We start from the raw sequence: 141,999 nt of genomic DNA on the forward strand, positions 1-141,999 counted from the left end.
ATAGACTAGTGGCCCTTTCCCTCCACAGTGCCGCTGTAGAGGCTGTGGCTGCTGCTGGAATGACAGAGAGCAATGGAACAGAGGAATTTGCAAATGGATCATAAAAATCTAGAATCCAAGTTCACAGTTAATAGGGAAGGCAAATGGGGTGCTGGTCTTTATTTCAAAGGTAATAGAATACATAAGTAAGGAGGTTTTACTCAAACTATACAAGGTATGAGTCAGACCACTGCTGGAATACTGCAAACCGTTTGGGACTTCTCAAGGAAAGATATGCAGACATGGGAAGCAGTCCAGAGAAGGTTCGCGAGGCTGATACCACGTACAGAGGGGTTGTCTAATGAGCAGAGATGGAGCCGGTTGTGTCTGTAACTCATTGGAAATGAGAAGAATGATCATAAATCTCCTTTGGGGACTCAACAGGGTAGATGTGGAAATCTTGTTTCCTGAGTTTTGAGAAGATTAGTAGCTCAGGTTGAAGTTCTGGATGTAGGTTTGCTCACTGAACTGGAAGGTTCATTTTCAGACGTTTCGTCATCATGCTAGTTAACATCACCAGCGAGCCTCCTGATGAAGTACTGGTGGCATATTGACACTGGTGGCATAACTCTATCAACAAACACATTGACTTGGATTCCATTTACCACTCCCTGAGAAAAAGAACAGGAAATGACATCACCACAGGAAATGGCTTCAGCACAGAAAATGATATCACTGACCCCAGGAAACCTAAATATATAAAAAGAAAGCAGGCTATGTAGCCGGTGCTTCATCCGGAGGCTCACTGATGATGTTACCTAGTACACTGATGAAACATCTGAAAACAAACCTTCCAGCTCAGCGAACAAACCTACATCCAGAATCTTGCTTCCCCTTATGGGAGAGTCAGGGCCAGAGGTCATAACTTCCGAATAAGTGCTTTTCCATTTTAAATAGAGGTGAAAAGGAATTTCTTCTCAGAGTGGAGTGAATTTGTGGAATTCTTTACTACAAAGGCTGGTTATTAAGTATATCTGAGAGCAAGATAGACATATTTTTAGTAAGTAAAGCAATCAAGAATTATGGGGAAAAAAGGAGGTGAATGGAATTGAGGATTAACAGATCAGTTGTGATCTCATTGAATGATAGAGCAGATTTAATGTGCTGAATGGCCTATTTCTGTTCCCTTGTCTTCTATGGTCTTTTGGATTGAGGATCAAAGAGTGACCCAGACCACAAGCAGATAATGACTGGAATCTTTCAGTGAGACGGGGTTAGCAGGGGTGGGAGCATATGGCAAAGCCAGGGTGGGGGTGGTTCACTCTCAGTGGGCTCCCAATGTTGAGTTCTTAGTCAGACATTGTGTATTTTCGATTGAGGTGATGGGCTGACCACACAGTTTTATCTGACATGCACATCACATATTGACCGGCCTTCCTGCAGCTGGGTTAATATCAGCGGTGGTGGGATGGGTCCTTAGCAGTTAAAGGCCTCAATCAGCAGCAGAGCAGAAAGGTTTGAGCATGGGACTTCCCTCCCAAAACCTAATTCTGACAGATGTGGAAAGCTTGTAGGATTCAGTTACGTGACTATTGCGCCAAATTAAATACCCTTCCTGTCCATCGACCCCCCAAACATCTTTGCAGGATAGAACAGAAACTTTAACCCTGTATCTTGTGGCATGTGGATCCATCATTGATTGAAGAATGAAAGTGATTAGCAAAAAAATTAATGGGGAAATGAGGAGAATCTATTTGACACAGAGAGCTCTCAGGATAGTGAAAACAAATGATTTAAGAAACTGCAAAAAAGAAGTACTTGATGATGATTAATTGTCAGGTCACGGGACCTGAAATGTTAACTCTGACTTCTCCCCACAGATGCTGCCAAACCTGCTGAGCTTTTCCAGCAATTTCTGGTTTTGATACTAATTTTCAGGGCTGGAGGGGCTAAAATGCTCCCCTAGTTGGAGTCATACCTGACACATAGGAAGATGAGCGTGGTTGTTGGAAGTCAGTCATCTCAACTCCAGGACATCTCTGCAGGAGTTCCTCAGGGTAATGTCCTAGACCCAACCATCTTCAGCTGCTTCCGTCCATAGTAAGGTCAGAAGTGGGGTTGTTCACTGATGATTACACAATGTTCAACACCAGTCATGACTCCTCAGGCACTGAAGCAGTTCACGTTCAAATGCAACAAGATCTGGACATTATCCAGGCTTGGGCTGAGAAGTGGCCAATAGCATTCATGCCATAGAAATTCCAGGCTATGACCATCACCAACAAGAGACAATCTAACCACCACCCCTTGACATTCAATGGCATCGCTATCACTGAATTCCCCCATGATCAATATCCTGGAAGTCATCATTGATGAGAAACTCAACTGGACTCACCACATAAATGCAGTGGCTACAAGAGCAGGTCAGAGGCTAGGAATACTGCAGTGAGTCTTCCTCATGGTCACCATTCCTGAAATGTTAACTCTAGTTTCTCTTCACACATGCAGTCAGACCTGCTGAGCTTTTTCCAGCAACTTGTTTTTGTTTCCATTCTAAGGTCCTTTGAATATGTTATCAACAAGGAGAATTGCTAACCCTCCCTGACCTGGATGAAGCTTACACAAGACAAAACTCCAATTTTTCAATACATGTTCAGGTTTATTCAGCAAAGAAGGATGATTGGGAACCAGTGTTCTAGTGAAAAGGATAAATAGGGTGGTCACTAGCACTTTAAACTAGTGAATCGGGGGAAGGGAAGGGGAAAATGACAGGAAGTACGATGGTACATAGAAAGGAAGGCCGCAGGTTAGTATGTGTGCAGGAGAGTATAATAACGTGGCAGACTATGAAAGAAGTTAAAAGGAAGGATAAATTAGTAGATATTACTAATGAAGATGTTAGAATTCATAAAGAGAGTAGACAAGCTAGCATAAAGGCACTTTACCTGAATGCTTGTAGCATTCAAAACAAGATAGACGAGATAACGGCACAATCATCGAGAATGAGTATGATTTAGTAGCCATTACAGAGACACGGTTACAGGATGGTCACAACTGGGAGTTAAATATCCAGGGGTATCCAGTCCCAACCTTCCAATTCGGCACCGCCCTCTTGACCTGTCCTACCTGTCCATCGTCCTTCCCACCTATCTGTTCCACTATCCTCTCTGACCTATGACCGTCACTCCCACTTTCATCTACCTATCGCATTCCAAGCTACCTTCCCACCAGACCCACACCCCTCCCATTTATCTCTCGGCCCCTCTTACCCACAAGTCTCATTCCTGATGAAGGGCTTATGCCTGAAACATGGATTCTCCTGCTCCTTGGATGCTGCCTAACCGGCTGTGGTTTTCCACCACCACACCCTTTGTATCAGACTATTCAGAAGGTCAGACAGGGAGGTAAGGGAGGTAGTGTAGCTCTGATATTTAATGATGACATCAGGATGGTAGTGAGAGATGATATAGGTTCTAAGGAGAATAAAGTTGAATCCATTTGGGTGGAAATTAACAATTCTAAGAAGAAAAGTCACTGATAGGCCATCAAATAATAATATGTTGGTATGGGTAATAAACAAAGATATTACTATTGCCTGAAAAAGGAATGGCTATTATTTTGGAGGATTTCAATCTACATGTTGGTTGGATGAACCAGGTCGGTCAGGGTAGCCACAAGGAGGAATTTGTTGAGTATATCCATGATAGTTTTCTTGAATAATATGTAGTGGAACTGACAAGGATCTGGTCCTATGTATTAAGATGGGAATAATTAATGATCTCATAGCTAGGGATCCTCTTGGAAGGAGCGATCACAGTGTGGTTGAATTTAGAATACAGATGGATAGTGTGAAGATAAAATCCAATATCAGGATCCTGTGCTTAAACAAGAGAGACTACAATAGGATGAGGGACGAGTTGGCTAAAGTAGACTGGAAGCAATGACTTTATGGTGCAACAATTGATGATCAATGGAGGACTTTCAAAGCAATTTTTTTAAAGTCTCAGCAAAAGTATACAGTATACCAGTGAAAAGGAAGGACTGTAGGAAAAGAGTAATCTGCCATGGGTGTCTTAGAAAGTAAGGGAGACTCTCAAATTAAAAGAGAAGAAATATAAAGTGGCTGAGATCAGCAGGAAACTAGAAGATTGGAAAAACTTTCAAAGTCATCAGAAAGTCACAAAAAGAGTTATAAGGAAAAGTAAGATAGATTATGAGAGTAAATTAGCTCAGAATATAAAGACAGATAGCAAAAGTTTCTACAATTACATAAAACGAAAAAGAGTGGCTGAAGTAAACATCAGTACGTTAGAGGATGAGAAGGGGCATTTAGTCATGGGATATGAGGAAATGGCGGAGGCATTGAACAGGTAATTTGCATCGGTTTTCACAGTGGAGCATACTAATAACATGCCAGTAAGTGACGAAGAGACTAAGATAGGTGAGGACCTGGAAACAACCATTACCACAAAAGAGATAGTGTTGGGCAAGCTAATGGACATAAGGTAGACAGGTCTCCTGGCCCTGTTGGAATGCATCCCAGGGTGCTAAAAGAGATGGTGGGAAAAATAGCCAATGCACTTGCAATTTTCCAAATTTCATTGGACTCTGGGGCATTTCCACCAGGTTATAGAATAGCAAATGGGATGCCACTGTTTAAAAAAAGGAGGTAGACAAAAGATGGGGAATTATAGGCAAGTTAGCTTAACTTCTGTATTGGGGAAAATGCGTAAATATATTATCAAGGAAGAAATAGCAAGACATCTAGATAGAAATTGTCCCATTGTGCAGACATAGCATAAGATCATGAAAGGCAGGTCATGCTTAACTAATGTGGGTGGCACGGTGACACAGTGGTTAGCACTGCTGCCTCACAGCGTGAGGGACCTGGGTTCAATTCCCGCCTCAGGTAACTGTCTGTGTGGAGTTTGCACATTCTCCCCGTGTCTGTGTGGGTTTCCTCCGGGTGCTCTGGTTTCCTCCCACGCTCCAAAACTGTGCAGGTCAGGTGAATTGGCCATGCTAAATTGCCCGTAGTGTTAGGTGAAGGGGTAAATGTAGGGGAATGGGTCCAGGTGGGTTGCTCTTCGGAGGGTCGGTGTGGACTTGTTGGGCCGAAGGGCCTGTTTCCGCACTGTAAATAATCTAATCTAATCTACTGGAATTCTATCAAGATATTATGAGCACAATGGACAATGGGGACCCAGTAGATGTGATATATCTAGATTTCCAAAAGGCATTTGACAAGATTCCACACAAAAAGCTGCTGCATAAGGTAAAAGTGCAAGGCATGCAAGCATGGATAGAGGATTGGTCAACTAACAGAAAACAAAGAGTGGGGATGCTTTTCTGGTTGGTGATCAGTGACTAGTGGTGTCCCTCAGGCATCAGTGTTGGGACCGTAATTATTCACAATTTACATAGATGATTTGGAATTGGGGACCACATGTAGTGCATTAAAGTTTTTGGATTACACTAAGATGACTGGTAGAGCAAAGTGAAAAGAGGATTGTGAAACTTGGCAGAGGGATATAGATAGTTTAAATAATGGCCAAATGTCTGGCAGATGGAATACAATGTTAATAAATGTGAAGTCATTCATTTTGGTTGGAGTAATAGTAAAAAGGACTATTACTTGAATGGTAAAAAGTTGCAGCATGTTGCTGTGCAGAGGGACCTGGGTGTCCTTGTGCATAAATCACAGAGGGTTTGTCTGCAGGTACAACAAGTAATTAGGAAGGCAAATGGAATTTTGTTGAGAGTGTGGTGCTGGAAAAGCACAGCAGGTCAGGCAGTATCCAAGGAGCAGGAGAGTCGACGTTTTGGACAAAAACCCTTCATCAGGAATGAGGCTTGGAGCCGACGGGGTGGAGAGATAAAGGGGGGAGGGTGGGGCTGGGGTGTGGTGGTAGCTGAGAGTGTGATAGGTAGATGGAGGTGGGATAGGTCGGGGGGGTGGAGCGGATAATTGGGAAGGAAGATGGACATATATGACAGGTCATGAGGACGGTGCTGATCTGGAAGGTTGGATCTGGGATAAGGTGGGGGAAGAGAAAATGAGGAAACTGGTGGAATCCAAATTGATGCCATGGGGTTGGAGGATCCCGAGGCAGAAGATGAGAACAGGGCTTCCGTAATGAATGTTTTTAAAGCTAAGATAGATAATTTTTTGAACAGTAACATAATTAAGGGTTATGGTGAGAGGGCAGGTAAGTAGAGCTGAGGCCATGAAAAGATCAACCATGATCTTATTGAAGGGCGGAGCAGGCTCGAGGGGCCAGATGGTCTACTCCTGCTCCTAGTTCTTATGTTCTTAAAATTTTGAAATTATAGGTATTTATTTCTATGTATGTACATAATGTATCAACATTTCAATTTGATTGACAATTAATTCAAACCCAACAAAGTTATCTAATCTTAAATTGCAAAAAGTCAATATGAAACTCATTAATCAATTACAAAAGGATATTTTCACAATTGGCAGCATTCCCAATATGATTCATGACCGATTAAAGGCTAGACAAATGGCTAAAGCATTCAATCGCATTTCAATTAGAGTCATAGAGTCAGAGAGATGTACGGCAAAGAAACAGACCCTTTGGTCCAACCCGTCCATGCTGACCAGATATCCCAACCCAATCTATTCTCACCTGCCAGCACCCGGCCCATACCCCTCCAAACCCTTCCATAAAGCCATAAAATAACAAGGCAATAGCATCAGACGTGGGCTATTCAGCCCATTGAGTGTGTTCTGCCAAATCAATGAGATCATACTGATCTGCTAATCCTGAACTCCACTTTCCTGCCTTTTCTCCATAGGCAGGAAAGTGGAGTTCAGGATTAGCAGATCCATGATTTCCTTACTGATTAAATATTTGTCTATCCCAGCTTTGAAAGTATAATAATTTAAGACAGAGGAGGAGAATTCCTTAAACTACAACTACAGGATGCGTGTTTATTCTTGCATCGGTGGATAGTAATGAAATTCTCTCCCAGTTTCTATTCAAGTAGAGCCACTGTTGGTCAGTTTCCAGAGTGGTCGGATTACCAGCTATTGATCCATTTTACCAAGTCACTGAAGTTATTTATGACTTTCATTGACTGATGAAAAACCTAGAACTTGGGGAGATATTTTATATTTGTTCATGGGATGTGGGCATCCCTGGCTAGACTAGCATATCATGCCCAACTTAACCAGCTAAAGGGCACTTAAGAGTCAACCATGTCACTGTCAGTCTGGAGTCACGTATAGTCCAGACCAGGTAAGGACGGTCGATTTCCCTCTCTGAAGGACATTAAAGCTGAATGTTGACCAGTTGTTGGAATCACTCCACAGGTCAGATATCTTAGATAGAGAGAGGATAAATATTAATGCTTACCAGAACATCAGTGCTGCAGCTAAGTATATGTTGGGTTTGGTATTGATATGTTCAGTCAGAGGGGGAAAAAAATAAACTCTTTAAGCCATTATTCAAACTGTAAGGTTTCCTGCCATTTTATCTGACCAAAGGACCACCAGATATAGGAGCAGAGTTAGACCATTCAGCCCATTGAATCTGCTCCACTATTCGATTATGGCTGCCAGGTTTCTCAACCTGCCTTCACCCCATAACCCTTGATCCCTTTACTAATCAAGAACCTATCTATCGCTGTCTTAAAGACACTCAATGTCTTGGCCTCCATAGCCCTCTGCAGCAATGAGTTCCACAGAGTCACCACCCTCTGGCTGAAGGGTCATCCCTTCACTCTGAGGCTGTGCCCTCAGGTCTTAGTCTCTCGTACTAGTAGAAACATCTTCTCCACCTCCACGTATTCAGGCCTCTCATTATTCTGTAATGCAGACCCAGAATCCTCAACTGCACTTCATATGACAAGTCTTTCATCCCTGACATCATTGTTGTAAACTTCTTCTAGAACGCCTCCAGTGCTGGCATATCCTTCCTTAGATATAGGGCACAAAAACTGCTCATAATATTCTAAATGATGTGTGACCACAACCTTATACAGCCTCAGCCATACATTTCTGTTCTGATATTTTAGCCTTCTTGCAATAAATGCCAACATTACATTGGCTCCCTAACCTTTAAGAGAACCCTGAACTAAGACTTCCAATTCCCTTGGAGCATGAGATTTTGAAAATCCTTTCCCATTTAGAAAATAGAGTATGCTCTATTCTTCCTATCAATGTGTATAAGCTCACACTTTCCCACATTGTATTCTATCTGCCATTTCCTTTGCCTATTCTCCTAGCCTGTCCAAGTCCTTCTCTAGCCTCCTAGCTTTCTCAACACTACTTGTCCCTCTACCTATCTTTGCGTCATCCACAAACATAGCAATGATGCCCTCAGTGACTGAAATAATGCACTGACATCGGTATCCTGTCACTAAGTCACCCTTTATTTACATCAGCACAGTACATAGACTCTGACCAGCCAGGTCACAGCCAGTCCTTAGAATGAGGAGACTGTCAGAATCCCCTGTTCATATCTGGCAGCCAGGGCTCCCTGATTGGTCGAGGTTAATAACCCCAATGAAAGATCTCACACTCAATGATATCCACCCGGCTTTAAATCCAATCAGTACAGTTACTTTGTCCAGATCGTTAATATGTATGAATTGTTGTGGTCCTAACATTGACTCCTGTAGAACTCCACTTGTCACCTGCTTCCATCCTGGAAAAGATCCCTTTAAACCCATTCTGCCTTCTGCCAGTCAGTCTATCCTCTATCCATGCCAATACCTTTTCCCTTATCAACCAGCCTCCTGTGCGGTCCCCATTGTCAAAGGCCTTCTGGAAATCTCAGTAAATTACGTCTACTGCCTCTCCTTTGTCTAATTTGCTCATTACTTCCTCAAAGAATTCTCATAGGTTAGTCAAGCATGACCTCCCCATGTTGAAACTTCGTAGAGGTTTCCCAGTTTTGGCAGTGACTGTGGCTTTCTAATAACATTTCCAATATTAGTGGGAGCAAAGTCCATTGCATGTAACAGGAGGATTAATTTCTTCATCTTTCAGTGTTCTTCATATTCAAAATTGGATTGGGAACATTAACAAGGAAAGAAGTTAAGGTAGTCTTTTTATTTTATCAGTCTAACAGCCAAAGCAGAGAGACTAGGACAAACACGGCTCTGAATTTTCACTTAAATGATTGGAAACAAGAGTTGAGACTTTGTCTCGGTTCAGGGGAGGTGAGCAAGGGGTTAGTGGTGCAACAGTTCCTGAACTGAGCTTTGCATGATGCTAGCCCTAGAATTGTCATCCTAGAAAGGCAGAAAAAAAGTAATACTTCGGACTGAATGTTTGGGTTTCAATGGACTTCATTTTGAAGTACAATCTGCATTCGATGTGTCATTCGTGAGATTACTGTATGTTTTTTTCTTCAAGGATAGAGACTATCCCCTGGTTCTATTAAAGCTGACAGACTTCCTCACACAAAAGACCCTTCCAGCTACAGAGGATAGGCTGCAGGAAAGGGTAGGTACCTGACAGGGTACAATAATGTAGAGATGCCCTCACCATCCTCACTGGGCTAACCATGCAACCACACTGGCTACAACAGCAAGTCAGAGGCTAGGAATACTGTGGTAAGTAACTCATCTGCTGACTCCACACACTCTATCCACCTTCTACAAAACACAATTCAGGAGTGTGATGGGATAGTCCCCACTTGCCTGGATGGCTGCATCTCCAACAATACTCAAGAAACTTGATATCATCCTGGACAAAGCAGCCCCCTTGTTTGGCATCACATCCACAAGCATCACTCCCCATACCACTAATGCTCATAAAACATAGAACAATATAGCGCAGAACAGGCCCTTCAGCCCTCAATGTTGTGCCGACCTGCGAACTATTCTCAGCTCGTCCCCCTACACTACCCCATCACATCATCCATGTGCTTATCCAAGCTTTGTTTAAATCTCCCAAATGTGGCTGAGTAGGGCATTCCACATCCTTACCACTCTCTGCATAAAGAACCTGCCTCTGACATCTGTCTTAAATCTATCATCCCAAAATTTGTAGCTATGCCCCCTCATACAAGCTGACATCATCATCCTAGGAAAAAGACTTTCACTGTCTACCCTATCTAATTCTCTTGTATGTCTCTATCAAATCCTGTCTCAGCCTTCTTCTTTCTAATGAGAACAGACTTAAGCCTCTCAGCCTTTCATCATAAGACCTTTCCTCCAGACCAGGCAACATACTGGTAAATCTCCTCTGCACCTTTTCCAATGCTTCCATATTCCTGCTGAAATATGGTGACCAGAACTGTACACAATATTCCAAGTGCAGCTGCACTAGTGTTTTGTAAAGCTCCTGAACATAATCCCTCTACCAATAAAACCCAACACACCACATGCCTTCTTAACAGCACTATCCACCTGGGTGACAACTTTCAGGGATCTATGTACATGGACTCCAAGATCCCTCTGCACATCCTCACTACCAAGAATCTTTCCATTGACCCAATACTCTGCCTTCCTGTTATTCTTCCCAAAGTGAATCACCTAATATTTAGCTGCATTGAACTCCATTTGCGACCTTTCAGTTCAATTCTGCAGTTTATGCAACCTGTAACATTCTTCCACACTGTCCACTACTCCACCGATGTTAGTGTCACCCGCAAATTTATTAATCCTTCCAACTATGCCTGTGTCTAACTCAGTTATAAAAATTATAAGCACAAAACAGATCCTTGTGGCACACCACTAGTAACCGGACTCCAGGCTGAATATTTTCCATCAACCACCACTCGCTGCCTTCTTTCAGAAAGCTAGTTTCTAATCCAAACTGCTAAATAACCCTCAATCCCATGCCTCTGCATTTTCTCCAACAGCCTACCATGTGGAACCTTACTAAAGGCTTTACTGAAGTCCATGTATACCACGTCAACTGCCGTACCCTCATCTACATGCTTGGCCTCCTTCTCACAAAACTCAATGAGGTTTGTGAGACATGACCTGCCCTTGACAAAACCATGTTGACTATCTGCAATCAAATTGTTGCTTGCTAAATGATTATAAATTCTATCTCTTATAATCCTTTCCAAAACTTTTCCTACAACAGAAGCAAGGTTCACTGGTCTATAATTACCTGGGTCATTCTACTGCCCTTCTTGAACAAGGGCACAATATTTGCAATCCTCCAGTCCTCTGGTACCAAACCTGTAGACAATGGCGATTCAAAGATCAAAGCCAAAGGCTCCAGTACCTCCTTCCTAGCATCCCAGAGAATCCTCGGATAAATCCCATCCGGCCTGGGGGACTTGTCTACTTTCACTCCTTCTAGAATTGATTACACCTGTTCGTAACTAACCTCGATCCTTTCTAGTCTAATATCTCGTCCCTCATTCTTCTCCTTGACAATATTCTCCTTTTCCTGAGTGAAAACCAATGAGAAATGTTCGTTTAGCAACTCTCCAATCTCCACAGGGTCCACACTCAACTTCCCACTTCTGTCTTTGACTGGCCCTATTCCTACCCTAATCATCCTTTTATTCCTCACATACCTATAGAAAGCTTTAGGGTTCTCCTTTATTCTATTTGCTAAAGACTGTTCATGTCCTCTCTTTGCTCTTCTTAACTCTCTCTTTAAATCCTTCCTAGCTGATCTGTAACTCCCCATTGCCTCATCCACTCCACCCTCTCCTCCCTGACCTATCACCTTCATCCCCTCCCCCACTCACCTATTGTACTCTATGCTACTTTCTCCCCACCCCCACCCTCCTCTAGCTTATCTCTCCACACTTCAGGCTCTCTGCCTTTATTCCTGATGAAGCGCTTTTGTCTGAAACGTCGATTTCGCTGCACCTCAGATGCTGCCTGAACTGCTGTGCTCTTCCAGCACCACTAATCCAGAACCAGATCCAATATGGCCTCCTCTCTAGTTGGCCTATCTACATATTCAGTCAGAAACCCTTCCTGGACACATCTGACAAAAATTAGTCCATTCAAACTATTTGAACTAAGGAGGTTCCATTCAATATTAGGAAAATTAACGTTACCAATGGCACTGTTTCTGTCTGCACCTTTCCAAAATCTGTCTCCCGATCTGTTCCTCCGTATCTCTGTTGCTATTTGGTGGTCTGTAGAAAACTCCCAATAAGGTGACTGCTCTTTTCCCATTTCTGACTTCCACCCATACTGACTCAGTAGACAAACCCTCCTCAATAAACTTCTTTTCTGCAACTGTGATTCTAACCCTGATTAGCTATGCCCCTCCCCCATCTCTTTTAACACCTTCCCTATTCCTTTTGAAACATTAAACCCTGAAACATCCAACAACCATTCCTGCCCTCATAATATCTAAATCTCCGTAATGGCCACAACATCACTGTTCCAAGGACTGATCCATGCTCTACGTTCATCACCCTTATTCCTGATACTTCTTGCGTTGAAATAGACTGCACCTTTGCCCTGTCAACTGTCTATCACTCCTCACAGACTCTCTGCACACTATTTCTGGCTGTTCATAAGCTACTCCACCCTCTGATCCAGTTCCTACCCCCTGCCAGTCCAGTTTAAATCCTCCTGAAGAGCTCTAGCAAACCTCCTGCCCAGGATATTGGTTGTCCTCCAGTTCAGGTGCAACCCATCCTCAGAAGATAGACTCCACCACTTCACATCAGATATCTAGATGCTGACTGGGTTTTTGCACTCAGTCTATGGCAACGTCCTTAACAAGATCTTAATGAGCCGAGTTGGCTGCCAAGCTCTTGGGTCAGCCATCCTGTTGAAGCCCTGAATCTATTTTGGCCAAAGTGACTGACACCAGGAGAGAGATTGGGAGGCTGGCTTATGAGCTGAGGCCTCCTCCATTTCTCAGTGGAGCTTACTAACCCCAGAGGGAAAAATAATCAGTAAACAAAAACATTAACATGGTGGCTCAGTGGTTAGCACTGCTGCCTCACAGCGCCAGGGACCTGGGTTCAATTCCCGCCTCGGGCAACTGTCTGTGTGGAGTTTGCACATTCTCCCCATGTCTGTGTGGGTTTCCTCCGGGTGCTCCAGTTTCCTCCCACAGTCCAAAGATGTGCAGGTTAGGTGAATTGGCCATGCTAAATTGCCCATCGTGTTAGGTGTAGGGGAATGAGTCTGGGTGGGTTGCTCTTCGGAGGGTTGGTATGGACTTGTTAGGCCAAAGGGCCTGTTTCCACACTGTAGGGAATCTAATCTAAAAAAAAAACCAAGAATAATATTTGGAAATAAACATATTGGTCATACTGGTGGATGTTTCTATCGTGTTCAAGAATGCATCATTCACAAGCTTTACTGGTTTTATCATCCTGAGTTTCTGGAGTTGGTCAGCTGATCTTTCAATTATCAATGTGGATATTTCTCAGCAGCCTTCCTTCTCTATCATCCATGAGAGGTGCTCCTGGTCCCAACTGTCTACCCAATAGACTCTTGCTCATCAGTTTCCTAATAATCAGCTATTAACTAGCCTCAGGGTTCAGGGGCAATAAGTGGGTTCCATTTGGCAGCATCTTATTATCCTTGCTAATGTAGTTGGGGACAGGGACCTCAAAAAATTGTTTGATTGGCTGCACCATCTCCTTCCCACTCACCTCTAACCTGTGTCCCATATTACAGTGTGCAGGATTTGGGCTAGTCAGTCTGCCTGGTCTTAGGCCTGTTGAATCTTTACAGTGGCCAGTTTAGGGTCAGGATGAAGGGCTATTCACCATTTTCAATACAGCTGGAAACAGGGAGATGGTAGTGCCAATGGAATCTGATGCTTGTCATCAAAACTATGACATATTTGCAAATAAATCCAAGAGTCTGGTTGAAGGGAGTGGTGAAAATGTGGGAGTAACTGTTACAGTGAGTGCTTGAGGTGAATATAGAATAAATGGATCTAATCTGAAGTTAGGTAAACATATGAGAGAAAGAATAGAAGGTTATGTTGATATTACTGGAAGAGGAGAAGTCTGAGGAAATTAGTATGAAATCTATACAGATAATGTGGAGCTAGTGTGATTAATGGCTTCATTGTTGTGTATCAATAAAATTCTACATAAACCATTTCCCACCAATGATCTAGTGCAAAGCTGGAACAGCAGAGCAGAACATCACTCGTTGCAAACTCAAAGTTGTAACATCTTGTGGGAGTAGCAATTCCTGGGCCATGTTGGCACTTATTGGCACTATGAATCAGCACATTCAAAGTGAAAAGGTTGGGGAAAATGGACGTGAGTGTGTTAATGGCTACAATGCCTCTTGCCACATCAGAGCTGAGTCACTCACATTGTGTAAGTGAGTTAATGATTCAAAATCACCATAAAGCATTACACCTTTACCCTTGCCAGATGAAGAAATCCCTATAAAGCAAGGCAGCAATCTGGAGAAGGCTTTCCCATCCTGTTGGGTTACACAGAGAAATATTGCCCACAATGGCCTTCAATGGACGTTATGAGCTGCAGAGTCAGGACAAGTTTGCAGAGTTTATGAAAGCTATTGGTGAGTGCAAAGATTTTCAATGTGTTTATGTGTTTCAAATCATGACATAAAATTTGAAGATATTTATACGGCACCTAAGGTCAACCTAAGTGTGTTCAGTTGGCAAGCTGACCTCAAAGCAAATGATGCATAATCAGCTTCAATTGTTAATACCATAAAGACTGAGGTTTGACTGTTTCAACTGACCGCAAAATGTTTTGATTAAAATTGGTTTCCTACACGGGGAGAGTGAGGTAGTTCCTGATCTTGTGTGATGGCTGTGAATCGTCAGTCCGTTTGCCTTCTCTCTGAATTTGTAGGCAATGGCAAAGAAAACATCAGGACTGATGTGGGGCAGGGAGGTGATTCTGTGTCACCCATAATAGTGACCGATGCAAGATCAATCCCAGCAGCTCCAGATCAAGCAACTCAAAAGCACTACCTTTATGTCGATGGGTCAGTCAGTTACAGACAAGTTTGGCTGTAAAGCCTGTTTCCATGTTGCAAACCTCAAAGACTCTATGACTCTGTCCACATTAAAGAGTTCTGACCATGTACAAATAGAGTTAAAAGCATTTTCTCACAGTATACAGTTTAATATACAGCCTTTCCATTCTTCATTCATTGTCGATCTCGCATATGTTTAGATAAATATACGGAGCACTCCAGCTGAAAAATTACACCTCTTGCACTGTTAAATAAGCAATTCAGCTACTGAGCTGAAATGTTTACTTTCATCATATTCTGTCAGTCTGTCACTGTAGCTACTGATGCAATGCTTTTAAATATATCAACCAACAGTCACCTATTTATTTTGATATTGTATTTAGAGCCCTCAAGCCTGTACATTTGTACCTCCACCTTCTATTTATTTTGTGTAAATAGTGCAATTTCAAGGCTTGTCAACCGATTGGTCAACTTCCAAAATAAGGCAAGGTGACTGCTAAAACCAAAGTGGCACTTTGGGAGGTCTAATCTGAGATGCATGATTTAAATCTAAGAGGAAACCGTTAGATAGAATAATCTGAATTATGAAGGCTCTCCCTCAACCAGACCTGATGGGCCACCATAGTTGCAACTAACATTGAATGGAACCAAAATGTTGCTTTCAGTTTAGGTAACAGTCTTTGGTCATTCTGTAACCCTGTCACCACTGAGTTAAAGTTAATGGTAAAGAAGGGCACTGCTGAAGGAATGCTGCACAGTCGGAGGCATTCCTTCAGTAATCCTCTCTTCCTTCAGGTGAGTGCATTACACTGTTAAAACATTTTATATAGTGACTTGCACAACTACCAGATACCTCATGATGCTTTACTGTCTGATAGAGTCATTGAGTCATAGAGATGTACAGCACGGAAACAGACCTTCTGTCCAACTCAACCGTGCTGACCAGATATCTTCAATTAATCTAGTCCTATTTGCCAACATATCCCTCCAAACCCTTCCTATTCATATACCCATCCAGATGTCTTTTAAATGCTGTAATTGTACCAGCCTCCACCACTTCCTCTGGCAACTCATTCAATACACACACCACCCTCTGTGTGAAAAAGTTGACCCTTAGGTCCCTTTTAATTTTTTCCCCTCTCACCCTCAACTTATAGCCTCTAGTTCTGGACTCTCCCAGCCCAGGGAAAAGACCTGGTCTATTTATCCTATCCATGCCCCTCATGATTTCATAAACTTCTATCAGGTCATCCTTCAGTCTCTGACACTCCAGGGAAAATAGCCCCAGCCTAATCAGCCTTTCCCTATAGCTCAAATCCTCCTTCTGATAGGAGGGAGACCAGAATTGCACACAATATTCCAAAGGCCTAAGTAATGTCCTGTACAGCTGCGACCTGATCTCCCAACTTTTATACTCAATGCACTGACCAATAAAGGAAAGCATACCTAATGTTGGTTTCACTGCCCTATCTACCTGCGACTCTATTTTCAATGAACTATGAACATGCGCTCCAAGCTCTCTTTGCTCAGCAACACTCCCCAGGACCTTACCATTAAGTATACTTTGAAGGGTGGTGTTCTTGTACATGAATCACGGAAAGCTAATTTGCAGGGACAGCAGATAATAAGGAAGGCAAATAGAATTTTGACATTTACTGCTAAAAGAATAGAATATAAAAGTAGGGAAGTGTTGTTGCAACGAGGCAGTAGTGAGATCACACCTGGAGCACTGTGTACAATTTTGTGTCTTACTTGAAGAGGGATGTAATTGTATTGGAGACAGTTCAGAAGAGGCTCACTAAATTAATTCCAGAAATGAGTAAATTGTTTTATGAAGAGAGGGTTGAGCAGTTTAGACCTCTACTCTTGAGAGTTCAGAAGAATAAGGGTTGATCTAATGGATGTATGTAACAGGTTAAAGGGGATTGAAAAAGTAGGCATTGAAAGGATGTTTCTCCTTGTGGTGCATTGTTTCCAAATTGTGCCATGGGATCATTCACATCCCTCCAAACAAGTAGATGGGGCCTTGGTTCAAATTCTTATCAAAGGGCAGCACTCTGACAGTGCAGCACTCCCTCAGTATGATCCTGGTATGCGAACTAACATCTTTGTACTCAAGATCTGGAGGGGTACTTAAACCAGAAACTGCATGGCTCAGAGATGACAGAACCACAGCTCAGAGCTGACTACTCTTTGAAAGTGCTTCATTGATTGTAAATATCGTGAGTAAGTCAACGCATTCGTCTTTTAGAGACTGATATATCTTGTAATGTTATGACTGCCATAATGCCCATTATAAAGCTTACATTAAAATCTAATTAACAAACTAGCAAAAATAAAGAATCAGTTTCCAAAAATCCTGAATAAGTTAATTACACTCATTCGGCAGCGCAGATCTTAAATATTGGTGAGCAAAGCTGTTCATCTTGTACCCCTCAGGAAATTTCACAAGAGTACAAATTTAAAATGAGAACTGACATTTATGTTGTATCAGAGGGGAATGATGAGTGGTTGTCAAGTGGACTCTGATTGGCAGAGGTATAGCCAAGGGGAATGCAGTCATTAATGCCGAATGACAATTAACAGTCCAAGGTTAAATTTTAAAACCAGACAATTTGACTTTTATTGGAATTCACCTCTGAAACGGACAAGCTAATGGCTGTCACCTACTTTGTTGATTTGAAACAGGTGCAGTGTGTCCAAGAGCAGGCATGTTCGCTCTGTCTGCAAAAAAAAGGTTCCTGTCTATTAATATGTGTAGCTTCCAGTATGTTTGACTAATGTCCTTTAGAAAAGGAATCTACCATCCTTACCTGGTCGGGCCTACATGTGACTCCAGACCCACTGCAATGTGGTTAATTCTTAACTGCCGTCTGGGATGGGCAATCAATACTGGCGTAGCTAACAATGCCCTCATCCTATGAATGAATAAAAAACATGTGCAACACATTGTGAGCCTGACTGACACTCCTCAATTAGTTGTCAGTGTAATTCTCTCCACATTCCAGAATATCCAGCAAATGTTGGCCAATTGTAGAATCACATCTTATTTTGGATACAGTATTGTAAGTTTTACAAGTATGTGTTTTCTAGGTAAGGCTAGTACCTCACTTGGTGCAAACAACCAAATAAATATCATCTACCAGTTTTTGGGATACTTGGCCAACCTTCCTGGGATCAGACTGGCACTGAAGTTCTTAAATCACATTGCTCAACTGTGTGACTTCTTTCATTTTTCAATTTCATTCATTTCTCTTCTGAGTTCAAACACTGGAAGGGGACTTTAAGGCCTGATTTCTCTCCATATCCTTTGATCCCTTTAGGGCGAAGAACTATATCTTCATCTTTCTTGAATGTCTTCTATGTTTTAGCATCAACAGTTTCCTCTGGCAGAGAACTCCACAGGCTCACCAGTCTTTGGGTGAAGAAATCTCCTCCTCACTTCTGCCCTATATGGCCTACCTCTTACCTTTGCACTGTGACCTCTGGTTTTGGACTCCCAGGTCATCAACAACATTCTTCCCACATCTCTGCACTGTCTTATCCTATAGAATTTTATTGATTTCTCTGAGAACACTGCTTCATTCTTCTAAACTCGAGTCAATATAGTTCTAACTGATCCAGTCCCTATCTCTACATCAGTCCCGCCATCCCAGGAATCGCTCTGGTAAAGGGTGAGGCAGGTAGTCTTTCTTTACTGCATTTGCTTCCAAGATCTCTCAGGCTATCATCCAATCTTGAACCCATTCTGCCTTTGGTTTGACAATCTTTCAGGCCCTTTCTAATCTTCTGTTCACTTCCATCTCACCCATTGTGAAATCCTTGGTTCAAATACTATCAATAATCCTGTTGGTCTTGTGCAATTTCTAGGACTCTCAGACGATTTGATCGAAAAAGGGAAGGATCAAAAGAGCACTTCAGAAATTGTCGAAACTGGAGACCACTTTAAGATCACTGTCACAACAGGCAGTAAAGTGCTGGTGAATGAATTTACAATTGGGGAGGAGACTGAAATAGAATCTCCTACAGGAGACAAAATTAAGGTAATCCTTCCCTCCATTTCCAATGACTATGAAGGGTGCACATTCATCTCATTTTTCAGGCTGTAAACTGTATTTGAAGGTGCAATTCTGCGGCTTTATTTTACCTGTTTATATAGGTTCAAACTGAAATAACGAAATCATCGACTTATACAGCATAGAAAGAGATTTCTCAGCACATGTTACTGTGCCGGTATTTTGAAAGACCTATCAAATTAGTCTCACTCTCTAACTCTTTCACCATAACGCTACAACCTTTCTGCTCTGACTGCACATTCAGTTTCTTTTGTGCATATTCCAATTGCAATGAAGAATCACAAAATGGTTTCAGCACAACAGGAGTCTATGCAGCCATTCAGGAAGCTTGCATACTTTCGAAAAGAGCAATTGAGATGCTCCACCTCCCACCATTCTCCTTCACTGTAACCTTCTAATTTTTTTTCTTCCTCCAAATACTTTTCCAATCCCCTTTGGAAAGCTCCACTTGAATCAACCTCTACTGTACTATCTGAAATGCATTCTATGCCCTAATCGCTTGACAGATAACAATAACTTTTCCTCATATTGCCTTTGGTTCTTTTGCTAATTGTCATTTTAACCTGCAAGACTCCTGTAACAATGTTTCTGTGAACTGCATGGGATTCTCTCACGTTTATTTGATTGAAAAGCATTAATTCCAGTTCCTGTATGGAACAGCCTGATTAGCGAACAGGCATTTATATGAATTTGCAAACTGAAAATCACAGATTAAATCCAAAGTGTAATGAGGGAGTGCCTCACTGGGGTGATAAGGCTGGTCAGATAAGCAAGACGTCAGTGTTTATTTACTTTGTAACTTGTTATTTATCGCAGTTGCTGCTCTCAATTCTCTCTCTCAGGGAAACCAACTGCAGATTGAGCCCTCAGTCTGTCTGCAGGATCCCAATCTCCTGATCACTTGCCATTTCAAAATCCCATCCTGCTCTCAGGCTCACATCTCTGCAGTTACAGTGAAGCCCACTGCAAACTGAACAAACAGCACCTTATTTTCTGTTCAGGCACTTCACAACCTTCATTGAGTTCAAAGTTAAAAACACACACCACCAGGTTATAGTCCGACAGGTTTATTCGGAAGCATTAGCTTTTGAGGTGATAACTCTTCATCAGGTGGTCGTAGAACATGACTATATAACAGAATTTATAGCAAAAGGAGTTGTAATGATATATTTAGTTAAAAAGTTCATTGAGTTCAACAACTTCACACTACTAAGATCAGAACTCCTTTTTTAAATACAGCACCCCCTTCCCTTAATGTCAGCTTTTCACGTCAGAGCTCATCTTTACCCTGTCATTTTAACCTACTCTGGATTTGTGTCCTTCCTTTGCATAACCAGCTATCGACCGCCAGGGGGCTCCCACTGACAAGAAATTGAACTGGACTAGCCGCATAAACACAATGGCTACAAGAGCAGGTCAGAGGCTAGGATTCCTGTGGCGAGGAACTCCCCTCCTGACTTCCCAAAGCCTGTCCAACTTGGAACTGTGATGGAATGCTGCTCATTTAGAGTCATAGAATTGTACAACACAGAAACAGACCTTTCAGTTCAACTCATTCATGCCGACCAGATATCCGAAATTAATCTCGTACCATTTGCCAGCACCTGGCCCATTTCTAAACCCTACCTATTCATATACCATCCAGGTGCCTTTTAAATATTGGAATTATATCAACTCCACCATATCTTTTGGCACTCATTCCACCGACACCATGCAACTTCTTGCGAGCTTCCTGTGGCAGATCTAACTCTAACATCTCTCATAACCATTCCACGCTCTTCCAAGTTTATTACCTCTGAGCTGTATGTCCTTGCTTACCATGAGTTGCAGTACTGCTCGTAAACAAAGCTTTTCCCTGTACTAGAGTAGACATAACAATTAATTAATCAATAGATCAATCACCCTCTACATAAAAAAAGTTGCCCCTTGACTCCCTTTTAAATCTTTCCCCTCTCACCTTAAACCTGTGACCTCCAGTTTTGGACTCCCCTACCCCGGAGAAAAGACCTTGGCTATTCACCCTATCCATCCACCGCATGATTTTATAAACCTCTATAAGGTCACCATTCGCCTCTGATGCTCCAGGGAAAATAGTCGCAGCCTGTTCAGCCTCTCCCTTTAGCTCAAACCCTCTGAACCCTGGCAACATCTTTGTAAATCTTTTCTGCACCCTTTCAAGTTTAACATCTTTCGTATAGAAGGAAGACCAGAATTGAACACAGTATTCCAATAGCGACCTAACTAATGTCCTGTACAGCCTCAAAATGACATCCCAACTTCTGTACTCAATGAACTGTACAATAAAGGCAAGCATACTGAATGCCTTCTTCTCGACCCCTTTCACCTTCAAGAAACAATGAACCACACTCCAATATCTCTTTGTTCAACACCATTCCCCTGCCCTGATTTGCCTTACCAAAATGCAACACCTCATATTTATCAATATAAATTTTGGCATCATCTGCAAACTTCCTAACCATACCTCCTGCATTTACACCCAAATCATTTATATAAATGACAAAAAGCAGTCAACCCTGTAAATCCTTGTGGCGCAACACTAGGCCTCCAGTCCAAAAAACAACCCTCCACCACCATCTGTCCCCTACCTTCATGCCAATTTTGTGTCCAAGTGGCTAGTTCTCCCTGGATTCCATGAGTGGGCGGCACGGTGGCACAGTGGTTAGCACTGCTGCCTCACAGCGCCTGAGACCCGGGTTCAATTCCCGACTCAGGCGACTGACTGTGTGGAGTTTGCACGTTCTCCCCGTGTCTGCGTGGGTTTCCTCCGGGTGCTCCGGTTTCCTCCCACAGTCCAAAGATGTGCAGGGTCAGGTGAATTGGCCATACTAAATTGCCCGTAGTGCTAGGTAAGGGGTAAATGTAGGGGTATGGATGGGTTTCGCTTTGGCGGGTCGGTGTGGACTTGTTGGGCCAAAGGGCCTGTTTCCATACTGTAATGTAATCTAATCTAATCTAAAAAGATCTAACATTGCTAACCAGTCTACCATGCAGAACCATGTCAAAAACTTTGATGAAGTCCAAAGAGACAACAGCCACCACTCTGCCTTCATAAATCTTTGTTGTCGCTTCTTCAAAAAACTCAATCAAGTTAGTAAGACCCGATTTCCCATGCGTAAATCTAGGCTGACTACTCCTAATCAGCCCTTGCCTTTTCAAATACACGGAAATCCTGCCTGTCAAAATCTCCGCCAACAACGTAACTGCTGACGTAAGGCTCACCAGTCTATAGTTCCTAGGCTTTTCCTTACCACCTTTCTTAATTAATGGCATCACATTAGCCACCCTCCAGTCTTCCAGTACCTCACCCGTGACTGTCAATGATACAAATATCTCAGCAAGGGGCCTAGCGATCACTTCCCTAGCTTCCCTCAAAGTTCTAGGATACACCTGATCAGACCTGAGGATTTATCCACCTTTATGCATTTTAAGACATCCAGTGCCTCCTCCTCTGTAATATGGACCCTTTTTAAGATATCACAATTTATTTCTCCAAGTTCTCTACCATCCATAACCTTCTCACGATAAAAACTGACACAAAATACTTGTTCAGCATATCATCCATTTCCTGTGGTTCTAAATATAAGACAGCCTTGTTGATCTTTAAAGGACCCTAGTCTCTCCCTAGATACACTTCTGCCCTTAATGTGTTTATTGAAACTCTTTGGATTCTCCTTAGCTGTATTTGCCAAAATTATCTTCTGTCCTCTCTTTGCCTCTTGACTTCCCTCTTAGGCATACTCCTACTGCCCTGAAAAGCCTCAAGGGATTCAATTGTCCCTACTGGCTATCCCCAACATATGCCTCTTTCTTTATCTTGACCAGAGCCTCAATTTCTCTAGTCATCCAGCATTCCCTCCACCTACCAGCCTTACACTCGTACTAACAGGAACATACTGCCTCTGGACTCTCGTTATCTCATTTTTGAAGCCCTCCTGCTTTCCAACCATCCCTTTACCTGTGAATACCTTCTTCCAATCAACTTTTGAAAGTTCTTGTCTAATACTGTCAAAATTGGCTTTACTCCAATTTAGAAATTTAATTTTTAAATCAGGTGTATCCTTTTCCATATCAATTTAAAACAAATAGAATTATGGTTTCTGGCCCCATAGTACTCCCCCACTGACACCTCAGTCACCTGCCCTGCCTTATTTCCCAAGAGTAGGTCAAGTTTTGCACCTTCTCCAGTAGGTACATCCACATACTGAATCAGAACATTTTCTTGTGCAGACTTAACAAATTCCTTTCCACCCAAGTCCTTAACACTGTAGCAGTCCCAGTCTATATTTGGAAAATTAAAATCCCCTACTATAACTACCTTATTATTCTTACAGATAACTGCGATCTCCTTATAAATTTGTTTCTCAATTTCCCGCTGACTTTTGGGAAGCCTATAGTACAATCCCAGTAAGGTGATCAGCCCTTTCTTATTTCTCAGTTCCACTCAAATTACTTCAATGGATGTACTCCCAGAAATATTCTCCAGAAGTTATCCCTAATCAAAAATGCCATCCTCCCACCCTCCCAACCTCTCTTGCCCCCGTTTCTATCCATCCTATAGCATCTATGTCCTGGAACATTAAACTGCCTGTCCTGCTCTTCCCTGAGCCACACTTCTGTTATTGCTATGACACCCCAGTCCCATGTTCCCAACCATGCCCTCAATTCATCTGACTTACCTGTCAGACCTCTTGAATTGAAATAAATGCAGTTTAATTTACCAGTCTTACCTATTTGTCTGTGCCGCTCCTGCCTGCCTCAACTACTTGACTTGCTCCTCTTCTCAATTTTATCAGTCTCAGACTTCACTCTTTTTCTCTCCAACTCTTTGAGTATCCCTACCCCCACCCTCCACCTTCACTGATTTAAAGCCTCCTGAGGAGCACAAGCAAATCTCCCCACCAGGATATTGGCCCCCTTCCAACTCAGGTGCACGTCGTCCTGCTTAGTGTCACTTCAAAAGAGATTCCAAGATCCAAAATGTTAATCCCTGTCCCCTTCTCCAGTCCACAGCCATGCATTCATCTGCTTTATCCTCCTATTCCTACTCTCACTAACTCGTAGCACTGGGAGTAATCCAGATATTACTATCCTTGAGGACCTACTTTTTAACCTCCTGACTAATTTCCTATATTGTGTCCTTGGCCTTCCTTTTATTTTCCTATGTCGTTAGGTCCACTGTGTACAATGACCTCCTGCTGATCCCTCTCTCCTTTAAGAGTATTCTGCAATCTCTCTGAGATATCCTTGATCCTGGCACCAGGGAGGCAACACACCCATTCTGATTTCTCTCTGCCGGCCATAGAAATATCTGTCTGTGCCTCTGAATAGAGAGTCCCTGTCACAATTGATTGTTTGGAAACTGACATAACCCTCATTACAGTAAAGCCAGTCAAGGTGCCAGAAATTTGGCTGTTCATGCTACATTCCCATGAGAGTTCATCACCCCTGATGAAAACAGTCTACTTGTTTGATATGGGGAAAGTCAAAGGAAACTCCTGTACTACCTGACTACCCCTCCTACCTTTCCTGGAGGTAACCCATCTATCTGACTGCGTTTGCAGTTTAACTCCCTCCTTGAAACTGCCATCCATCACACCCCCCTAGCTAATGTAAATTCCTCACTGCCTCTAACTGCCAACCAATCCATGTAATCCGCTAGGATAAACAACCAAACACACTTCCTGCAAACACAGTCATCAGTAACATGGAAACTCTCCCTAATCTCCCACATCCATCAGGAAGAGCACGTCACTCTACTGAAGGCCACCTTTGTGCCTTAAGAATCGATAGAACCAGAAAATAGCACAGTCTTACTGCTCTAAAAACACTGCTCCAGAATAACATAATACTTACGTTTTATGTTAAAAAAATTTAATTAAGAGACAGATGTCAGTAAAACATTTTCAAAAAATCTAACCTTACTCACTATCATAGATTGACAAAAACATACAGATTAAGGTTTAAACTTTTATCAAGCTTAAAAGCAAACATTTAACTGCTTCAGGCTCTGAAATCCGGACACTCCCAGCTGCAGTTCTGATAATAAGGTCCCTCGAAGGTCACCTGTAAAATTTGGGTGTAGCTCCAACAACACTCAAGAAGTTTGACACATCGAGGATAAAGCAGCCTGTCTTGTTGGTACCACATCCACAAGCATTGAATTCCTCTACCACTGGTGCACAGCAGCAGCATTGTGTACCATCTACAAGATGCACTGCTCTTCACCGCAGGTCCTTAGAAAAAAATACCTTCCAAACTCACAAGAGCAGCAGATACATGGAAACACCACTACCTGCAAGTTCCCCTCCAGACCACTCACCATCCTGACTTGGAAATATATTGTTGTCTTTTTCAGTGTTACTGGGTCCAAACCCTGGAATTCTCTCCCTAATGCTATTGTGACTCTACCTACAACATGTGGACTGCAGCATTTCGAGAAAACAAGACAAGCCTTCTCAAGGGCAGCTATTGATGGGAATAAATACTGCCCTGGCCAGCGATACCTATATTTAATGAATTTTTTTTTAAAACTCAGAATCATGGAGTCATAGAGATGGAAACAGAACCTTCAGTCCAACTCGAATATGCTGACCAGATATCCTAACCTAATCTAGTCCCATATGCCAGCATTTGGTCCATATCCCTCCAAACTCTTCCTATTCATATACCCATCAACATGCATTTTAAATGCTGTAATTGTACCAGCCTCCACCACTTCCTCTGGCAGCTCATTCTATGCACATACCACCCTCTGTGTGAAAACATTGCCCTTCAGATCCCTTTTAAATCTTTCCCCTCTCACCTTAAATCCATGAGCTGTAGTTTTAGATTCCTCCAACCCAGGGAAAAGACCATGTCTATTTACCCTATCCATGCCCCTCATGATTTTATAAACTTCAAGAAGTCACCCCTCAGCCTCTGACACTCCAGAGAAAACAGCACCAGCCTCTCCCTATAGCTCAAACACTCCAACCCTGGCAACATCCTTGCAAATTCTTTCTGAACCCTTTGTCATTTTCTCCATGATACCTTGGATGTGCAATGCCAGTTAATGTTTCCTGATTGTTCCTTTTATTCCACTTGCTTCTCCTCCCTCTTTTTAACAGCATGAAACACATAGTATTTCCACATGTCTCCACATCTCTGAAGAACAGTGACAGTGGACTCCAAACGTTAACTCTGTTTCTCCCTGCACAGATGCTGCCAGACCTGCAGAGTTTCTGCAGCAACCTCTGATTTTCTTTTCGGATCTCCAGCACTTGCGGTATTTTGCTTCAGTGTTGGAAGCTCTCTGCCCTGTCACATATTCAATTCAGCCTCTTCATGATTCCTCACAACTGGAAACCCAGATCTGACAGGCATGGGGCTGACAAAATCTGAGGATAATTAAGGCTTGTTATAAATCTGTCTTTCGGCTAAACTTCGTGAAGCTTGGAGCAATATTGTGTCAACTTTGGTTAGAAAGTTAACCTCACAATGGCTAAAGGAGTGAAAATCCAAATATCTGGATGGATACTGACTGGAAACTTGGGTTATTGAGGAACCATGACTATAATATTAAGTTATATTGGTGTCAGGCAAAACCTAAATTAGATGCATTTCGAAACCTCATATTTAATGTCTCATTTCTTAATTACCTAGGCCATAGTTAATCGTGATGGGAACAATAAACTTGTCGCCAAGATACAAAATATTACTTCAGTTACAGAGATCAACGGAGACCAACTAACAAATGTAAGTTGCCATTAGTTCTGTTTTGATGTTCCTTATAGTTCTCAGTTTGGAATTGTTTAGCTGAACCAGCCATGAGCATCTTGAAAGCACTGATCACCTCTCACTGACTGTGTGATGTTGATCTAAATAAGTTGACAAGGCTACAGGATTTGAACTTCAAATTCAAGAGCAACATTTAAGTGACATCTTGACAGATGTATGAATAAGAGGGAATTGAAGGATACAGACAGCGTAGATGTGAAAGGTATTTAGTTTAGAAAGGCACCATGTGTTGGTGCTGGCTTGGTAGGTCAAAAGGCCTGTTCCTGACCTGCACTGTTCTTTGATTTGTGTGTTTATTTAGGGGGAAAAATGGCCAGGTCTTGAATGTTGCCTCTTGCCCAACAATCCTTGCTTTCCTTGTCTCTTACACCTAACTGCGGGGTGCAGGAGTTTTGGATAAGAAGACTAATTTGTTTGAGATTACTGTCACTCACTATCAAGGGATACGCTTCTGTGGTGACCAGAAGTTGTGAAAAGTCAATGGAATGATACACAATCCTAGAGAATAATAGAAAAAGAACAAAACTCAGACCAGAGGATATCAGAATAAAGCGGTACCAATTTAAGGCTGAGATACCACATGGCAGGTTAGTTGGCAAATTAGAAATGTTTGGGACTGATGGGTCTTTGGCAGCATGATTTAGGAGTTTTTAGATATTATGAAACAGAAGATAGGCATTTCTCAGATTGGAAATTTGAAAGTGGGATCAGTGTTGGAATCCTTGCTTTTAGTCTGATTTGGAGATGGGAGGTGAGGGAAAAATCTCAATTCTGAACAATTTTAACAGGGTAAAGAAGGATATTCTGTTTCCACTAACAGTTACATCAGTATCTAGAGGTCACAATTTCAAAATTTCCAGCAAGAGAGCTTGGAGTGGGATAAGGAGAAACTTTCTTTCCTCAGATTTGTTTGGATTTGGAATGAAGTACCTGGGAGAGTGGTGAAGGTGGGTTTCATAGGAGGTTTCAAAGGAGAGCTGGATATGTATTTGAAAGTGATGACTTTAGAGGACTATGGAAATAAGGCTAGAGAATGGTGCTGGCTGGAAAACTCTTTTGTGAGCTGGTACAGCCATGATGGATTGAGTGCCTTCTTCTGTACTGTAAAATTCCATGACACTAAGATGAGGAAGAATTTTTTTTCTCAGATGTTGTGGGTCTTTGGAACTCCTTGCCATTGAGAAATGTGGGGCCAGTGTGCTCATGTATACTAAGGTTGAAATGGAGAGATTCTCCATCGCTTGGAGAATCAAGGGTTACAGGGAAAGAGCAGGAAAGTAAAATGAGAAATGTCAGATCAGCCATAATCCTATTGAATGGATAAAAACGCTCAAGGGGCTGAATGGCCGACTCCTGTTACTATTTCTCATGGTCTTTATGTACTTAATGTAAAAGGTCATAGAAAAAAAGAATGGAATTCAAGCCCCATTGTGGATGGTTCTTGAGGCATTCATAAGTATTCAATTATTTTTGCAATATAATCTCATACACATCAATTTAATAAATGGTCAGTATTATGATCCCAGCCATTGGTCAAGCCCAATCCTAAAATGAAATCTGGGTAAATCTCCATAGATTTATAAAAGGTTTTACTTAATATCTTTCTCATAGTCATAAAATGCTACAGATGTTCTTTAAAACTAAACAAAAGGTTATGACACAAAAAATGCAAACAAAATATAGCCAATCATGCTGTCTTAACAAAGTACACATGCAGAAAATCTTCAATCACTCAGCAAAACAAAGTTTTATCCTATTCCCCCATCACCAACATCTTACAGAGATTCAAATCCAGAGAAATTACACCTTTAAATCAAATATGTGATTATATCAAATATGTAAGTTCTGATTCTCCTCCAATCTTTCCTGTGAACTATGAAATATTCTTCCATGAATGTTCACAAAACTGAGAGCTTAGACTTTCTCAGCCTCTAATAGCCTGCACATTTCTAATCAATTACTTCTGGTTTAGAAGTTGCACAAAGTAAACTTTTCTGCTGAGGTCACTGTATTTTCCCTTAACTATTCAACACTCCTATCTAGGAAAGAAACTATATGTGATCCCAGTCAGGTCCACTCTGAAAGGCCTTAAATTTTCAATCTCTGGGTTTCTTTGGTTAAAATCAATGAATGATTGTCATGAATCAGCTTAATAGGCTCCAATGCTTATAATCCCTGTCATAAACTAGCACAATGAAGACAATTTTATATTATATACTCATGGGATGTGGGCATTGCTGGCCGGCCAGCATTTATTGCCTGTAACCAGTCACCTTGAGAATGTGATGGTGAGTTGCCTTGCTGTACTGTTGCAGCCCACATACTGTTGACTGACCCACAATGCCCTTCAGGAGGGAATTCCAGGATTTTGGAGAGTGACTTGGAGGGGACTTGCAGGTGGCAGTATATTTTGCATTAATATTCCAGGCAGCTCCTTGTTCTCTGTATTGGATAAAGTCACAGTATCAGAAGGACTGTCTGACCAACTTATTTTTTAAACACTTCACAAAAGTAACCATTTCCATTTTCCAATATTTATCATCCAAACTCTTAAACAATTTTAATTAATTAATTATATAAAGCAGACACCTTTTATCACACTACTTAATCAGGCTTTGGTGATATTGACTGAGGAAACAATCGTTTTCCTTGAACAATGCTTTAGGGTGATTATCATCCATCTGGAACCCAGAGGAACAGACAGACTGGGCTCTCATCTTCAGACTCAGTGTTTTACAATCCTCTGGATTTAATATTGAATTCAACACCTTCAGATTGTGAACCCACTCCTATTCCTTCCCTTTACTTTAGCTTTACTTGTTGTATTCTCTGTCACTTTGTCCTCTCTGCCCTGAACCCCCTCCACCCCTACGTTCTGTTCTTTCTAGTCTGGCGGTTAGACACACCATTGTTCTGCCTTTCTCACATTACAATCACTTCATCTGTTTTATCAACATCCTTTCTCCCCCAGCACTCCACACCATACCTCACTCCGCTCCATTACATAAATGCTGTCCTGTCCACACTTCACACCAGTTCTGATGAAGAGTCATAGAGATGTACATCATGGAAACAGACCTTTCGGTCCAACCCGTCCATGCCGACCAGATATCCCAACCCAATCTAGTTCCAACTGCCAGCACCCGGCCCATATCCCTCCAAACCCTTCCAGTCATATACCCATTCAAATGCCTCTTAAATGTTGCAATTGTACCAGCCTCCACCACATCCTCTGGCAGCTCATTCCATACACGTACCACCCTCTGCATGAAAAGGTTGCCCCTTAGGTCTCTTTTATATCTTTCCCCTCTCACCCTAAACCTATGCCCTCTAGTTCTGGACTCCCCGACCCCAGGGAAAAGACTTTGTCTATTTATCTTATCAATGTCCCTCATAATTTTGTAAACCTCAGCCTCCGACGCTCCAGGGATAACAGCCCCAGCCTATTCAGCTTCTCCCTGTAGCTCAGATCCTCCAACCCTGGAAACATCCTTGTAAATCTTTTCTGAACACTTTCAAGTTTCACAATATCTTTCCGATAGGAAGGAGACCAGAATTGCACGCAATATTCCAACAGTGGCGTAACCAATATCCAGTACAGCCGCAACATGACCTCCCAACTCCTGTACTCAATACTCTGACCAATAAAGGAAAGCATACCAAACGCATTCTTCACTATACTATCTACCTGTGATTCCACTTTCAAGGAGCTATGAACCTGCACTCCAAGGTCTCTTTGTTCAGCAACACTCCCTGGAACCTTACCATTAAGTGTATAAGTCCTGCTAAGATTTGCTTTCCCAAAATGCAGCACCTCGCATTTATCTGAATTAAACTCCATCTGCCACTTCTCAGCCCATTGGCCCATCTGGTCCAGATCCTGTTGTACTCTGAGGTATCCCTCTTCGCTGTCCACTACACCTCCAATTTTGGTGTCATCTGCAAACTTACTAACTGTACCTCTTATGCTTGCATCCAAATCATTTATGTAAATGACAAAAAATAGAGGAACCAGCACCGATCCTTGTGGCACTCCACTGGTCACACGCCTCCAGTCTGAAAAACAATCCTCCACCATCACCCTCTGTCTTCTACCTTTGAGCCAGTTCTGTATCTAAATGGCTAGTTCTCCCTGTATTTCGTGAGATCTAACCTTGCTAACCAGTCTCCCATGGGAAACCTTGTCAAGCGCCTTACTGAAGTCCACATAGATCACATCTACTTCTCTGCCCTCATCAATCTTCTTTGTTACTTCTTCAAAAACCTCAATCAAGTTTGTGAGACATGATTTCCCATGCACAATGCCATGTTGACTATCCCTAATCAGTCCTTGCCTTTCCAAATACATGTACATCCTGTCCCTCAGGATTCCCTCCAACAACTTGCCCACACCGAGGTCAGGCTCACCGATCTATAGTTCCCTGGCTTGTCTTTACCGCACTTCTTAAACAGGGGCACCATATTTGCCAACCTCCAGTATTCCGGCACCTCACTTGTGACTATCAATGATACAAATATCTCAGCAAGAAGCCCAGCAATCACTTCTCTAGCTTCCCACAGAGTTCTCGGGTACACTTGATCAGGTCCTGGGGATTTATCCACCCTTTACCATTTCAAGACATCCAGCGCTTCCTACTCTGGACATTTTGCAAGATGTCACCATCTATTTCCCTACAGTCTGTATCTTCCATATCCTTTTCCACAGTAAATGCTGATGCAAAATATTCATTTAGTATCTCCCCCATTTTCTGTGGCTCCACACAAAGGCCACCTTGCTGATCTTTGAGGGGCCCTATTCTCTCCCTAGTTACCCTTTTGTCCTTAATATATTTGTAACAACCCTTTGGATTCTCCTTAATTCTATTTGCCAATGCTATCTCATGTCCCCGTTTTGCCCTCCTGATTTTCCTCTTAAGTATACTCCTACTTTCTTTATACTCTTCTAAGGATTCACTCGATCTATCCTGTTTATACCTGACATATGCTTCCTTCTTTTTCTTAACCAAACCCTCAATTTCTTTAGTCATCCAGCATTCCCTATACCTATCAGCCTTCCCTTTCACCCTGACAGGAATATACTTTCTCTGGATTTTTGTTATCTCATTTCTGAAGGCTTCCCATTTTCCAGCCGTCCCTTTACCTGCGAACATCTGCCTCCAATCAGCTTTTGAAAATTCTTGCCTAATACTGTCAAAATTGGCTTTCTTCAACTTTTAGATCTGGTCTCTCCTTTTCCATCACTATTTTAACATGAATAGAATTATGGTCACTGGCCCCAAAGTGCTCCCCCAATGACAACTCAGTCACCTGCCCTGCCTTATTTCCCAAGAGTAGGTCACGTTTTGCACCTTCTCTAGTAGGTACATCCACATACTGAATCAGAAAATTGTCTTGTACACACTTAAGAAATTCCTCTCCATCTAAACTTTTAACACTATGGCAGTCCCAGTCTGTGTTTGGAAAGTTAAAATCCCCGACCATAACTACCCTATTATTCTTACAGATAGCTGAGATCTCCTTACAAGTTTGTTTCTCAATTTCCCTCTGACTGTTGGGAGGTCTATAATACAATCCTAATAAGGTGATCATCCCTTTCTTATTTCTCAGTTCCACTCAAATAACTTCCCTGGAATATTTCCAGGAATATCCTCCCTCAGCACAGCTGTTATGCCATCCCTTATCAAAAATGCCACTCACCCTCCTCTCTTGCCTCCCTTTCTATCCTTCCTGTAGCATTTGTATCCTGGAACATTAAGCTGCCCATCCCTGAGCCATGTTTCCATAATTGCTATGATAACCCCAATGTGATTTCTAGCATTTTTTTATTTTCAGTACAGATTCCAGCATCTGCAGTAATTTGCTCCTTCATCATCCTCCCAATATCTATACCTTAATCAACATCGCAAAGACAGACTAGCTATCCATTAATATTTTGCAGGTTAAGTGAACTTACTATGTTGAATTGAATTGAATTGAATTTATTGTCCTGTGTACCGAGGCACAGTGAAAAGCTTTGTCTTGTGAGCAATACAGGCAGATCACAGAGTTAAGTAGCATAGATAAGTAAATAATAGGTAAACAGCAGCAAAAACAAAAACACAGGTATAGGTGAATGTTAAGAGTTTGTGAGTCCATTCAGCATTCTAACAGTAGGGTAGAAACTGTTACAAAACCGGCTGGTGCATGTGTTCAGGCTTCTGTACCTTCTCCCCGATGGTAGAGGTTGTAGAAAAGCATTGCCATGTTGGGATGGATATTTGAGAATGCTGGCGGCCTTTCCTTGACAGCGGGCCTGGTAGATGGATTCTCTAGATGGGAGGTTGGCCTTTGTGGTTGTCTGGGATGAGTTCACCACTCTCTGTAACCGTCTCTGACCTTGAATGGCACGGTTGCCATACCAGCTGGTGATACATCCAGTCAGAATGCTTACGATGGCGCACCTATAAATGTTGGCAAGGGTATTCGCCGCCATGACAAATTTCCTCAGCTGCCTGAGGAAGAAGAGATGTTGTTGGGCCTTTGTAACCAGTGTGTCCACATGAAGAGTCCAAGAAAGCTTGTTGTGGATGACCACTCCCAGGAGCTGAAACTCTCCACTCGTTCCACTTTGGTGCTGTTAATGTGTAGGGGGCATGAGTAACATCCTGCCGAAAGTCAATCATGAGTTCCTTGGTTTTGCCGGCATTGAGAGCTAGGTTGTTCTCAGTGCTCCATTTATCCACATCTTACACCTCTCACCTATAGTCTGTTCCATCGCCATCTGAGATTTGGCCTACTATGGTGGTGTCATCAACAAACTTGTAAATGGCATTCGTCTAGTATTTGGCGACGCAGTCATGGGTATACAATTAATACAGTAGGGGGCTGAGTGGGCACCGCTGGGGGTCTCCAAGTGTTGAGTATTAGTGAGGATGAAATATCATCTCCAATCTTCACTGTCCTGTGGGTCAGGAAACTGAGGATCCAATTGCAGACAGTGGGGCTTAGGCTGTGATCTCTAAGTTTAGTAATCAGTCTCGAGGGGATAATAGTGTTGAAGGTTGAACTGTAGTCAATGAGTAGGCTTCTTACATAGCTGTTCTTGGTGTCAAGATGTAATTGGCTTCTGGCTTTCAAACATTATACCAACGGTTACATTTCAAAAATGTATTTCATTCGCTGTAACACACTTCAAGATGTCCTGAGGTGCTATACAACTTATTTTTTTTCTTCCTTTTGAAATGAATTGTTAGTTTAAAGTGGAGGCACACTATGAAACTGCGACTCATTGAGGAATATGCAATCAACCAAGCAAAGCTGTAATCAGTGTCAGAGTTATACAGTTTCCCTTGATTAAATGAAACTAATTCAATTTTATTCTCTCATTTCAGACCATGACTATTGGCGACATTGCCTACAAACGAATCAGCAAGAGAATCAGTTGAAACCATTGCAGAACAAAAACGTAGTGAATTGTATCACATTGTAAAGTATCAAAATAAAACCAGTGCCACTGTCCACTGACTTGTCTAAATTTAATTTACCCTTTTGTGACAGGTATCACAAATTGTATTAATCATACTTGACTATTGAGGGTGGATATAATTATTTTCAAGTAAACGTTCCTCTTAGTGGAGGGATAAGTGACCAGGTGCAAAAATTTAAGATAAGGTTCAGAGGGGCTGCGGGGAAACATTTTTTCACCCAGAGAGTTTTGGAAAACACTGCCTTTAAGAGTGGTAGAGGCTAAAACTCTCATTGAAGAAGTAATCAGATGTGTACTTGTGATGCCAAGTTCCGGAAAATGGGATTGCAATAGTTAAGTGCTTATTTTGGATCAGCACAGACTCGATGAGTTGAAGGATCTGTTTCTATGCTGTAGACCTCTATAGCTGTAAGGCAAGAAAGATCCTGATGGCAACTAAGATTAGATTACTTACAGTGTGGAAACAGGCCCTTTGGCCCAACAAGACCACACTAACCCATTCCCCTACACCTAACACTACGGGCAATTTAGCATGGCCAATTCACCTAACCTGCACATCTTTGGACTGTGGGAGGAAACCAGAGCACCCGGAGGAAACCCATGCAGACACAGGGAGAATGTACAAACTCCACACAGTCAGTCGCCTGAGGCAGGAATTGAACCTGGGTTTCTGGCGCTATGAGGCAGCAGTGCTAACCACTCTGCCACCGTGTCACCCACTAACCATATGAACATCAATGCAGGTCAGGTTTCTGATGGGATCAATGAAGATCACTGTAGAACCCTTCTTATACACTGTGGTGCACTCCATGTCACAGAAAAATTTGTAAGCAATGCCAGGATTTAATATCCACCTCCACGTAACTCAGGAAAATGTGAGTGTAGTTTGCTGAGTTTTGCTTTCAAAGCGTGGAACAATCCTGCATTCTTGTCAGACTATTGGGATAATCCATGTCACTCACCATCTCAAATATTTACATTTTGAGATCATAGGGCAGGTTAGGAATGTCACCCATCGACCTTCCCATCCAGAACCCGATTGATGAGGGGGCTTGAATGGGCGGGTATCTTTCTGGCATGAACCTGCCCTACCTGCCACCTACTCTGACACTTGTAGGGAAAGGTATATTCTGCAGGTATAATGTCAAAGGAACACATGCCTCAATGCTAAATGGAAAGATCAGATAGAGAGGATACTTACTATATAGTCTACGCAGTTTTCATAAAGGACTAATTACTTACTGAACTTTTAATGACACCAAAGTTATTTCCAATCAATGAATAGCAGCAACAATCTGGATCAATATAGGACAAAGGAATGGAAGTCGTCTCTTCAGCCCATCCAGCCTGTTCCACTATTCAATGATATCATGGCTGATCTGATACTTCTCAATTTCATTTCCACATACAGCCTATTTCCCTGAATGATTAAAAATCTCTGTCTCAGATACAGTTATACTTCACGGTCCACTCTTGACAGTGAATTCCACAGATTCACCAGCTTCTGAGAGATGAATTTCATTCTCATCTTAACTGGGAGTGACTGCTTATGTTGAGATTATCTGCTCAAATCCTAGATTCTCCCACTTAGTGGAAACAACCTCTCTACACCCAGTGCCAATAGATCTTCTTTCAGATATAGGGGCCAAAACTGCCCTCTGTATTCTATGTATGGCCCGAAGAGTGCCCTATATAGATTTGGCAAAACCGGGGCATTTTTATACTCCATTCCCTTTGAAATAAAGACCAAAATTCCATTTGCCTTTACAAATACCTGCTGAACTTGGATGTTAGCTATTCATGATTCTTGCAGAAGGACTCCTAAATCCCTCAGTACTTCAGATTTCTGCAATCTTTCACCATTTAAATAATATTCAAAAAAAGCATGCAAACAAGGAGAAAGATTAGGCTACTAACCCTTCGAGCCTGCTCCACCACTCAATAATGTTATGGCTGATCTGATTCAGCCCAACATTCCTGCATATCCCCAATAATCTTACACCTGTCTGGTTCATAGAACCCCTATAGTGGTGAAACAGGCCATTCAGCCCACCCATGTCCTTCCTATCCCCCTAACCCTGCATTTCCCATGGCTATCCCACCTAATCTGCACATCTTTGGACTGTGGGAGGAAACCCATGCAGACAAGGGGTGAATGTACAAACCCCACACAGACAATCGTCTGAGAGTGGAATCAAACCCAGATCCCTGATACTGTGAAGCAACAGTGCTAACCACTGAGTCACAATGCTAATCAAGAATCTATCTATCTCTGACTTAAATATACTTAAACACACTTCATTCGCTGCTTCTTGGGGAATGGAATTTTAAAGCCTCACAGGCGTAGAATCATAAAATCTCTACAGTGGGGAAGCAGGCTATTTGGTAAAAGTAAGGACTGCAGATGCTGGAAACCAGATTCTAGATTAGAGTGGTGCTGGAAAAGCACAGCAAGTCAGGCAGCATCCGAGGAGCAGGAAAATCGACATTTCGGGCAAAAGCCCTTCATCAGGAATACAGGCAGAGTGCCTGAAGGGTGGTGAATAAATGAGAGAAGGGTGGGGGTGGGGAGAAAGCAGCATAGATGAAGGAGCTGCCGTCCAACAGCTTGTACTTTCTAATAAACCTATTCTAATAACCTGCTGTTGTGTGATTTTTAACTTGATGTAAAGGAAATTGCATTCTGAGCAGTGAATGCAATGGCCCAGATTGAAAGAAACGCAAGTAACCAACATTTTCCAAACCCCATTAGTTCCAAAAAAAAGTCACCTCAGACTTGAAGCATTAACTTCTCTCCACAGATGCTGCTGGATCTGCTGAGTTTCTCCAACATTTTCTGCATATGTTTCAGATGTTCAATATTCACAGATTTTTGCTTTTGTTTTGCAGGGGATATGGGATGTGTAAAATGGTGTCAATCAACTGCGATCATCTTGAATAGCAGAATGGCTTAGTGGGCTGAATGGCTTCCTTCTCTTATGAGGATTAACTCTTTCCTTGGAAGTACCTGGTACTTTAAGCAAGTGAAGTTAAAAAGTCTAAAGGAGGACAGGCATGAAACAGAGTTGACAAATGAGTAGCATGGGTTTGTTTTAAATCAAACTATTTAGGCATGTTATGATGTATATCTGGGGTTGGTGGGAGTTGAACCCAGATATTTTGACCTGAAGGGAGGGATAATACCACTGCACTGCAAGAAACCTTTGACTAGCAGCAATTTTCTAATCAGAGATGTAATGGCACACCTCTCGAGCAGGGGGATCTTGAACCTATGCTTCAAGTAGCAACACATTTACTACATGACAAAAGCTCTCCTACTACACCTGCTACTCCCAGGAAGTCTCCCATCCAAGACCTAAGCAGGCCTGGGTCTGCTTAGCAGCCGAGAGGAGGTAACTTTCAGTAATAGGACAGTTGTCAACACCCTTTGGCTGGGGAAGCTAAACCTATTATTTTCAACTGTCTGCAGCATCTTTCACCAATTGATTTCTTAATCAAAGTTTAATGAGACTTGATTGTTGTGTTTAAACATCAGCAGTTTTCCCCAAATTCCTCTGGAAATATCCTGATATCAATTTAAAGGTCCTTAGTTCCTCTTAATTCCAGGATGCTGCCCAAATGAAGCTCACATAAATTGTCCCATTGGGGGTGATTTTTGTTTGTCTGTTTAGTTTTTTTTCCCCTTGTTCCTAAGGTATGAGTTCAATTATTTTGCTTAACTGTTGCCTTCCTGTTTAGGTGAACTTGTTGTTTTGTACTATTTTGTCTTTTGTAGTTGACTGAGGTTTGTTGGTTCAAGTTAAGTTAGGCTTTACATGAAACTTTTACTAGTTTCTGTGAATAATAACTTGACTACTATATTCTCTTTCTGGCTATGTTTGTAACACCATTGAGTGATAGTGGGGAAAGACAGAATATGTCGGATAACTCAGTAGTCATAGAGATCTACAACATAGAAACAAAACCTTTATCCAAGCTGACCAGATATCCTTTAAATTTAATCTAACCTTGTTTGGCTTATATTCCTCTAAGTACTTCCTATTTGTATGACTATCTAGATGCCTTTTAAATATTATTATAGCCTCTACCACTTCTAGTAGCTCATTCCATATGTTCACCACTCTGTGGAAAAAGTTGCTCCTCTTGTCCCTTTTTTTTTCTAAATCTCTTTCCCCTATCCCCTTTTAAACCGCTGCCCTAACCTAGGAAAAGACCTTGGCTATTTACCACCTTACTTATGCCCCTTGTCAAAAGGTAACCTTAGTTACAAACTAAGACCTAAGTTTGTGACATAATTCACTTAAATCTAAGCCCAAAACATATAAAGACCTCAATTTGAGGTCTAGACACTAAGTCTTCACAGGACTAAAATAGCACTGTTGTAGACTTGATTGGTTAAAGATGTCACTGATGTAATTCAAAGCACAAGATGTCTTTTTATTTCAAATGGGATTTTTAAAGGTGAAGAGTGGGGCAAGATACCTGTATAGCCTTTAAGTTTCTGTTATACTTTGGCCTGCAGTTTAATCAAAATTCTAGTAAATTAGAGATTTAGTTTCATGCTTAAATATTTTCAATTGACTTTTTCCAACAGGCAGATAAAAGTAAAGGCATGAGATGTTTGTGTTTCTATTGCTCTCTCAATTAGAGCAGGGAGGAAGGACACCTGTGGTAGTGGCTGTGCAGATCCAGGTTCAATTTTTAATTGTTCCAGAAGTGTATTTTAACATCTGAAGTTAGCTAAAAGCATAGAGGGTATTTTAATTATGTTGGAACTGCTTAAGATTTTGTTTACTGCTGGAGTACTGTCTGCAATTCTATTCACTGCACTGTAGGAAGGATAAATGCACTGAAGAGGGTGCAGAAGAGATGCACCAGGATGTTCCTTGAGTTGGGGTTTCTTTTGAGGAGTTTCTGGTTTAAGAACAGATGTCTGGTGAGGAATGGCCAGCTTGTGGGGTGCCAAACTAAAGGCTATGATTTGAATTGAATTTATTCTGTGCACCAAGGCACAGTGAAAAGCTTAGCAATACGATCTACCTGTATTGTTCGTAAGACAATTTAGTAATAGTAAATAATAGGCAAACAGTGGAAAAACACAGATACAGGTAAATGTTTACTGTTTGAGTCAGTTCAGTGTTCTTACCGTAGGGTAGAAACGGTTATGCAACCAGAACAGTGACTAGAAAGCAACTGTTCCCTTAATCAATAACAAAAGCAATAGTGGAGGTTGGCACACTTCTGGAGTGGAGCTGGAAACGCACAGCAGTTCAGGCAGCATCCAAGGAGCAGGAAAATAGACATTTCAAGCAAAAGCCCTTCCCAGACAATATTGTTTGAGATATTATCCATTTTACTGACAAAGGATGCTCGATCAGTTAGAATCTCTCTCCAATTTAGGGCCAGAACCAAATCATAAACTACTGTTCCTTGTTTCTTTAACTCTGGCTTGGTATGTGGAAGTGAAACACAAATAGATAGGGAAAAGTATCCTGATTTTAGATAATATCTGGTTGTTTTCATGCAACTTAGGCCCTCTGGTTTCCAAACCAATCAGGCTAAAGGCAAATAGTTTAATATTGGCTTGACATTTAACATTTTAATGCAGAATGTTGATTCATTCCCTTTTAAACAGAGGGCCAGATGACTGCAGAAACAGTTAAAGCAGAGATTGTATTCCCTAGTAGGAAGTGGAGATTTGTACATTTCTAGACAAAACTAAAGGCAAATATTTTAATGATTCTACTTGATGGTACTGACAGTCTGTGGTATGTGACCAAAGGAATAAAAGTTGCATCTTGGTTATGATAACCAGAGAAGGAATGATCACATTGGAATTCTTGTAACTTTTCCTCTTCCAGTAAGATCCTAGAAACTTCACATTACCTGGATTTAATGCATCTGTGTGCGCCTAGGATCTCTTTAGAGCCTTCCTATTGCTTGGAGTGGTTCATTGTAACCATGTCTCTGATTTTGTTATAAGTTGAGCAACTAGGTCACTTCAATTAGAAATATAGCAAATAAGTGTAGGCCAGTCAGCCCTTCATATCTGCACGACCATTCAACATGATGATGGCCAACCATGCAATCTCTCTATCCCATTCCCATGCTCTCCTTTTGGCTGCAAGAGTCACGTTCCGCTCCTTCTTGAATATATCTAACTAACTAACTGGCCCCAGCAGCTTCCTGTGGGAGGGAATTCTACAGGTTCACAACTGAGTTTCTGAATAGAGGTGAGCCATTTAGGACTGAGATGACACAGAATTTCTTCATTGACTCCACCCCCCTCAACTGGGCTTCTTCAAACATCGGGAAAGTCCTCTCTGCATCTAGCCTGTCCAATCCAATCAGAATTTGGTTTGATTCACCAACCCATCCCTCTAAATTCCACTTGAGTACAAGGCCAGATGATCTAACCTTTCCTAATGTCAGTCCTGACATCCCAGCAATCAGTTCAGTGAATCTTTGCTGGATCTCAATAGCAGAAATGTCCTTCTGCTGACTGGGAGACCCAGAACTGCACGTACTCCAGGTGTGGCTCACCACCTCACCATTGTTGGTCTAATCTGTGCATCTTTCTCAAGTAACTTGCCTAAGATTCAAGTTCTTTCTCTCTACCTCAAGGAATCTGTATAAAGCAACAGTTGCCCCTCTAGTTCTGAACAACCTATAATGGACTTCAGTGGACGATATGAACTCCAGAGCCAAGAAAATGTGGAACTATTTATGGATGTTCTGGGTGAGTTCAAGACTAAATGCAGAACCTCAGTAGATGAGCTAAATGTTCCAAACTCTATTTGGAATGTTTTCTCTCCAACTGGACCACTTTGTCTGAATATGGGGCGGGCGGGGGGGATGGGGGGAGGAGGAGTGATTCTTTGCTCCAGCTATTGACAATCCTCCTGCTTCATTGCACCCTTTTGCCAGGAAAATTGTTTTGTTTTAAAGACTCCTTTTTATGTTCAGTTTTATTGTGATAAATACATGCACGTGGTACAAATGGGTTCATTGTGGAGCCTGTAGAACTTGTTCTTGTGCTCATGTAAGGGAAGGCTGACATCTTGCAATCTGAACAGATCTGTTATTTCATCTCCTGTATTCTTGACTACAATGTCAATTGTAGTTGCTTGTTATCCTGCAACAAAACCAATCTTTAAGAACAAACCCTCTAAGACTCCTGCTTTGCTCTACTAATCAAAATAGAGCCTTAATCCCAGCCCAAGAAAGGAAAAGCAGGCAGAAATCCCTTTCCCCTCTACCCCAGCAAGTTTGTGGTTAATATTGCAACATTTGTTGTCAGTTCACAGACAGAGCTTTCTTTTATCTATCTTTCTAGAACTGTAGTATGTCCATCACTACAACCTTCCAACCCCAGCATCTAATCTGTGTGGCCTCAAAGGTATATTTAAAATTGGGGGTGATCAGGGCTTGGCCTAAAAGGAATTGGTAAGAAAATAACCTTGGAGCAGGCATTCAATTCCTTTAGAACGAGTCATGATTGAATTAGGATTGAGTTAATTGTCATGCAAATGGAAATCTCTGAATTGCAACTGAAATATTTAATGCTCACCATTCCCAAAATCCTACAAGATTCTAAAAATCTGATTGACGGAGGTCAATGTTTATGTACATCTTCATCATGTACCTGGGTCTTGTTTGTTTTGTTCATAAACACCTTCATTTTACAAGGTCAACAGTAAGGTCTAATTTCTAAGTCTGGCTTCAGTTCACCAGTTTAGTGACCTTTGTTTTCTATTATTCACTCAAACTTCTAAAATGTCAGTTCAATGTTTACTTGTCAGACTGTATGAATCTTCCAACTGTTTGTTAACTTAATACTTGAAGCTGTCAGTAATTTGGTACCTTTTACACTCCAGGAGTCCCAGATGACATGATTGAAAAAATCAAAGACCTCAAGAGAGTTACTAAAATTGTCCAAAATGGAGAAGACTTTATAGTTGCTATACAAACTGGTGATGAAGTACTTGTCAATAACTTTACACTTGGACAAGAGACACATGTGCAAACTCCTGCAGGAGACAAGATAAAGGTAAGAACCTAGTGTTTTAAGAAGAAATAAAAGCTTGTGTAACTAAATTTTTAAACTTGAGGTTTTATGCCAAAAAAGGCTTGCTGATTGTAATTTGTGCATTAAAGTGGTTAAAGATTACAAGGGCTACTTGGAATCTTTCTGAAATTCTATCTCCACTTTATTTGTACAGGCTGTAATGAACCTAGAGGGAGGCAATAAACTAGTCGTTAAAGCGAAAGACTTTACTTCTGTTGCAGAGTTCAATGGAGATCAGCTGACAAATGTAAGCTTTATAAATTGATGTTTTCATGGCTCTTATTGGATGCTAATATGCAGATCTGAGCATCATTTACTTGAGCAAACAAAACAAATGGTGGCTTGTTGGTATAGAATGGGTTAGGTCATGGGGATAATGAAGTTGGTCAAGCATTTTCCTCCATTTGCTGATTTAGTTTGAAAAAACTAAGCACTCCTGGAGGCAACTACAGTATAGCCCTTATAGTTTGGTTTCCTTTAACCATACATAATCTTGGGCAAAAAATGTCAGTATTAATGGTTTTAAGGGAATGTTGAAATTCTACTTATTGACTTTTTGGTCATTTTAGGCAGATTCCATGTGGAATGATGGTTTTGAGTAAACTTCCAATATACCTCTTCAGGAAGAATGGGGCACTTATGGAAGTTTTTATTGGTCAGGAACAATGAACAGCATGGTGAATTTGCTCCATTGAGATGGAGCAAGATGTTTAGTATATGATGCAAAGGTCAGGCATGCAAGTGCAAATTGTTAAAATTGATTAACCTCTACTTACTTTCTCAAACACTCTTGGTTATACCAGGAACTGGTGATTCTGTATCTAGAGTATTTTGCACAGTATTGGTCACCCCAAATGCTGGATATGGGTCAGAAGCTGCTTAGAGGGTTTGCTTGCCTGTCTGGATTAGACAGGCTAGATTTTCTATCCTATGGAGCTTAAAGAAAAGACTTTGCATTTCTGGTGAGCCATCCTGTGTTCTTCCAGGTTGGACATAAGGTAGTAATTCATCTGAAATCCAGAATGAGGGGAAAATCCAAATGTGATGGAAGAGGGTCTTAATGCTTAGTCACTTTCTCCTTAAGGAAAAGGAGCCTTTGAATATCAAGCAGAGCTTGATAGCCCATGAGGTAAGGGCATTAGAGCTATTGACAGTAGACAAGAAAGCAGGTCTACAACTTATTGAAATGAAGGCTTGAGACCAGTTGGCTTGATCATCACTTGTATGCTCATCTGTATGATCATGTACAACTCATAAATCGTCTCTAGATGAAGCTGAATAACCTCTGTGCACTAATACATTGTTGAGCTGTACACTTGGCTGTTTCATTAAGCAGCCTTTCCTGTTGGACTTGATCAGAAGTCAATTTTTGGATTGATTGTGCTCTATCTAGAATGAGGTGATGTAGACTTGTATGCACTGGCTTTATACCTATAATGCTGCCTTTAAATGTGATTTGAGTGCCATTACCTCTATCCACTGCACTTCTGTATTTTAATAATTTTAACACTTGTTTTGTTTCTTTCAGACCATCACTTTTGGTGATGTTGTTTACAAACAAATAAGCAAAAAAGTTGAAGAGCCTGATGCTGAAGAAGATCACCTGTAGTTCATTATGAAAATAAAATGTTGTGAACTGAGCAGTGTTGTGGCTAGTGACTGTGAATCTACTTGAAGTATTGTTGGTGTCCATATGGTGCCAAAGCAACCCTGATACCATGGGGTTGGTTAGCTCATTTGGCTGGACAGTTGGCATGGGTTGTAGTGACAGTGGGTTCAATTAGTACAGTAATGTTATGAAGTTAGATTTTCATTGTAACCTTTCTCATTATTAATGCATGATGCTTTTGGTGAAACTGATTACTATTCATCTGAATAGTCCTGTGCCCCCTGGGATTATAGCAACTTCCATCAACCTTAAACCTGTATAGTACTCGTGTAACTTCCATAAAGCACTTTTTTTTTTATTTACACCCAAACCTCAGGTAAAGTTCATCCATTACTAACAATTCCTAGACAGGAAACACCTAACACACAGGGTTGAATTGATCCTCCTTTATTTACCTGTCACTTAATTGGCTGCAAAAAGTTTAAGATCCTTCACTTGTGGATACTGCCCAAGTAAGGTTTAAAGGCCAAATCAGTTTTTTTTTCTGCATTGTTTTCCCTACCAAATGGAAGGGAAAGCTGCCTCCTAGAGTACTGTTGGGAATGCTGGTGAACTGCAACTGGACAAGTAACTGCTTAGTCTTCAGGGTGGAGAATTGTTGTCATTTTTAGTTTCTGGTCACTCATTCTATAGACTGCAGGACTCTATGTAAACCTAGCTCCATCAATGCAAAAGCTATTACAACTTGACCCTCAACTTGCCCTTAAACCTTTTTTCAGTTTTTTCTACATATTTGATTGCTGTCACTGATCCATGGTGATGTGATCTTTACTTTCATTGGTATCTTTCCCCTCTTCCTGCCTCTTTACAAACAGTTTGATCTATTTTTAAAAGTTCAAGTTTGTTCTGATCCCAAGTAAGCTCAATGGGGTTAAAAGCAGGGACAGTGCTTCTGCAAACTGATTTTTTTTTTGTTTTAATAAATTTTCATGTTGCACCTTGTACTGGATTTGAAGGGAGTGCAGATGACACTGGACTAAGACTTGCATAATTCCGTATCATTCACTACATACCCCAAGCACTGCATAATCTATAACCTATTTCTGAAGTGCAGTAGCAAAGTGAAAAGCATATCTCTTATGGTTCTCCCTAGCACTGAGCCATGAGGTTGAAGATAACTCTGAATCTCCTTCCTGAATGAATAGGAGCATATGCTGGGGAATGAATTTTTGTGAAATAAATTTCTCTCTATTTAAAAAAGGTAGAGTTTTGAGGTTACAGATGAGAGCTGAGGGCTATCTAGCAACTGACTGCTTTTATTTTCTCTAGTCTAGCCCATTGTATTGGCAGTGTCCTATTATGGCTTGCTATGGGAGTAATCCAGAATTGATATTGACCAAGTTTTGCCACCTATCAACAAGAAATTAATTGAACTGCAAACATTCTCAATGTTGGGGATGGTTGGTAGGAGAGTGTCACTAGGCTATAATCCAGAACCCCTGTTTAATAGAGCAGATATCCCACCATGAGTGACTTGACTTTTATTTAAAAAAAAATCAACTTTTTCATAAGCTTAGCAGGTGATTACAATTGTTGTAAATAAATCAATTGTCCTTACCTAGTCAGGCCTACACTACATGTGACTCCAGACCTGCAACAGTGATTTTTTTTTAAACTGTTCCTTGGTTAACAAATACAGGCCTAGCTAATGGCCCCAACATCCCCTTCATGGATTTTCAAAATCTACAGTTGAATGGAGGATGATTTGAAGTAAACAATGATTTGTATGCCGTCCATTGGCTGTGACAAACAGAAATTTGCTTAATGGTAGCTGCAAATCTATATTTATTATAGTTAATAGCATAGACAGAAGCAAATGCTCATGGAAAGATGTGCTAGGGATAACAGCAAACTATAGCTGCCAATAGACTCCATTTTAATGAAAATTTTGATCTTATTAGGTGATCCATAGCTAAACTTAAATATGGTTGATCTTGGACAGCAGTATGGATTAGTAGAGAATCTGCTTTTTACACTATCTTTGATATGGTGTGCATGTTAAGCTTTCTCTAATCTTTCATTCTGATGGGACAAAAAGAAATTGCAGTGCATGAGAGCTCAATAGTGGTAAGAAGTCAATGCAGTTCTTGTAAGCATTAAGGAGTAGGAGAAAAGTTTAATTTTATTTGATGTAGCTGTCATCGTTTGAGGTACACAGCACTTTGTTTAATACATAAAACTGGTAAATGTAAATATTAAACTACAGATAGTGTTGTGTGGGGGACTTAAACAAAAAACAGGAATTCCTGTCAGCACCTTCATTGTTTAGACTATTTGTAGCATTATTTTCTCTCCAATGATTAGACGTCATGAACGCGATCTGTCATTCCATTTGTTGTTCCTCCATTTTAAGAAAATTGTTTCACTTGTGTAGGGGTATGGACATCATAAGCAGGAGTGTTGACCTTGCCAATCTAGTGAGGTGGTGGTGGGATACTTTCTTTAATATGACAGATCTTAAGCCATTTCCACAAGTAGGTAAGAACCAATCCTGTTGGATTTGGGAGTCATATAGGCCAAATGGGGTGCGGATGGCAAATTTCCTCCTTGAAGGGTCAATATCATTTATTATCACGTCAATTGACTAATAGTGTGATTGGCAGCATTAGTGTTCCTGCAGCCTCCAACACACTTCTGCTCCTTGTGATTTGGGGTAAGAACCTAGAACTCACTAAAAGTGCTCTGCTTATACCTGCACCACAATGGTTTGAGAAGACAGCATATCGACACCACCTCCCAGGGTAATTAGCAATGACCAGTAAATGCTGGCTCAGCCAGCAATGTCCACAATTCGTGAATTAAAACCTCAGTCTCCAACCAAGAATTTTTCTGTCCCATAACCTCTGCAAAACAAGCAAACCTTAGACAGAATTGTTGTTCACTGGAATAGGACTGGTTTTTGCAACATACGGAAGAGAGAAACAAGGAGAGCTGCACACGTAGATCATCGAGCACCATGACAGTAGAAAAGAATGTGATCTTATATGGGAGGAGATAATTTTAGCCTAATGCCATTTATCACTCTATGGTTATCCACCATCTGACTTTAATTGACTGTTGCAGTGAGAGAGTTAACCTAGAGTGTCACCCTGGTTACTATTACTCCCCCCTGTGAACAGTTCTCCCTGCTTACTCCCACCCCACTCTGATTAGCCTGAATAACATCACACACAAACTTCAGTGAAAAGCATGTTTGACAAAACAGTTTGTGACTACTTTATGAATGCATGAATTATGTATGATTTGGAGATGCCGGTATTGGATTGGGGTGTACAAAGTCTAAAAATCACACGATGCCAGGTTATAGTCCAACAGGTTTAATTGGAAGCACACTAGCTTTCGGAGTGTAGCTCAACCACCTGATGAAGGAGCGTCGCTCCGAAAGCTAGTGCTTCTAATTAAACCTGATGGACTATAACCTGATGTTGTGATTTTTTTTTTGAAATGAATTATGTAGAAATGCACAAGATGCCATTGAGACGGGAAAGAAAACTGCTGCCAATTTTTCTTAACTGCCTTGTCCACAAGCCGTGATTAACACCAGTTCTGATTGCGGTTGAATTGTTTCTACTTGCATCCCCTTTTCAACCACTCTTCATGTAAAGCTAATGAGCTCAGAACTCCTGCAGCAAGTTGTCTTGGGAGTATCTTATTTTCTCCTGTGGAACAGCTCCTTGACATACTCCCCGGCAGGTTCTGCCATCATTTGCATTTTCTGATTCTTCAGCGCTGCCTCTCTCATCTGGTAATAAAGAAATTCATTCTCCTTGAACATTCGCAGCTCCATTTCTGTCTGGCACCGCATGCTCTGTAAGACAGTCACAATCAAAATCCATTAATGTTGCTTTAGAAAACAATAAAAATCCATTGTGTTTTGCTGGGTTTCTTTTCATAAGAACATCATATGGATGCACCTTCAGCAAGAGCTTATTGAACAGTCATAACTTGTGTCTCCTCCCCATGCCCCAGGGATGCTGAGGATGGCTGAGTCTCAGGCATCACTAAAGTCTAGGCATAGGTCAGGGATTCTACTCGTGTTAAACCACCAAAGCGTTCATTCTCTCCTATATATTGATCATGAGTTAAGCAGAGATCTTTCTTTCACCACTAACTAATTGCAAGAGCAGGAAGATGGAAAGTAAGCACTACGTGAGTGGAGGCTTGGTTGGAAATCTGACTAGGAAGCGGGTTGGACCTTTGTATCTATATGATGTTAGGAATGCGCAAAGGATCCTAACAATTTTGTGTGCCCATGTGTAAACCTCAACACTGATCCTCCTGTAAATTAGTAAAAAGGACACTGCCTCCTTCACACCTTTCATGCAGATGGTCAGTTAGAAGGTCCACATGTATTTAGTGTAAAGATCCTTTTGGGTCTATTAGCAAGATTCTTTGGGATGGTGTATTCAAAGGCAAGAGGCACTACTTAGAGACTGATTGAGTTACACACCCTACCTGCACTCATGCCCTTTGTCAGCAAAGAGGCAGTTAGCAAAGCTCACATTGAATGGTAATACCAATCCTCAACAGAGACACGTATGAGAATTCCTAGAGGCATAGCATTCCAACCAGAACTCTATCAACAAACACATTGACTTGGATCCCATTTACCACTCCCTGAGGAAAACAAACAGGAAATGACGTCACTGCAGGAAACCTAAACACATGAATAGAAAGTGGGCCATGCCACCAGTGCTTTATCCAGAGGCTCACTGAAGATGTTACCTAATATGGTGACAAAACATCTGAAAATGAACCTTCCAGCTCAGCGAGCATACCTACATCAAGAACCTCAACCTGAGCTACAAATTGCTGACCCACAATGTCCTTAGGGAGGGAATTACAGGATTTTGACCCAATTACAATGAAGGAACGGTGATATATTTCCAAATCAGGATGGGGTGAGTGACTTGGAGAGGAACTTGCAGGTGGTGGTGTTACCATGTATTTGCTAGCCTTGTCTTTCCAGATGGAAGTGGCCATGGGTTTGGAAGGCTCTGTTTAAAGATCTTTGGTGAATTTCTGCAGTGCATTTTATAGATGGTACACACTGCTGCTACTGAATGTTAATGGTGGAGGGTGTGGATGTTTGTGGATGTGGTGCCAAGCAGACTTCTTTGTCCTCGATGGTGTCAAACATTTTGGATGTTGTTGGAATTACACCCATCCTGACAAGTGGGGAGTATTCCATCACATTTCTGACTGGTGCCTTGTAGATGGTGGGTAGGTTTTGGTGAGTCAGGAGGTGAGTTACTTGCCACAATATTCCTAGCCTCTGATCTGCTCTCATAACCACTGTATGTGGTGACTCCAATTGAGTTTCTGGTCAATGGTAACCATCTGGATGTTGATAGTGGGGGATTCAGTGATACTAACACCATTGAATGTCAAGGGGCAGTTGTCATATTGCCTCTTACTGGAGATGGGTCATTGCCTGACACTGTGTAGCGCAAATGTTACCCAATGCAACTTGAACGATGCATTCCCTAATTTTAATCAATCCCTTATTGGTGGATGTACCTTGAACTGCATAAGTCCTAAGCTTTCAAACTCCCTCCCTAGTCCCCTCAGGTTTGCTTCCTCTCTCGCCTCTGCTCCTCAAAATCTTCAATATGTTTGAAAATGCTTTGGTCCTGATGGATCTTCTGTCCAGATATCTCTTTATACAGCTTGGTCGGTCCTTGCTGGGTAACTGTGCTGTAGGATCTTTTACTGGGCACCTTCTACTACATATATATATGTAAGCTTTCACAAGAAGACACGTCAGGGTGATCAAGAACCATTTCTGCCTGTTGGAGCTGCACTGCCCCCCAGGGTGGAATCCCAGGGACAATGAAACTTGGCAATAACTGCTGTAGTCTGCCCTCTCAGAGTTTGGATTGACCGAGAAAGCAGTGTTGAGTTTTACTATTTGTTGCCTGCTGGACAGCAGTCGTGGTCATACAGCATGGAGCTTGCCATGGCCCTGTGCAGCACTAACATTTGGAATGATGGTTGAGTGGTAACAAGGAAAATTGACATCCTCTTATCAATTACAGAACCAGCTTGATTTCAGCTGCAATTAAAGTGAAGATCACCTGGTCAACGGTTCGTAATGACTTCACCTCTCCACCTCTCCCCAACGAAGTTTGGCCCCTGACTTCTAAATTCCTTGCCCTATCTAGTTTACAAGTGCTTTCCAATGTTCCCATGGAAACCTTTTTTTTCTTGTCATCCTCCTTGTTATATTAACGCTTAAATTTGATTTCCATGCCAATTCATCTCTCTCCCTGCAGTACACGAGTTTGAAATGGTTAATGACTGAAACAGCACCCCCAACATGAAGATTAAAGGGATCGACAGAGAGTATGTTTCAGGGAAGGAGCAAGGCTTCAATAAACCCGATGTGGAGGTGCCGGTGTTGGACTGGGGTGTACAAAGTTAAAAATCACACAGCACCAGGTTATAGTCCAACAGGTTTACTTGGAAACACCAGCGTTCAGAGCACTGCTCCTTCACTAAGTGGTTGTCCACCTGGTGAAGGAGCAGTACTCTGAACGCTGGTGTTTCCAAATAAACCTGTTGGACTATAACCTGGTGTTGTGTGATTTTTAACTTTATTAGACCAAGCAACATTCCTTTAAGGTTACAGTTAGTTCCTTAATGTGTAATAAATAATTATTATTCAGAGACTCGGTCATCTCTCCTGGCCAGCCAACCTAAACATACCATGCTACCACACTCTGTCATCATGAGACCCACTGTGGTTTTCAATGGAAGTGTGAATTGCATTGAAAAAACATCAGGCACATGATTTGCCTGCTACTTTGTTTGGGATTTGTGGTTGTATTTGATCTGAAAGCAAGTTTAAGCAGAAGAGTTTGTTTCACACCAAATTACAAACTCTCCTCTTGTCATTGAGAAAGGAAGCAGGAAGTGAAAACAATTCTGATACAACATTAGGGAGAGCGAGCAATTGGAAATCATGTCTGTGTTTGACTTTGATCAATATAATTGTTCCAAATGCACAATCTTATTTACAATGGATTATAGGATTTGGATATCAAACCCATCGGAGTTAATAACTGTGACCTTCTGACGCTGAGACTCAAACAAATTGTGGGGAATATCATTATTGAATGAGTGAGAACATTGGAATTAGTGACCACATACAGTTGTCAGGAATTAAAGAGCAGCAGCCACAATTACAATGAAGCATGCTTTTCATTAATGCTTTAATTTGTTTTTGAGATAAATGTGTATCTAATTTTTGTGCTTGCACCATATCACATTTCTCAAAAAAGGCTCAAAATATTTTGCAGCTAATAGTCACTTGGAAATGTGGTTGTGTTATGTAGGTGAACACAGCTCCATGCTACAGATGGTTATCTAATTAATCTGCATTGAGGTGTTGGTTCTGGGACAAATCTTTGCCAACATGTCGGGAGAACTCTCCTATCTCCATCGCCCAAATCATACCCGATCGGATGACAAAATATGGCTTTGGTTTAAGTGTCCTGTGCAATGAATGGCCAGTTCACAACAGGGAAAAGTGTGGTTCTAATGGAATTCATGGATGAAGCTACAATAGAACTCAGTGATTATGAACAGACCAAATGTGAATACTATGCCAGTTTATATTCCAGCTGCGCACTTAAAATCTACATGTTCACTTCCTGATTAGAGTCTTTTCTTTAGTTGCAGGATGAATTTATAATCTAGCAAATAGACAGCACAAACACAATGAGCTAAATGGCCTCCTTCTATGCTGTAATCTCTGAGGATTTTAACACAGTTAATATCGTGATTGTAACAAGGTCAGCCAGGTGGGCCTCATAATATGAGTTCCCTGACTGGATCAGATTAATATCCCCAATCACGGATCAATGGCTGACAGATATAAACAGGAATGTCAGAGCTTCTGTTCACTCTGAGAGCTGGTTCTGAGGGAGCTGGATCAGTGTCCGGGTCTCTCCACTTGTAAAGTGACGTGGTGACTGGATACTGGACTCTGTGGAATTCTTTCAGTTAACACACACTTAATACTGTCAAGCAGTATGCTGTTTAAAGGGATGGGGTTGTTTTGCGACCTGCCCTGAATGGCATTTCAAGATTACCAGCCAATTGCCCACCACATTTGCAGAATTGATCTACATATTGACCATAAACTGGTTTGAGTTTAAGGTGAGCAAGTTCTGCCACGCAAAAGTAGACCCTCACCTCTGAATGACAACCGAAAGACTAACACGAGCAGTAAGTGATGGATTGGATACAGAGTTTGGTTCAGTTTTAAACTCACACTGTGCTCCGGATTCCTAACTCACTGTGTCATCACTCCTGTCACTGCATACACCCAGAGCTCCAATGAGAATGTTGCATTTAGAACTGACCTCAACATCCTTGGTGATTGGATGGGTGGGACCGTGTGTCACCAGGAGAATCCCATTCGCTTGGCAAATCATAGCATGGCCTGGTTCGATGAGCCCAGCATGCCAGTGTGTCACACCAGCCCTCATCAGAGACATTCCCAGCTGGGCATTGTTGTGATGGTAGAGTTTCCTGTCAAGTCAATAAACTTTATTAACATTTCCATATGATACAAACTTAATCCAGACCTACTTATTGCTGAACAATGGCCTGCTCTACTTCATCAGCAATGACAGCCTGGTGGATGTCCCAAATCTGAAAGCATTTGAAGGAGCTTGATAAGAAACAGCATTATGTTGCACTGAATCACTCTAAACTGGGAAACGCAGGATTGGTATCAGTCTGTCTTGAGCTCAAGGAGGCAGCCATCAATGACACTGGGTGGTAGAATCATTGAATGAAATAACACAGAAGGATGACATTTCAGTCTGTTATGCTATGCCACAGCTGAACTATTCCATCAGTCCCTCTCCCCACAATCCAGAGGATTTTTTTCCCTTGAAGTATTTATTCGATTCTGCAAGGTTTGTGAAGGTTTGTAGCTCAGGTTGAGGTTTAGGGTGTAGGTTTGCTCGCTGAGCTGTAGGTTTGGTATCTAGACGTTTCATTACCTGGCTAGGTAACATCATCTGTGGCGATCTCCAAGTGAAGTGAAGCTGTTGTCTCCTGCTTTCTATTTATATGTTTGTCCTGGATAGGGTTCCTGGGGTTTGTGGTGATGTCATTTCCTGTTCATTTTCTGAGGGGTTGATAGATGATATCTAGGTCTATGTGTTTGTTTATGGTGTTGTGGTTGGAGTGCCAGGCCTCTAGGAATTCTCTGGCATGTCTTTGCTTGGCCTGTCCCAGGATAGGTGTGTTGTCCCAGTCGATATCAAACCTACAGCTCAGTGAGCAAACCTACACCCTTATTTGATTCTGTTTTGAATGTCCCAATTGAATCTGATTGCTGGGCCTCTTGCTGAGATATTTGTATCATCGATAATAACAGGTGAGGTGCTGGAAGACTGGAGATTGGCAAACGTGGTGCCACTGTTTAAGAAGGGCGGTAAAGACAAGCCAAGGAACTATAGACCGGTGAGCCTGACCTCAGTGGTGGGCAAGTTGTTGGAGGGAATCCTGAGGGATAGGATGTACATGTATTTGGAAAGGCAAGGACTGATTCGGGATAGTCAACATGGCTTTGTGCGTGGGAAATCATGTCTCACAAACTTGATTGAGTTTTTTGAAGAAGTAACAAAGAAGATTGATGAGGACAGAGCAGTAGATGTGATCCATATGGACTTCAGTAAGGCATTCGACAAGGTTCCCCATGGGAGACTGATTAGCAAGGTTAGATATCAAGGAATACAAGGAGAACTAGCCATTTGGATACATAACTGGCTCAAAGGTAGAAGACAGAGGGTGGTGGTGGAGGGTTGTTTTTCAGACTGAAGGCCTGTGACCAGTGGAGTGCCATAAGGATCGGTGCTGGGTTCTCTACTTTTTGTCATTTACATAAATGATTTGGATGCGAACATAAGAGGTATAGTTAGTAAGTTTGCAGATGACACTAAAATTGGAAGTGCAGTGGACAGCGAAGAGTGTTACCTCAGATTACAACAGCATCTGGACCAGATGGGCCAATGGGCTGCGAAGTGGCTGATGGAGTTTAATTCAGATAAATGTGAGCTGCTGCATTTTGGGAAAGCATATCTTAGCAGGACTTATACACTTAATAGTAAGGTCCTAGGGAGTGTTGCTGAACAAAGAGACCTTGGAATTCAGGTTCATAGCTCCTTGAAAGTGGAGTCGCAGGTAGATAGGATAGTAAAGAAGGCATTTGGTATGCTTTCCTTTATTGGTCAGAGTATTGAGTACAGGAGTTGGGAGGTCATGTTGCGGCTGTACAGGATATTGGTTAGGCCACTGTTGGAATATTGCATGCAATTCTGGTCTCCTTCCTATTGGAAAGATATTGTGAAACTTGAAAGGGTTCAGAAAAGATTTACAAGGATGTTGCCAGGGTTGGAGGATTTGAACCTATAGGGAGAGGCTGAACAGGCTGGGACTGTTTTCCCTGGAGCATCGGAGGCTGAGGGGTGACCTTATAGAGGTTTACAAAATTATGAGGGGCATGGATAGGATAAATAGACAAAGTCTTTTCCCTGGGGTCAGGGAGTCCAGAACTAGAGGATATAGGTTAAGGGTGAGAGGGGAAAGATATAAAAGAGACCTAAGGGGCAACTTTTTCACACAGAGGGTGGTACGTGTATGGAATGAGCTGCTAGAGGATGTAGTGGAGGCTGGTACAATTGCAACATTTAAGAGGCATTTGGATGGGTGTATGAATAGGAAGGATTTGGAGGGATATGGGTCGGGTGCTGGCAGGTGGGACTAGATTGTGTTGGGATATCTGGTCAGCATGGACAGGTTGAACTGAAGGGTCTGTTTCCATGCTGTACATCTCTATGACTCTATGACTTTCAGAATGTTTTGTCCAGATCACAGCGAAGTAATGTATAAAGAATAAACTTTTCTTTGTTTCCCTTTAGGTTCTTTGCCAGTGATTTGAATCTGTGACTCTTCATCCGTTAAAAAAAGTTTATTCTAATTTACTCTATTAAAAAAAGGCTCTTTGTGATTGTGAACCCCTATCAAAGCTCCTCTGAACCTTCTATTCCAGGAAGAATGGAGAAACCTCTCTGTTTAGCTGAAGCCCCATACCATATGAGTAAACCTCTTCTGCATCCTCCTAAAACCTTGACATCCTTCCTAAAGTGTAGAACTCAGAAGTGAACATTATCATAGTACTCACTGTTGAAGCTTTCCAAATGCTTTCTGATTCAATGCTCCCAGGCTTGCTGCTCACCATTTAGTTTCAATGTTGCTCGCATGTTCAGAAGGTCAGCCGTAGATTGCAAGCCTGAATGTTCAATACGAGCTTTTACTGGGAAAACTCAAGATCCCACATTATGTGAGAACAATATTGGGCTAGGCCATAACGCCTAAACAACAGCAGAAGGTTTATTCATTTTTGTCCAGGTCTACATAACAAATGGGCAGCACGGTGTCTCAGTGGTTAGCACCCTCCTCACAGCAACAGGGACCCAAGTTCGAATCCACCCTCGGGCGACTGTCTGTGTGGAGTTTGCACATTCTCCCTGTGTTTATGTGGATTTCATCTGGGTGCTCCAGTTTCCTCCCACAATCCAAAGATATGCAGGTTGGATGGATTGGTCATGGCAAATACCGGATTATGAGGGTGAGGGTTGTGGATCTGGGTGAGATGCTCTTTGGACGGTCAGTGTCGTCTCGATGGGATGAATGGCCTGCTTCCACACTGTAAGGATTCTATGAGATGGTTGACGGAGCTAGGCAGAAACCATTTGTGAAATTGGTGTTTCAGCAATTTTTTATCTCCCAAGAGGGGAGGCAATGCATTTATATAGCATCTGGCAAACCCCCATGGTAGTTAAAACACCTTACCTCCAGTCAAATACTTTTGACATGTGGATATTATTGTAATGTAGAAAATAGGGCAGCTAATTTGTGCACAGCAAGTTCCCACAAACAGCACTGAGTTAAAAAGGAATGGAAACACTCAGCAGGTTTCTAGCAGAGTTAATGTTGAGGTGGATGACCAAGGAAGATTTGATGATTTGATTTTACCGATGATGATTGTGAGATAAACATTAGGTAGGACACTGGACAGAATGCTCCTGTTCTGGTAACTAGTAGGATTTGATTGTTTAGATCCACCTGAAAGGGGAAATGCTATTAGTCTAATGTTTTGTCAGAAAGATATCACCACTGACTGTATGGTATTCTCTCTGTACTAGACTGGAGCGTCGGCCGGTATTATGGACAGATGTTTCGAGAATGGGACTTGACCCCAACATTGCAACTCAGAATCAATAGTGGTACCAACTGAGGCATTGCTGACAGAAAGAATTCTCAAAGACAGAAAGAATTCTCAAGATGGGGGATGATGGTATCTGTGTTACTGTCATGGACCTTTTAAAAAAAAAGTTGTTCACAGGATATGAAGACCAGGACCCTCCCCAGAATGTCTTATGAACAAATGCTAAACAGTCGGGACTCTAACCATTGGATTTTCGAAGAATGAGAGGTGATCTCATTGAAACATATAAGATTCTTCAAGGGCTTGACAGGGTAAATGCTGAGAGGATATTTCCCCTCATGGGAGAGTCTAGAACTAGAGGGTAAAGTCTCAGAATAAAGGGATGGCAATTTAAGACTGAGATGAGGAGGAAATTCCTCTCTCAGAGGATTGTGAGTCTTTGCTACTCCTTGCCACAGACAGCTGTGGGTGAGCCCTTGTGGCTGTTTAAGGCTGAGATAGATAGATGCATTCTTGATCAGTTGGGAATCAAGAATTACAGGACAGGAAAGTGGATATGAGGAATGTCTGCTGAGCCATGATCCTATTGAGTGGTGGAACAGGCTCGAGGGATCTACTCTTATACTAGCTAGGCTGGAACTTACTGATGAAAGATCAGTTAAAAGTCAACTCTAACTCTGTAGTTCTGGGATCACATGTACACCAGACAGGAAGTCACACGATGCCAGGTTATAGTCGAACAGTTTTATTTGAAATCGCAAGCTTTCAGGGCGCTGCTCCTTCATCAGGGGAAGTGAAATTTCATCTGACAAAGGAGCAACACTCCAAAAGCTTGTGATTTCAAATAATTATAATGGACTGTAACCTGGTGTCATGTGACTTCTCAGTTTGTCCATCCCAGTCCAACACCGGCACTTCCACATCACGTACATCAGACCCTGGTAAGTATGATAGATTTCCTTAAGAGGCAGGCATTGGTAAATTAAAGGGTTTTGTGCAACAATCAACAGTGACTACATAGTCACCATTAGACTTTTTATTTTCCAGGTCATCAGCAAAACAAAACGTCTCCATCTGCCGTGGTGGAATGTAATCCCATGGGGCTAAAGCAGTCACATTTACTAATCCAGTGACCTGACCATTCTAACACTGCCTCCCACGTTGGTTTGTAAGAGAGAATTGTTGGCACTCACTGGTATCCCTGCACCATTCTCTTGGCATCTCCTGCTGCCTCTTCAAAGTGCTGCAGGTAGGACAGCACCTCGGAGGCAAGGCTGAGAATCTTCAGCTGGTAAAGATTTGTATCAGCCAGGACGGGCTCCTGTTTCTTCAGGCAATCGCGACACAGCTTCACAACCTAAATGTGCAGAGAAAGGGAGGTGGAGAAGTGTGGGTGAAGACAGAAGGTGGGGGAGGGGAAAGAAACACAACACAGAAAAAGCGAGCGAGAGAGAGAGAGAGAGGGGACGAGGGGAAGATATCAGTTCATGATGTCCAAACACTCACAGGCTAGTATTTCATATCTAAGCTCACCCATTTAATACCACTTTGTCTTAGAACTGGGAGGCAGGAGCTGGATTAGTGCTCAGCCATTGCTAACATTACAGGCAGGATTCTGAGAGCTAGTAAGATGGAGGACCAGAGGCGGGGAGCAGCTAACAGGGGCACTGGCTGTGTGCAAGTGCCATCCTGCTGCTGGGCCATCCTGAACGAGGTGTGATGGGGACATTGACCTAGCTGGACAATCCATCGGGTTCATTCAGAACCTGGTGAGGTGAATTAGAGGAGGATGAGGCTCCAGCTGCCCAGAATGAAGATCTGAGGGGAAATTTCTTCATCCAGTGTTTGCTGAGTCTGTGCAATTCTCCACCATTTGAAAGCGATTGAGGCTAAAGCATTAATGTTTTCAAGTGGGAGTTAGATATAGTTTTTGGGGTTAAAGTGATCAAAGGAGACCCTCCCTAATTTTCTGGATTCAGGATTGACAGGCCCCTCTGAAGAGGTGCTCCCAGATAGTTCCTCCTTCACCACTGCCACCACCACAACCCCAGACAGTCCCCACACCACACCACACCATCCTTCGGTCCCACCTAAATTAAACACAGCCTGGCTAAAAAAACCCTTCCTTAACTGAAATTGAGTGAAGCTGACATGGGAGTCTCTCCATTTTGAAACAACCTCAACTATCTGCTCTAATCTGTCTCTGGAAGCTACCAGTATGACAACTGCTCAGTTCTATATGCTCTGATATAAAAAGGTTATTACTAAATTGGAAAAGGTGCAGAAGGTGCAGAAAACGTTTGCAAGAATGTCCCTTTGGGACTAGAAGGTTTGAGCTATAAGGAGGTGCTGGGTAGCTGGGACTTTTTTCCCTGGAGTATTGGAGGTTGAGGGGTGACCTTATAGAGATTTATAAAATCATGAGGGGCATGGATAAATTGAACAGCCAAGGTCTTTTCCCTAGGGCAGGGGTGTCCAAGACTAGAGGGTACAGGTATAAGGTGAGAAGGGAAAGAATTAGAATGGACATGAGGGGTAACGTTTTCACACAGAAGGTGGTGTCTAAATTGAACGAGCTACCGGAGAAAGTGGTGGAGGCTGGTACAATTACAACATTTAGAAGGCATCTGGATGGGTATATGAATAGGAAGGGTTTAGAGGGATAAGGGCCAAGTGCTGACAAACGGGATTATGTTAATGTAGGATATCTGGTTGACATGGACAAGTGGATCAAAGAAACTGTTTCTGTGCTGTTTGACTCCATGACTCTATGACATAACCCCTCCCTCTCCTCCAACTCCAATCCCCAACCACTTAGCTCTGATTATATCACACTTAGTTAGAGACAAAAAGAAAACTGCAGATGATGGAATCCAAGGTTCGACAAGCTGGTAGAACACGGCAAGCCAGCCAGCATCAGGAGGTGGAACGGTCCTGAAGAAGGATTACACCTGAAACACTTACTGATGCTGCCTGCCTTGTGTTCTTCCAATGTCCTGCTTGTCTATCCTGATTATGTCACACAGCATGCAGATATCTGCAAGGATCCTTCTGCTCTCCCCAAGTCCAAAGTTTTTATCCACTTCAATCCTGTGACTATTCTGTAAATCCGGAGAGTACGCCTAGAGAAATTGGCCCTACCCCTTCAATTGTAGTGACCTGGTGCAGATGGCAAAACACATACCTACATCATATTCTTGTTTTTATGATAACATTTATAGTGGGGGAAAAACTGACAGCAAATTGGGAACCAGAGAGTTTGAGTTGGTTTGAACATGGGAATTGCAAATCAGCAGCTATACAGTGCCACCACTCAGAAAAAGGCTATAAATGCAACTGCTTTAACAGGGCATGTTTAACATGAATCTGTGATGAAAATGTGAGGTAAGAGTAAAGAGAAGGATTTGTAGATAAGAAGTGCACGTAGATGCATAATGAAAATCTAGAATATTACAATAATTGAAGCAGCATGGTGTCTCAGTGGTTAGCACTGCTGCCTCACAGTGCCAGGGACCCGGGTTCAATTCCACCCTCGGGTGACTGTCTGTGTAGAGTTTGGACGTTTTCCCGTGTCTACGTGGGCTTCCTCCGGATGCTCCAGTTTCCTCCCACAATCCAAAGATGTGCAGGTTAAGTGCACATTATATACCTCTGGAGCAGGTGGAACTTAAACCCTGGCCGCCTGGCTCAGAGAAAGGGACACTACCACTGCTCCACAAGAGTCCTGAGAACTACACTTTATGCAATGAATGACCCTGCTACCCATAGACTCAGATTTCAAAGGGAAACTGGATGAACACTAGAGGGGGTAAGTAAACTGACAAGGCCAGAAGGATAAAGCAGGAGCCTGGGTCTGACTGGAGACTGAGTGACTTCCTTCTGCAGCCAAGCAATCCATTGTCTGAGGAAGGACTGAGAGGGTAGGCAAATGCGAGTGATTGCATTCAATGGTAAATCACTTGCAGAGGGACTTAAAAAGAGGGAAAGAGAAACTGAATTAAGAAGGAGAGATAATAGAGAAACCGAAAAGCAAGGCAAAATATATTTTACATTTTCAGAGAAGCCATGACGTCACAAAAAGGAGGTCGGCAGTGAGGCTTCCAGCAGGTAAAGGAGCACCGTACTAGGCAAGGATGGGGCATCGCCTCAAAATAAGGGGGGTTGGGGGAGCAGATTTAAGACTGAGTTGAGGGGCAACTTCTTTTTCCAAAGGGGTTGTGAATTCTCTGTGGAATTCTCTGCCCAGTGAAGCTGTTGAGGCTACCTCGTTGAATATTTTCAAGGCTAAGATAAATAACTTTTTGAATAGTAAAGGAATTAAGGATTATAGTTAGAGGGCAGGTAAGTGGGGCTGAGGCCACAGAAAGGTCATCCATGATTGTATTGAACTGTGGAGTGACTCGAAGGGGCCAGATGGCCTACTCCTGCTCCTAGTTCCTCTGTTCTTATGTTCTTGACAGTTTTCAACTCACCAAGAACTATTTACTACTTAAAGGAATGAGATGCATCATTTACTAGTCATTGACAGTGCTGCTAAAAGAGTAGTTAGGCTTAATAAATAGTTTTAACTTTATATGTTGAGTGTAATTAGTAAGATGGCAACTTCACCAAACTCAGGCAGAGATTAAAAGAGACACTAACAATGGAGGGCATTATTCTTTCACTGCTGTACGGTTATCAAAAGATTCCTCTAGGTTCTGCCTGTTAAAAATCACACAACACCAGGTTATAGTCCAACAGGTTTAATTGGTGATGAAGGAGCATCGCTCCGAAAGCTAGTATGCTTCCAATTAAACCTGTTGGACTATAACCTGGTGTTGTGTGATTTTTAACTGTTAGTGAAGCTAGGGTAAAAAGCTGAGTGTTTAAAAGAAAAAAAATGTATATATCATTACAATGAGGGGGCAAGGGGCTCAATTGGCTAAACCAGTTAGTTTGTGCTTCAGAATAGTTTCAACAGTCAGGGTTTCAATCCCTATCACAACCGAGGCAAACATAGGGATAGCCTCCACACTATGCTCAACACGAAAGTCATTGCGTAAGACATCATTATTGACCACAAATAATCAAGGATGGTATCTGGCGAAGAAGAAGGTGAGTCCTTATGTATCCAAATATAACATTTCATTATTAAAGCTAGTTCTATTCAATGTTGACCGGTACTTACATTACTCCACAACCCCTCAGATCGATCTTTGTCAATTTTCTCCAACGTCATCTTTGAAAACTCGATAACTTCCTTCACTATTTCACCTGAAGGCTAAAATGCAACATACGTGGTGGTTACTGGTTTAAGAGGCATAGATGTAACAGGATTGTAACAGAATGACTGCATTGCTCTATTTAGGTCAGTCTGTTTTCACAGTTCCTGCAGGCACTTTCACCAAAAAGGATCGGAATTATAATCAGGAAGACCTCTCTGTACATGTTATGAAACCTGCCCAATTCAGTGTCACTGGAGCAAAATCCTCGAACATCCTCCCTTAAAAAAAACATCAAGTTGACTGCAGTTGTTCAAGAAGGCATTTCATCACCAGTTTCTCAAAGACAAATGGGATGGTGAAAAAATGCTGACCTTGCCAATGGCACCCACTTCAAATGAACAAGATAAGAAATGCTTTTACCTATTGCTATAATGCTCCATATGATGCTATCATAGCTATTATACTTGTACCTAATGCTAATAATGACCGACTGGTATTAGCACTAGACTATTAATCCAGAGACTCAGATAATATTAGATTAGATTACCTACAGTGTGGAAACAGGCCCTTCGGCCCAACCAGTCCACACTGACCCTCCGAAGAGTAACCCACCCAGACCCACTTCCCTCTGACTAATGCACCTAACACTATGGACAATTTACCATGGCCAATTCACGATGAAGGGCTTTTGCCCGAAACGTCGATTTTACTGCTCATCGGATGCTGGCTGAACTGCTGTGCTTTTCCAGCACCATTCTAATCTAGACCCACGGCCAATTCACCTGATCTGCACATCTTTGGACAGTGGGAGGAAACCAAAGCACCCAGAGGAAACCCACACAGACACTGGGAGAATGTGCAAACTCCACAGAGACAGTTGCCCGAGGCTGGAATCGAACTTGGGACCCTGGTGCTGTGAGGCAGCAGTGCTAACCACTGAGCCACCATGCCACCCCTATTCTGGGGGACCTGGCTTTGAATCCTCCAATGGCAGATGGTGGAATTTGAATTCAAATTTGAAAAAAAATGGAATTAATGATGACCATAAAACCATCGCCATTTGTCTGGAAAAACTCATCTGATTGACTAACGTCCCTTAGGGAAGGATAGTGCTGTCCTTCGCTGGTCTGGTCAACATGTGACTCCAAAGTGATTTGCTCTTAATGCGCTCTGGACAATAATAGATGAGCAATAAATCCTGGCTTAGCCAATGACACACGCATCCCAAGAACGCTTAATGAAAAATGATCTCTTAATATGTAAGACAAGTTAAGGCTGTTGATTAGGCTCAACAATGATCTGTACTTTACCAACCATAGTTAGACTGGACTACATTATTTTGATTTGACAAATTTCCATTCTGTATGTTTCCATTGATTGTTCTTTGCTACTGTTACAGTGCCCCATGGGGGTTTGTGTAATCCATTAAAGTTCATTATTTTAAGAGTAGAAAGAAGGATTGATGGCCGCACTATGCCTTAATCACCGAGATCCCAATAAAACAGTTATAAAAGAATGTGAATTCCATTATGTATTACTGTGGTCCTGCGATAAAGACATCATTAGCAAAATAAGCACTGTTGCTAGTTGTTGTGGGAACACTGTGGTGAGCCATCTTCTTGAACAATTGCAATTCTTAATATTCTTTGCATGTGTGATGTGAGTGTAATGCACTTGACTATTTTCAGGTCCTTGCAGGGACCAGTTAAGCGTCAACCCCATGAGTGTGGGGCATGAGTCATACATCAGTCATACAATGGACAATGATAAGCTTTCTTCCCTCAAAGGACATTGGTAAACTGACTGGATTCATTGGCTATCCAAGACTAATACCTGACTTTTCAGTCCTACTTTAGTATCTTTTTCGGTTCAATTACACACAGACCTCTGTCAGACCATGTTGAAGTCTTATAGACAAAGTGCAGGAATAGGCCATTTGGCCCCTTAAACCTGCCAAGCCATTTAATAAAATCATGGCTGATCTGGTTATGTCCTCTATCCTACCTTTCCTTCTAATAACATTTGACTTCTATGTTAACCAAGAATCTATGTATTTCTGCTGTAAACCTATCCAATAACCTTGCCTCCAGCATTATCAGGTGAAGACAATTTAAAGATTCACAAGACGCTGAGAGAGAATAAAATGTCCTTTCATCTCCAAATTAAAGAGGAAACCCGTTATTTTTGAACTGTTTCCCTAAATTCTAGTTCTCTCACCAAGGGAAACATTTCAACATTCACCATGTCACACCCCCTCAAGATCTTTACCTCACATCACACCACTCAATCTTCTAAACTCCAATGGATACAATCCCAATGTTCCACCATTAAATAAGGAGACCGAGACTTCACATAGTATTCCAGGTATGGCCTCAATGTCTTGTATAAATGCAACAAGCCTAATTTTATATTCTATACCTCTTGCAAAAAGATAACATTCTAAATGCCAGCATTGTTGCATCTGCATATTAATGTTCTCCAATCTCAACCCAGAAGAAATAGGAACAGGAGTAGGTCAAATGGCCCCTTGATCCTGTTCCACCGTTCAGTAGGATAATGGCTGATCTGACATTCCTCATGTCCACTTTCCTTTCCTTTCCTCGTAACCCTTCGTTCCCTTACTGATTAAGAATCTATCTATCTCAGTCTTAAATATACACAGGGACTCTGCCCCCACAGGTCTCTATGACAGAGAGTTTCCAAAGACTCACAACCCTCTGAGGGAAGAAATTCCTCCTCTTCTCATGATTTGGAGACGCCGGTGTTGGACTGGGGTGTACAAAGTTAAAAATCACACAACACCAGGTTGTAGTCCAACAGGTTTAATTGGAAGCACTAGCTTTCGGAGCACTGCTCAACCACCTGATGAAGGAGTGGCGCTCCGAAAGCTAGTGCTTCCAATTAAACCTGTTTGGCTATAACCTGGTGTTGTGTGATTTTTAACTCCTCATCTCAGATTAAATTGGCACCCCTTTATTCCGAGAGTATCCCATCAGGGGAAGCATCCTCTCAGCATTTACCCTGCCAAGTCTTTTAAGAATCCTAATGTTTAAATGAGATCACCCTCTTTTCTTTCTAAACTCCAGTGAGTAAAACTCCTGCTTAACCTTTGTGCATAAGGCAATCCTTCGACACCAGGGACCATCGTAGTGCACCTTTTGTGACTCATGTACCAAGACTGACAGATACCTCTGCACCTCAGTATTCTGCCAATTCTGTCAGGCAGTTATCAGTCTTTGAAACTCCTCACCACACCGGATTGTGGGGGCAGAGTCCTTGAAGACTGAGATAGATAGATTATCTTTCACAAATGCATGTTGACTCTGCCTGATTATTTCTTTTTGTTAATGCAAGAAAACACAAAGTAAATTAAAATCACCCATGATGACCACCATACCTTTCTCCCCATTATTACCTCCCATATACCCCATCTTACAATGTGACCACTGCTACAGGGGTATATAAACCATTGCCAAAAATGATTTATTAATTCCAATATTTCTCAGCTCTACCTAAACTGATCTCGATCTCTGGAACTAAGGTCATCTCTCTCTGCTGTTCTATTGTCACTTTTACTTACAGAGCTACCCTCTATATTTTCCGAGCTTTCTGTCCTTTCTAAATGTTATATATCCTTGAATATTCAGGTTTTAGTCTACATTATCTTGCAGTCATGCCTTTGCAATAGCTTTCAGATCATATATATTTATTTCCATTTGTGCCATGAGCATTCAGATACAGAGGCTTCAGTTCTGTCTTTTTTTCCTTTTTCTGTAACCCCTAGCTTTATCTGCTGGGGCTGTCTAATGATTGTGCATTCTATTCCTTCCTGTCACACTCTGATATTATTTCCCTTTTTGCTTCCTTGCTTTCTCATCTTGTTTTCTCAATTTATCACACTGATGTTCCTGCTGGTTTACCTTTTGGCCATCTTCCTCCTTCACAGCCTGCATCAGGTCATCTTTGATTCCCTTCGTGCAGTGTTCACAGGTACAGTCAAAGTAATAGTGTTTTTTAAGCTGGCTGCGCCTCTCTGCACTTAATTTCAGGAAATCCACATATGATACCGTCAGTTCCTCTCCCGCCTTGATTTTCTGGATTGCCCGAAGTTCAATTCTGTTGACAAGAAAGGTCATTTTTTACAAGGGTGAAATAAGGAAAGCTATTACAGTCATGCCCCAAGACCTGATTATCTGCCTGTTGGCTCTATGTTGCAGGCTGTTAGCACAAAATCATAATATGGGCATTTGCATTATTTAATTGCCATGCTGCGTATTCTGACACCGAGTTTATAATATTGTTGCAAGTGCAAAGTTTGTAAAATTGCTATGTTTCGGGACTGTGTCATTAATATAGGAGAAAGTAAAGGAGGTTGTGTGAGCTGTTCTGATATTGGCCTAACAGCAGAGCTGGCTAACATGGCTGAGAAAGATTGAGGAAGACCTTAGTTATTTTGCTGGAAAGGACATGTAAGGTGTTCCCATGTGAGGACAGTGGCAGCAGAATCTGTGTTGACTTGGTTAGACCACTAGCCTCCAAAGTCCCATGAAGGTGTTGAGACTATCAAGAGGATACCAATACACTTTATTGCCAAGATGGAATGCGTTAGTGTCTAATTAGCATTTCCACCCGGACTCAAGGAATGAAACCATCGATGGGGTTTTTTCGAGGGAAAGAGTTTCTAAGATATCGCTGAAGCTGATATAATTAGTCTGCCAAGATTCATGAGAGAGAATGAGCAACTAGAGGCATGGTTCATTGCCAGTGAGAGATCATGCTTGGAGTGAAAAGACTAAATTCATGAGGATTTGAAATGAGATTCAACCTTTCACCTACTCTAACACTAGAGAGACAATCGCGTAGAATCTGGAAATGTTCTGGGGTTAATGGTTATTAAGTAGGGGAAAGGAAAGAATGGAAATCAACTCTTGGGAGCTAAGAGTCATTGTAGTTCAGGAAAGTTAAATTGCTGTGTTTGGCATAGAGTGAAAGATAACTGTGAAGTGGGATTTTCTAGTTGTGCTAAAAGTAGAAGAGGAAACTTCTGTTCTATAGTTAAATTGATAAGTTACCTATGAAACAGCATGTAATCAATAATGCTTTAGTTTGCTTGTTATAGTAAAAGACTTAACATGAGGAGTATAGGTAGGGTTAATGGTAGTTGTTTTGTCTTTGGATGGGGGTTTTCAAGACGAGGGGACACATTTTTAAGGTGAGAGGAGAGAGATTTTAAAAAGTAATGAGGGGCAAATTCTTTACACAGAGGGTGGTTCATATATGAAACAAACTTCCTGAGGAAATGGTGGACATGGAATTAATTACAACATTTAAAAGATATTTGGATAAGTACATGAATAGGAAAGGTTTTAGATTAGATGAGATTCCCTACAGTATGGAAACAAGCCCTTTAGCCGAACAAGTCCCACACCAACCCTCTGAAGAGTAACCCAGCCACACCCATTCCCCTCCCCTGTATTTACCCCTAACACTATGGGCAATTTAGCATGGCCAATTCATCTAACCTGCACATCTTTGAACTATGGGAGAAAACCAGAGCACTGGGAGGAAGCCCATGCAGACACGGGGAGAATGTGCAAACTCCACACAGAGAGTTACCCAAAGCAGGAATTGAACCTGGGTCCCTGGCGCTGTGAGGTAGCAGTGCTAACCACTGAGCCACCGTGCAGGGATTTGAGCCATGAACAGGAAGGTGGGACTTGTTTAGTTTGGGATTATAGTCGGCATAGACTGTTTGGACCAAAGGGTCTGGTTCCATGCTGTATGACACTGACTCTACATCACTTCTTCAACTATCAAGTGAAAATTCTATTATTTTTAAAAAGTTAATGGTCTCTAAGGAACACATTTCTTAAGATAACAAGCACAACAATTTTAAATGGAAGGGTTAAATTTTCAACACAATTTGTGGGATTTTATATTTTGAAAATTTCAGGTGAATTTGACTGCAGGGTTTTTTCAGAAGAGTCTTCACCCATGTTCAAATTGAAAGTGTGACTGTCGCGCAATTTCAAACTTTTGTAAAATGATACTTTTACGCTTGAAACTTTGGTTCATTTTGAGACGAGGCATTATCCTGTTCTATATACTTTCCAACCGGAAACAATCATTTTACTGTCTAGCCGTTGCTGACAAGTTGGTACACTCAAATATTTAATCTGATCTGTCATTGGGATATGTTTAGTTAAAAATCACACAATACCAAGTTATAGTCCAACAGGTTTATGTGAAAGTACTAGCTTTTGGAGTAGCGCTCTGAAAGCTAGTACTTCCAAATTAATGTTGGACTATAACTTAATGTTGTGTGATTTTTAACTTTGTCCACCATAGTCCAACACCGACATCTCCACCTATTGGAGTATATGCACTCTGCGTGTAATTAAATACGGGCTTTCAATGGATCAGGGAAAGAAAGTTTGGGGGTCAAAGACACAATAGTTATCAAAGTATATAACCATGATGGAAGAGATAAGTGTTCGACGCTTGCGTTTATATAGAGACTTCCGCGACCTTATGACATCACCATGCGCATTACATCCAGTGACGTGCTTCTGATATCTAATCCTTGATGTTATGAAGGAGATGCAGCAGCCAATTTACACACAGTAACATGCCAAAAAAAAACATTGAAGTGATCATGCATTTTAGATGTGTTTTGAGGCTTGAATATTGGACAGCTTATCAGTCTCTGGAAAATAGTTCCAGATCTTTTCCACCTGCCTTAATGCCACACTGCAGAGTCAGCCTACACTTCTTGTTCCAGTCTCACATGGGGATTTCAGCCACAGCTGACTCTGGGTTGAATCTACAGTATTTGTTTGTGGGACTGTACTGATTATAAGCATCCCTGTGTAAAATTAGTTGTGTCTATCTGAACCCAAACGGAGCACCAAACAGGGCCAAGCATATTCAGTTAGACAGCCATTCAGGGAAATAAGATTGATCGGATGCTTTTAATCATTTTACTGGTTGAAAGGGTGGTGGAAGCGTATTTGATAATAAATTTCAATGGATAATAAGTTAAATACTTGAAGAGAATAAAAATCCAAGACTATGGGGAAAATGGAAAGTGAAGAAAAATAGATAGTTCCACCAAAGAGCTGGGACCGACGCAATGAACTCTTCTAATTCAGTGCTCTTCTGAAATTCAATTTTAGGTGCTTTGATGCTACGAACAGACAGTGCTTTATTCAACAAAGCATGACTTTAGACAGCACCTTTAAATAAGAAAATATCCCATGAAGCCTTGTTTCCTTTGTTCATTCACAGTATGTATCTTAGAAGCCCTACAGTGTGAAAGCAGGCCATTCAGCCTACACCAATCCTCCAAAGAGCATCCCACACAGACCCACCCACCCCATCCCCGAGTACTATAGGAAATTTAGCCTGACCTATGGGCAATCCACTTAACCTGCACATCTTTGGACAGTGGGAGGAAATTAGAGCAACTGAAGGGTCCCACGCAGCCACAGGAGAATGTCTGTCAGTTTGCACAGTCACTCAAATGTGGAATCAAACCCAAATCCCTGGAGCTGTGAGGCAGAGTGCTAACCACTGAGCCACCAAGCCATTCTATTCCTGGATATAGTTCAGATCTGAACTGAAAAAGTCACAATTAGTCAATGTTTCCCAGGTCTGATTGGCTTCACCTTTGAAGGATTGGTAACATTCCAACGTTTCATCAGATACTCAAAAAGGAGGCCAATGAATGCAGTTTTCAGGTTTCCACAGTAAATGTGCTGCTTCCTGGGCAATTGTCAGCTTTAAGTGGTGGAAATTTCCATTATAAATACATTGTTCAACCTTTCCTTTCATTGATGATTTGGAAAATAATAGTTAATTCATTTTCTTTTTTAAAATTGCTTATAGCATAAGAAGAGTTAGCCAATGGCACCATGCCAAGTTACTTAAGCAGCTTGCATTTATGCTAAAAAATCTTTATGAATCAATAGGAAGGTTCTACGCATTATTCCTATGTACCCACAAGCAGAGGTGGAAACAATTCAGACAGATTCACTCTGGGGGCTACATTTGGTTGGTGTTGACCTCCATTGGTCTATCCCCCCTAATTAATTCTTCCTGTGAATTGGCTGGTCTGAACTGATTTCTTTGGGTCTCGAGTAGATTTCTTTCTCAGATCCTGATGTGGAACTCAACTTCAATCCTTCATGTGATGGTAGCCAGCAATCCCAAAATAATGATGTGGAGATGCTGGTGTTGGACTGGAGTGGACAAAGTCAGAAGTCACATGACACCCAAAAAATGTTCGCACCTGCTCCAAACTGTGGAGCATCTGCCTAGATTACATGCACAAGTTCTACTTGCGTTGCTTTTAAGATTAAGAGACCCTGTCTTTGTGGTGCAGCTTTTGTGGATCATGCCATGTACCATTGCATATATGATGCCATCTGCATGCTGGCACAAACAACCAGTGACCAAGATATGTACATGTGGTTCAGCATGAAGTCTTGTTAACAAATTGGACATCTGCCAGTGGTGAAGAGTGGGTGAATGGGTGAGATATTGTGGTTTGATTTGACAACCTGGATGTAACAATTCATTTATTTTTACACAGACAAATAGAAGTCACCGTGGACCAGTCAGTTAGCATTTAGAAGTGAAAGATAAGTTAATTTTAAACAAAAACAGAAATTGCTGGAAAAGCTCAGCAGGTCTGGCAGCATCTGTGGAGAGAAATCAGAGTTAATGTTTGTTCAGAACTGAAGAAGTTCTGAAGAAGAGTCACTCGACCTGAAACATTAACTCTGGTTTCTCTCTCCCGATGCTGCCAGACCTGCTGAGCTTTTCCAGCAATTTCTGTTTTAGTTTCTGATTTACAGCATCCACAGTTCTTTCAGCTTTTATTTAGGTTAAATTTAAACCAGTTGATTTCTTTCATAATGAGGTTCAATCCAACATAGAAATATAAAGTGCTGAGAATACGTAATAGTCAATATCTGAACTAGAAAGATTGGAGTTAAAATGTATTTTAATAGCATTGACATCGCACTTTCTCGCCTGATTTTTTTGTTACCACAGACATTTACAACAGGCCATTGTATTTGTGCTAGAACAAACGAAAATGGACTACACAACACTTTCCTATCTGAAGAGGGAGGATTGGCTCAACTTGGCCTTTATTCACTACAATTCAGAAGGATGAAAGGGGATCTGAAACATTCTAACAGGATTGGACAAGCTAAATGCAGGAAGGATGGTTTCCTTGGTTGGGGAGTCTAGAACCAGTGGACAGTCTCAGGATACAGGATAGGCCAATTAGGACTAAGAATGAGGAAACAGTCTCTTCATTCGAAGAGCAGTGAACCTGGGAAATGTTCGGCTATGACAAGACTGTGGATGCCAAGTCAGTAAATATATTCAAGAATTAGCTAAATTTTTAGATTTCAAAGCCATTAGAGGGTAGGGTGGGAAAGCGGGAATATGACTTTGAGATAGAGCATCAGCCATGAGCATATTGAATGATGGAGCAGGCTCAAAGGGCTGAATGGCCTACTACTACTCCTAGTTTCCATGTTTCTCCTTCATGACCTGCCACGTCCTCTGCTTGATATTTTCCCACTTTCACATACAATCCCTAATGCTCTAAAACATTTCCAAATACAAACCAACCATTTCTTTCTCTAACCATGTCACCCGAGGGAATAGTCCAATTCACTCAAACAAATCCTCTATAAATGTTTTCAACCTTTATTTGAATTCCTCTTAGCTTTCTCTGTTTCCTGTGTCAGGGAGTAATTGATCAAACATTTTAATGCTCTTTTTCTGAACCCATCGCTATAACCCTTTCCACCACTGAAATCCATCAATCGTTACCTTAAACAAACGCAAAGACTGAGCTGTTGAGCAGCTATTGAGGGAAATAAGATGAATCCAACTTCCACAGCCCTCTGTGGGAAACAAATGACTTCTTTTCATCTCAGACCTAATTAGCACTGCCCCCACCCCCTTTGTGCCCCCTGGTTTTAGACTGTAAACCATGGGAAACACCTTACCTGCAGCTACAATGGGTATCCTTTTAACTATCCTGTAGGTTTCAATTAGATCACCTTTCATTCTTCGAAACTGTAAGGAACCCAGAGTTAGTTAGCCCAATGTATCGTCGTAGAACAGTCCCACCATCCAGGTAACAAGTATGGTTTACCATTATTACATTCCCTCATTTGCAGTAGCATCTTTCCTGAGGTAAGGAGAGCAAACTGTACAGAGTACTCGAAGTGCGACCTAACAGATCTCCTATACAATTGAAGCAAGGCGTCACTGCTCTTGTACCCGGGTCCACTGACAACAGTGGGAAACACTCCATGCAGCTTCATGTTAACCCTCAGTGATTTATTGACAAGAACACCTTTGCACATCTCCATTTTCTAATCTCTCACCATTTAAGAAATTCAATCAATCAATTCTCCTGTTCTTATGTTCACCAGCACATACCACTGGGTGTAACCCTGTGATTACTGCTCTTGAGCTCCTGCTTTTTAATTTCCTCCATAACTCCCTGAAATCTGCCTTCAGGACCTCATCCCTCTTCCTACATATGTCATTAGCATGAGTATGGACTGTAACGTCTGGCTGATGCCCCACCTTTAGAGAATAGTCCTGTAGCCACTCTGTGACACCCATGACCCTGGCACCAAGAAAGCAACGTATATGGAGTCACATGTGCTGCAACAGAAACACCTGACTGATCCTCCATCTGTAGAATCTCCTCTAACTCTTCTTCCTCCTCCCTTGGACAGCTGAGTCACCCATGGTGCCAGGGCTTGGCTCTGACTGCACTCTCCTGTTTCCAAAATGGCACGCCAATTAGCAAATATGTTGAATTCAGGAAACTCCTGCACTACTTGACAGTTGCTTAGACTGCCTGGTCTCTGTGCCTTTGCATTTTTTAATCTGAGGCGTGACCACCTCCCTATAAATGCTTTCCACATAGTCATCTATCGCGTGAATTTACAACAACTATGGATCAAATTCTGAAACCCAGATCTCAAGTTTGAGCAGCTGGTGAACTTCCTGCAGATATTTCTCTGGGACAGATCACATATCCAAGACTTGTCAGATATCTCAAGATGTACACTCCACTTGACCCTTTTGACCTGCCATCCTGTAACTCTAAGTAAAATTTGTTATCCTGAGAATAAGTACAGACGTATTATGAAAACCTATCAAGCTATTTCTCAGAAAGAAAGAGAGAAAAACCTTCTGGTGACTTAAACGCAAACTAAATACACAACTTTCCCTTTAAAGGTTGGAAGTGCTGAAGACCAACTCTCCAATCAATAGTTATCCCCACACTCACCCTGCTGTTGGTTTCTGTGCAGGAAGACCTCTTCAGTGATGCTTTATTTCCTTTCCTATGCATCTCTCACCTCTGAAGACTTCATTTCTTTGCAGTAACTTTTAATTAAAGCATCTCTTTCTTCCTCTGCCCTAAATTCCCATTTTGCTCCAAATTTCCAGTTACTCTGTTTCAGTCTCACTCTGGCAAAGTCGCCTTTTCTCTGGCCATGAGGCCGACTCTCAGTAAGGAAATAAATCTATTGTACATCCTTGCTAATATCTTCCATCTTTCCTATGGCATAATGTTAATCACCTTCTGACTTTTTTTTTGGAGAGTCTGGATGATTTGTATAAATGAATAGCATCTTTATATTTTCGTTTTGCATGATAACAAAGGGCCCATCTTGGCTACAACCCACAGAGGAGCACTCAGGTAGAGTTCTGCTTCATGGTTTACAGGGAACATTGGTTTGGTGCTTACAATTGGACAATATAGTCCAGCTGAGCTCTAACCAGTATTTTATAAAGGAAACACTTTATTGCTTTTGCACTCTCATCAATTAAAGTGTCCTATCCCTGAAATCGTCCTTTGGGTCTATGTCCAGTAACCTCTCAAACCTAATGCTTTTAGATAACGATTGCACACACCACCTACCAGTTCATCTCAAAACCACTCACCATCCAGACCTGGAAGGCAGCTCACCACCAACTTCTCAAATGCAATTGCAGTTGGGTCCTGTACCCAACATGAAGAGTCAATGAGAGTGATCTAGACTTGAAACGTTAGCTTATTCTCTCCCCATAGATGCTGCCTGACCCGTTGTGAACTCCAGCACATTTTGTTACCAACATTAACCTTTGTCTCTACTTCAGTTGCTTACTGTCCTGCTGTCCACAATCACCATTTGTAATTATACCATTCTGAGAACTGTTGCCATTCTCTTTTCCTTTGACCTGTACAGATTCATCTTTATCACATGCTCATTCTTTGTTACTTTATTGGCAGAATTTATTGGAAGGATTAAGCTCAGGAGGAATGGGAATTTGTTTTATTACATCTCTTAGACAGTGAATATTGTGTAGAGTTAATGCCATACAGGAAGAGGAAGAAAAAACACTGATGTCAATAGCAACATCAAAACCCACCTCATCTGTGTGTGAAACATTGAATAAACTGCAGAGCGACTGAAAAACAAAATAAAAAGCTACATTTCACAACCAAAACAGAATTAAAGAAATCACACTCAGCAACACTTAATAATTGGCTTTTAACATACTAATCCACTCCAAAACAAGAGGGATTATCAAATAACGTTTGACATCCAGCAACATAAAGCAATATAGAAAAGGTAACTAACTACATTGTCAAGGAAATGATAGAGAGAGAGAGAGAGAGAGAGAGAGAAGAATGGATTTAGGAGGAGAACTTAAGAGTTTTGGGCTATGCAATCGAACACACAGCCACCAGGAATGAAGCAGTTAAAATCGGGATGTACATGAAAGGAATGAGGAGATCTAGGGGGTGGGGGTGTTGATGGGGTCAAGGAGGTTATGGGATAGAAAGGTATTTGGAAACAAAGTTAAGAATTTTATAAATGGAGTCCTGTCAACAGGAGAGCCACTGTCAGTCAGTAGGCAAAGAGAAACAAATTAAAGAATAGGTTTTGGATGAATTTAGGTTTATCGAGCATGGAAGTTGGATGATGGACCAGGAAAGTGTCAGAATGGTAAACATCAATACACTAATCAATTTGAGCTATGAATATGTGAATGAGGATCATTTCTGATATGGAAAGTGAGATCATTTTATCTTCTCTCCAAAATCTCCCCCATTGTGTCATCTACCTAATGTTTAATGTTAATTATAACCTTATTTCTTTATTTTTCTACTTATTCTATGAAAGTCTGTGATGTTTAGCTTTTTAACTTTGTTTCTCTGTTTTACCACTTTATACCTCAGCTTTTGTTTTGTCCCTGTGAACCTTGGTATCTAAGATGGTGCTGTGTGTGGCGACATTATACACTTTTCACTGTACTTCTGTACTTGAGTACACATGACAATAAAATCTAAACCTAAACCTACCTTGTCTCCACACAATGGTGGCTGGCCTAACTGCATTTTTTTGGTTACCAGCTTGCTACCCAGGTCCAGCAACAAGGTAATGAGTACTGCAGAGTGTTCCCATTTCACCTCAGGAATAAATAGTCCTGTTAGTATATAAAACTTGGGCTTAATTATGAGCCCACAGTCCAGCACTCAAACACAACTGAGCTAGCAAACTATTTCCTGCAATCCCAGTAACAAGGAGAAGTAGTTTTATCCCCTGGGAGCTCAAAGTAAACATTTTGGGAACTGAAAGACTTTCTGTCCCTGCCCTTTTTGCGAATTTCCAAATTCCCTTGATGACTGTCCCATGGAATGAGAGAAGGTGATTTAATTTACCAGGCAATCAGGATAATCTGATGTAGGTAAATGAACAGAGAGTGGCACAGGACCAGAACAAGAACAGCCCCAATTACTCATTGACTTCCATTTGTTGAGGTCAGCTACAGCATCAGCATAGGATCCAGAATAGGATCTCAGCATTCCCCACAATTATCATGTGACCCTTTCGGGAAATTGTTGAATGTAAACTTCAGGCTAGGATAAGGACAATTGTCTTGGTTATGTCTGGAGTTTAGTTGGAATACTGAGCCTCCAGACATTGGGTAGGAAGTTACATTTTGGGGGAGCATAGTTATTTGTTCTGGGTCATAACTCATTATGGTGAGAACTATAGCCTAGTATTAACAATCAGGTTTCATCCAAGTGTATCCATAGCTTCTAGGCTCTGGAGGACTCAATAAGACCAACACTATTAGGGGCCTGATGTTGCGAATAACATCTGGACACAACCAAGACATTCTGTAACCAATAACATTCCCATCCAGCATCTTCAACAGGGCCTGCCAAACCCACAACCTCTAAGGTAAAAACAATGACTACAGATGCTGGAAACCAGACTGCTGTGCTCTTCCAGCACCATTGATCCAGAAACCCACAACCTCTACCAACCACTTAGATCAAAAAGGACAATGCATTCATGGGAACACTACCAACCAGCTCCCATGTGAGACTGATTTAGAAATTCATTGTTGTTTCCTCACTGTGATGTGATAATGTGGATCAAGGGACTTGAGGATCCCCTGTGAATCCCTCACATTGCACTCAATCAGAGCTAGCAGGACATGTATCTATGTACATGTGCATGTGTGTGTGTGTGTATCTGTGTCTCTGTGTGTGTATGCATGTGTCTTTTATGTGTGCGTGTGTAAGAGGGAGAGAAGCAGGCATGTCACACTAGTTGCATGTGGGCCTCGTAAAGCAGAACCCAAAGGACAATCAGTTTCCAATTCATTGAGGTCCCATCGTTATACCAGTGGAATGTCTACACTTCTGCAGCATTTTATAGAAGGGAGAGAGGCCATGTATATAAAATATATAGCACCGTGATATCCCAAAGTTCATTGAAATAATTTTGAAATGTAGTCACTGTTGTAATGTAGAAGACACAACAGATACCTGTATACATGAAGCTCCCACACAGAGTGACTGCAATTCATTCAGCATAATAACTAGATGCTATCTTTTCAGTAAATTGAGGGATAAATATTAACCACAACAATAGGGATAATATCACATGATATTATTCTAAATAGTGCATGCATTCTCTTCTGATCATCTCTGAGAGTAGACAGTTGAGACCTTGGTTCAGCATTTCATCTGAATGAGAAATACCCTCAGTGCCAGCCTGGATTACGTGCTGCACATTGTGGAGGAGGCCTTGAGCCCATTAACGTCACTGTCAGAGGCAAGAGTGGTACCTGCTGAACTGAGCATCTGGTGGGCTCTGAATTTAACCATTTGCTTATAATGTACTATCTTCTATAACTTTGATGGAGATGTGTTAAGTTAGGGTTATTGAGAGTGATGAAAGCAAGCCAGTTAGAAGGAGTTAAGGTACTGATCAGTCTTGATTTAATTGAATGTCATAGATGGCTCAAGGGTGAATCAGTGGCTGAGTAGTTGTCCTGTATTGTTTGGAATTCATTAACTATGATATGCTAAGGCCAAGTTAAAATATAGTACAGAAACAACACATTTATATCAGTATAATTCATATTACACTTGACTCACCAATTTGTTTTCAGATGGATTCCACCTTCCCCAAAAATAATAATGCTCATGCAACTATGTTTAACCCTTTATTCTAATTATCATTTTTTGTACTCACTTGCCATTGTTCAGTATAACTGTGCAATTTGGCCAGCAATCATGATTTACAAGACAGAGGTTTGGAAATAATCCAACTCCCACAGCTTGCAATCCGCGTTGGTCACTGATGGTAAAGCCATTGCAGTTTATCTGGAGAATTAAAAACATGAGCTGTTAAATCCTGTGTTAAAAGTGGCGTTAAATTCTCTTTCTAAATTATTGATCACATTTCTCCCTCTTTAAAGAAAATCTTGCATTTACATAGCAACGTTCAAGACCTCAAGGCATTCCCAAAGCATGTTGCAACCAATTAAGTAGTTTTGTAGCACAACAAGGACAGAGAACATGGCAACAAATTTGTAGAAAGCAAGTTCTTCTCATATTGTGTAGAGCCACATGATCTGTTTTGTGTGAGTAAACAATCTATTTTGGCCAAACACAAGGGAGAGCTTAATACAAACTTGGAAAATGCTGGAGGAACTCAGCAGATCTGGCAGTATCTGTGGAGAAAGAGAGGTGCATGTTTTGTGTCTTATATGACTCTTCCAATTGGGCACACTGGGGTTGGGGAAGAATGTAAGAAAAATGGAGAACTGGCATTGTGTGGTCAAATGCTGAAATTGTGAATTAATTACTGAGTCCTAGAGACTGTGAAGGGACCAAGTAGAAAATTAAGATTTATTGGAACACTCTAGCAGATCCGAGAAATATTAGCATGAGAGCAAAGGTGGTTTATTGAAATGCTAAATAAATGGGAGGTCATCCCTACACAGAGTGGAGGTATTCTGCAAAGTGGTCACCCAGTCTTCATTTAGTCTCCCCAGTGGAAAGAAGACTGTATTATACAGTAGATTAGATTGAAAGAAGAGGCAAGTAAAATGCTGCTTCACCTAGAAGGTGTGTTTGTGTCCTCGGACAGTGAGGATGGACAATGTGAATGGGCAAGTTTCCACCCTATGCAAGGATATAGGAAGATGCCATGGGGGAGTAAAGAAGTGTTAGGTGGACTTCAAAATCCCCCAACCCAGAGTAGGTTTCACTTCCTTGCCACTCATAGGCTTCCTTCAAATGTTCAACATGGAGGAGCACAGAGTCAACAGCCAAAGGAGGATTACATCATAATCAGTAGGAGGTTTCCTAGCTCATGTTTAACCTGAAGCAAGAGAGCTCCAGAGTCAATATTGAGAACATCCAGGGTGACTCCCTCCAACAATATAACACTGTGCTGGGTCTGTCTGCTGGTGGGACAGGATATATCCAGGGCTGGTGGTGTCAGAGAGCTTGTCTGTAAGGTGTAATTCTGTAAGTATAATTATTACTTGACTAGTCTTTGGGACAACTATCCAAATTGTGGGACTAGCCGCAAATGTTAATAAGCGGGACGTTGCAGGGCTGTTTTGGTCTTATTGTTGTTTCTGGTGCCCAGGTCGATACCAGGAGATCCATTGGCGTAATTCCTTTTCTCCCTTCTAATGGTTGATACAATTGAGTAGCTCGTTCAGCCATTTTTAAAATTCATTTGAGGGACTTGGGTGTCACTGGCTGGCCAGCATTTATTGCCCATCCCTATTTGCCCTTGAGAAGGTGGTGGAGAGCTGCCTTCTTGAATCACTGCAGTCCACTTGCTGTGGGTTGACCCACAATGCCGGTAGGAATGGAATTCCAGGATTTTGACACAACGACTTGTCTTTTACAGTTCCAAGGTCAATGCCGGTGCTCTGTCTGGTTTCAGTTCTTTGTTGCGACTTTCTAGTGATTGATACAACTGAGTGGCTTGCTCGGCCATTCCAGAGGGCAATTGAAAGTCAACCACATTGTTGTGGCTCTGGAGTCACATGTAGGCCAGACCAGGTAAGGATGGCAGATTTCCTTCCCTAAAGGACATGAATTTTTCTGACAATTGTCAATGGTTTCATGGTCATAAGTCGACCCTTAACTCCACATTTTTTAAAAATTGAATTCAAATTCTACCATTTGCTGTGGTGGGATTCAAACCCCGGTCCCCAGAACATTATTCTGGGTTAATAGTCTAGCGATAATACCAGCAGGCCATTGCCTCCCCCTTTATTTCAAAGGGCAGGTAACAGTCTACTACATTGCTGTGGGTCTGGAGTCACAAGTAAGCCAGACCGGGTAAGGAAATTAAATCACCTTCCCTAAAAGATGTTAATGAACCAGATGGGTATTTGTGACAATTTTGTTACGGTCACCTTTGTATGTTTTGTGATTGGACTAATTTTGATCCCTCTCTCAGTTTATGGTGAAGCTCCAGGGCTGAGAACAAACTGATTTGTCACAGATGCCTACTATAGTCAAAGACTTTTACAGCCACACCATTCGCACAGAATTTATTTAGCATCTAAATTAAAACTTTGATATGCATTAGTTATGGTGTATCCTGCAGTGGTATGGAGCAGGAGCTGGAAGATCAGTTAGGTTGGATAGGTTTCTCTCAGCTGGTACAGACACAATGATCTAGTGGATTGCTAAAATGTAAGGGTGAGTATTTTCAAGGGCAGATTCTGGGCCCTAAAGACCATCGATTGAAGCCTAATCATTAAGTGATCCAACAGTGAGAGCATAAGTCTTCCTGTTTCAGTTCTGGTGGGGTGGGAAGTGTGGGGGGACTTTATCATGGGATGGATTCCAGGAGTCAGAGACAAGGGCGGGGGTTGGGCTTGATTTTCAAGTGGAGACCCCTCAGTACCTATCCCTGCCGATCAGGCAAGTAGCCCTAATTTTCCTGACCAGCCACTTTTCAGGGAATGCAAGTAGTCGTTCTGGTGGTGACTTGAAGTCCTTAAGTGGTCATTAATTCACCTCTTCAGGCCCCCGATTATTGGCAGGCCAAGACAGTTTCCAATAGACCTTTTCACCCAGTGCTTAACTGCTGAAGTGGCCAAAATGGATATCTTTCTAAAAATAACTCACTCCATTATTCATCCTTGTCATACCTCAAGGGAGGGGAAAATTCAGCCAAATGTGCTAAATAATGTCCGTCTGTGCCAAGAATTGTCAATGTTTCTTAAGTACAATGACAAAGATGTTTTCAAAATATTAAGAAACTTTTGTATTATTTCAAACATGTGAGTTACATTCCTTTAACTTTCATATCGAAGTCATCAGGATTCGTAAAATAGCATTCCTCTGTAAAATTAGCATTGCAGCTGGTTTGGTTATGGCCACAAGTTGATGCTAGGATAATCAACTTCATATCAGGTAATTGGTGAATATGTTATAAGGCTGAGGAAGATAGCTTCCTGATTGACAGGAGAGTCAAAGGGCAAAGGAGATAGACAGGAAGATGGAGTTAAAGGCCTTAATCAGATCTAATGGCAGAGCAGGCTCATGTGTGGATGGTCTAATCATGCTCCTGTATATTAGTGTATGAAGTGATGTAAAATACTAGTGCACTGTACTGATGTCACAGACTCCAGGAAATTCTGAGGCCACATGACTGTATGCACTGAAGCAGAACTGGGATCAGTTCCTAACAAGGGGTCCTAACCTAAATTCCCAACAGCCTCATTCCCAATCTCATATCAGATTTCTAGTTCAATCTCCTAAACCAGACACAGTGGTCTCTATGTGAGATTTCCTCTTGTGAAATTTTACTGCTCCTCGGATGCTGCCTGAACTGCTGTGCTTTTCCAGCACCACTCTAACCCAAACTCTTGTGAAATTGTACCAATCTGTGCTGCGGGGTAATCCCACGGGAAACTCTTTCAGGTCCTCTTCCAAGACTGAATTATTCCATCACCACCTCCAGGTGGCGCAAAGAGCACATTTGTACAAAGAGAAGGGCAAAGTCATTCAGAAGTGTTGGAATGCAGCAGCTAACTCAAAGCCAGTGAAACACATTCACTTCCTCGTTTACATTACCTAATTATTGATCCAATACATTATTCCCAATTTCTTTCATAAATTCTTCATAATACCTGAGAGCAATTACTCCACTTTTGCCTATATCCTATATATAGTACCCCAGTGTATCCTCCACGTTTTCTGAGTATCAAGGGTACTTGCAGACCATCCTAAAATTCAGTGCCTGTATGTCCTTGAAATTACACCCACCCACACCACCACCACTACCATCACCACCCTGGATATTCCGAAGACCCATTCCAACATGTGATATAGCTTGAACTGCCTGACTGCCAAACTTTCGCACTATTTTCTCCAAAGCATTTTTCGCTGAATCTAGTCTGCTGCATTCGCTGCTCACAATGTGGTTTCCTCTCCCCTCTGCTTCGATCCCTTATCCTGAGGAATTATATCTAACTCCTTCTTGAAATCATTCACTATTTTGGCCTCAATGTTTTGGGGTCTGCAGCACAGAATTCCACTGGCTCGCCACTCTCTGGGTGAAGACATTTTTCCTTATTTCAATCCTTAGTCTGTCATCTCTGGTTCTGAGTTCCCCAGTCAGTGGGAACATCCTTCCTACATTTAACGTGTGGAGTCCTGTTCAAACTTTATCGGTTTCTGTGAGATCTCCCCCTCTTTCTTTTAACTCCAGTGAATACAGTGTTAACTGACCCAGCCTCTTTTCTACGTCAGTCATACCATCTCAGGATTTGGAGATGCCGGTGTTGGACTGGGGTGTGAGCTGAAAAATGTGTTGCTGGAAAAGCGCAGCAGGTCAGGCAGCATCCAAGGAGCAGGAGAATCGACGTTTCGAGCATGAGCCCTTCTTCAGGAATGAGGAGAGTGTGCCAAGCAGGCTAAGATAAAAGGTAGGGAGGAGGGACTTGGGGGAGGGGTGTTGGGAATGCGAGAGGTGGAAGGAGGTTAAGGTGAGGGTGATAGGCCGGAAAGAAGATTGCAGGACTCGAGCCACGTTCTCAAACAGACTTGCCCCTGACCTGCTGCGCTTTTCCAGCAACACATTTTTCAGCTCTGATCTCCAGCATCTGCAGTCCTCACTTTCTCCTTGGACTGGGGTGTACAAACTTAAAAACCACACAACACCGGGTTGTAGTCCAACAGGTTTATTTGGAAGCACTAACCTTTGGAGCACCACTCCTTCATCAGGTGGTTGTGGAGGGCTCAATTGTAAAACACAGAACTTTTGCTATAAATTCTGTGTTTTACAATTGTATCCTCCACAACCACCTGATGAAGGAGTGTCGCTCCGAAAGCTAGTGTGCTTCCAATTAAACCTGTTGGACTATAACCTGGTGTTGCGTTATTTTTAACTTTATGCCATCTCAGGAATCAGTCTGGTAAATCTTATCAACTTTGCGCAGCATAATACACACGTGACACCTATCACTGAAAGTCATTTTTAGCAGTAACTTTGTTTAACAAGTTGCAGTCACAGTTTCCACACAGCTTACCATTCCAAATATATGGGATATGGATTGACTGTCAAAGCGCTGATCGTTTGAGCGCCAATACTTGTGCAAAACTTCAACGTCTGACATGAGCTGCCTCTTCTCTTCCTCACTCAGGTCATCCACGTGGTCCTGGAGATCCGCAAGGGATGAGAGACGGTCTTCAGAAACATTGTCTCCCTCTCTCGCCACTCGCCACAGAATACGGGAAGCCAGCCTGAAAGCAACGCCAAAATATCGAGTCATTTCTCCAGCAGAGAATGCTGAGAGGGGATCTAATTGTGGTGTACAAAGTTCTGAGCAGTATAAACAAGGTACAGAGAATAGGACTTCTCCCCTTCATAAGGGGCACAGTTTTAAGATAAGGAGTTGGAAGTTCAGAGGGGATTTGAGGAAAGACTTCTACATCCAGAGGGTTGTGGATATTTGGAACTCACTGCCGAAGAGACTGAAACCCTCAAGGCATTTAAGAACTATGTAGATGAGCATTTCAAATGCCATTGAATACAAGGTTATGGCCAAGTATTGGGAAATGTAATTAGAATTGATGCATGTTTGATCACCAAGGAGATGGAAAATTATTGGGAATCTGATGGAAAATAGAATTGAGGTTAATCTTACTGAATAGTCTCAGTTAAAAATCACACAACACTTGGTTATAGGTTATAGTCCAATATGTAAATCCCAGAACTTCTTTCAAGTCACATTCTCGAGATAACTTAAGGTTTTATAAAGAAAGGTGACATCTTGGCTCAGACAATGAATTAAAGGTGTGAATCTGTCTGTATCCCAAACTTGAGCCAGACTGGTTCCCAGTCTAACACCGGCACCTCCACATTATTGAATGGTGGAGCATGCTCGAAGGGCTGAATGGCCTACTCTTGTTCTTTGTTCATGTTCCCAAATGACTGGCAGGAGCACTACGGGCCGAAGGTCCTTCTTCCATGCTGGTAAAAGCGCTATAACTCTATTAAATTACTTAGCACAGCGGGTTCATTGAGACGGTGGCAGTGTTTGAAATGTGTTATCCAAATGACACCAGGTCTCTGTCCTTGCCTTGTAGCCCCCAAAGTGATTCACCCTCAAGTATATGTAACCAGTTAGCTTTAGAACATTACTGTTGCTTCTATGCTACTTTTAGGCCTGGTAATACACATAATAGCAATTATTTCAACAGCACCTTCCAAACACAGGATCACTACCACTTACATGGGGAAGGGTATCAGATACAGGGGAGTACCATTAGCTGTCAGTTCCCCTTGAATTGGTAACCCTAAGTTTGTTGGGTTAACCAAAACGAGAAACAAAAACCTTGTTAGAAAGAGTCAATAGGTCAGAAGGTGACCTAGCCATTAGATGGTTCCTGGGATTTCTTAAGAGCTTCCTGTGTTTTCTGAAAGGATATGTGTGTTTACAGCTCAGTCAGTGATGGATTAAAGTGGTGACGCAGAGGGTCTGGCTCAAATTCTGTTTACAGCAGACACAGGGCACTAGCTGTGAACCTTCTAATCACCTGCCATTGTTACAAAGTGCTGCAGAAATATCATTATGGGTGATTGGATGACACGGAAATAATAAGGAAATAGCTGGCACAAGCAATCTAAACAGACTGGCCTGAGGTCAAGGTTTGTTGGGCTGGCCTGAGGTCAAGGTTCATTAAAATCGAGAGATAACCCTCTTTCCAGGAGAAACAAGCAATTTTATTAACAAGATAAAGATTAACTGGACCATTGAAGAAATTATACTCTTGTAATCTTTGCCAGTGGTAAAACCGATCAGTCTCTGAAGATTGGACAGTGTCACACAGGCCACATTCATGGAAAAGGATTATAAGAAACTCTGCCTTAGAGCAATAGTTAGCTAGCTCAGGATCATCTGTTTTGTTCTGATCCTCAAATAAGCCCATGTAAACTGCATCACTTGCAATTGTAAGCATTATACCATAAGCTTGTGACATAGTAATATTATTGCAGTATTTTGTCATGCACCTTGCTTCAATAAAGAGAAATTTGGTATTCACTGTTGTTATAACTGCTTCGGAATATTGATATTGAGTATAAATCCAACAGATCAGGCAAAGTGGGAATAAAAGCCGACACCTCTCAAAACACTCATGTTTCAGACTTGGGAATACACCACTGTCTCTTTATCGTTGCTGGGTGAAACTCTTGGAACTTATCGTCTAACAGTACTGTGGGTTTAACTACACCACACACATAGAATCTCTGCAGTGTGGAAGCAGGCCATTTGAGTTCTCAACAACCATCCCAAGCGCACCCAACCCAGACCCTTCCCACTACCCTTTCCCATGGGTAATCCACCAATCCTTCACATCCCTGGACACTATAGGGCAATTTAGCATGGCCAATCTACTTAACCAGCACATCTTTGGACTGTGGGAGGAAACCGGAGCACCCGGAGGAAATCTACATAGACACAGAGAGAATGTGCAAACTCCACACAGACAGTCGCCTGAGGCTGGAATCAAACCTGGGTTCCTGGCGCTGTGAGGCAGCAGTGCTAACTGCTGAGCCACTATGCCTCCCACATAAACTATGGTAGTTCAAGAAGGCAGCTCAATATAATTTTCTGAATGAGGTTTGGGTAGTCAATCTTGGCTCAGCCACCAATGTCACCATCCTGTGACTGGAAAAAAAAAGCATTCATTGCATCACAGGAACAGGGCATTCATCTCCTTAAGCCTGTTCCACCATTCAGTGAGATCATGTCTAACCTGTGTCCCAACTCTACATACTTGCCTTAGCCCTATATCCCTTAATACTTTTACAATTAACAACTGATCCAATATCAATTGCATGAACGAGTTAGACCAAAGGGTTTGTTTCCTTGCTGTATATTTCTATAACTCTTTGACTCTCAAAACCCTTTGTGTGTAGAAGTGCTTCCGAACATCTCTCCTGAATGATCTGCATCCCTCGTTCTAGAATCCCCAACCAGTGAAGGTAGTCTATCTATATTTACCCTGTCTTTTCCTGATAATGTCTGGAAGATTTTGATTAGATTACCCCTTAATTTTCTACATTCTAGCATAGATCAGGTAAAACCAAGCTCCGGAAATCACACAGCACAGTCCTTCTGTTGAGCAATGTTACCTCTTGGATGATCCCTACACTATCAGGAATCACAGGGCTGGGTTAAGATAGCATAGACGGGAATGGTCATGCATTTGACATCATCCCGTCACTCAGCCCGTCCCCCCATCCCACCCCCCATCTTAACTGATTTTGCATCAAATATGGAAAAGCTGCCATTGCCAACTACCAAAGGCATAACTAAGATGGCAAAATCATGGCCTGACAAAGTCATCCTGATCCATGTTCATGCCAGTGTTACCAACAGGATCAGAGTGCTCTTCCTGGGCTTAACAAGGATACCTTGCTCTGCCCCTCACTCTTCTCATAATGCAATTTCTCTCAGTGGCTCCCATGTCCTAACTAAGCTTTTAAACTTTGCTTCACACCCAGATCAAACTGCTGATGCCTGATCAAAACTGACACGATATGACTGCCTAGTTTCACTTTCCAGAATCTTCATCAGTATCTTCAACCTTCAGTCATTCTGCAGCTCTTAAATGGATGCAATGTGAGCACCAAGCCTGAAGAAGGGCTAATGCCCGAAACGTCGATTCTCCTGTTCCCTAGATGCTGCCTGACCTGCTGCGCTTTTCCAGCAACACATTTCCATCACCAAGCCCATAATAACTAGTGACTTAACCCGACCAGGAATCCTCAGCCACCCGGGTAGCTATGATATCATCATGGCGAAGTAGGCATTTCCTACCTAACTCCTACTCCTGCCTCAACTGCATAATCCCACCAGCTTCTTGGGAGCATTCTGTGCAGTTCTGGTCATCACTTACAAGCCATACTCGCTCTGGAGAGAGTGCAGGGAAGATTTACTAAAATGATGCCAGGGCTAGAGAATTGTAGCTATGAGGAGAGGTTGGAAAGATTGGGATTGTGTTTTTTGGAACAGACAAGGCTGAGGGGGTGACATGATTGAAGTGTGGGGGATAGAAATAGGGTAGAAAGAGGAAGCTATTTCCCCAGAGGAGAGTTCAAAAATTAGGGTTCATAGATTCAAGCTGAGTGGCAGAGGATTAGAGGGGACATGAGGAAAACTATTTTTTATGCAGAGGGTGGTGGGTGTCTGGAATTCACTGCTTGAGTTGTTAGTGGAGGCAGAGACCCTAAAGTCTCTTTAAAAAGTATCTGAATTGGCATCTTAAGCTATGTTCAGGAAGATGGGATTAGAAAGGGCAAATTAGTGTCTTTGGGTCAGCATGGACAAGATGGCTGAATGGTTTTCTTTTGTGCTGTATCATTTCCATGGTTCTTTAGATAGAAAATTGAATAGATTTGTTCACCAACCACCACTCTACCATAAAACAAGTTCTCTAAAACCAGATAAGGAATGGTTTTCATAGTGAATGGAAAGATGGCTAGATAAAGGGGACCCTATTAGAACTGCCAGGGGCAAAATATGTCAATCCTTGTTTCTCTAAGACCTGAGTTTAAATTAAAATTGATTGCTTTTATAACTCTGCTCATTACTGCTGGGAGTTTGCAAAGTTGAGTTCCCTTTTTCAAAATCTCCGGTGGAAAAGATTAATTTCATCTCAGAGTTTTTGAGAGAAACAAATAAAAGCTTAGGAAAGGATCAGATAGTGCTAGAAGCCTGCCTAATTAAGCTTTACATGGGCATAACAGTAATGTCACTGCACTAATAATGCAGAGGCCTACGCTAATGCTCCTGCGGCATAGGTTCAAATCTCCTCATGGTCTCTGGGGGAGTTTAATTTCAGTGAAAACTTGTTTCAGTGATGGTGACAAAATGTAATTACCATCAATTATTGTTGAAAACTTGTTTGGTTCACTAATACTCTTAAGGGAAGGAAACCTGCCATCCCTACCTGGCCTGGTCTACGGTGATTCCAAACTGTTGGTTGACTCTTCACTGGCCTTTGAATAGGCCTCACAAGCTGCTTTGTTCAAGGGCCATTAAGACTGGGCAGAAAATGCTGGCCTTGCAAGGTATGCCCACACGACATTAATAACAAAGATTAAAAAACAACTCTCGCGACCTCCTGAAAGAGCAAAGTTAAGAAGCAAACTAAAATGAAGTCGCCCTTTGAGGAAACAGCCTGGGAAAATTCCTCTCCAGCCTCCTCAGGCAATCAAGTAAGGTCTTGGCTAACTCAAACGTCTCACTCTATTAAATCATATTTAAGATAGCAATAAAAGGAATGTCTTCTGTTAGGGGGTGGTGAATCTGACCAATGGGCTGAATAGTCTGCTACTGCTCATATGATCTATATCCACAGTTTATCCAAAATAAATGGAAAATTCCTACTTTGTTTTGAGGACCCACTCTGAGTGCACCATTCAGTAGCTGGAAAGTGATCATTCTCCATGATCAGTAATACTTCTAGACTTTTGATCTGAGCTATGTATTTAACATATGCGATCTCCACTCTATCCATCCCTACCCTCCCTTCAATCCCTTTGGCCTTTCGATGTAGGTCTTGCAAGGTGGTAAGAGCAGCATCTCAGACTCACCTGACGGTCTCATTGGTGGGCTGGCCATAGTTCCTGATGGCGAGACACTCGTTCTTGTGCTCGGTCCATGCTGCTCTCTGACAGGTCCGGTCACAGTAGTGTGCAAACTTGCACTGTCCACAACGCTGGAGTTTAGCTTGCTTCTTGAAACAGCAGTGGCACACTTCATATACGAGGCTGTCGTGAGGGAAAAAGAAATTAAAAAGCTCGTCTTTTAGTTTCCGATGTCACTGAAATCGCACAAGCGGGGACAATTACTGTTGAAGGAGGCGTCACAAAGCTGTTACAAGGAAAGGTGATACTGGGATGGGTGGCAATATTGAGAAATGGGAAACTGGTTCGGCCTCAGCTAGACTTCAATTTGGGGCACTGTGCTTTCAGAAGGATGTCAAGAAACTGGACCTTGTGGTGTTATCCCTAGACTATTGATCCAGAGGTGAATAATTATTCTCAAAGTGGATATTTGATGTGGTTTCCTTGTGGCTCCACATTCCTTGGGCACAAAAGACAGCGAGCACCATGGGCAGCACCATGGCCCAGTGGTTAGTACTGCTGCCTCACGGTGCCAGGGACCTGGGTTTGATTCCAGCCACGGGCAACTGTCTGTGTGGAATTTGCACATTCTCCCCATGTCTGCATGGGTTTTCCCCAATTTCCTCCTACAATCCAAAAATGTGCAGGTTAGGTGAATTGGCTGTGCTAAATTGCCCATGGTGTTAGGTGCATTAATCAGGGGTAAATATAGAGTAGGGAAATGTGTCCAGGTGGGTTACTCTTTGGAGGGTCAGTGTGGACTTGTTGGGCCAAATGGCCTGTTTCCATACTGTAGGGAATCGAATCTAAAACTCAGATTTCGATCACACCTCTTGCTGTGAAGCATTCCAAGAAGTTTCATCGGATTGTCAACCACATGATCAATAGTTTGGAACTTGGTAACATATAATTCTCATCCATTTTTCAAAATCCCTCTATGGTCCTGGCTCTCCCTACCTCCCCGACCTCTACAAACCCACTGAAGATGCTGTTATCCTTCGTTACCACTTTTTGGCCATGCCCTCAACCCCAAACTCTGGAATTTCCCTCCATAAACCTCTCGCTCCTTGGTAATTTGTTTAACAAAATTGCAAGGTGAGTGATTAGAATCCTGCTGTTAATGTTTTCCAGTTTTCAGGGTAAAATTTGTATTTTTATTAACAAGTTTTAAGATGCCCCTAACTCATTAGCCAAACTTTTGATCATCTCTCCTTTGCTTTCCAAAGCGTCTCGGGGTTTTGTTTATCAATTGACACCCCAAAGAGGTTTCTTGGAAAGTTTCACAGCAAGAGGTGTCACAGAAATCTAAGTTGTTGTTGTTTGCATCCAAGGAACATTGAATCTCATCAAATGCCCACTTTGCGAATATTTAAGGTAATATTGAATGAATGTCCTAATAAAAACTCCAGCAAGCACCCTTCAGTCATAACTGCACATTCCCGTTCTAAAAATGAATGTCAATTTGTCTTCCTGTCTTTTTCCATATATAGCAACAAACCAGGCTGTATTCACTCTGCAGGCACTGGTGCATGGTTAGTGTGGAATTCTCTTAGTTGACACGAGCTGATGTATGAAAGCCAGAAAGAGGTAGATAACAAAGGCTGTGCAGGGGATCGTATTACCACGTAAACCATCATCTGTTCCCCTGTCTACAGTTCCAACGTTAGGCCTCGACTTCCTACAGATTAATCTATTCATGGACAATGTGGTTCGCCACTGCCTCCTGCAGGCTGACCAAGACATCGCCATATGGAAAACAATGGGGGCATTCCAGGCTCTCCAAGTTTCTGAATAATTCAGGAAGGTATATCAAATTTGCTGACAACCCTTTGTTGGGTAAATAAGTTGTAAAGAGGCCAAAAGGGGGTCTATGAAAACATACAGATAGGCTAAATGAGTGGCGAATGGAAAATGGTATATAATGTGAGAGAATGTGAAATTGTCAATTTGACAGGAAAAATAAAAAGGAAGCATATCATTTAAATGGTGAGAAATTACAGAACTTTGAGATGCAAAAGCTCTGGGTGTCCCAGTGCATGAATCGCAAACAGATGAGACGGCAGACACAGCAAGTAATCAGGAAAGCCAAAAGAATGTTACCATTTATCTCGAGGGGAATTGAAGACAAAAAGTAGGGATGTTAGTCTTCAGTTATAGAGAGAACAGGGTGAGGCCACACCTAGAGTATTGTTTACAGCACTGATTACCTTTTTTCAGAAAAGATATTGGGAGCACTTCAAAGCAAGTTCATCAGAGTTCTCTATTCCAATTGTTTGCAAGCCTGCTTTAAGCATTCTGTTCCAGTGGTCCCTAGTGGTATTATCACTAGAATAGGAATCCATGAACCCATTAATGGTCTCAGATCTGGGGTTCAAATCCCTCCATAGCAGATGGTGGAATTTGAATTCAGTAAAAATCTGGAATTAAGATTCAAATGATGACCATGAAAGCATTGCTGATTCTCAGGAGGACAAAAAAACCCTCATCTAGTTCACTAATTGTCTTTGGGGAAGGAAATTGCCATCCTCACTTGCTGTACCTGCATACTAAACTTTTTTTGCATGTAATTCAGGTTGCCCCATGACAGGAAGGATGTGGAGGCTTTGGAGAGGGTGCAGAAGAGGTTCACCAGGACGCTGCCTGGATTAGAGGGTATGAGCTGTATGGATAATCTAGAAAAACCTGGATGGTCTTCACTGGAGCAGCGGAGGCTGAAGGAAGACTTAATAGAAGTCTATAAAATTATGAGATGCATAGATGGTGTTGACCGTCAGAAGCTTTTTCCAAGATTTGAAATGTTTAAAACTAGGGGGCATGCATTTAAGGTGAGAGGGAGAAAATTCACCATTTAAGAAATACTCCGTTCCTTCTTCCAAAGTGGACAACTCCATGCTCCATCTGGGACACACTTGCCCACTCGCTCAGGCTGTCTAAAACCAATTGAAGCCTGTTTGTACACTCCTCACAGCTCATCTTTCTAGCAAGTTTTGTATCACTTGTAAACTTGAAAATATTACTAATGGTCTCCATGTCAAAATCATTGATATAAATTGATAACAACTGGGGCCCAAGTATTGATCCTTGCAGTATCCCACTGGTTACAGTCTGCTAACTTAACAATGTTTCCTGAACTCTGTTTTCTAAATTATCCCCAATTACATGCACTTTAATTTCATTTACCAATCATCCAAAATTTTGTAAAAATTCAAATATTACACATTCACTGATTCCCCATTATCTAGCCTTCTAATAATAATCCATCAGCTTTGTCAAGCATAATTTCCCCCTCAGATATCCACATTGACTTTTTCCATTCAGACATAAATTCTCATTGAACATTTTTTAATTGTGTGGAGACTTTCTGAGATCTGAGTCACTAAAAACTAAAAGCAGGTGCAGTAAGCATTTCGGAAGGTTCACCTTTAAAGCAGGAAGATTTGAATACAGGATTAAAAAAAAGACTTTCTTCAGTTATAAAGACACTCGTGTGATTGAATCTAGAATGTTGTGTGAGCTCTGGTCCCTTGATCATAAAATCATTAGATATTGGTACAGAAGTAGGCCATTCGGTTCTGTGAGTCTGCTCAATAAAATCATAGCTGATCTCATCATCCTCAATTCCTCTTTCCTGCCTTTTCCCTATTACCCTTGTTCTCCTTCCTGATTAAGAATCTGTCCATCTTAGCCATGAATACACTTAACAATGCAGCCTCTACATCACTTTATGGTAAAGAATTCCATAGATTCACTACCTTTTGAGAGGTGACATTGCTGTTGTAAATGTGTGACCCTTTACTCTGAGATTATGCTCTGGTCCTAGACTCTTCCCAAAGAGAAAGCAATCTGTCCTGGATACCCTTTTGAGCCCCCTAAGAATGCTTGTCTTACGCACTGCTTGCATTTCCACAAAAGGAGAGAAAATAATAATACCTAGAATTAAGGTTTGAAATATCGAGAGAGATTACTCAAGTTGCACTGTTTCAATAAGCTCTCCTCTCATTCTCCAATGAGTACATGCCCAATCTAATTCAGCCCTCCTTATGAGAAAACCCCACCATACCCAGGATCAACTTAGTGAACTCTGGACTGCTTCCAATGCTAGTACATCTTTTCTGAGGTAAGGGGACCTTACTGTTCACAGTATTCCAGCTGTGGTCTGACTCTGCTATCGGAAAGATGCTGTTGAACTTGAAAGGGTGAATCCTTGTAAGGATGTTGCCAGGATTTGCAGGGTTTGAACTATAGGGAAAGGCTGAATGGATTGGGACTATTTTCCCTGGTGTTTTGGAGGCTGAGGGGTGACCTTATAAGAGGTTTATAAAATCATGAGTGACATGGATAGGGTAAATAGCCAGATCTTTTTACCATGGTAGAGGAGTCCAAAACAAGAGCATAGGTTTAAGATGAGAGGGGAAAGATTTAAAAGGGTCCTAAAGGGCAACTTCTTTCATGCAGAGGGTGGTACGTGTATGGAATGAGCTGCCTGAGGAAGTGGTGGAGGCTGGCATAATTACAACATTTAAAAGGCATCTGGATGAGTACATGAATAGGAAGAGTTCAGAGGGATATGGGCCAAATGTTGGCAAATGGGACTAGATTAATTTGGGATATCAGGTCGACATAGACAGTTGGACCGTAGGGTCTGTTTCCATGCTGTACCTCTCTCTGAATTGATGACTCTAGTGCCTCATATAGCTTCAGCAAGATTTCTTTATGTTTATACTCCAGAAAGGATGGCCAAAGAAAGGATGTGCTGATCATAGCTGGAGTGCAGAGGAGTTTCTGCAGACTGATTATTTGGGTGGTGGACTGTCCTCCGAGCAGAGCTAGAGGAGACTGGGGCACATTTCCTCTGGAGTTTAGAAGAATGAGAGATAATCAAATAGAACTTTATCACATTCTTAAAGACATGATTAGGGTAAATGTTGAGTGTCCTAGCTGTGGGGATCTAGAACCAGGAGACACACCATTCAGGACTGGGATGAGGATAGTAAATCTTTGAAATTTTTCTACTCCAGAAGATTATGGAAACTCAGCCATTAAGTAAATTCACAACAAACTTGATTGATTTCTAATTACCATATGATGTGAAGGGAATTGGAGAGGGCTTGGGGAAATGGTATTGAGGGTGAGTCTAGAATGACTTGAGGGCTGAATGGTCTCCTGCTGTTATTATGTTGCAATGGTGTTACAATGGATGAAAGTTGTCCTCTTACTCTCGAAGTGGAGAAGCCAGTGTTGGACAAGGGTGGACAAAGTTAAAAATCACACAGCACCAGGTTATAGTCCAAAAGGGTTATTTGGAAGCACTAGCTTTCGAAGCGCTGCTCCTTCATCAGGTGGCTTTTCCACAATCAGCGCTCTGAAAACTAGTGCTTCCAAATAAACCTGTTGGACTATAACCTGGTGCTGTGTGATTTTTAACTCTTACTCTCAGACACTGGCTTGTTAAGCAAGCAGTCAGTCAGTAGGACAAACTAAAATAAATTGCTGAAGAAACTCAGCCTCCTTAAGGGTCACGGGACTTGAAATGTTGTCTCAGTTTCTCTCTCGACAGATGCAGCCAGATGTGCTGAATTCCTCCAGCAATTTGATTTTATTTGACTCAAATCTCCAGCATCCACAGTTCTTTATTTAAATCAGTTCACCAATCAATCAGCAAACTATGCACATAACACAGTATTATCATATTTATGCATAGAAGATAAACTAAAAGTGAGTCTGAGATATCATACTCACTTACAGAGTTAGTTGTCATTAAACTTACTGAAATTTCTTTGCTATAAAAGGCTGAGTTTCTGTGTTATATTAGTATGTGCAAAATGCCACAAGAAATCTAATCTAATTATATTTCTTTGAAAAGCCTCAGACATTTTTCCAAGCTAAAGGAATATGCAACTGGAAGTTATTATCACTGTGTTCATATGCTATGGTTGCAGTAGGTCATTTGATCTACCCCTCCATGCAAACACATTATTCTCATCACTTTCAACCAGTTTGTTCCCAACCCCTAAGACCTCTAGATGTGTAAATTACACAAATTATGATTTCAGTGAATAACATTTTAAAAATATGATATGCAGGTTGTTTTGAGCTGCATAGTTGAAGTAACCGCTCCCTGAATTATGGATGTTTCTAATTCCAGTTCCTTAGCAACTGATAGTGGAATGTTTTTGCATCTCTACTGTTGTGTATTTCAACAGGTGGTAAGCATTGTGAAATACTCTTCACTACTACTAATCCCTTGGTATGTCAGATATATAATTAGAGAGCGAGAAGGAGATGTGGATTTACCAGCCACTTAAATACTATAGCCACAAGACAAGGTCTGAAGCTTGCATTGCATATCCATATAAAAACATGCAAAATAAATGCGAATGCTGTAAATCAGAATTAAAAATAGAAGTTGCTGGAAAAGCTCAGCAGGTCTGGCAGCATCTGTGGAGAGATATCAGGGTTAACGTTGTGGGCCAAGTGACCCTTCCTCAGTGAGCCTCCCTATAGTGTAGTAAGAGGCCATTTGGTCCATCAAATCTGCACCAGCCCTCTAAAGAGCATTCCACCCAGACCCCAGGGCCCACCACCACACATTACCATGGCTAGTCCACCTAAACTGCACATCTTTGTGACTGTGGGAGGAAACTGGAGCACCCAGAGGAAACCCACACAGACACAGGGAGAATGTGCAAACTCCACACAGACAGTCATCCAAGGCTGGAATTGAACACTGGTCTCTGGTACTGTGAGGTCGCAGTGCTAACTACTAAACTACCATGCCACCCATACTTGCCAAAGCCAATCCACCATCTGCAAGATACATGTCTGGAGTGTGATGAAATATCAGTCACTTATCCAGTTAATTGTCACACTGTTCATTACTATAAACATTTGCTCCCTCTGTTATCAATGGTGGTTGCAGTGTGTACCAGCAACAAAATACATTTCTGTAATTCACTAAGACTCTTCCAAACCCTCAACCACTACCTGTAGAAGGACATGGGCAGCAGATGCCTCAGAACACCATCACTTGCAAGATCTTTTCCATCTTCATACTATCCTGACATGGAAATATATCACCATTCTTTCAGTATCGCTGAGTCAAAGTCCAGGAACTCACTTTCTAATAGCATTGTGGGTGTACGTACACTACATGAACTGCAGTAATTCAAGAAAGCCACTTACCTCCATTGTCTCAAGGGCAATTAGGAATGGGTAATAAATGCCTGTCTTCCAGCACTGCTCACATTTCACAAAAGGAGAGAAAATAATGATACTTAGAATCAGGGCTTGACATATTAATAGTGATTACACAAATTGTGTTGTATTTGCTGTAATTTGGAAGGTTCGTTCAGGATTTGATTAGTGTTATCAAAGTATTAGGGAGATCTGATAGCAGAGTTAGAGGTAGCAGGGGAGCCTAGAAGCAAGAACATAACTTCAAAACTAGGACCTGATATTACTACAAAGAATTGGGAATATGGCCTAGTCCATCACGCAAGCCAACTTTCCTTCCATCACCTCCATCTATACTTGGCACTGTCTTCAACAGGCAGCCAGCATCTTCAAAGACCCCTCCACATGCCAGTTCTCATCTCTTGCAACTCTTCCGTTGAGTAGAAGATACAAAAGGTTAAACACACGTACCAACAGGTTCAAGAACAGCTTCTTCCCCGCTGTTATTAGACTTCTGAAATTTTAATGTTGATTTCACTCTTTGTGCACCTTCTCTGCTGCCATAACATTGTATTCCTCGATCTGTTCTATTACTCTGATGCACTTTGTATGGTATGATCTGTCTGTACTCCACAAAACTTTTCACTGTATCTAGGCACTTATGTCAATTATAAACCAAATCAAATATTGCAGAATTGAAGTTAGGAAATACTTTTAGATGCAAAGTGTGATAGAAGCTTTGAATTCTCTTCCATATCTTTGTTCCTTTCTTCTCTTTGAGGATGTGGACATCATGCCTTCGAACAGACAGATTATTAGGCCATTTCAATGGGTCGCTAAGAGCTTTTCCTTGAGGGAATCAGCATGATTAGATTTCCTACAGTGTGGAAACAGGCCCTTCGGCCCAACCAGTCCACACCAACCCTCCGAAGAGTAACCCACCCAGGCCCATTTCCCTCTGACTAATGCACATAACACTATGGGCAATTTAGCATGGCCAATTCACCTGACCCGCACATCTTTGGACTATGGGAGGAAACCGGATCACCTGGAGGAAACCTACGCAGACACGGGGAGAATGTGCAAACTCCACACAGACAGTCACCCGAGGGTGGAACCGAACCTGGTGCTGTGAGGCAGCAGTGCTAATCACTGAGCCACCATGCCGCTGTATAGGTCAGACCAGGTAGGGACAGCAGATTTTCTTCCTGAAAGGACATCAATGCCTACATGCATTTTCACAACCATTAAGGATCGTTGTAGTGGTCACTATTACTAAGATTATTTTTCAAGGTCAGATTTATGAATTGAATTTAAATTCCACCAGCTGCCATTTGTATGTGTACCCTACAACATTAAACTGGCATTCTGGATGACTGGTCCAAGGGCATCACTACCACACCGCCATCTGCCCGAAAAGGCAGTCCATGTTAAATATGCTGCTAATTTTAAATTGGAGGCTCTGGTGAGCAAAGGTATCAAGGGATTTGGGGCAAAGATAGAGATATGGAGTCAGGTTACAGATCAATCATTCTTTTATTAAATGGTAGAATCAGCTCGACAGCTAAATGATCTGCCTCTGTTCCTGAGCTCCCAAATGCCTAATTATTAATCACTTGTTGCTGAACATGACATTGAGTTTCAACATTATTGTGATTAATGACTTAATCACAAAAAAATCTCTGGCTGAACAAAGAAGGAGATGAGTTGGACACAGTGAAGTTACACACACCTGAAAGGAAAAGGTAGGCCAAACAAATCTAAAATTCTAGACCATAAAACCATAAGAGCAAGGAACAGGACAAACTCACTCAGCAGGTCTGCTCAAAGAGACCATGGCTGATCTGATAATCTTTAACTCTATTTATCTGCCTTACTCCTTCAACCCTTAATGACACCAGATGAGGATGGGCTGCCTTGTTTTTAAGAAATGAAATTAAACCAATAGCAAGCTGTGTTATAGAATCTGTGTGGGTAGAGGAGTAACTGCAGAGTAAGAGAAGACCCTGGTGGGAGTAATATTCAGGCCTCCTAGTGGTAGTCAGGATGTGGGGAAGGAAATAAATCAGGAGATGGAGAAAAGGTACTATTACAGGAATCATGGGGGCCTTCAAAATACAGGTAGACTGGGAAAATCAGATTGGTAGTGAAAGGAATTTATGGAAAGTTGACAAGATGGATTTTTGGAGCAGCTTCTAGTAGAATCCATTAGGGAACAAGCAATTCCGGATTTGATGATACATAATGAGGCAGATTTGATGAGGGTGCTTAAGGTGGGGGAACTCCTAGGGGGCAGTGACCATGATATGACAGAATTCAGCCTTAGTTTGAGTGGGAGAAGCTGGAATCAGATGCAATGATATTACAATTGAGTAAAGGGAACTACAAAGACATGAGGGAGGAGCCGGCCAGAGTTGATTGGAAGGGGAGCTGAGCAGGGAAGATGGTGGAGCAGGAATGGCAGGGTTTCTGGGCATAATTTGGGAGGCCTAGCAGGAATTCATGGTGCTGGAAGAGCACAGCAGTTCAGGCAGCATCCAAGGAGCAGCGAAATCGATGTTTCGGGCAAAAGCCCTTTATATTCCTGATGAAGGGCTTTTGCCCGAAACGTCGATTTCGCTGCTCCTCGATGCTGCCTGAACTGCAGTGCTCTTCCAGCACCACTGATACAGAATCTGGTTTTCAGCATCTGCAGTCATTGTTTTTACCTCACAGCAGGAATTCATCCCAAGGAAGGAAAAAAAGAGACTAAAGAGAGGATAAGGCAACTAAGGAAATCATGGGAGGCATAAAAACAACAGAAAAAGCTTACAATGCAGTGAAGATTAATTGAAGTTCAAAGATTGGGAAATCTTCAAAAGCCAGCAGAAGAGAACTGAAGAAAGCAATAAATGGGGTGGGTGGGGGTAGAGAAATTGTTGCTGATGAACTATGAAAGTAAGTCAGTGAGTAATTTTTAAAATTGCAAGAGGTTTTAGATTAGATTAGATTACTTACGGTATGGAAACAGGCCCTTCGGACCAACAAGTCCACATCGCCCCGCCGAAGCGCAACCCACCCATACCCCTACATTTACCCCTTACCTAACACTACGGGCAATTTAGCATGGCCAATTCACCTGACCTGCACATCTTTGGACTGTGGGAGGAAACCGGAGCAAACCCACGCAGACATGGGGAGAACGTGCAAACTCCACACAGTCTGAGACGGGAATTGAACTCGGGTCTCTGGCGCTGTGAGGCAGCAGTGCTAACCACTGTGCCACCGTGCTGCCCACTTTCCAATATATGTAAGTGAGGGACAAAAGTGAATGTTGCACTATTGGAGAATGATGCTGAAGAAGTAGTAATGGGGACCAAAGAAATGACGGAGGAACTGAATAGATACTTTGCATCAGTTTTCATGGTGGAAGACGCTAGCAGGATATCAGAACTTCAAGAGATTCAGATGGCAGAGACTGTAGTGGCCATCATTAAGGAGAAGATGCTGGGGCAGCTGAAAAGTCTGAAGGTGGATAAATCACCTTGGCCAGATGGACTACACCCCAGAGTTCAGAAGGAGATAGCTGAGGAGATTGTAGGGGCATTGGTGGTGATCTTTCATGAATCATTGGAGTCAGGGAGGGTCCCAGAGGTTTGAGAAATGGCTAATGTAACATCCTTGTTTAAGAAGAGAGAGAGGTAGAAGACTGGAAACCATAACCCAGTGAGTTGACCTTAGTCGTTGGTAAGATTTTAGAGTCCATCAATAAGGATGAGATTGCAGAGTACTGCAAATATGGCTGAATCAGCATGGCTTCATCAAGCGGAGATCATGCCTGAACAATTTCATAGTATTCTTTGAGGAGGTGATAAGGTAAGTTAGACAAAGGAGAGCCAGTGGACGTCACCTATTTGGATTTCCTGATGGCCTTTGACAAGGTGCTGCACATGTGGCTGATGAACAAGAGCCCCAGGTGTTAGGGGCAATAGACTGACATGGACAGAGGATTGGCCAAGTGGCAGAAAGCAAAGAGTGGGTACATAGGGGTCTTTTTCAGGTTGGCAATTGGTGACTCGTGGAGTTCCTCAGGGGTAAAGAGATAAGGATAAACTTCTTCAACCAGAGAATAGTAAATCTATGGAATTCACTGCCACAGAAGTTGTGGAGGCCAGGTCATTGAGTACATTTAAGACGGAGATAGATAGGTTCTTGATTGTCAAGGGGATCAAGGGTTACGGGGAGAAAGCGGGAGAATGGGAGGTGAGAAACTTATCGGCCATGATTGAATGGTGGAGCAGACTTGATGGGCTGAATGGCCTAAGTCCTGCTCCCATGGTCCTATGGGAAGGTATTGGGACCACAACTATTCATGTTATACATTAATGATCTGGATGAAGGAATTGAAGACATTGTTGCTAAGTTTGCAGATGACACAAAGATAAGTGGAGGACAGTTGGGTTGAGGAAGTGAGGAGGCTTCAGAAGGGCTGCGACAGATTAGGAGAGTGAGCAAAGTAGTGACACATGGAATATAATGTGGGAAGTGTGAGGTTATGTACTTTGGATGGAAGAGTAGAGACAGACTAACTTTTAGTGGGGGAAGGCTTTGGAAATCTGAAGCACAAAAGGACTTGAGAGTTCCATGATTCACTTCAGGTTAATGTGCAGGTACACTTGATAGCTAGGAAGACAAATGTAATGTTAATGCTCATTTCAAGACAGCAAGAGTACAAGAGTTGAGATGTATTGCTGAGGTTGTACAAGACTCTGGTCAGATTGCATTTGGAATATTGAGAGCAATTCTGGGCTCCAATGATTTGGCATTGGAGGGAGTCCAGAGGAGGTTCATTAGAATAATCCTGGAAATGAGGGCTTACCATACAAGGAGCATTTGAAGACTCTGGGTCTGTATTTGATGGAGTTTAGAAGGATGAGGAGGAAGTCTGATTAAAACTTACTAAATACTGAGAGGTCTGGATAGAGTGGGCATAGAGAAGATGTTTCCACTTGTAGGAGAGACTGGGACCCATGTGTACAACATCAGAGTGAACGGATAACCTTTTACGACTGAGATGAGTAGGGAATTTCTTCAGCCAAAGGTTAGTGAATCTGTGGAACTCATTGTTGCAGAGGCTGTGGAGGCCAGGTCACTGAGTATCTTTAAGAGGGAGATAATCAATAAATGGGACCTTGATATCATGGGCTGTCACTCTCACCTCCCCTCTGGAATTCAGCTCTTTTGTCCATATTTGAACCAGGGCTGTAATGAGGTCAGGAGCTGAGTGGCCCTGATGGAACCCAAACTGGGCATCACTGAGCAGGTTACTGCTGAACAGGTGCTGCTTGATAGCGCTGTTGATGATACCTTCCATCACTTTCCTGATGATTGGGAGTAGACTGATGGGACAGTAATTGGCTGTGTTGGATTTGTCCTGCTTTTTATGTACAAGACATACCTGGGCAATTTTTCACAGTGTTGTAACTATACTGGAAGGGCTTGGCTAGGGGAACTATACTGGAAGGGCTTGGCTAGGAGAACTATACTGGAAGGGATTGGCTAGGGGAGCTATACTGGAAGGGCTTGGCTAGGGGAACTATACTGGAAGGGCTTGGCTAGGGGAGCGGCAAGTTCTGGAGCAAATGTCTTCAGTACTGTTGCCAGAATGTTGTCAGGGCTCATAGCCTTTGCTGCATCCAGTGTCTCCAACTGTTTCTTGATATCATGTGGAGGGAATCAAATTAGTTGATACTGATGGGTACGTGGAATGCCCTGCCAGCGATGGTAGTAAAGTCAGAGACATTAAGGACATTTAAGCGACTGCTGGACAAGCACATGGATGGCAGTAAATTGAGGGGTGTGTCGGTTGGGTTGATCTTAGATTAAGCTAAATGCTCGGCACAACGTCATAGGCTGAAGGGCCTGTATTGTGCTGCACTGTTCTATGTTCTATGTTCCATACTGCCTCATTGACTTGAGCCCCAATCGGCAAATGAGATGCTGTTATGTTTCATTCAAGCTGTTCTCTGTATTGACTGTTGACAGTGTGATCTCCCCTGCACTGGGGAGATAAATTATAGACTGGGTGACCACTTTGCACACACCTTGGTTCTGTGCGTCAAAATGACTCAGAGCTTCCAGTTGCCTGCTATTTCAACACATCTCCGTGTTCCCATACAACATCTCTGCAATGCTCCAGCAAGCCTCTGTGCCAGTTTAAAGAGCAGCATCTCATCTTCCACATGGGGACCCTGCAGCCTCTAGCACTGAATACCCAGTCCAATAACCTTACAGCCTGATTCCATGGCTTTTAACAATTCCCACATCCAGTCCTGTTATGATACAGGTTGCTTTCAACCCAGCCAACCTATTCTCTCATATTCTAAGCTCTCATTATCATTTATTCTGCTTTCCTTCTGTCCTTCCACCTCATCTTCATCATAGTTACCACTTTTTCCTGAGCTGTTACCAATTCTGATGAGGAGTTAAAACATTAAGTCTGCTTTCTTCCTACAGATGCTGCCAGACCTGCTGAGTTCCATTTGCAATTTGTGTTTTTGTTTCAGATCTCCAGCATCCACAGTCCTTTGCTTTATTTTATCATCTGGGAGGATGATGGGTCACCTGAGACCAAAGACAGTGTTTTCTTTGCATTTTAGAAATTCCAGGAAAGTTGCATTGCTGTAGACAACACAGTGCAGGTCCATCTCAGCTTCAGGACATCTCTGCAAGAGTTCCTCAGGGTAGTCTCCTAAACCCAACCATCCTCAGCTGCTTCATCATAATGTGAGGTTAGTGGCTGATGATTGCACAATGTTCAGCACCATTTGCTGCTCCTCATATACTGAAGCAGTTCATTTCCGTCCTGGAATTTTTCAAGGATGTAGATAATAGAGTCGATAAGGGGGAACCGGTGAATGTAGTTTACTTGCACTTTCAGAAGACTTTCAACTAAGCTCCACATAGAAATTAGCATATAAAATTAAAGCACATGGGACTGAGGGTAGGTGTACTGACATAGCTAGAGAACTGGCTGAGAGATAGGAAATATAGAGTAAGAATTAATGGGTCAATTTCCAAGTACATACAGGCTATTGGGGTATCATAGGGGTCAGTGCTGGGACCCGAGACATTAATGATATATATTAAGGATGAAGATGAGGGAATTAAGTATAGAATCACAAAGATTGCAGATGACGCAAAGTTAGGGGGAATGATGAATTGTGAGGGTGGACGCTAGGAAATTGTTTCCGTTAGGCGAGGAGACTAGGACCCATGGACACAGCCTTAGAATTAGAGGGGGTAAATTCAGAACAGAAATGCGGAGACATTTCTTCAGCCAGAGAGTGGTGGGCCTGTGGAATTCATTGCCACAGAGTGCAGTGGAGGCTGGGATGCTAAATGTCTTCAAGGCAGAAATTGATAAATTCTTGATGTCACAAGGAATTAAGGGCTACGGGAGAATGCGGGTAAGTGGAGTTGAAATGCCCATCAGCCATGATTGAATGGCAGAGTGGACTCGATGGGCCAAATGGCCTTACTTCTGCTCCGATGTCTTATGGTCTTATGGTCTTATGGTCTATGCTTCAACGTGATTTCTTTATTCTTTCACAGGATGTGGCCATCACTGGCCGGGCCAGCATTTATTGCCCATCTGTAATTACCCAGAGGGCAATTAAGATCTGAAGTCACACGTAGGCCAGACCAGGTTGTCAGATTTCTCCTGGATGGTGTCAAGCTCCTTAGTGTTGTTGGAGCTGCACCCATCCAGGCAAGTGGGGAGTATTCCATCACACTTTGACCTGTGTCTTGTTGATGGTAAACAAGCTTGGAGAGTCAGGAGGTGACTATCACTCCAAACCCTTTGTCAGATTTCCTTCACTGAAGGACATTAGTGAGCCAAACCAGAGTTAGACAAGTTAAGTGCATGGTAATATATCGTGGCTAAGCGTGAGGACATCTACTTTGGTTGCAAAAATAGGAAGGTAGATAGTCATCCAAAGCCGATAGTTTGAAAAGGGAGAGCTGCAAGGAGACCTGGATGTCCTTGTACACAATTGCTGAAAGAAAGCATTCAGGATGTTCTCGATGATGGGGAGCTCAGAACCAGGGCCCACCGTCGAAGAATATAGGGTTGGCCATTTAGGACTGATATGAGGAGAAATTTCTTCATAGGTGAGCCTGTGGAATTCTTTGCCATTGAAAGCAGTTGAGGCCCAAACATTGAATGTTCCAACAACGAGTTAGACATAATTCTTAGGATTAAAGGGATCAAAGGGGTGAAATTCATCTCCTGACTCCCCAAGCATATCCACCATCGACAAGACGCAGGTCAGGAGTGTGTTGGAATATTGCCCACTTGCCTGGATGGGTGCAGCTACAACAACACTCAGGGAGCTTGACACCATCCAGGACAGGGCAGCCGGCTTGATTGGCACCTATTTCACAAGCATCCCCTCCCACCACCACCGACGCTCAGTAGCAGCAGTATGCACTATCTACAAGGTGCACTGCCGAAATTCACCAACGATAGGTAGGTAAAACATACCAAACGCATGCTCATTACCATGTAGAAGGACAAGGGCAGCAGATACATGGGAACACCTCACCACTATGTTCCCTGTCAAATAAGTTGAAAGAAAAAGTATATAAGGAGGCCAAAGTTAGTGATAGCCCTGAAGGCAGGAATAAAATCAGAATCCTACAAAGGACCACTATAAAGGTAATAAAGACAGAGAACATAAACTATGAGGGAAAACTAGTGAGAAATATAAAAGCTAATAATAAGAATTTCTTTAAATATATAAAAAGGAGGTGATAGGTCAAAGTGAACATAGACCCCTTAGAAAATGAATCTGGAGAGATAGTTTTGGGGTACAAAGAAAGGGCAGAGGGGTTAAATGGATATTTTACATGAGTCTCTATAGTGGAAGATACTTTGAAGATTTCATTAATACTGGAGAATACAGGAGAGGAATTATGTACCATCACCAACACTGAAGAAGTAGTATTCGACAAACTGATGGAGCAAAAGGCAGATACGTCCCCTGGCCCTGCTGTCTTGCATCCAAGGGTCCTAAATGGGGTGACTACAGCGATAGTGGGTGCATTGGTTGCAAGTACCAAAGAATTCTCAAAGAATTCTGAAGAAGTACCAAAGGATTCTTAAGTGACACTTCTGAAGGGTTCTGAAAAATGGTCACTGGACCCAAAACATTAACTCTGCTTCCTCTCCACAAATGCTGCTAGACCTGATGAATTCTTCCAGCAATTTCTATTTTTGTTGCCAAAGGGAAGCCTCTGTTGAAAATGGCAGGGAAGCAGAAAGCAGGTAACTATCCGCTGATTAGCCGAAATAGGCAAAAGTGAGGACTGCAGATGCAGGAATACTGATGAAGGGCTTTTGCCCGAAACATCGATTTTCCTGCTCCTCGGATGCTGACTGACCTGCTGTGCTTTTCCAGCACCACTCTGATCTAAACTCTGATTAGCTTAAATATCTATTATTGGAAAAGAATTTGAATCAATTATTTAGGAGGTAATAGCATAATGTTTGGAAGATCATAATCTAATCAAGCAGAGTCATCACAGATTCATGAAAGGGACATTATGTCTGACTAATTCTTTGGAGTTTTTCAAGGAAATTTCAACCAGAGTAGATAGAGGGGAACCAGTTGGTGTGTACATTTGCGTTTCCTGAAGATGCTAAATAAAGTATCTCACAAAAGATTAACTCTTAAGAGCCCACGGTGTTGAAGGTAGTATGTTAGCAGGGGTAGAGAATTGACAAATGGGCAGGCAACAGCGAGTGGGGATAAAAAACGCTATTTTCTAGCTTGGCGACATGTGACCAGTGGAGTTCCACAGGGATCAGTGCTTCACAACATAAATTGATGACGCGGAGAAAGGAAGATGCAGATGACACAAAAATAGGTGGAAAGGCAGGTTGTAAGAGGGATCCAAACAGTTTACAGAGAGACATAGGTTACATAAATTGGCAAAAAAGTTAGTACATGGAGCATAATGTGGGAAAGTACCAAGCTGTTCATTTGGAAGGCAGAACAAAAGAACAGAGAATTGTTCAGAATCATAGAATCCCTACAGTGAGGCTATTTGGTGGATTGAATCTGCACTGACCCTCTGAAGAGCATCCCACCCAGACTGAGACCCCTAACCTATTTCTGTAAGCCCACATATATGCATGTCCAATGGCTAATCCACCTTGCCTGCACATCCCTGGACACTATGGACAAGTTAGCATGGCCAATCCACCTAATCAGCACATCTTTGGACTGTGGGAGGGAACCAAAGAAATCAGCAGAACTCTTGCAGGTAAGACATTGGGAAAACATGCAAACTCCACACAGACTGTCATTCGAGACTGGAATCAAACCCGGGTCCCTAATGCTATGAGGTGGCAGAGCTAATCACTGAGCCACTGTACTGCCCTTAAGCTAAGTCCCCCATCAGTGTATCTCATGAGTGAACCTTCCCACGTCTGACACCAGAGGGAGGGTCACTGAAAAAGAAACTGAAGATGGCTGTGTTGAAGACAGCCACTCGAGGACTCCCACTGCTGTCCAGAGACCAGATACCAACCTTCCCCACCAAAACCATCCTCCAGTGTCTCAGATATGGCTTTTGTGAAACCCATGAATGACAATGTCACTCATGCTGACACACAACAGCCTTCATGCTTCATTGGACATGGTCTGATGAAGAATCTTGGATGTGGACATGATGCAAAAAAACAGGCGGTTAAAGAGTGAGATGAGGAGGATATGGGGCAGAGTCCTTGTGTATATTTAAGGCTGTGATAGATATATTCTTAATCAGTCAGTGAATTGAGGGTTATGGTGAAAAGATAGGAACATGGACATGAGGAAAGTCAGATCAGCGATGATCTTATTGACTGGTGGAGCAGGCTTGATGGGCTCAGTATTCTACTCCTGTTCCTATTTCTCATGGTCCTATGGTCTTAAGCCACTCATCATCCTGACTTGGAAATACATCACTGTTCCTTAGCTGATGCTGGGTCAAACTCCTGGAATTCTTTCCCTCGTGGCATTGTGGGTCAATCTATAGCACACGGACTGCAGCGGTTTAAGAAGGCAGCTCACCACCACCTTCTCAAGGGTAACTCGGGATGGACATGAAACGTTCGCGATGTTCACATCCCATGACTGAAAAGAAAAGGAAATGTCCCCCAGGGGGCAGGGAAGGTGGAATGCTTATGGTTTACAGGAGTTGGTTGCCCACAACCAAAGCGATTTCAAGAGGACAATAAATGGATGACATTGTAACAGGCAGCACAGAAATCAACCGAGCATTCCCGAGCCATCTCTGCTCAATGCTCACAATTGTACAAGAGCAGAGACCCCTCCAGCCTGATCGAGCATTTGATGTGATTATGGGTGATCTCTGCCTAAAGTCCATTTCTTCCACCTGCTCCCCATATCCCTTGTCTCCCTTCTATTACAGACAGAAATACATTCAACAATGCAGCAGCCCCAACCCAAAAGGGTTGAGTATTTGAAAGACTGGCAACAATTTGAGTGGAGAAATTTCTCCGCCTGTCATTGACCCATTATCCTGAGACTGCTTCCTCATATTCTGCATTTCCCAGCAGCCTCTCAGCCAAGCCCTTTCAGAAACCTGAGTATCAACGAGGGTGACAACATCTTGAAGGAAGCACTGTCTACTTAAAAAGGCAATCGTTTGTTTCTGTTTTTGTGATGTTGATTTCAGAAAGATTTCATTGATGTAGCGCCTTTCAAGATCTCATATCCTGAAGTGTTGTACAGCCAATGGCGTATTTTTGATGTATCATCACTATTATAATCATAGAAAGGATGTATACAAGCCAGAACACCAGGGTGAATTCTCCTCCTGATCTTCAGATAATGATGGGGTTGCTATCTGGGATACGGAGAGTTTCAGTCTAACAGGTTAGCATAGCAGGGAGATGACCATCATGTAGCAATAGGGGTTATTAAACTTGAAATCTGGAACCTCTGCCTCAAAGTTAGAGGTTCTGAGGTCATGGATTCAAACCTTGCAGGGGTAGCTTCTGGAATTTAAATTGAATTAATAAATTCAATTCATTAAAAATAAAACATAGAGATGAAAACTGATCTCTTAATGGTGACCATTAAGCTCTCATTAAAAACCCATCTGGTTCACTAATGTCCTTGAGGGAAGGAAATCGGCCTTCCTTACTTGGTCTGGCCTACATATGATCAAGACCCACAGCAATGTGTTTAGCTCTTAACTGCCATCTGGGAAATTAGGGATGGGCAATAAATGCTGGCCTGGCCAGCGATACCCTCATCCCATGAATACATTTTTGAAAAGTAGTAAATTATTATTAATTAGCTATATGAGATGATGGCATTCCCTGACGGCAGAAACTCCATGAACTTCAGTTGACATTTCATCTTGACCTTCCGTCAAAGTATCAGCTATCAATTCTCAGCAAAGAATGTTTCATGTTTCTTTGTGCAATGTTACTCTTCAGTTTTGCCATCTGTTAAGCGCATTAGGTGATACAGTCCTTTACTACCCCTTCATTTACACCTTCCACACCTCCTTCCTTCACTAAAGTCGCAGCCTGTGGATGGAGAATGGCTTTGCATGTCGTGTAACCCAAACCCCTGTCCCTGGTATCTCCGTCAAGTGCCTTCTCCATATGTGAGCACCAACAGTGACTATCAGTGGTGCATTTGTAGCTATCTCTGCCCAGCTCAATCCTCCCCTTTCATGCTGCCATGTATTGCGTTTTGGAGTAAAGGATCACTGGATAATTGTTGGCTATTCTGTTCCTTTGGTTGCCCACAGAGTGCTGAGGGTAATTGTGGTGACCAGAAATATTGCCTTAGATTACTTCACCCAATCCAGCATAGAATGGAGATCACAATTAGTATCTGCCTGATGAATTTGATGCAGCGCCTCTTATTTGTCGCATTATCCAATACTGTGAGCACAGTAGAGTAATGATTAAGTTTCCTTCCAAGTCACAGATACCTAAACAGAAATATAGTTTCATTCCTTCGCTGCCACTGAGTCATATTAATTCAATTCGCTGTCTAACTGCCCTTTCCATCCATCATCCAAGGTGAAGGTAATCATCTTCATCACCTGGTATGCTCAGTAAGGTTCTGGTGGCTATGTTGCTGACTGTTGAGGTTGATTTCTGCCCCAAGTACTGTAGACAATTGAGGTTAGGGTGGGTTTCTGGCTCATGACTTCTTCTCCTTGTGTTTTATCTCCGCCTCCAAAATGCACTTGCCTTCGAAGGAGGCAGCATTGACTTTATACATTTGGTTTCACTGGTGCAGAAGGAGGAGGGGGGGGGGGTGCTCTCGCTCCCTTAGAGTCCTTTCACACCGCAGTGGGGTATACCCACATCACCAAGGATGGCAGCGGTTGAAGAGAGTGACTCACTACCATCTTCCTGAGAGTGATAACTGCTTGGCATGCCAGTGACACCTATCCCATCATGGCACATTGTTCAACCACACTGTTATAACGTAGCATCAGGGAGTTGTGTGAGTGAATTCAACAATGCCATTCCGACAGTCAGATCTGTAACTAATCAGTATTCTGGCTTACATTCACTCCTGTCTCTGGTTGTCAATGGCCTTGGATCAACTAAAACACACATTTAATCCAAGTTAGCTTTGAACCACAAATAAAAAGAGAAATTGGTGGGGAAATCTCTGCAAAGAAGAATGCTATCAGACTTCAAGCATTAACTCTGTTTCTCTCTCAACAGCTGCAGCTAGACTTGCTGAGTTTCTCCAGCACTCTCTGTTTTTATTTTGGATCTCCAGCACCCACAGTATTTATAGCTTTGAACTATTGCCATTTAACAGAATCATGAGCACCATCGTGTACTGTAGTAACTGCAAGACCTGGTTATAGGTCTGTACAGTGACAGTTCCCTCAGAGAAAACAGAATGGACTGAAATTAAAAAGAGAGATTATAGTTTTGTGAAATCAATATCTAAAGTGTAATTTTCACAGATGTTAATCTTCAATGGTTTAAATTGTAGATTTATCTTTATTATCCTGGACAGTTTTCTTCTTTATTCCAAAAAGACCTCACATACTGTGGTGTTTATTCCAATCAGGCGAAAGTGAGGACTGCAGATGCTGGAGATTAGAGAGAAGATTAGAGTGTTGCTGGAAAAGCACAGCAGGTCAGGCAGCATCCGAGGAGCAGGAAAATCGATGTTTCAGGCAGGAGCCAAACTCAGAGCAGGTCATCCAAACACATCATCTATAGGTCCAGGGCTGCCTTGCTTCCTATTCATTTGCCTACCTAAAACACTCAGTTTTCTTCTGGCCCTTATATATCCCTTTTTAATGTCCACAACATTTACCCTGCCAAAAGGTCAATGTCAACTTCCTCTTCATTCATTTTCTCAATATCTACACTGCTCTGCACCCTTAACAATTTCAACTTGTTCCTTAAATCTCAGTTGACTTAATTATATAAGGAAGGGCAGCTCAAAGGAGGCTAAAGCCAGTGTTGTATTTTTGAGGTAAACTAATGCAACCTCCAGTGCGTGCATAGGAAGGACCTACAAAAGCTAAGAGATAAGCGACCACATAATTTGTTCTGTGTGATATTAGTTGAGAGACAAATGTTGGTCAGGATACCAGAAGAACTGTTATGTTCCTCACATCAGATCTTTTACGTGCACTTTAAGTCCCGTTCAATGGCAGCACCTTGAACTGTGCAGTACTCCATCAGTATTGCACTGACGTACTGGGATAGTCCTTAAGTAGACTTGCCCTCTTTGTGAAATTCATTGTGAAATTCATTGTGAAATTATGGTACACGGTGTGGTTTAGCAACACACACAAATCATCAACATATAGATTGATCAAGTCTCTGAAGTGGATTTGAACGCACAACCTTCCAACTCAGAGAGAAAGAGAGAGAGAGAGAGAAAGAGAGAGAGCAACCACTTGAGTATAGGTTAGACGTGCTTCAAGTGCTTTTTTATAACTGAACTGCTTTTTAGAACAGTTTCTATTTTTCTAAGTTGCTATATATCTCACAAAGAAATCATGGATTCCACAGATGCCTCACTTCCATATCTTTCTTAGTTTTAATTCTTGAACATATGCTTGCTGCCTACAGACCTTATTTTCTGCTATTACAAGTTTTGTTTGTAAATAGATCTGTGCCAAAATTTACTGTTGGAAATTGCAAAATATCCCCTGTCAGTGAGCACAATGCAGTTGCTGGTTTCTCACTGCGGCAATAGTTCCAATGTCAACGGCATTTGTCAGTTGACATTTTCTGTCAGGTAACTTCTCAGGTGAATCTATGCTGAATTTTTTATTTGCTTCAAATTCTAGAGTGAGCAACAACATGACCAGCCTGGATTTCCCCAGTCTAGCACTGCAGAAAGGCAGAAACATTGTGGATGTCAATTGTAGTAGTTGTAATGAGGCAGGTAAAGTATACAATCTGAGTTCCCTGATTGGGACTGTTAATTTGGACCAATCAGGGAGTCCTGGCTGACAGATGAGAGCAGGAGTGTCAGAGGTTCTGTTTGCTCTGAGAGCTGGCTCTGAAGGAGCTGGATCTATGTCAAGGACTCTCCATCTGTAAACAACAGGTGACTTGGTGGCTGGATACCAGCCTCAATGGAATTCTTTCAACAATCACCACTAATTCCGACTTTTAGGCCTTTAACACAGGAGGTATAATAGAATTGATTGTCTTCCTATTAAATAAATTGAGATGCTACCTTGCTTTAGTTATTTCATTTCCCAATCATGATTCTCTGGAATTAAACAAAGGACTTGCATTTTCCAAAATCATGAAATACCCCAAAGTGCTTTTGAGTCAATGCCTTGCTTTCAAAGTGTCGTCACTTTTACAGTATATGGAATGCAGCAGCCAACCTGTACACAGCAAACTCGCATAAACACCAATGTGATCATGCCCAGATAATCCGTTTTGTGTAATGTTGTTTGAGGGATAGATATTGGTCAAGTAGAACACCCTTGCTCTTCTTCAAAGTGGTGCTGTGGGATCTTTAACAATCATCTAAGCAGAAAGATGGGGACTTGCTTTAATAAAACATTGAAAAAATAGCACCTCAGATCACATAGCACAGTTCTGTCTGTGCCACCAACTGTCCGACACAAAGTCCCACAGACTGTTAGCTAAGGTGAGAGCCCACAGAATTAAGGGACAATTACTGACATGGATAGGAAATTGGTTGAGTGACTGAAAAGAGAGAGTTGGAATAACGTTAAGTAGTCACTCTGACCAGATGTAAGTTCTGCTGTTCCACGGGGATCCGTGTTGGGGCTTTGATCATTCATAATATTCATTAATGACTCAGATAATGACATAAAAAGTCAAACATGTAAATTTGCTGACAACACAAAATGGGGCAACATTGCTCAGAGTGTTGACAGCAGCATAAAATTGCAACAGGTTATTGATAGATTAGGTGAATGGGCAAAGCTGTAACAGATGGATTTTAATATCAGCAAATGTAAAATTATCTGTTTTGGACTGATGGATCTGGGTGTTTTTTAGAAGGCACTAAATTAAATACAGTCCGTCAAGATTTGGGGTTCAGGTGAATTGTTCTTTAAAATGTGATGGTTCAGAAAATAATCACGATGGTTAACAGAATGTTGGCCTTCATATCTAAAGGGCTGGAGGATTAGGATGCAGATATTATGCTGCAGTAATACAAAACCTTAGTTAGACCCCACTTAGACCACTATGAGCAGATGAGGCCACCAGGCCTTAGGAAGGATGATTTGACCCTGGGGGGGGAGCTCAACACAGCTTTGCAAGGATGAGACCGAGGGGTTAAGTTATGAGGAGACATTAGACAAACTGGGCCATTTTTCTCTAGAATTTAGAAGACTAAGGGGTGATCAAATCAAGGTGTTCAGGATATTAACAGGAAAAGATAAGGTAGATAGAGATAAACTATTTCCAGCAGTTGAAGATTCTAGAACCAGGGGCATAGTCAAAGAATTAGAGTCAGGACATTCAGTGGAGGTTTGGAACTCTCTTCCTCAAATCGTGGGTGATACTAATTTAATTGTTAAACCTAAATCTGAAATAGATACATTTTTATTAATCAAGGGTTTCAAGGGATATGGGTACAAGGCAGGTATATGCTGTTAGGCACAAATCAGCCATGATCTTATCGAATGGTGAAACAGGCTTGAAAGGCTGAATGGTCTCCACCTTTTCCTATGTATGTGTGTCAGGTTTGGAGCTCTCGTCTGAGAAGTAGACTTAAGCCTAGAACCTTAAGATTCTGTTGAACGAGTGTTACCAACTGTTCCTTCACCTTAAGCAGTGCCTCAGGGATGTAAATGACTTGCTTCAACTCTGGCTCGATTGGTTCTAAAATGGTTGAGAACTCCCATGTTTGTTCTGCAGACTCTGCTACTAGGAAGGGTGGGACAAATAGGTTGTTTTGAAGTTTACATTCTGTCTCTGGTGATTTGACTTCTGCACATCCCCAACAAAGTCACTTGATGCAGTTTGTGTCTTCCTAAATGCACCATCTCAAGTTAATCACAAAACAGGGTATTTTAAGAGTCACCCAGAATATTTTGTCCCTTCAGGACATTCCAAAAAACATTTCTGCTTTCCCCCTGGGAGGGACACTCCTGATGCAACCCATTATTGAGTTACTTGGGACTAAATTAACATGGATGTTGGGGATCAGAAATAAAAACAGAAGTGGCAGAGGAACTCAGTAGGTCTGGCAGCGTCTCTGGAGAGAGAAACATTTCAATCCAATGACTCTTCCTCAGAATAGAAGAGAGCTGGAAACGACGCTTTTTATGCTGTTGACAAAGGGGGGGGGGGGGCAGGAGCGAGAGGAACAGATCATGAGAACACCTGGAGCAACAGACAAAGTGAGTTCTAATGGTAACAAAGGAGTGATGTGGATACAAAGCAGGTGTGAATGGTAGAGAATAAGTCAGCTCTGCTGAGAACAAACCCGTCCCACCTTCCCATGCAATGACAGAAAGTGTGACATTTGAACTTTTATTTCTTCCTTCTCACTGTTCAGGGTCCCAAACACATCTTACAGGTGAGGCAGCAGTTTACTTTAGCTTTTCTTTCAAATCTAGCCTTCTGTACTCCCTGCTGACAATGCGGTCTCCTTCACATTGTGAAGTCATTGGAGACTGGGTAACCACTTTGTAATTTCTTGCATTTCTCCCTGTGTTTTTAACATATAAATATTCCACCATCATCCATTTTATGATTCTATCAGGGAAAAGACAGAGGAATGGAAATAGGTGACTTGTTTTTGTAGAGATTTAAATTAGATATGACTAAAAGCCTCCTTCATGAATTCCACGAATCTGTGATTCTAAATCTTTTTGTCAACAATGCTAAGTCAAAGCAACAAGACGGGCACAAAAACTCCTTTACTCTGACAAATGACTCACCTCCCACTCATTCAATATTCCTCACAATATACACAGCCCAGCTAGGATTGGGTTGACAAAGTGACCAGGATATTTGAAATTTTAAATCATCCCGGCAGTGTGTAATCCACTTGATCAGGACATCTGCTACTGGATGCGTCTCCCAGCAAGTTATGACAGCAATAACTGTGACCTACAAGATTCAGAGTAACCTCTTGCTGTCCACATTTCAATACCATATCCCAGTCAATAACTGTGACCACCACCAACAAGAATAACAGTATCAGAATTGTAGGCACAGCATCACCTGCAAGTTCTACTCAATATCAGGATCATCCTGATCTGAACTTTATCACCATTTCTGGAACATTACTAGGTTCAAACCCTGCATTTCCATCAATTAACAAGTGTTATCAACACAAGGACTACATAGTTCAAGAGAAATGCTCATCATCACCTTCCCAGGGATGGCAACTAAACAAAAAGAGGTCTTGTCAATTTTCACCCATTTTAATAACAACCTCTTCAAAACCAGCCCTGTTTGGTTTCTATGGAATAAATGGCAGTTTACATTTAACTGCTGGCAAATGGGATTAGGTCAGATTGGAATGTCTGGTTGGCACCAATGAGTTGGGCCGAAGGGTCTGTTTCCTTGCTGTATGACTCTATGACTCTAAGTTCTGAACCTTACCCCCTAAAGAAATACATTTAGCCTGAAAACTTCCAAACAGCAAGAACTGAGCCAAGTAGCTCCCCACAGCATTGTAAAGTGGTTCCACATGATTGTCCTACGAAGACTGCAGTATCCAGTGGGACTAAAGACCCCAGTTTCAGGACAACACTCCTTACAGAATTCAGTCAATCAAGGCAGGGAACTCAATCAATTCAACAGTCAATAATGAAAGAACGATTGAAGAAGTGATGTTATATTAAAATAAAATTTAAAATAAAAACTCCTGTTCAACATTTGACTTTGATTCCAAAGTTTGCATTATGGGGCAACATAAGAAGGCTTGTGTTCTACAACAGATAGACAGACTGACTTACTTGTCAAACACAACTGCAGCATATGCTGGCTCAGCAAAGACCACATCCCCAGTCAGAAGGTCTTGCTTGGCCTTCAACCCTCTTCCCTTGCCATCCGTGTCGAAGATTTCTACTTTATCCATATCACCCACTGTCATTGAGGGAATGAGCGAGAGCCCAGCACTACGAGCTTTAACCTTGGCCACTAATCTTCAGCTAATCTTGACACATTCAGACAGACGAAAGTGAGCTCTATAAATGGTCTGGATCATCCAGCCTGTACCAACCTAAAAATTGGTGCAGAGAGTGGGGGTGGTTGGTGGATGAAGGCTGTGGGAACACCCACCTGGTGAAACATGACCCCTTGGTTAATTCAGACAAACTACCAGATATTCCTTTAACTTCCGACAAAGAGTTGCAACTCGTTTCAAAGAAAAAAGGGAAATTTTTGGCAGGTATTGTATTAAACCTCCAATGTCACACGTGTAATCTCTGCACCCCTTTGAGAAATGAGTTGCTTGCAGCTAGTGGATTTATTTTTGGAAAACAGATGTCATTGTCCATCAAAGTGTGACAGCTGAAGAGGGACTGCCATTCCTTGTGCGACTTGCAAAAAGATATCAGCGTGTTATCAGTCCCTTAAATTTCTGTATTTTGAACAGTGGACTCTGGCACTAGCCTAAAGTATTAGTGAATGGAAAGGCATGAGAATGTTTTATGGAAGGTTCCAGAAACCTGACAAAGGTCAAGTGATTGGCAGGGCATATTTGAAGAGTAGTGCTGGTTATCTAATGCAATAATAAGTTAAGCTCACCTGAACACTAAGTTAGAGGAGAAACTATGGGCTGAGTCTTACCTTTTTTTTAGTTAAAAAATCCCACAACACCAGGTTATATATAGTCCAACAGGTTTAATTGGAAACACACGAGCTTTCGGAGCACCACTCCGATGGTTTCTCTCTCTCATCTGACACTAATCTGATTCTCCCTCATTGTAGCTGAAAGTGATCAGCACTACCATGGTATCAGTGCCAATTTTAAAAGGTCTTTGTTTACCCGGTCAAGCATTTGGTGACATTTGCCCTGGCATGGCAGACAAGGGAATTTTGTGCCCACTTTGTGGATGGTCGCTTGGAGCTCCTACTGATGCAAGGGTGGGAGTTCTCCGTCTCTAAGACCGGCAGAGTAAGGCAAGTCACTAAGGCCTGCCAGCCTAAGGCTTAGGTTACCACCCAGGTCAGTGCAATCTCAGCCATCTGGCTGGAAGGAACACCCAACACTGCTGGAAAAAGGTCTTCTCCACTCTGCCAGGATAAGTGCCACCACCTTTTACTCTACTACCTCACAGTCACTCAATCTCTGCCACTGTACCATCTTCCCTCCAAGGCAGATGCTGTACATTCTCACTACTGCTTGAAACATCTTCCCTCACTTGTCCTGACTCATCCAATTCCCTCACACCACGAGCCCTGCATGGCCTCTGTGCTGCCTCTTCACTTGCTCAAGGCACTTCATCACCTTTTGACCAACCGCTCCAGCAATACCAGTTCTGCCTCCTACTTTCATCTCATTCAAACCCTCCCTTTCCCTCATTCCAGGAGAAAACAGTCCAGATGGGGGAGAAAGAGTGGTGTGGGGGGTAAGGGGTTAGTGGTGGTGGTGCTATGCCAATCGCATCCGCTCTTTAGTTACAAGGAGAATGAGCATCCCAGTTGGCTAAGTGACCATGTCCAAGCTTCCTCAGTGATATCAGAGGCTGCCTTTGTCCAGCGCTAACAGGAGCCCATGGCTGAAAAGTGTCTTCCCTTGACATGACTGAAGACTAGCCTCTGAAGACTTTGAGACATGACTTAGATTAGATTAGATTAGATTACTTACAGTGTGGAAACAGGCCCTTCGGCCCAACAAGTCCACACCGACCCACCGAAGCGCAACCCACCCATACCCCTACATTTACCCCTTACCTAACACTATGGGGAATTTAGCATGGCCAATTTACCTGACCTGAACATCTTTGGACTGTGGGAGGAAACCGGAGCACCTGGAGGAAACCCACGCAGACACGGGGAGAATGTGCAAACTCCACACAGTCAGTCGCCTGAGGCGGGAATTGAACCCGGGTCTCTGGTGCTGTGAGGCAGCAGTGCTAACCACTGTGCCACCGTGCCACCCAAAAAATGGCTATTTTCTTGTTGCACGTCTTGTGTATTTTCATTGTATGATGCTGGCATATGATGCAGGTGTGGGATTGATATAGTATCATGTTCACACAGCAACCTGTCTGATGATTGCTGACCACCATAATAAACTGTCTGGCTTTGTGTTTGCACAAAAAGGCAAGTCAAGATAGAAGTATTATACATTCCTTCACTCTGTCCAAAGCTAAGGATGCTGTAAATATCTAAACAGAGTGAGTGAACGCTGAGAAAGGAAGTGAGGAGCCCCAAGTTGCAGTCTGTTCCAATCCCTTATTGATGCCTATTCCTGCACACCAAGTCTATCATCTGCAGCAGTGCAATGAAAGATGCACATCAGAATGGAACTTTCTATGCGTTGGGTGGCAGTAGAACATGAGAGGCTGGTATGGTCTTGGCTGCCAAGGTTCATGGACATGGGATGTGTGCTGCTACTACCCTTGGAACCTACCCTGAGACCATGGTGTTTGGTTTCCAGAGGAGCAAGCGATGAGCTAGAGTCACCAGGTACCCACTTAAACTTTTATGTTGAATATTCCCGTATGTGGTTTCCATTTTGGAGGGTGGTAAACAGAAACCTGAAGATCAACCAGGTGTGTTTATGTACAAATGAGGGTGAGACTGAGCCGGAATTCTTCTTTTTCATGGGCTTCTCAATGGCGAGAAGTTTCTTTCGACATCTGGAACTCAGTTGGAAAATGCAACTTGTTGCTCTGATATCGTGACAGACCTCACTCGACATCTCAGTCAATTCTTCTGAATTTCTCATTGCCACCCACCCAAGTTTGCAACTGGAAGAAGGTTGAATCATGAAATAGCTGGAAATGTGTTGCTGGAAAAGCGCAGCAGGTCAGGCAGCATCCAGGGAACAGGAGAATCGACGTTTCGGGCATAAGCCCTTCTTCAGGAATGGGGAAAGTTTGTCCAGCAGGCTAAGATAAAAGGTAGGGAGGAGGGACTTGGGGGAGGGGGGTCGGAAATGTGATAGGTGGAAAGAGGTCAAGGTGAGGGTGATAGGTCAGACTGGGGTGGGGGTGGAGAGGTCGGGAAGAAGATCTCAGATTAGGAAGGCGGTGCTGAATTTGATGGATTTGACTGAGACAGGGTGGGGGGAGGGGAAATGAGGAAACTGGTGAAATCCGAGTTCATCCCTTGTGGTTGGAGGGTTCCTAGCCGGAAGATGAGGCGTTCTTCCTCCAACCGTCGTTTTGTTGTGGTCTGACGATGGAGGAGTCCAAAGACCTGCATATCCTTGGTGGAGTGGGAGGGGGAATTGAAATGTTGAGCTACAGGGCGGTTGGGTTGGTTGGTCCGGGTGTCACGGAGGGAGTGGTCTTTACGGAATGCTGATAGGGGAGGGGAGGGAAATATATCCTTGGTGGTGGGGTCCGTTTGGAGGTAGCGGAAATGACGGCGGATGATGCGCTGTACATGGAGATTGGTGGGGTGGTAGGTGAGGACCAGTGGGGTTCTGTCCTGGTGGCGGTTTGAGGGGCGGGGTACTCTTCCACTTCCCGCTCCTCCGCCCTGGAACCCCGCCCCTCCAACCGCCACCAGGACAGAACCCCACTGGTCCTCACCTACCACCCCACCAATCTCCATGTACAGCGCATCATCCGCCGTCATTTCCGCTACCTCCAAACGGACCCCACCACCAAGGATATATTTCCCTCCCCTCCCCTATCAGCATTCCATAAAGACCACTCCCTCCGTGACTCCCTCGTCAGATCCACACACCCCCACCAACCCAACCTCCACTCCCGGCACCTTCCCCTGCAACCGCAGGAGGTGCAAGACTTGCGCCCACACCTCCCTCCTCACCTCCCTCCAAGGCCCCAAAGGAAACTTCCATATCCGCCACAGATTCACCTGCACCTCCACACATATCATCTATTGCATCCTCTGCACCCGATGTGGCCTCCTCTATATTGGGGAGACAGGCCGGCTACTTGCGGAGCGTTTCAGAGAACACCTCTGGGACACCCGGACCAACCAACCCAACCACCCTGTAGCTCAACATTTCAATTCCCCCTCCCACTCCACCAAGGACATGCAGGTATTTGGACTCCTCCATCGTCAGACCACAACAAAACGACGGTTGGAGGAAGAACGCCTCATCTTCCGGCTAGGAACCCTCCAACCACAAGGGATGAACTCGGATTTCACCAGTTTCCTCATTTCCCCTCCCCCCACCCTGTCTCAGTCAAATCCATCAAATTCAGCACCGCCTTCCTAACCTGAGATCTTCTTCCCGACCTCTCCGCCCCCACCCTAGTCTGACCTATCACCCTCACCTTGACCTCTTTCCACCTATCACATTTCCGACGCCCCTCCCCCAAGTCCCTCCTCCCTACCTTTTATCTTAGCCTGCTGGACAAACTTTCCCCATTCCTGAAGAAGGGCTTATGCCCGAAACGTCGATTCTCCTGTTCCCTGGATGCTGCCTGACCTGCTGCGCTTTTCCAGCAACACATTTCCAGCATCTGCAGACCTCACTTTCTCCTGAATCATGAAATAGGCAAAGAGAAATTAGTCAAAACCTAATGCAGAGAAGTGTGATGAAATACACAAAAAGTGATGTTAGCGAATCTAAATTACATAGGGTTTCATTTTAATGATGGTGCAGAAACAGAGAAGTCTTTGAGCATGGCCAGATGAGCGGTGCATTGATGTACACTTGTGATATCAAGGGCCAAATGCAGGGAAATGGGATTAGAATATTCAGGGGGATGTTTTTACCTTGTGCAGATGTTGTGGTCTGAAGGGCCTTTTTCTGTGCTGATAGATCTCTATGATGCTACATTTATTAGAAAAAGGATTGGCATACAAGAGGGTAGAAGCCACACTTATACAAAGCCCAGGTTCAATTTCGCAAAAAAAAGTTCCACAAACTAACATTGTACTATGGGGAATTAAGTTTCACGTTATTAAGTGCACTGAGATAGAGGCAATTATTTCAATTGACTGGGAGGTCAAAGACTAGAGGACGTAAGATAAAGATTGATAGCAGACCTTTCAGGGATGAAAGTCAAATGCACACGTATATACAAACAGTGCTGAATGGTTGGGATTCTCTTCTGCGTGTGCTGGGTTAATTGTGAATGGCAAATGTACGATTGATAGATTACTGTTAAAGAAGTTCACAGGGCACTTGGGGGAAGGGCAAGCATGGGAAGCTACATCACAGATCAGGCATGAGATTGTTGAAAGGCAGTACCTAGGGTTATACTCAAGGGGTTATGTGGCCTATTCCTGTTCCTACGTTCTTAAGTTCCTATGACTCTGGACTTTATAAATAACTGCAAAGAGTACAAAAGGGAAAGGACCATGTATAAATCGCTTATGTCCTCAGCAGAACAATTGCAATAGGATCTACAGTGGGAGGTCCTCTTCTAAATATGTCCCACTCACAGATTAAAGATCAGAGAAACATGGTTGTGTCTAAAGTCTGGCACCATGTTTTTCAAAGGATGTGAATGCTGCACATAGGGTTCAGAAGAAATTTTCAGGAATGACATGAGGGGTGAGGGTACTATAATGGGTTACTGAGTTAAAAAAAAAACTCGGTTTGCTCTCCTTAATATGAAAGGGAGATGTAAAATAGGTCTTCAATGTAATAAAAGTTTTTTTTAAGGTAAATTGGGAGACTTTGAGGGGAAGAATTGCAAGTTCGGTCAGGAGACACCCAAGATTATTTTGTGGGATGAGAGAGGATAGGAGACACACAAACAACCCATGAAAACATTTAAAGAGAATCATGTTTGTTAGTCTCCAGTCCAGAAAGTTAGAAAGCAGGAGTGCTGAATTTTATCAGCAGACCCTTGAGAGTCATTGCTTCATTTTAGTCCATTAACCAAAGAGGGAAGACAGTTTTTGAGTGGGTAGAACATTTTTTTTATTACTGCCCCGTAATGTTTTATTGTTCTTTCATTTTCAGATAAGTATTTATTCTGCAGTGTTTTCTGGTTCACACACTTGTGCAGTCTAACATCATTCCTCCATCCAGAGAGTTCCAAAACCCAGAAATGACAAGACCCCATGTATTCTCAACTGGGAAGCTTACAGCAAGGTTATTTATAAATCCAGAGCCACGAAATGATTTGCAGCCATTGAGCTGTTATTGAAATGAGGGGGCTGGTTAGGTCAGTGACTAGATGGCTGGTTTGCAATACAGAATAACACCAGCAGCATAGGTTCAATTCCTAGACTGGCTGAGGTGACCACGAAGGAGTTTTTGTCTCTAGCTCTCCCCTCGCCTCTGGTGTGGTGACCCTCAAGGTTAAATCACCACCAGTTATCTCTCTTGAATGAGAGAGCAGTCCTACAGTCTGGTAAGACGAGAGCAACTTTATGTTACCTTTGAAAGGTAGTCACAGTGTAATGTGTTGGACAAAACTTAAAAATCATCTCACCGACGCAACTCATGGCCAAGTGCCTGACTCTCACAATCCCTGTAGCTGAAAGTACTTGTCACTACAGACGCCATGTGCTGTGTGTTACTTTATTTCAAATGCTTATGATGCATCAAAAGCTTACGATGCAATAACCAACTGTACTGACGCCATGTGCCGTGTACAGCAATTTTGTCACTCTGCCTGCCCATATGTCTGCTTTGAGCTGCATGCACAGAAATCAACTGGTTGCGATAGTATCTCCTGTATAATGAGTTTCCATCAATATAATCATCCAATGCTCTCTTAAATGCTTCAATTGAAGCTGCCTCCACCAGCTTTCCAGGCAGTGCATTCTGCATTAACTACTCACAGAGTGAAAAAGCTTTTTCTCACTTCACCCTTTCCAGATCACTTTAAACCTTTGCCCTCTCATTCTTGTTTTTTGTTTTACGAGCAGGAAGTTTGTCCCAAATGCAGCTTGCTCATGGGTTTGTAAACCTCTATCAAATCTCCTCTCGGTCTTCTTCTCTCCAAAGAGAACAGTCCCAATGTCTTCAATCTAACTTCATAACTGAAGTTTCTTCATTGCTGGAACCCTTTCTGAAAACTACACGATGCACATGTATAGTGGCATTGCCTTCAAAGATCACTGTAGTGGAAGCAAGAATAATCAAAAGCCTTGTCAAAAATCACATTAATGTGATAGAAAATGCTTTATTTTAGTGCTACGTTTGGTTGTATATAACTTTGACACCAGTGAATCCAAAGTGATTTTAATATTCTTTAAAAAAGTTAGAAAATAGAGTTAGAAAATATATGATACTAACAACATAGAAAGGGGCAGTTTTCAGCTCCTACATTTAGATTTTCAGGAGATGAGATGCAATTCCCTACAGTACGGAAACAGGCCCTTCGGTCCAACAAGTCCACAATGACCCTTTGTAGAGTAACCCACCCAGACCCATTTCCCTACTCTATTATTTTATATTTACCCCCAACCAAGAAAACTGAGGATGCTAGAAATCTGAAAGAAAACCAGAAATTGCTGGAAAATCTCAGCAGGTCAGGCAGCATCTGTGGAGACAAATCAGAGTGTTCAGGTTCAGTGGCTCTTCCTCAATATACGTAACTCTTTCTTCTCTTGCCTTTACCCCTCAGTGCTACCTCGCTACCTGCAGATGAGTTTGAGGAAGCCTGCTGAGCACTTTCATGGACATCTCATGTCGTCTGACCACAGTCTGGACTTCCATCCCCAGCGGTGGACCTGTGGCAGTTCTACACTTGCTAGAATGTGACCCTGAACCTATTGAGGTGAACGTCTGCGCTGACGGACAAATGGTCAAACGCCGAGACAGTGATTTCTCTGAGGGTCATGGCTCTCCCTCCCCAGAGGTGGTCTTAGAGGTGCTAGTAGAGGGGTAGAATGGAGGTCTTCTCGTTTCACTCCTGAGTTTGAATGGTCTCAAGGACGACCATAAAGATTTCTAAGTGCTGTGGGCCTTACACAAGACACCATCAAGGTGTTGCTGCTACATGTGTGCTGTGAGTAAAGGAAGGAGGGATTCTCACTGGATGCTTGTGTTAGTCCAGTCAGCCCTTCTGCACAAGCCTGGTTGCTTTGTTCTATCGAATATACACGGGCAGGAGGCTGGAAGAACACAGCAAGCCAGGCAGCATCAGGAGGTGAGAAGTCAACGTTTCGAGTGTAATCCTTCTTCAGGACTGGGGGTGGGTGTGGGGGGAGCTGCAGATGAAGGGGGAGGCGGGGACAGGGTGATGAAGTGGGGATAGGTAAAGAAAGGTAGAGGGCACGACCTGGTTGGTCAATGGGAGGAATGAACCTGGTTGCTGGCAGGGAGGAGTGGAAGGGAAGGGGAGGGGCTGATAGGGACTCGGGGCATATGAATGGAGGCTATTTGAAATTGGAGAACTCAATGTTGAGTCCTCTGGGCTATAGGCTGCTCAGGGGGAAGATGAGGGGCTGTTATTCCAATTTGCAGTGTGCTTCATTGAGGCAATGGAGGAGGCCAAGGATGGTCATGTCGGAAAGAGAGTGGGAAGGGGAAATGAAATGGGAGGTGACTAGGAGGTCCGGTTGATCCCTGTTGGTGATGCTCAGTGAACCGTTCCCTGAGTTTACGTTCAGTCTCCCCAGTGTAGAGAAGACCACATGATGCAATAAACTCGGTTGGAGGAGAGGCAGGTGAACTTCTGTCTCACCGAAGGACTGTTTGGGGCCCTGGATGGAGGTGAGGGGGATGGTGTACTGGGAGGGTTTTGTATCTTTTCTAATTGCAGGAGAAGGGACCTGGGGATTCGAGGGGGTGGGGGGTGGGTTGGGGGGGGGGCTGCGGGTTGGTGTCAATTCTCTCTGCCAGCTCTACAAACCTGCCTTCCAAGGGTTAGGATCCTGATGCCAGACAGTCCTGCTTTGTTTGGGCATGTTTGTATTTATTGTGTCCAGTCTCCTCCCACAGACATTGAGAAGCAGTGAGAGACATAGACATGGGTACTGTCCTTTCCGAAGAATAGGATCTGCTTTTACTTTATTCTCTTATGTGACGTGGATGTCACTGACTTAGCCAACACTTATTGCTTGTTTCTATCTGCTCTTGAGAAGGTGGCGGTGAGCTGCTGTCATGAATCTCTACAGTCCGCCTGCTAAGGGTAGACCCCCAATACCCTTATGGAGGGGATTCCAGGAGTTTGACCCAGCGACAGTGAGGGAATGGTGATATATTTCCAAGTCAGGATGGTGAGTGGCTTGGAAGGGAACTTAAGGGTGGTGGTGTTCCTATGTATCTGCTGCCTTTGTCCTTCTAGGTGGAAATGGTTATGAGTTTGCACGGTGCTGTCTAGGGATCTTTGATGAATTTCTGCAGTGCATCTTATCGTTAGTACCCCCTGCTGTTACTGAAGAGGAAGATGCTGAACTGGGAGGTTCCCTGGATACACAGGGAGATGACCAGGTTTGATGCAAGAGTCCAAAGTCTTTCAGGGTGCTATCAACTTTAGGATCATCAGAACCAGCCATTGTTTCAGCTAAGATCGTCTAACCCAGAAGGATGGCATGGACTTCATTCTTAGCAACTTGTAAGAGTCCTTCTCCCAAAGCTGCAATCCAGAATTTACTATTCCTGCTGTGCTATAAGGGGTTCATGTTTTCATGCTAATCGCTGATATCATCAGTGATGTCTTGACACTTGCACTGGGACTTCACAGAGAAGGTTCAAATGGAGTTCTTGTTGTATAAATCTTGTAAATAGTTAACAAATGTTCATCAATTTGCACTAGTATGATTTCACGTCCTCAGTGTCAAAAATATTCAGAAACTGGTCATGATATTAACACACCTATCGCCATCTGTAACAATAGATCAGGGACTGTCGAGGAGGGAGAAGGCAAAACAATGCAACATATGTTGCTCCAGGTGATTCCATAGTTAGGAGACAGACAAGCATTTCTGTCCCCAATATTGTGGGTCTCACATGGTGCATTACCTCCCTGGTGTCAAGGGAAAGGATTTATCGTGGAGTGGGTACATGATAAGGGAAGACAAGAGAAGTTAGAAAATAGAGTTAGAAAATATATGATACTAACAACATAGAAAGGGGCAGTTTTCAGCTCCTACATTTAGATTTTCAGGAGATGAGATGCAATTCCCTACAGTATGGAAACAGGCCCTTCGGTCCAACAAGTCCACAATGACCCTTTGAAGAGTAACCCACCCAGACCCATTTCCCTACTCTATTATTTTATATTTACCCCCGACTAATGCAGCTAACCTACATATCGCTGAACATTATGGGCAATTTAGCATGGCCAATTCACCTGACCTGCACATCTTTGGACTGTGGGGGGGGAAACTGGAGCACCCAGAGGAAACCCACGCAGACACAAGGAGAAGGTACAAATTCCCCACAGAGAGTCACTGGAGGCTGGAAACAAACCCGGATCCCTGGTGCTGTGAGGCGGCAGTGCTAACCACTGAGCCACTGTGCCGCCCCTGGGGCTGAGAATAAAAAGAATAATATAAAACATAGGAACAAAATTAGGTCATTCCATCCATTGAGTCTGTTCTGCCATTCAATCCTTCAATCCTGGTTGATATGTTAATGAATAGCAGAGCAGGCTCAATGGGCCAAATGGCCTACTCTTGCTTCTATTACTATGAAACTATGACTATCTATATTCCTCCCAGTGCCATGCACTGGCCAGCGGGCTGGAGATCAGAGTGGAGCAGGGATGGAACAATGTATGGCTGGAAATGAGGTACATGAGATCTGGTTTCAGAAATTGCCTCATTAGATCAGAGCCTAGGGGTTGGTCAAAGTAGTTGTGCCCAATATTTTAATGTTACGCCTTACACTTGGCCTCCATCTAAACTTAATTTTATCAATTTCACGTCGGCGGGGACCTTTGACCATCCCTAGTTTTCCGACTATACCACTCAGTTGGTCCCATACAATGGCACATATTTTATTTGTGGACACAAGGCATATACCTGGTTGCGCCCCCCCCCCCTCCCCCAAACCCCCATCATGGACAGGCTCCTGTTACCTTGCTTTTATAGTTCCATTCATGCATCACCTTTATGACGTGTCTGAAATCCACTCCACAGTACACAAACAGGCCACTCCAGAAACAGAACCATTCTTTGCTATTTTGTTTCCTCCGTATGCTACAGCCAAGTGAGCTAGAGAATCTACCAATGCGGCAGCTATCCTAGAACACAGAGTCAATGGCACCTCTCAGGCCCTTGGTGAGATTAATGCTGAAAAATTTGTGAATCTTGCCACCCCTATGTAGAATTGCCTAGTTCTGAACTTAGCTGAGAAAGGTGGCACTTATGCCCTTATAGGTCAGGAATGCTGTACATCCCTGATAACGCTGAGGAAATCACCAACTTGGCTGACCATATCCATAAGGAAATGGACTAACCTAAACAGCCCCCTGTCTTCAGGGACCCAATAGGTTGGCTCAGGCCATGCTAGGAAATTGGGGAAGCTCAATTGCTCGATGGTATATCAGGGCAATATATTATGAAGCTAAAGGCATGTACTGCACCTTTAAGAGAGAGTGAAGGTTGTTTTGTGCTAAGAGATTGCAGGCATATGTCATGTGACTGACTAGCAGTCTCAGGGTGAACTGGAAAATTGAAAATATGTAACATTAAACCGTGAAACAAATACCTGGTTTTTGGTTGCTGTGTTTTCACAACTGTTCAAACTTAACCAACCGGTTTAAATTATGCCCCAGAATAATAAAACCCAAACAAATTTATATTTTACTGTTTTGACAACATTGAACCAATGAGACAATCTGATGTTTGGCGTATAAAAGAAGCCGACGTTTTGAGAGTTAGCCAGAGAGAGACCGATCAACTGCCATTGTCAGAATATCTGCTAGCAAAACACGCTCTATCAAAGGTACCTTTTCACATGAAACAACTTTGCAGCAAAAGACCGAAGACGACCCAGGGAGATCTACAGGCAGAGGAAGACTCACACCGGAGACAACAGCTGCTGTAGAGTTTTGAAAATTAAGTTGACGTAATTTTAATAAGGGCATTTACTGGAATAGTATATGGTAATAGAGTTGGAAGAAGATTACAAGCAGTTAGGATAAAGGAGGCTTAGAGTTGTAAATAGCTGTTGTTTAATGTTCACTTTTAGAATTAAAGAATAAATTGATATTTTTTCTTTAAATAGTGGAATTTGGGAGTTCTTTGTCTCTCATACTTAACAGATTACAATGCGAGGTGAGCTTTTCTGGGTGTTTGGTTGAATTAGCAGAGGGGTTCACCGCCATGTCGTAACATGTGTTTCTGACGGTTATTGTCTTGGTTCTGGTAGGATGCATCAGGACCCTTTGCACCAGTGTATATGAAACAGGCTATGGCCAACACCATGGTCTGTCAGGACCCTTTGCAGCAGTGTGTGTGAAACAGGCTACGGCTAATGCCATAGTCCATCAGATGATAGGACCAGAGGACAAGGATATAGAATTCCAAAGACTGGATCAGATTGAACTCTCAGGTTGTCCTAAAAGGACAAAAGAGGGGAGTGTAGAAGGGATCAAAGTGGGGCAGTAACTGGAAAGTAGGTCAGCTAAGCAGTTTGGAGCAGGATATGATTGGTCTGTTGTGTTGTTAAGGCTTGAAATCAAAATGTAAATAGTAAAAGGGGAGTGCTGATTTATGTGTAAAAGTATGATTGCAACTGTCTGTTTCAGATTCTCCAGGCATGGGAGTCTCTGATCCTCTGGTTGAGTCTCCTTGCATGCACGCAATAAATACACAGTGCGTGTAACAAGAATACTATTGGCTGGCTGAGCATTTCGACACAGGTTTCTGATTCTTGGGCTCCTGTGACTAGTTGTGGAACAGAAAGGCATCAATTCAAATGACTACTTTTTGTATCTTAATAGAATGGGGCACCAATGTCCTCACAGGGAGGTTTTTATTATCATGATTGGGACGGTTTAAAATAATTTGGCAAAGAGAAAGGATATGAAGGAAGTTCATGATGTATTATCATTAATATTTATAATTTGGTTTCTGAAGTGGTCAGGACCATGTATAGAGGTAAAAACAATGACTGCAGATGCTGGAAACCAGGTTCTGGATTAGTAGTGCTGGAAGAGCACAGCAGTTCAGGCAGCATCCAAGGAGCTTCGAAATCAACGTTTCAGGCAAAAGCCCTTCATCACTTTTATTCCTGATGAAGGGCTTTTGCCCGAAACGTCGATTTCGCTGCTCCTTGGATGCTGCCTGAACTGCTGTGTTCTTCCAGCACCACTATTCCAGGACCATGTATAGCTTTAAGTTTGATTTGTATCTCTATATATTGTGTGGTTGTTTCATTTTTGAGTTCTGGAGTAGAACAATGTATGTATGGAAATGTGTTTTCAGTCATTCAAAACAGACTTTCAGAAAATCATTGAGGTGAATAGTTCAGTGGTTGAGGAAAGAGAGAAAAGACATAAGATGCCTTATGACAGAGACAGAAGTACTTTTCCTTTAGAAAGGAAAACCCATCCAGAAGGTCCATGATGGTACAAACGCGCTGTACAAGGAGGCCATTTCAGGGTAAAATCCCACAGGAACAGCAGTGCAGGTTAGCAGTCTCCAGAATGGTTTGAGCAGGAGAAAAGTCCTGAGTAGGTTAATCTCAGGAACAGAAAGTTTCACAAACAGAAGTCAATGGAAGTGAAGTTTAAATAATCATGTTAAGAACTAAGTGAGTTGTGTTTGCTATTTGTTTAAGAGTCCAATACAGAAATATATACTACAGAATGTTGTATCAAGGGAATTCAGAAAGTTGCTGGAAACAACATTACATCATAAGGTGTAGGAATAGAATTAGGCCATTTGGCCCATCAGGTCTGTTCTCCATTTGATCATGTCTAAAATTCCTCAACCCTATTCTCCTGCCTACTCCCTGTAACCCTTGATCCCCTTACTAATCAACAACCTATCTATTTCTGTCTTAAATACACTTAATCATTTGGCTTCCACAGCCCTCTGCAGCAACGAGTTCCACAGGTTCAACACCCTCCGGCTGAAGAAATTCCTCCTCATCTCAGTTTTAAAGGATTGTCCCTTCATTCTGAGGCTGTGCCCTTAGGTCCTAATTTCTCCTACCAGTGGAAACATCTTCTCCATGACCATCTATCCAGGCCTCTCAGTGTTCTGTAAGTTTCAATGAAATCTCCACCTCATCTTCCAAAACTCTATCGAGTACAAACCCAGAATCCACAACTGATCCTCATATGACTAGCCCATCATCCCTGAGATCATTCTTGTAAATCTCCTCTGAACCACCTCTAATGGTAGTATATTCTTTCCTGCACAAAGGGCCCAAAACTGCTCACAATATTCCAAATGCTGTCTGACCACAACCTTATACATACTTAGCAGTACATCTCTACTCTTGTATTCTAGCCCTCTTGAAATGAGTGTTAACATTGTATTTGCCTTCCTAACTGCCAACTGAACCTACATGTTAACCTGAAGACAATCCTGAACTCAGACTCCCAAATCCTTTTGTGCTTCGGATTTCCAAAGCATTTCCCTTTTAAAAACAGTCAACACGTCTATTCTTCCTACCAAAGTGCATAACCTCCCGTTTTACTTCATCTGCCACTTCTTTGTCTACTCTCCTAGCCTAGTCAAATCCTTCTGCAGGGTCACTGCTTCCTCAACACTACCTACTCTCCACCCATCTTTGTGACATCTTCAAACTTAGCAACAATGCCCTCAGTTCCTTTGTCAGGATTGTTAATGTATAACATGAATTGTTGTGGTCTGCTGCAGAACTCCACCAGTCACCAGCTGCCAAAGTGCACACACACACACACAGAAACACACTCAGAAACACACACAATCACACAGAAAAACACACACACACATGTACACACAAACACTTGTGCATGCTACACACACACACACACCCCTCTCTTGTTAATTCCGATTTAGCATTCAAAACAGTTCCACCCTATGATTCTGCTCCACCATTTAATAAGATCCTGACTCAACTGCCTGTGATCTCAACTCTACTTTCCTGTTTGATCTCCCCATAACCCTTTGACTTCCTTGTCTATCTAACTCAACCCTGAATGAATTTAATGTCACATCTTCCACTACTTGATAGGGAAGAGAATTCCACAGAATAACAAACTTCTGAGAGAAAAAAATATCTCCTCATGTCCACCTTGATAGGGGGACCTCAGTGTTATACTGTGTTACGTTATGTTATGTTATGTTCTCATCACCCCCATAAGAGGAAGCATTATTTATAAATGGTGATCAAGGCATTCTCAATTGGTTAGCCTGACATCAGTAGCAAGGCAAATCACAGAATCCCTACAGCGTGGAAACAAGCTATTTAGCCTAACAAGTCCACACAAACCCTCCGAAGGGTATCCCATCCAGACTCATTCCATACCCTATTATTCTACATTTCCCCTGACTCAGGCACCTAACCTGCACATCCTGAACACTGTGGGCAATTGAGCATGGCCAATTCACCTCAACGGCACACCTTTGAACTAAAGGCCAATATAAAATACTTACTCACCAGCATTGCCCTTTGTTGAGAAGGGCACACTGGTGTTTCCTTTCTTCCTGGTAGTGGAATATAAATAAAGGTTTACGCACTTGTTGTTCTTCACTGTGTTGTACACCTGTGCAAACATAACATTGAATATAAGGAAAAGAAAGAGAAAAAAGAAAAAATTCAACCAGGAGATTTAGAATCCCCTCAGCCGAGGTGACTGACTCTGTGCTGGCTGGGCCACTGTCAGTATGTTCCTGCCGCTACTATTGCTTTCTGGATTTGGAGGAGGAGAGTTTCTTTATCTTTCCCCCCTTTTCCAGGGAAGATATTTGTACTTGTGGTTTTCTTTATTATTTCTTTTTGTGTTGTTTTACCTTTGATTTGAGCTGTGTTCAGCTGCATAAGCAGCTACCACGACTGCTGGTGCTGCAGCCTGGGCCGAGCTCCTTAAAAAAAGACTTATTGGCAGGGCACTTGGAAGACAGTGACAGATGAGACAGAAGCGGCTAGAATTTGCAAAAGGCAATTCATACTTATAGTCATAGAGTCGTTGAGATGTACAGTATGGAAACAGACCCTTCGGTCCAACTCGTCAATGCCGACCAGATATCCCAATCCAATCTAGTCCCACCTGCCAGTACTTGGCCCATATCCCTCCAAACCCTTCCTATTTATATACCCATCCAGATGCCTTTTTACTGTTGCAATTGTACTAGCCTCCATCACTTCCTCTGGCAGCTCGTTCCATACATGTTCCATCCTCAGCATGAAAAAGTTGCCCCTTAGGTCTCTTTTATATCTTTCCCCTCTCACCCTAAACCAATGCCCTCTAGTTCTGGACTCCCCCACCCCAGGGAAAAGACTTTGCCTATTTATCCTATCCATGCCCCTCATAATTTTGTAAACCTCTATAAGGTCACCCCTCAGCCCCCAACGCTCCAGGGAAAACAGCCCCAGCCTGTTCAGCCTCTCCCTCAGCCTCAAATCCTCTAACCCTGGCAACATCCTTGTAAATCTTTTCTGAACCCTTTCAAGTTTCACAACATCTTTCCGATAGGAAGGAGACCAGAAGGAGACCACAATATTCCAACAATAGCCTAACCAATATCCTGTACAGCCGCAACAATGACATCCCAACTCTTGTACTCAATACTCTGACCAATAAAGGAAAGCATACCACACGCCTTCTTCACTATCCTATCTACCTGCGACTCCACTTTCAAGGAGCTATGAACCTGCACTCCAAGGTCTCTTTGTTCAGCAACACTCCTTAGGACCTTACTTGACAAGTCTACTTTGAGGATATAACCAGTAGAAAAGATGGACAGGAATCATTGGATGTGGTTTTCTTGGATTTTCAGAAGGTTTTCAACAAAATCCTACATTAGAGATTACAGTGTAATATTAAAACGCATGGGAATGGGGGCAGTGTATTGAAATAGATAGAAAAAAATTGGATGACAGATAGCAAACAAAGTCTAGGAATACTTTTTCCGATTGACAACCAGTGACTAGTGAGGTACCACAGGGATCAGCTTTTGGGCCTCAGCTATCCACAACATTTATTAATGATGTAAATGAGAGAACCAAATGTAATATCTCCAAAGGATGCAAAATTGGGTGGGAGGTTGAACTGTGTGGAGGATGCAGAGATGTTTCAGTGTGATTTGGACAAATTGAGCAAGTGGGCATGACAGATGCAGTATAATGTGTATAAATATGAGGTCATCTATTTTGGTAGCTAAAACAGAAAGGCAGATTATTAAAAACTGAAGAATTGCAGATGCTGTTCTGTGGAAGGGTCACCAGATCCAAAACAGTAACTTTGATTTCTCTTCATAGATGCTGCCAGACCTGCTGAGATTTTCCAGCAACTTCTGTATTTGAAGCAGATTATTATCTGGATGGCAACACATTGGGAAGGAGGGAAGTGTAACGAGACTGGGTTCCAAAGAGTATGAGGAGAAAGCAGAGACAGGACTGAATGGCCAGCTCCCATTTTCTACATTTTTATCATCTCAGTGTCTACCTTAACAAGTCCGGTATTGTTTTGCGTTGTTCAAATGGTCTCCCTACATTTAAGTAGCTACCACAATCTGAATATAAGGGAAGCTTTTAAATTGATATTTATGATGTATGATACTTGTTTACTCTTGAATTATTTCAGGAAAACAATACATGATGCAAATCTGATTATATCTGTATCCTGTAGCAACTAACTATCCCCTGTGATTCATTAAAGACAACCCTTCACTCCCAGGAGTTCAAACTCTTTCTTGCAGCTAATGAGCAGATATTTATCCACTTTCAATATCCCCCAAACCCTATGGCATATCTACATGAGTAATTCCACCCATTTCGTTAAATAAAATTAACTAAAAAATATCTATGGGCGAAAGTTGACAATGTGGATGAATACCTGGATAGATACTGGTTTAATTAGAATCTGGCCCTTAAATTCATTTTTATTTATCATTCCTACTATTTCACAACTCATTATTCTACAGGAACAGGTGTGACTAATGCAAAACAAAGAAGCATTATTGAAGAGATTAATTCTGACCGTACGTGAATTGAATTATGGTTGGCATTCCTCCCATCTGAGAGAATGCAGCAACTTGCAGGAAAACAACCATCTCATTGTACAGCTCCTCTCAGGTAGAACAGCTCAGAGCACCGGTGTGGGGAAGAGAAAGGGGGAAGGGGTGAAAGGACAGAGAGCTGCTGGAGGAGATAAGGTTCATTCTCAAGTGCCCGAAAGCATAAACCAAGCGAAAAGGCTTCAGCAGTGAACCGTCAAAGGGAACAAGGTTTAACAACTGAGAGATGGGCGCCTGTGGCCTAATGAGACATGGAGCAAAGATAATCATGACTCAGCAAAATCCAATAGGAAATACAACGATAAGACCTTTATTGGTCAAAAAAAATCTACCTTAGCTTTAGAAACATTTACTGAAGTAGCTTCAATATTTCACTGGGATAGGGAATTCCATAGATTAACAACCCTCTAGGTGAAGAATTTCCTTCTCAATTCAGTCCTAAATCTGCTCCCTTTAACCTTGAGGCTATGCCCTCTTGTCCTAGCTTCACCTGCCAGTGGAAACATTCTCTCGACTTCTATCTTATCTATTCCCTTCATAATTTTATATGTTTCTAAAAGATCCCCTCTCAATCTTCTGAATTCCAATTTTTACATTCCTAATCTACTCAGTGTTTCCTCATAAGCCAATCCCCTCAACTCCGGAATCAGCCTAGTGAACCTCCTCTGCACCCCCTCCAGTGCAGTACATCCTTTCTCAAGTAAGGACACCAAAACAGCACACAGTGTGTGGCCTCACCAGCACCTTGTACAGCTGTAACATTACCTTTCTGTTTTTAAACTCAACCCCTTTAGCAATGTAGGACAAAATTCCATTTGTTTTCCTAAGTATTTGTTGTACCTGCAGACCAACCATCTGTGATTCATGCACAAGGACACCCAGGTCTCTCTGCATAGCAGCATGCTACAACTTTTTACTGTTACTCCACCAAAACGTATGACTTCACTTTTATTAACATTGTATTCCATCTGCCAGACATTAGCCCACTCAATGTATCTATGTTCCTCTGCAAAGTTTCACTGTCCTCTGCACACTTGGCTCTGCCACTCAGTGTCATCGGCAAACGTTGACACCCTACACTTGGTGCCAAACTCCAAATTATTTGCATAAATTGCGAATAATTGCAGTTCCGACACAGATCTCTGACACACACAACTAGTAACTGATTACCAGCCAGAATAACACTCATTTATCCCCACTCTTTGCTTCCTGTTAGTCAGCCAATCCTCTATCCATGCTGATACTCTACCCCATGCACCATGCATCCTTATCTTATGCAACAGCCTCCTGTGCAGCACCTTGTTGAAGGCCTTTTGGAAATCTAGGTACACCACATCCACTGGGTCCCCATTGTCCACTTTGCTTGAAATATCTTCATAGAATTCCAAAAGATTTGTGAAGCATGACCTGCCCTTCATGAGCCCATGCTGCATCTGCCCAACAGGACAACTTCTATCGAGATGCCCTGCTACTTCTTCCTTGATAATAGACTCAAGCATCTTCCCCACTACAGAGGTTAAGCTAACCGGTCTATAATTCCCCATCTTTTGTCTACCTCCCTTTTTAAACAGTGGTGTCACATTTGCTGTTTTCCAATCTGCTGGGACTGCCCCAGCAATGAATTTTGGAAAATTACTGCCAGTGTACTTACCATTTCTCCCGCCATCTCTTTTAGCATCCCTGGGATGCATTCCATCAGGGCCAGGAGACGTGTCTATCCTTAGCTCCATTAGCTTGCCTAACACTAGCTCTTCCGTAATAATCACTGTAAAGAATGATAGAAAATACCTGCCCAATGCCTCGGCCATTTCATCATATCCCATTACTGAGCTCCCTTTCCTATCCTCTAGAGGACCAATGTTTACTTTAGCCGGTCTTTTTTATTTTATATATTTATAGAAACTTTTGCTATCTGTCTTTATATTCCGTGCTAGTTTTTTCTCATACTCTATCTTACTTTTCTTTATAGCTCTTTTTAGTGGCTTTCTGTTGACATTTAAGGTTATCTCAATCTTCAAGTTTCCTGCTGATCTGTATGCCTTCTCTTTCACTTTGATAGCCTCCTTTATTTCCTTAGACACCCATGGCAGATTTTCCCTTTTCTTACAGTCCTTCCTCTTCACTGGAATATATTTTTGCTGAGCACTTTGAAAAATTGCTTTGAAAGTCCTTGACTGCTCATCAACTGTCCCACCATAAAATCTGTTTCCAGTCTACTTTAGCCAAGTCCTCCCTTATTTTATTGTGGTCTCCTTTTTTTAATCGTAGGACCCTGGTATTGGATTTTATCTTTATACTCTCCGTCTCTATTGTAAATTCAACCATACTGTGATCGCTCCTTCCAAGAGGATCCCTAGCTATGAGGTTGTTAATTATTCCTGTCTCATTACACAGGACCAGATTGAGTCAGAGATAGACTATTGTTTAGTAAGAGGATCAAGTGTCACAGAGAGAAGGCAGGGAAGTGGGGTTGAGAAACATACCAGCCATGATCGAATCGCAAAACAGACTGGATGGACCAAATGCTGAAAATGTGTTGCTGGAAAAGCGCAGCAGGTCAGGCAGCATCCAGGGAACAGGAGAATCGACGTTTCGGCCATAAGCCCTTCTTCAGGAAGCCCTTCTTCGGGCTTATGCCCGAAACGTCGATTCTCCTGTTCCCTGGATGCTGCCTGACCTGCTGCGCTTTACCAGCAACACATTTTTAGCTCTGATCTCCAGCATCTGCAGCCCTCACTTTCTCCCCTGGATGGACCAAATGGCCTAATTCTGCTCCTATTTCTCATGGTCTTTATGATACAGTTTGGTAGAAAAAGTGTGGAGAGACATTATAGAACAAAAGGTGCAACTCTAAAGTGCGGGCAGAAACAGAGCGATCTATGTGCATAAGTCATTAAATATGGTAGGTAATTTTGAGAGAGAAGTCAATAAGGCACACCACATTCCAAGGCTTTGTTACATAATGCAATGGTATTACCAAATTTAGGCATTGCTAAAAGGAGACAGGATGCTGAAACATTTTTCCTTACCCTAATTAGGACCAGGACACAAGAAATAAATTTGATCAAAATGGATGCATTTGAGATTCTTAAGGGACTTGACAGGGTAAATGCTGAGAGGAGGTTTCCCCTCATAATAAAGTCTGGGAACAGCGAGCAAGTCTCAGAGTTACAGGGCACCAGTTTAAAACTGAAATGAGAAGGAACTTCTTTTCTCAGAGAATTGTGAGTCTTTGGAATTCCTATCATAGAGAGGCATGGGGAGTGTCCTTGTGAATATTTAAGGCTGGAATAGATTCTTGATGAGGAGAATCATGGGATAAAGAAACAGGACAGGAAACTACACCTGAGGAATGTCAGGTCTTATTGAATGGTGGAGCAGGTTTGAAGGGCTGAATGACCTATTTCTGTTCTTATTTATTATAATCTCATGGTCTAAACAGTATGAAAAAGGAATATTGATTGGTTGGACCATTGTTAGCATGGAGAAGAAATATAGTTAACTGTCAATCTTAGTTCTCAGACTCTGATTGGTCCAATCAGCAACCTTTTCTCATGTCGCAGGGCAGGTGATGTGTTGCTGCTGCAGTATGTGGAAACTGCTAGACATCAATGTGATCAACGGCAGATGCAGGTATAGTAGGTGTTTGCAGCTCAAAGAACTTTGGATCCAAGTTGAAGATCTTGAGTCTGAGCTGCAGATATTCCTCTACATCAGCAAATGGTAACATTATCTGTATAATTTGTTCCAGAGGATAGTCACGCCCTTCAGACAAGGTCATTCAGAACTGGTCTGTGGGTGTGCCTGCCAGTGAAGCAGATATGAGGACCCTCAAAGGAGGGGGTGGGGGGTGGCAATTGTGGAGCCTTGACCCCCCCAGGATTTATGAGGTTCTTGCAGACTTTGCAGAAGACAGTGGGGTCTGCTGGGAGAATGAGTAAACTGGTTGTGGTACTTTGGTATAGGCAGCTATTCAAATGGGAAGAGGGTGTAGGAATGTAATTGGGACTGTGGACAGTACAATTAAGGGACAGATATTGTTCACTGCAAACTGGAGTGAGAATCCTGCAGGTGCATTACCTGCCTGGTGCCAAAAAAAGGAAATCTCTTTGGGGGTGGGGAAGAACTTAGAGAGAGAGGGGAGGGATCCTACAGCCATCATCCATGTTGGTACCAATGACATTGACAAGACTAGAAAGGTGATTTTGATAAAGGGTTTTGAGCATAGCTTCAGAGACTGATAGAGTCAAACAGCATGGAAACAGACCCTTTGGTCTAACCAGTCCATCCTGACCATCATCCCAAACCAAACTAGTCCCACCTACCTGCACTTGGCCCATATCCCTCCAAACTTTATTGTTCATGTACTTAACTAAATATGTTTTAAATGTTGTAATTGTACCCATATCCACCACTTTCTCTGGAAGTTCATTTCCACCCATAAACTACTCTCTGTGTGAAAAGATTGCCCCTCATGTTTTTATACATCTTCCTCCTCTCACCTTAAAAATTTGCCCCCTCGACTTGAAATCCCCCATGCTAGAGAATAGCCATCTGCCATTCAGTTTATCTATACCCCTCATGATTTTATAACCTTGCATTAAAGGTCACCCCTCAACCTCTTACATTCCTGTGAAGAAGGTCCTGGCCTGTCTAATCTCTCCCCATAACTCAAACCCTCCATTCAGTTAGGAGTTAGGAGAAAAATTGAAAAACAGAAACTCAAAAGTAATAAATTTTGAATTATCATCTGAGCCATTTGCAAACCAGCATGGGATTTAAAAAAAGTCAGGCAAGGTCATCGAGGAGTGAAACGCGTTGCTCAAGGAGTGGTATTGTTGGGATGGGTTTCAGTTCATGGAACCGTGACAACAGCATTGGGGTGAAAGGGAGCTGTTCCATGGGAATTGGCTTCTCTTGAATCACCCCAAGACCAGTTCCTGATGAATTGAATAATTACGGTTGTAAAGCAGACTTTAAATAATTAGAGGGTGGAACATTTGACCAAGAGGAAACATAGACTTACAAAGGATAGGATGTGGTAGCTTTATGGGGGACTTGGTTGGATTATGATACCCGGAATGGGACAGGAATGAATAGAGTGTACAAACATAGAAAAAGAACAATAAATAGGATCAAAGGGGGAAAACGTGCTAAAAAGGCAAAATTAATGGCTCTTTACTCATTATGCAGATAGGAACTGGAACAAAATGGCTGAATTTTCAGCACAAACACAGATAAATGGGTAACCATTATAACCATTAAGGAGATGGTTACAAGGAGATCAAAGCTGGGAACAAAATATTCAGGGGTATATGACCTTCCAAAAGCTCAGGCAAGAAGAAAAGGGTAGTAATTACAGTAGCAAGAAATTATCTTGAATGATTAGAGCACTTATGGATTTAGGTAAGACAAAAAATGTAGAAGAAGAAACTGGTATAAGTAATCTATAGGCCACCTAACAGTTGGTCCACAATGGGTCAGAGACTAAATCAGGATATAATGAAGCTGTGTAACTCAGGAAGCCATTAATCATGGTTGACTTTATCTTCATGTAGATTGGGATCATCAGGTTGACAGAGGTAGCCATGACAAACAATTCATAGCGTGTCAAGATTAGAGTGGTGTTGGAAAAGCACGTCAGGTCAGGCAGCATCCCAGAAGCAGGAAAATCGACATTTTGGGCAGGGGCCCTTCATCAGGAAGCATCTGCAGTCCTCACTTTTGCCTAATTCATATCGTGTATTTGGGGCATTTTCCAGCACAATATGTTGTGGATCCAAGCAGAGATCAGACTATTTTGGATCTGGTGATGCGCAATGAGGCAAATTTAATAAATGGTGTCGGAGTAAATGATTCTTGAGAAAACAGTGATCACACAGTAGAATTTAGCATTCAGTTAAAAAGGGAGGAACTCGGGTAATTACAAATGAAAGAGGGGAGAGTTAGTTGGAGTGGACTGGGAAAAGGGTTTAGCAGCAAAGACAGTTGAGAAACAATGGCAGACATTTAAGAAAATAGTCCATGGCTCACAACCAAGATATCCTGGCGAAAAAGAAGGATTCTTGAAAGGGGATAAGCCAACCATGGTTAACCAGGAAAATTAAGGATAACATCAAATTGAAAGAAAGAAATACACAATATGGCAAAGATCAGTGGCAAGCGAGTGGATTGGGAAAGTTCTGAAAGCCAACAAAAATGAAATAAAAAATAATATGAGGGAGAAAATAAAATTTGATGTTAAAGTTGTAAGTTATAGCAAGATAAACTGCAACAGCTTATTTAAATTAATAAAAAAGGAAGAGAAAAACCAAAGTGGACACAGGTTCTTTAGAGAGTGAGTCTTGGGAAATAATAATGGAAGTGGCAGAGGAGTTGAATAAATACTTCACTTCAGTTTTCACAGTTGAAGATACTAATAGTATTCCAAAATTACTTAATATTCAAGGGATGAAAGGAGGAGAAGAAATAATTACAATAATTAATGAAAATGTGCCAGGTAAACTAATGGGACTAAAGTTCGATAAGTATCATGGATATGAAGGGATGAGGTTAAGATATAAAAGGAAGTAGCTACAGAGATAACGGATGCACTGGTAGCAATCCATCAGGAATGCTTAGATTCTAGAAAAGTACCAGAGGATTGGAAAACTGACAATATTATACCTTTACTTAAAAAGGAGATATCTTGCTGAGATATTTGTACCATCGATTGTCACAGGTGAGGAGCCGGAAGACTGGAGATTGGCTAACGTGGTGCCACTATTTAAGAAGGGTGGTAAGGACAAGCCAGGGAACTATAGACCAATGAGCCTGACGTCAGTGGTGGGCAAGTTGTTGGAGGGAATCCTGAGGAACAGGATGTACATCTATTTGGAAAGACAAGGACTGATTAGGGATAGTCAACATGGCTTTGTGCATGGGAAATCATGTCTCACAAACTTGATTGAGTTTTTTGAAGAAGTAACAAAGAGGATTGATGAGGGCAGAGTGGTAGATGTGATCTATATGAACTTCAGTAAGGCGTTCAACAAGGTTCCCCATGAGAGACTGATTAGCAAAGTTAGATCTCACGGAAAACAGGGAGAACTCGCCATTTGGATACAGAACTGGCTCAAAGGTAGAAGACAGAGGGTGGTGGTGGAAGGTTGTTTTTCAGACTGGAGGCCTGTGACTAGTGATGTGCCACAAGATTCGGTGCTGGGTTCACTATTTTTCGTTATTTATATAAATGATTTGGATGCGAGCATAAGAGATACAGTTAGTAAGTTTGCAGATGATACCAAAATTGGAGGTGTAGTGGACATCGAAGAGGGTTACCTGAGATTACAACAGGATCTGGACCAGACGGGCCAATGGGCAGAGAAGTGGCAGATGGAGTTTAATTCAGATAAATGCGAGGTGCTGCATTTTGGGAAACCATATCATAGCAGGACGTATACACTTAATGGTAAAGTGCTAGGCAGTGTTGCTGAACAAAGAGACCTTGGAGTGCAGGTTCATAGCTCCTTGAAAGTGGAATCGCAGGTAGATAGGATAGTGAAAAAGGCGTTTGGTATGCTTTCCTTTATGGTGAGAGTATTGAGTACAGGAGTTGCGGTTGTACAGGACATTGGTTAGGCCACTGTTGGAATATTGCGTGCAATTCTGGTCTCCTTCCTATCGGAAAGATGTTGTGAAACTTGAAAGGATTGAGAAAAGATTTACAAGGATGTTGCCAGGGTTGGAGGATTTGAGGTATAGGGAGAGGCTGAACAGGCTGGGGCTGTTTCCCCTGGAGTGTCGGAGGCTGAGGGGTGACCTTATAGAGATTTACAAAATTATGAGGGTAAATAGGCGAAGTCTTTTCCCTGGGGTCGTGAAGTCCATAAGTAGAGGGCATAGGCTTAGGGTGAGAGGGGAAAGATATAAAAGAGACCTAAGGGGCAATTTTTTCACGCAGAGGGTGGTACGTGTATGGAATGAGCTGCCAGAGGATGTGGTGAAGGCTGGTACAATTGCAACATTTAAGAGGCATTTGGATGGGTATATGAATAGGAGGGGTTTGGAGGGATATGGGCCGGGTGCTGGCAGGTGGAACTAGATTGGATTGGGATATCTGGTCGGCGTGGACAGGTTGGACTGAACGGTCTGCTTCCATGCTGTACATCTCAATGTCTCTATGACAGTGATTTCCACCTTACTTGTGATGCTAGTTTGTGGCACTGGTTGACTGGGCACAGGTCTCGTGTTCTGTTCTATTGACTGAAGTTCATCTTCTCACTGAAACCTACAGAACAGTGAGAGGCCTGGATAATGTGGACGTGGAAAAGGTATTTCCACAGCAGAAGAGACTAGGACCTGAGGGGTCAACCCTTTAGAACTGAGATGATGAGGGATTTCTTCAGCCAGAGGGTAGTGACTCTGTGGAACTCATTGCCACAGAGGGCAGTGGAGGCCAAGTCATTAAGTGTATTTAGAACGGAGATAGATAGCAAGGGGATCAAGAATTGCAGGAAGAAGGCCAAGAATGGGTTGAGAAACACATATCTCCACCTCTGACGCTCCCAGCCTCATTCCTGATGGCATCAATGTGGATTTCACCAGCTTCCTCATTTCCCCTCCTGCACCTCCCCCCACCCCCCCCCCCCCTCCCCACCCCCACCTTATCTCAGTTCTAACAAATGGCTTTCTCCTGCATTGTAACAATTACTTTACTAAGTCCCATAGATCTGTACAAAGATAAGGCCATTTATGCATCTGCTGAATCCATGGAATGTCACTTCCTAATGATTAACAATCGTCTCAAATGAGCCACAAACTGACTTTGGTGCATTAACTGACTCTCGGATTCTGTGAGTGCACATAAACAATACAAGCCACCAGCCTTTTCTTTTCCATCGTACATTATGAGCAGGAGAGTGACAGACTGCTTGGGCTCGGATGCACCAGAATGACTCAGTGGTTAGGGTGCGGAACAGAGAGAGTCCAGGGGCATGGTGAACTGGAAGAGAGATCAAAGGGAGGAGAGAGTGTGAGGTCAGTGGTGCAGAGCAACGGAGAGGGGAGGGGTCTAGTGTTTGGCGGAGTCAGTCACGGTAAGAAAATAAGGGTCCACTGGCTGATTGACTTCTTATAAGGCTTTGAATTGACCAACATTTCAATTGCCTCCACTAGGCATGATCTCAAGCAATGTCCTTTACACGGTATAGAAGAGAGGCCATCCAAAGCCATGCAA

At 42.4% G+C, this 141,999-nt stretch overlaps 3 protein-coding genes across 4 annotated transcripts; 2 read left to right on the forward strand and 1 right to left on the reverse strand.

The window, feature by feature from the left end:
* The first annotated feature begins 14,282 nt into the window (after nucleotides 1-14,282).
* Nucleotides 14,283-34,235, forward strand: LOC122555191 (fatty acid-binding protein, liver-like). Its single transcript, XM_043700937.2, has 4 exons — nucleotides 14,283-14,439; nucleotides 18,736-18,908; nucleotides 26,604-26,696; nucleotides 34,109-34,235. Exons 1-4 carry the CDS (start codon nucleotides 14,373-14,375, stop codon nucleotides 34,160-34,162), a joined length of 387 nt encoding a protein of 128 aa, XP_043556872.1. The 5' UTR covers nucleotides 14,283-14,372; the 3' UTR covers nucleotides 34,163-34,235.
* A 4,978-nt stretch (nucleotides 34,236-39,213) lies between these two features.
* LOC122552400 (fatty acid-binding protein 1, liver-like) lies at nucleotides 39,214-45,900 on the forward strand. Its single transcript, XM_043695165.2, has 4 exons — nucleotides 39,214-40,942; nucleotides 42,081-42,253; nucleotides 42,426-42,518; nucleotides 43,800-45,900. Exons 1-4 carry the CDS (start codon nucleotides 40,876-40,878, stop codon nucleotides 43,878-43,880), a joined length of 414 nt encoding a protein of 137 aa, XP_043551100.2. The 5' UTR covers nucleotides 39,214-40,875; the 3' UTR covers nucleotides 43,881-45,900.
* Nucleotides 45,901-46,044: 144 nt separating this feature from the next.
* On the reverse strand, nucleotides 46,045-114,730 carry LOC122552518 (histone-lysine N-methyltransferase Smyd1-like). 2 transcript variants are annotated; one of them, XM_043695237.2, is made up of 10 exons: nucleotides 114,557-114,730; nucleotides 87,881-88,057; nucleotides 82,305-82,518; nucleotides 76,985-77,115; nucleotides 73,857-73,895; nucleotides 65,315-65,510; nucleotides 61,358-61,450; nucleotides 57,384-57,547; nucleotides 52,310-52,478; nucleotides 46,045-47,748 (listed from the first exon to the last, which is right to left on the reverse strand). In XM_043695237.2, the coding sequence occupies exons 1-10, from the start codon at nucleotides 114,691-114,693 to the stop codon at nucleotides 47,590-47,592; spliced, it is 1,479 nt and encodes a 492-aa protein (XP_043551172.2). In that variant the 5' UTR covers nucleotides 114,694-114,730; the 3' UTR covers nucleotides 46,045-47,589. The 2 variants fall into 2 exon arrangements, with proteins under 2 accessions (XP_043551172.2, XP_043551254.2); XM_043695319.2 differs by lacking the exon at nucleotides 73,857-73,895.
* Between the last annotated feature and the right edge of the window lie 27,269 nt (nucleotides 114,731-141,999).

This window comes from Chiloscyllium plagiosum, unplaced genomic scaffold, assembly GCF_037043375.1.
Source record: "Chiloscyllium plagiosum isolate Xiang-an unplaced genomic scaffold, Cpla_swu_hap1 HiC_scaffold_1, whole genome shotgun sequence".
Taxonomy (NCBI): Eukaryota; Metazoa; Chordata; class Chondrichthyes; order Orectolobiformes; family Hemiscylliidae; genus Chiloscyllium; species Chiloscyllium plagiosum.

Excerpts from the sequence above, each read along its gene's own strand:
- LOC122552400 (XM_043695165.2), top strand. The coding sequence starts at position 40,876 with ATGGACTTCAGTGGACGATATGAACTCCAGAGCCAAGAAAATGTGGAA. Across the intron at positions 40,943-42,080 it reads ACTATTTATGGATGTTCTGG|GAGTCCCAGATGACATGATT; the intron begins GTGAGTTCAAGA and ends TTTACACTCCAG. Across the intron at positions 42,254-42,425 it reads CTGCAGGAGACAAGATAAAG|GCTGTAATGAACCTAGAGGG; the intron begins GTAAGAACCTAG and ends TTATTTGTACAG.
- LOC122552518 (XM_043695237.2), bottom strand. The coding sequence starts at position 114,693 with ATGACAGTGGGTGATATGGATAAAGTAGAAATCTTCGACACGGATGGC. Across the intron at positions 57,548-61,357 it reads CTGAGGGGTTGTGGAGTAAT|GTTGTGAAGCTGTGTCGCGA; the intron begins GTAAGTACCGGT and ends CTGCACATTTAG. Across the intron at positions 47,749-52,309 it reads CAATCACCAAGGATGTTGAG|AGCATGCGGTGCCAGACAGA; the intron begins GTCAGTTCTAAA and ends ACTGTCTTACAG.
- LOC122555191 (XM_043700937.2), top strand. The coding sequence starts at position 14,373 with ATGGCCTTCAATGGACGTTATGAGCTGCAGAGTCAGGACAAGTTTGCA. Across the intron at positions 18,909-26,603 it reads CTACAGGAGACAAAATTAAG|GCCATAGTTAATCGTGATGG; the intron begins GTAATCCTTCCC and ends TTAATTACCTAG. Across the intron at positions 26,697-34,108 it reads ACGGAGACCAACTAACAAAT|ACCATGACTATTGGCGACAT; the intron begins GTAAGTTGCCAT and ends CTCTCATTTCAG.